The 144,179-nt window shown below is 36.7% G+C and overlaps 2 protein-coding genes and 1 long non-coding RNA gene across 11 annotated transcripts; 2 read left to right on the top strand and 1 right to left on the bottom strand.

Annotated features, from left to right (window-relative positions):
• Nucleotides 1-17,703: 17,703 nt before the first annotated feature.
• On the bottom strand, nucleotides 17,704-20,250 carry LOC148759305 (uncharacterized). Its single transcript, XR_016018988.1, has 2 exons — nucleotides 20,120-20,250; nucleotides 17,704-19,753 (listed from the first exon to the last, which is right to left on the bottom strand). It is a non-coding gene; the product is annotated as an uncharacterized LOC148759305 (long non-coding RNA).
• Nucleotides 20,251-20,361: 111 nt separating this feature from the next.
• UBE2D3 (ubiquitin conjugating enzyme E2 D3) lies at nucleotides 20,362-50,064 on the top strand. 8 transcript variants are annotated; one of them, XM_019738913.3, is made up of 9 exons: nucleotides 20,362-20,491; nucleotides 21,763-21,917; nucleotides 35,962-36,025; nucleotides 36,110-36,141; nucleotides 42,894-42,971; nucleotides 44,153-44,258; nucleotides 46,492-46,585; nucleotides 47,018-47,067; nucleotides 48,587-50,064. In XM_019738913.3, the coding sequence occupies exons 2-8, from the start codon at nucleotides 21,894-21,896 to the stop codon at nucleotides 47,064-47,066; spliced, it is 447 nt and encodes a 148-aa protein (XP_019594472.1). In that variant the 5' UTR covers nucleotides 20,362-20,491; nucleotides 21,763-21,893; the 3' UTR covers nucleotide 47,067; nucleotides 48,587-50,064. The 8 variants fall into 8 exon arrangements, with proteins under 8 accessions (XP_019594472.1, XP_019594475.1, XP_019594474.1 ...); XM_074322966.2 differs by lacking the exon at nucleotides 20,362-20,491 and adding an exon at nucleotides 20,596-20,838; XM_019738911.3 differs by lacking the exon at nucleotides 20,362-20,491 and adding an exon at nucleotides 20,889-21,004.
• A 14,376-nt stretch (nucleotides 50,065-64,440) lies between these two features.
• Nucleotides 64,441-143,368, top strand: MANBA (mannosidase beta). 2 transcript variants are annotated; one of them, XM_019738926.3, is made up of 17 exons: nucleotides 64,446-64,726; nucleotides 74,603-74,697; nucleotides 77,829-77,934; nucleotides 78,782-78,952; nucleotides 84,454-84,577; nucleotides 97,536-97,711; nucleotides 98,498-98,608; nucleotides 108,314-108,465; nucleotides 109,961-110,078; nucleotides 111,387-111,473; nucleotides 114,276-114,443; nucleotides 119,844-120,062; nucleotides 125,710-125,874; nucleotides 136,914-137,058; nucleotides 139,725-139,867; nucleotides 140,760-141,017; nucleotides 142,448-143,368. In XM_019738926.3, exons 1-17 carry the CDS (start codon nucleotides 64,550-64,552, stop codon nucleotides 142,670-142,672), a joined length of 2,640 nt encoding a protein of 879 aa, XP_019594485.2. In that variant the 5' UTR covers nucleotides 64,446-64,549; the 3' UTR covers nucleotides 142,673-143,368. The 2 variants fall into 2 exon arrangements, with proteins under 2 accessions (XP_019594486.2, XP_019594485.2); XM_019738927.3 differs by lacking the exon at nucleotides 111,387-111,473 and having other exon boundaries at nucleotides 64,441-64,726.
• Nucleotides 143,369-144,179: the final 811 nt, after the last annotated feature.

Raw genomic sequence — 144,179 nt, 5'->3', positions numbered from 1 at the left:
GTACTCAAGGGAGGAATGCTTCCTAGGAAACATGGTTTCAATGAATTTTAAGTGGATACTGCTCACTGGCAAGTTTGGTCTTTTCTGTCACTAACCAACAGGGAAGGGGATGACTCTACTTGGTGGGAGTGAGGCAAACTTTTTAACATGGGAAAGTTGGATTGCTGCTATACAATGGAGTAAATAGAACTATATGTGGAATGGAGGGTATTCACTGAGATGCTTCTTAGTATTCTCTTGGTCCAATAAAAACCTAGGGTAACCCGAAAAAGACCTCCACTAGGACTCACAAGAATGAATGTTTGGGTCACCCGCAAACATGTTTGGAATGTTTGGGAAACCTGGACTGGGTGGTGAAAACAACTATTTATTAATTTAGGCCTCATGACCAGCTAAAAAGCAGGTTTTATGAAACTATGATTGTTTTGTTACTTGTTTCATTTCTCCCCTACCATATATGAAAAATTCAGGGGTGGCAAATGTTTTTGGTTTCAGGTAAAAGTATGACTGAATTGATACACCCCATGGTGATTTCATAGCTGATGGGAGGAGATTGCATGGTAGAAAAGAAGTGAGGTGAACATATTCTCCCTGCTCCCTCCGATAGAGGTTACCTTGAACCTGATGTGTACCTTGACCAAAGGTCATTGCCTCTCTCAAAGTGAACTCCACAATTGTCTCCTTCCAGAATCTGGTTAACTACTTCTGTCTCCAGGGGCCTAAGTGTGGTACAGCTCCCATGCTGTTAGCCCTGGGTTACAGAACTATTCCTGTAATTCTCATACCCTGCACACACATTTGTACTTAGTCCCTTTGTAAATAAACCTTCCCTAAATGATCATGAGTATTTGTTTCCTGTTAGGACTCTCACAATCTTTTTATCTCCTGTGTTCCTTCTTGTCTAAAATCTGCTTGGCCATACCATCTTTCTGTTAGTTTTTGTATGATATATCTATTAACTTTAAGCTTTTCTACATCCTAATATTTAAGATTTGTCTCTTGAAAACAGGTTAAAAGTGTGTCTTTATAAATCCAACGTGACAGTCTTTGTCTTTTAATTGGTATAATCAATTGTCATTTAGTATAATTACTGATATATGGGGTTTTAAAGCTGCCATCCTGTCTTTTGTCTCACCTGTTTCTTCACTCTTTTTTCTCTACTTTCTTTGGGACTGATCAAGTTTTTTTATTATTATTCCATCTTTTTCTTTTGATTAACTTTTTAATTATGTTTGTTTTACTATTCTTTTATTAATTACTGTAGAAATTAGAATGTGCGTCCTTGACTTCTAAAAGCCATGTCCATTAGTACTTTATCCACTTCGTGGACAATGTGAACAGCTTAGACCACTTTAACTTTTTTTTTTAATTAAAGTTTATTGGGGTGACAATGGTTGGTAAACTTACATAGGTTTCAGGTGTAAAATTCTGTTATACGTCCTCTGTATATCACATTGTGTGTTCATCACCCAGAGTCAGTACTCTTTCCATCACCATATATTTGACCACTTTAACTGTATTTACCCTCTCCTCTCAATTTATGTTGTTATGTTTTCAATCTGTGTTTCTAACACCATATGTATTAGCATTGTTTCATAAAGTTAACATTCATGGAGATTTACCCATGTATTTCTCACTTGCATCGCTTTTTGTTGCTCTTCATCCCTTCCAGAATCTGAGAGCTTCCATTTCTCTCTGCTCAAGGCTGCACTTTCTTCTAAGGCAAAAATGATGACAACAAATTCTCAGTTTCTGTGTTTGAAAATATCTTTATTTTGCCTTAATTTTTGAAGGTTGTATTACTTGAATGAATTCTAAGTTCGCAATATTTTCTTTTAGTACTCTGAAGATAGCATCATTTTGATTGCAAAGCAGATGTCTTATTGTCATTCATTAGATAAAGTAACATCTTTTTCTTCTGGATGCTTAAATTTTTCCACTTTGGTTTTCAGCAGTTTTACTGTGATGTGCTTAGGTGTGATTTTCTTTGCCTTTTTCTTGTTTAAGGTTTAAAGTGCTTTTTGAATCTGAGGCATAATGCCTTTTGCTTATTTTAGACATCTCTTCAAATATCACCACTTTGTTACATTCTCCTGCCTCCCCTTCTGGGTCTTAATTATACTGCATTAGACTTTTTTTCCCCTCTATACCATATCTCTTTCACATTTTTTTTTTTTACATTTTTTCATCATTTTGTCTTTCTGTAAATCTGTCTGCATATTTTCTTCTGAACTTCTTCCAATATCTAATTTTGTCTTCAGCTCTGTATAACTAGCTATTAAATCCATCCATTCGGTTTTTAATTTATATCTTTCAAAAATATAATTACCATTTGGTTGTGTTTCCATTCTCTATAAACATTCTTACTCCTATATTTTAAGTTCCTGAGCATATTAATTATAGTATTTTAAAGTCTCATAATCCCTGTGGGTTCTGTTTCTATGGTCTGTGTTTCTCTGGTTTTGTCATATTTTCTCCTATACCTGATTACTTTTATGTGTACTGATAATTACATATAAAATATCATAGAGGTATTTTGAGGCTCTAGATAGCATTACTTTCCTGAGAGGATTTTTAGTTTCTTCTATTAGGCAGCTAGACTACGGCCATTAGCAGACTCAGATCATCACAATGCAGTGAAGGCCTGAGACGATTCAGTCCTTGCCATTTCTGATCCATTTTCAGTTCACTCTGATTCCTAGGGTATAGCCCTTCAGGATCTCAGCTGAAAGACTGAGGTGTTTATCTCTATTTTTTTTTTTTTTTTTAATCTCTTCCTTGATGAGCCCTAAGCTCCAGTTTCTCTCCCTTCCCACCCCCACCTAGGCCTGTGAGCTTGCAGAAAGCTCTTCACCTCAGTTGCTTTTGGAAGAGACGACGCCTCCAGCAGAAACGGGGCCCCAAAGGCTGTGAGCATTACTTCAGCCTGTCTCTTCTCTCCTAGCCTTGGCCCTGCAGTCCTCACCGATTTAGTAGTTTTCCAGTGGCTTTAAAGAGATGTGTTTTGCTTAGGTCCAGATTTTCTAGTTGTTCTCAGCAGAAGCATGATCAAAACCACCTACTTCTTCATTATGAGAAGCATAACTGCAGAGGACTCATTTTTAATGTCAAAAAATTTACTAGAGGGGCCGGCCCGGTGGCTCAGGTGGTTAGAGCTCCATGCTCCTAACTCTGAAGGCTGCCAGTTCGATTCCCACATGGGCCAGTGGGCTCTCAACCACAAGGTTGCGGGTTTGACTCCTGCAACTAGCAGCGGCAACTGGACCTGGAGCTGAGCGGCGCCCTCCACAACTAAGACTGAAAGGACAACTTGACTTGGAAATAAGTCCTGGAAGTACACATTGTTCCCCAATAAAGCCCCGTTCCCCTTCCCCAATAAAAATCTAGAAAAAAAATTTTTTTTTTAATTTACTAGATGCTCCCTGCATCCTCTCCATCAAAACACATAAGGTAACAGTTGTACATATGTTTAGTCTGTAGATAAACTATAAATAAATATATAACATATGTATATGTTTTATATACATTATTTCTATATAATATGTAGTAAGTGTCCAGGTCCCCTGCAATAACTCCTCAGGGATTTGTAACTCAAAGAAGGGAAATACAGCTGAAAGCAAAAGAATAGTCTCAGGAAAGTTAGAAGTATGTTTGAAGGAACATGAGCCCAGTTTCATTAGAGATTTCATGTATAAAAGCAGAGATAAAGTTCTGATTTTTATTTTTATACAATAGGAAACCACTGAAAACTTCTTGTTGTGGTACCTTTTAATAAAAGCTGTGTTTTGTCTGATAGTGATATGTAAGGTAGGCCAGAGAAGTAAGAGTAGCTACAAAGAGTAGCTACTAGGAATCTACAGTAATGGACCAAGTATGAGTTGATGAGAAGCCTCATAGTGTAATGAAAAGAATGCTGACATTAAGAATCACAGGACTTGTAGTCACTGGTCCTGTCAATTTGGCAAGTAATTTAACCTGTCTGATTCTGCTTCCTATTCGCATGCCAGTCACCATGTAGGCCTTCAATAGAATGATGAAATGTTAATAAGTTTTGCTTAACTCACAGAGTGGTTATGCAAATGTAATGATGACTATCTTTTAATGCACGTTATAAAACTTAAGGTGTAATATGTATTTGAAGGCTCAAAGAAGTAAAAATGGAGACTGATAAGAGAAGAGTGAAAGAAAAGATTACTCCAATATATTGAATCTTGGTGACTAGAAAATATATTCGCCTAATTAGGTCAGTCAGAAGAGGAACTGATTTTGTAAATCAGGACAAGGTGAGGGAGAAAATAGTGATTTATTTAATTTTAATTGTGGAAATGTTCAGCAGGAAATTCTCTGTTACATTTATTAGTTTCATGTATACCTAGATATTTTTCATGTGAGATTATTCAATCTCCTTCATAAAATTTTAAGTCCCTAGAGAGAGGAAGAAGTTAACTCCTTGGGAATTTGTATTCCTTTATTTTTAATTTTTAATAAAAGCCTGTACCTGCTAACTGATGAATTTTATAAAGTTCCATCTACTTTTTCCAATTTATTGGGAAAGTGATTATATAGGGCATTGATTAAAGATTGTTTGGTCCCTTAAACTTAATACCAAACTGCTATTCTTTATGTACATCACTCTAAATAGTTGTCACTACTAGTACTTTAAGGTACTAGTACCTTACTATAATCCAGGCAAACATTTTCTTTACCTTCTGTTTGAATTCCATGTAAGACATAACAGATGTCTTACTGAATGTCCCGTGTATGTTTCTTTTATATTTTAAATATATATGCCTTTCATTTAGACCTTGAAATTTAAGATGGTTTCTAGTCCTTTGAAATCCTTAGTTTCTCCCAGTACTTTTAAAAGTTACATTGTAAGGGACATTCAACCATAGCAGTAGCTCTGTTTTTTTGCACTAAGAATTTGTCCCCCCCAGTTTGATTATCTCTGGACTGCTATATAGTATGTTACTGAATCTGTAACGTTAAATTCCCAATAACACCCAATGTCTTTTGTAAATTTGGATTTCAAAAGTCTTTCATCCACCTTTTAAAAAGCTGATTGGGTGTTTAGATTAAACTTTCCTCTTGTATCATTGTTTGCTCCCTCTCATTTTAGTCTAGTTTGCTCCTATCTTATGTGAATAGAAATTTGGTTATACAGAGCTGTTTGCCTTTCCTATATTTTCGTCCATTACAATTTTTTGTATTTAACAGCCCTTCTAGTTCTATTTGAAATAAAATATTTTACGTATTTTGTACTTGGAACCACAAAAATAATGTGCCAGCATCCTCCTTTATCCATTAGACTTTGGCATTCTCAACCTGAGGGAACTTAGAAGTAAGAAAAAAAACTGAGCAGCAAGGAAAATAGGTGTTGTAAGCTTTATTCTGTAGCAAAAATATTGATCTGTTCTTGAGGAATTAAATGTTTCACAAAGGTGAATTCTCCATGTAAGTCAGTGCAGTTTGAATGGCACTGTCATTTCTGGTATGCTGGTAAATGTCTTCAACTAATTCTCCATGGGAAAAAAAAGCTCTGATTGTGGTCTTTGCAAATTTCTCTGGGGTAAATACTCCCTTTGTGCCCCATATCAAGCAACCACAGGACATCACTGAATGTAGAATTGCAAAGAGGTGTATACTATCTAACTATAATACTCCCACCCTGTGGATACAATAGACATAACCATAAAAACACAGATAATAGTAAAATGTTATACAATGATTAGGAAGTGAATTTTGAGTATTTATTATTAGGTCTTACATATTGGATTTTAATATAATTGTAAGATTATACAATTATTTTTTAATAATGGTTGTTTTAAGCAGTCAGCCTGCAAACTTCCTAAAAAATTTAAAATCGGCACTCATAAGTCAGCATAAGCCAGCTCTAGAATATTACTGCCTATACTCTTAGTTTTGGAAGTGACATAGGGACTAGCCAGTATGAATTGATGTGGTTGTGCTAGCTAATTATAGAAAAACAAACTTAATACTCAGATTTATAAAGTCAACCCTTCAATGCTACCATCTCACAAAGTCCTTCATGCCTTTTTCATGTTCCTCTATGTATATGTTACCTTGTTATGACTTTATTACTTTTTTAAATCTTTTAAGGCTCCTGTGAATATTTAATATGTGTTGCCTGTAAATAAGTATTGACAAAATAAACCCAATAAACAATAGGCAAAAAATATAGAGAAAGAGATTTCTTCAAAAAGGTATACGGACAGCAAAGCAGCGCATGAAAAGATGCTCAACATCATTAGTCACTAAGGAAATGCAAACTGAAATGACAACGAGCTACCACTACATACCTATTAGAATGGCTAAGACTCAAAAGACTGATCATAACAAGTCAGGAGGAATTGGAACTCTCTTACACAGCTGGTGGGAATGTAAATTGATACAACCACTTGGGAAAATAGTTTGGCACTGTCTTAAAAAAAATAAACATATACCTACCATATGATCCAGCCATTCCACTCCTAGCCATTTATCCAAAAGAAATTAAAGCATATGTCCATACAAACACTTATACAAGAATATTTACAGAAGCTGTATTTGTTATAGACAAAAGCTGGACACAACCCAAATGTCCACTGACAGGTGAATGGATAAATAAATAGTGGCATATCCATACAAGGAATACTACTTAGCAATAAAAAAAAATGAACTATTGAGACACACGACATTGATAAATCTCAAAATAATTATACTAAGTGAAAAAAGCCAGGCAAGAAAAGAGGGCTTACTGTATGATTCTATTTAAATAAAATTCTAGAAATGCAAACTAATCTATAGTGACAGAAAACAGATCAGTGATTTCCGGTGGATGAGGGGAATGAAGGGTGGGAAGAACAAGAAACGGTTTACAAAGGAGCACAGGGACATTTGTGGTTATGCATATGTTCATTATTCTGATTTTGGTGATAGTTTCATGGGTGTGTATACATGTCAGCTTACCAAGGACTGACTATATAAATCTGAGTACATTTTAAGTATGTGCAATTTATTGTATGTCAATTATATTTCTATAAAGCTGTTAAAAAAAACACACATAATCACCATGGTCTGCCCAGTGAGATAAGGAAAAGGCAACTGCTTTGTTCTGGATAGCACGTTTCCACCTTTCAGGATAAAACCGTATTTAGAGGTTCTTCAGGCAGCCCTAAGCACATTTCTGGTTTATACTGAGATGTCAGGCAACTGAAATTCTCATGTCTTTATCCCATTTCTGCTGTTTACCAGATTCTCTGCCTCCCTTTACATTTGTCTCTAATATATTTCATATTATTTGTTTTACACATGACTATTATTTATAATGAGGCTTCAGTATTGACAATCACTAGACCGTTTTTTAGACTGTTTTGTGAACACTGGACAGCCACCGAACCACCTGAGGCATCCTGAGTGGGCATGGGGACTGGAGATGGAGGCAAAGTGATAAAGAACCTGAGAAGGCAAGGCTTCTGCCTCCAACCCAAGCAGCTTCTGAGTTTTTCAGACTTAAGGGCTCCTCAGGGAAAAAACAAAGTATGAAAATCATCCAAGCCAAGCTCAGAGCCTGATGCATAGTAGGTGCTCGATAAATATCTGCTGAGTGAATCTTGACTAAATTCAAAATGCCTCTCTCATTTCTTTCTGCACTCCCTCTATAACTGGCATATAAACTTTTATTCTGTCATTTGAATTTCTTGAGATGGAAACATTAATTTTTGAGAAGGGTTGTTGATTTTACATTTAAAAAAGCACCAATAAATATAATGTAGTAAAGTGTACCATTTTCAAAAAGCACTGATTTTCAAATATTAACACATTGATTAGCAATGCAAGCCCCTATTAACAGATCATATGGGTATTAAACACACACACATGCACACACACGGGTTCTAAAAGCCGAGGGGGGAAAAAATCATACAACCACATGGAAAATTGCCCCTACAAATTCATGATATCCTACCTTAGGCCCTTAACAAGGCCTTTTATCTTTTCTTTAGTTAGTTCTTCAGTTTTCCTCCTCAGAGATTCCAAACTTACCTACTTTTCTCATGCCCAGCTCATTGCGATTACATAGCCTTCCTTCCTCTTTTACTAAGTTGAGAACACTAAGTAATAATGGTCAACTTCCTGCCTCCTCCCACCTAAAATTTATCTTCATTTTTACCCATTCTAATCTTATTCCCTCTAGTGTCAGATAGGTTTACCTTGTTCAAAGTCAAATACAGTTGACCCTTGAATAACAGATTTGAACTGTGCAGGCCCACTTACATGCATTCTTTTTAAAAAAAATAAATACCTGTATTGTTTTCTATCTGCTGTTGGGATCTGCAGGCCAGATGTACTCACTGATCTATGCCATTTTTTATAGAGGACTTGAATATCTGGATTTTGGTATTCATGGGGTCCTGGAACCTGTCCCCTGAAGATACCAAGGAACAACTAAGTTTGGGGGGAGTCAAAAGTTCTTTGTGTATTTTCAACAGTGTGTGGGGGGCTCAGCACCCCAACCCCCATGTTGTTCAGTGTCTATTGTACTCTATTTTTTTACCTACAGTCACATAAAGAAACTGGCTCCATCCATTAATTTCTCTGTTCTTTATCTCATCTCTCTCGATTCGTTTAGATTATAAATATACTCAAATCTCTCCCATTTAAAAAAAAAAAAAAATCCTCCTTTGACCCTGAGTTCCTTTAAGCTAATACCCTATCTTGTAGCTTCCTATCGTGGCCAGGCTCTCCAGTTTTTCACTTTCTAACCTACTTAAAATATGTCAACATGACCCCACTAAAATTCTGGGTCATCTGTGACAAAATTTGACAAATTCCTAATCCTTAGTATATCTGAATTTTCTGTACCATTTGTCATTTGGTATTTGGAATAGGTAGTCAAATATTTTTTGGGTGAATAAAGTGGGAATCAATGGAGGGAAGAAGTTGCTCTTAAACTCAAGGGTACCCAATGAGTTATAAATAGCTGTAATAGCCAGAATGATGTAACCCCTCCCCGATCCCCAACAAAAATGGCCACATTCCAGTCTCTGGAACCTGTAAATTTGTTACATAGCACGGGTGAATTAAGGTTGTGGATGGAATTAAAGCTGCTAATCACCTGGCCTTCAAGTGAGGAGATTATCCCAGAATAGTCATGTAGGCCCGATAGAATCACAAAGGTCCTCATAAATGAAAGGAGGCAGAAGAGTGTGCCCGAGTGATATGATGTGAGGAAGACAAGCCATGGTTGGCTTGGCAGATGGAAGGGGGTCATGAGCCAAGGAATGTTGGTGGCCTCGAAAAGCTGGAACGGGCAATAAAACAGATTCTGCCCTACAACCTTCAGAAAGGAATTAACCCTGTTTATATCTTGAGTTTAGACCAGTGAGACCCATTTCAGACTTTTGAGCTCCAAATCTGTAACTGTGCTGTTTTAAGCCAACTTTTATTAGTGTGTTACATCAAGGAAACTATAACAATAACCATTCCTAACTTTCCTTTAAAATATAATTGAATGTTATGATTTTTTTCTATTGAGTCTAATTTATTTAGTGGGCACTTGGGGGTGGTGATAGAAAGGAAACCAGGATCAAATGAAAGTTCTTTAACTCTTCATCACTTATGCTACTCTCTTACTAACCTTCATACTCTCAACTGCTTACTCATAATCATATATAAGTACTAAAGTCCTATTACCATAAATAAAAACCTTTATGAAAACTTAGGGTGCTTTAAGAACAAAAGTATAAGGAAAAAAGAATCCTGTGAGATTGTACTTTTCCATACTGAGCAGGATAGAAAGAAAACTTGCTAGTTCCTGTCAGGAAGCAATTGATAATGGCAGTTGAGAGGAATGTGGATGAACCAATTGGCATTGAAAAAGAAGGGGGTCGCAGAGCCAATCTAAACCACACGGTGACACCTAAGGTTAAATGTAGATTCCTTGGCCACCAATCTCCAACTTTCTAAAGCTTTCATCCTACAACTCAGTATGACTTTACTGTAAATCCAATCCTTCCTGCTTTGCTTGAGTACTTGCCCTAAGGCACAGTAAGTCATTACTGTTGCTTGAAGCTAGAATTTCTCACTAACAAAATAGAAAGGTAAGATACCTCATTCTGATGGGCAGAGGGGTAAATCCATTCCTGCTGTATCAGTTTGAAACTGTGGAGCATTTTCTCATAGGAACATAACACAGAGAGTGGTTGGCCTGGAGACATAACTACTTTTCTATTAGAAATTATGTTCTGAGTTCCAGAACAGGAATGAACCTTAAAATGTTATCTAAGCCTTTCCTTTCTTTACTTTCACTTTATAATCCCGTTTATTTATCTGTCCTCCCTGCCTAGGATTTCTTGAGCTTGACTCTTCTCAAGAGTCATCAGATCAGACAACAAATTTGACTTTAGGTATGTGACAAAAGGATTTTTATAACCTCTACATCAGTGTTTCTCAAACTAGAATCTTTGAATTCTTTACCCAATTTTTTCCATTTTGTAATTTATTTCATTAATCTATATAAGCATAGTCCAGATCACCTTGATCCCCGCTTATAACTAAGTACTGCCGTGTGATTCCAGAACCTGTGTTGTGTTTAGATATTATGATCTTGTTGGCACCATGTAATAGTACTCTGTCTTAGGCAAATGAGAACAGAAATAGATAATAAATGCTTCATTCTGGCAATGTGGAAGCCAAATGACATCAATAAAGAATGAACAAAAGTCTTCTAAAGGTTCTAGTAGAGAAAACTGGTCATATATAGAACACAGCATAGTACAGACATGCCGAATTAAAAAACCTAAATTATGGCAGCTAGTTTTTTGTTTCCACAGGCAATTTAATTTGTAAAAAATAAAATACTGGGGCTGGCCCAGTGGCTCAGGCGGTTAGAGCTCCATGCTCCTAACTCCGAAGGCTGCCGGTTCGATTCCCACATGGGCCAGTGGGCTCTCAACCACAAGGTTGCCGGTTCAACTCCTCGACTCTCGCAAGGGATGGTGGGCAGCGCCCCCTACAACTAGCAACGGCAACTGGACCTGGAGCTGAGCTGTGCCCTCCACAACTAAGACTGAAAGAACAACAACTTGAAGCTGAACGGCACCCTCCACAACTAAATATTGAAAGGACAACAACTTGACTTGGAAAAAAGTCCTGGAAGTACACACTGTTCCCCAATAAAGTCCCGTTCCCCTTCCCCAATCAAATCTTTTAAAATAAATCAAAATCAAGTAGCAGATACTAATTTTATTACATTTTTCCACATTAACATATAAACATTAGTTTTAATTTAAATTTAAATTACCTCCTGTACCATTACTGCAACTGTTTTAGGTCTTTCTCACAATCACACCTCATCTGGATTGTTTCAGTGGCGTCCCAACTGGTGTCTTTGCCTCTAGCCTCCACACCAACAATATTTTCATTACATCTTCCACATTGCTATCACAGTTATTTTTGTGATTAAAATCTGATTAAAAAAACACTTTTTTATGCTAAAAATTCAATACCCCATCCCATACCCTTCAGAATGAAATCTGAACTCATTAACATGGCAAGTCAAGGCCCTAAGGATATCGAGCCTTGTCTTTCAACTGTTGTCTCATTTCATTTCATTCTTTCCGCCACTAACACCCCCTAACCCCTATATAGCCCCCTCTCTCTCTTTCTGTCTCTCTCTCACACACACACACAACACACACACACACACACACACACACACACACACACATTGAGGCCAAAGTACTTTGGAAACTTACCAGGTCAAGTTCTCTGTCACTTTACCGTTGTTCCCTCTGCCTAGGAGCCTTCCTCCCTTTTCTTTTTCCAGCTATACCTCTTTTTTCTTCATTTGTTTCAAGACAGTTCTTTTCCACAGTGAAGCTTTCCCTTACCACCCCCAGCTGAATTAGGCACGTTGATATTACTCTATGCATGCATTTGTCATCAAACACACTCTGTGGTAATCATCTGGTCCCTAACGGTCTCCCCAATTACAAATCTTTCTGAAAGGTGACATCTGGGTCTTTATGTATCTTCAGCATCTAGCTTAGTGTCTGGCACATAACAGGCATTCTAATTTTTTTTTTAATGAACATTTAGGAGGATGGGAGTGATTCTGTCAATAAATCTCTATTACCTTAACATTCTTCAGCCTAAACCTGAAAGACCTCCTCTTACCCTAGTCAGACCTAAAGATTGCTGATTGACACACTGTATGAATCTCTTGGTCTTGCCTCAACCTGCATCAAAAGCAGACCCATATTATAAATGGATGTTTTTTAAAACTCTTTGTAAATAAGGCAGCTTTTTGGAAGGCAGAATGTACTATTGTATGTGAACAATGTTATGATGACTAGATATCAAGCCGGCAAGTACAAAAAAAGCAATTAAGTTACATAAAATGGAACCATCACAATGGTGGTAGCGTGAATTCTGTTTTCTAGGGTGGGAAACCTTGTAGTGCTTGAGCAAAGAGGAGGAAGAAGCAAACAAGGTTTTCTCATTCCCAGTTCCCCCAAGAACAGTTTGTTTGCCTTTGACATTTTCCTTCACACTTCTTTCTGAACACTTCTCCATGAAGTCTCCAATTCCCTTACCTTGCCTTCTGTCCCTAATTATAGCTCTAGCCAAGCCCGGGTAGGATAGCCCTATCCTAAAATGCTAGTTATTTTCCCCTTCACTCCATTAGTGAGAATAGGAAAGAAAACAAGGAAAGCTAAATTCACACAAATCTGTGAATACTAATTATATCTTAACTTGCCTGGTCTTTGTGTGTGTCTAAATTAGTCTTGGAGTTAAATTTTAATCATTGTAGCACCCAACGTTTTTTTTTTCGTTCTTTTTTTTGGGGGTATGGGTCTTTTTGTAAGACGGGGAATCTGTATCATTACTGTTCTCTTACCAAGTATATATTGTAAAACCCAATCTCATTATTTAATCATTAACTTGGAGATTTACTATGTTTTGATGATGGGGTATCTGAAATTGTCACACTTCTTCAATACAAAATGAGCCAAATTCTTTAAGTTTTGGGGTTTTTTTTTCAGATGTAGTGGAATGTTTCTTAGTAAGTTTCATTCTTTTAGTGTTATATGCAAAGAAAAAAATCAAGTACTAAATAGGATGTATTAAAAACTAAAAGCCTCACAGTGGCTCCATTAAATCACTTAGATACTATGTAGATCTGATCCTTCAGAACCACTATGTACAACATTCCTATTCACTAACTTAAAATCTTTAATAGAATTTTAAATGTATCATTACTGCCTTTCTAAAGAATTCTCATATATATTTAAACAATCAAATCCAATATTGGTAAAAAATGATCATTTCTGGTCTAAATCACACCCTATCTGTGTACTTTAGATTTTTTGTATTGTTATTGAAGCAAGGTTATAATTAATGTTGGGAAATAATTTTAATTTTAATTCCCTATTTTTAGTTAAGTACTAATAAAGTTAATTCATATATTGGGACCCACAATAAGGCCATCCCAGTGGCCTGACCTGTCATAAATTTAAACCTAAGTCAGCCTGCACTTAAGGAAACATTTGTCAGGAAAACCTAACCTACACCAATCACAATCCTCCAACTCAGGTATATAGATAGCTCACCTTACCCTAGGAAATAGGACCTGCTAGCTTACCGGGAAAGCCCCAACCTCCTAGCCCACCATGCCATTTCCTGCCGTGCTGCTGCTTCTAATGCTCTGTAAAACTCAGCTCCTGCCCCAAACCCCTCAGGAGCAGTGCTCCTTGTGAGGCACTGCGCTCCTCTAGTCCACGGATTGTTTTCCTTCAGTAAAGGGTATCAAACTCGTTACTAAACTTTTTGTGTTTTCTCATTTGACAAGTACCTCTCCCTCAAAATCCTTATCTAGATTTGCCCAATTTTTCAACCTACTTAATTTTGTTTGACATTTTAAAAGAAATTTTTCTATATTTAAGAGTATGCTAAAAGTGGTGTAGTCTCCTATTTCTGACCATAATTATGAACTTTTCAATGAAATATAATGCTATTTACAATTAATTTTTAATCAGTTTTATTAAGCCAGTAGTATTGATGAAAATATCTCCAAATTTATAACTGAGAGCAAATGCTTATTAAAACCAAATCTAAATTGCATTGTTGGTTTGTACTGAAGGGGAAAACCTCTTGCTTGCTGTAAATTTTTCACATTTTACAAAGATGCTGTATCTCATTTATCATCAGTAACCTGAATAGTATTATGAGATATTGAAAATATTTAGTAACAAGTTTCCATGCCAGTTTCACATTTTAGTTCTAATTAATATTTTTAACGTACATTGAGATAATTCACATACTATAGCATTCACTTTTAAAGTGTATTAACACAATTCAGTGGGTTTCAGTATATTGATATACTAAACCATTACGATTATCTAATTTTAGAACATTTCATCACCTCCACCAAAAAGACCCTATACTCATTAGCAGTCATTCCCCATTTCCCCTACCCCTAGTCCCTGGCAATCAATAGTCTATTTTCTGCCTCTATGGGTTTCCCTATTCCAGTCATGTCATATATAAATTGAATCATACAATATGTGGCCTTTTGTGTCTAGCTTTTTCACTCTGCAGAGTATTTTCAAGCTTTAAGATACATGTTATAGCATGTATAGTATTGTGTTCCTTCCTATTAACGAATACGATTCCATTATATGGATATACCACATTTTATCCATTTATCAGCTGATATTTGGTTACTTCTACTTTTTTGGCTATTATGAATAATGCTACTCTGAACATTCATGTATACAAGTTTTTATGTTGAAAATATTCAACTTTATTTTTAGCTCATTTTTGCATGTTTATTATATGCCAAAACCCATCTTAATTTAAGGTTAATTGATGTGCTTAGCATGAAAGTTTCCCAAAACTACATTACCTTGTATTGATCATAAAAATGAGATTATGAACTGGTAAGATAGAAACTCATTTGATTTTTATGCAAACCATATGAAATAACCTTTCATTGACTTGGGCTCTAATTTACCTATTCCAAGCAGAATATGTCAACCTGCATTCTGGATATAAAATCTGGACCATAGCATTTACAATGTAACCAATAAAATGGCATACACTGTGTTAGAGACAGTGTCCTTAGCAAGTTATAAAATTCTGAGAAAGTTACAAAGATCTGAAAACATAGCTACATTAAATATTACTAATCTATATTAACTATATTCACAAATATATCTTTATTAACCCTTGTACTCAAGTTATTATAATAATGTGGCTACACGGATGCGTTCACATATTAAGACTTTGGCACACCTTCATTATTTGGATTAGTTTTATCATTGCCACTTTTATATTAATTTTCTTGATCCTTTATATGTTTCTCAAGTTTTATGCCAATTCATGTAAGATAATCTGATCTACCATAATTAAGAAGTTTTGAGATTTCAATATAATATTCATTAAGGATGAAATTGTTTTTAGGGCATCTTTTCAACATTTTATACCTGCATTAATTTTTAAATGTAATTGTTTATTTCAATACATAAAACCATAATCTTTTTAGTACATTGCAAACTGCAATTTTTTTATTTTTTTTTTAAAGATTTTATCCAGGAAGGGCGGAACAGGACTTTATTGGGGAACAGTGTGTACTTCCAGGATTTTTTCCAAGTCGTCGTCCTTTCAATCGTAGTTGTGGAGGGCACAGTTCAGCTCCAGGTCCAGTTGCCGCTGTTAGTTGCAGGGGGCGCAGCCCACCATCCCTTGCAGGCATCGAACCAGCAACCTTGTGGTTGAGAGCCCACTGGCCCACGTGGGAATTGAACCGGCAGCCTTTGGCATTAGGAGCACTGAGCTCCAACCGCCTGAGCCACCAGTTTGCCCACGAACTGCAATATTTTTAAAAATGGTTATTCTCCTTTCCTTTTTCAGATGGAAACATTTCAGTACCAGTATTAGTCAAATAAGTCAAGTGAATAAAGTCAGCTTTATTTGAAATTAAAAGTGGGCTCTCTCTAACACTACAAATGCAAATAGTATTTTAAGATTTGAGCGAATACTAGACTACCTCAAGCATCAAAATGCTTTCAAGCCATGTTTAGTTTTAACCTTAGCAAAACTGAGTAGAAACGTTAAGTTTGCTAGTATAAATACAAACAAACGGCATAATCAACCAATGAATTTATTTCAGTGCCAAATAAATTTGGGATTACACAATGGATAATCTAGAACTTCATATATTAGGATTTATTCATGTCATCATTTGTTGTGTGAGATCTTGATAGTGGTCAATATAAAAAAAACATAGTGGCACCATCATAAAACAAAGAATTAATTTCAGATGCATGCTTATAGGGTAGGGAAGGGCATAAGTGGATATCTTCATCTTCTAAGCAAAACTCCATTACAACAAAACTTCCTGTGGAACAATTTTCGAGCCCCAACTGGTAGCCCACTTATTTAAAGGTGGTGTTGAAGATAAGCAGTAACTCTGCAAAGGGAGAATTTAGAACATTCCTTTTAGTCACTGGATGGAATTTGACTTGGAATACTAAGAAATGCATAAATTTATGAGGTTGCTAATATGTATTTGTTGTACTAGTGGGCAAATTAATGTTGGCTAATAGTCGAAAGGCTAAAAAATAATCAAACAGCTTAGTGGTTAAGAGTGTGAATCTTGGGGCCGGCCTGGTGGCTCAGGCGGTTAGAGCTCCATGCTACTAACTCCGAAGGCTGCTGGTTCAATTCCCACATGGGCCAGTGGGCTCTCAACCACAAGGTTACCAGTTCAATTCCTCGACTCCCGCAAGGGATGGTGGGCTGCGCCCCCTACAACTAGAAAACGGCAACTGGACCTGGAGCTGAGCTGCGCCCTCCACAACTAATACTGAAAAGGACCACAACTTGAAGCTGAACGGCACCCTCCACAACTAAGATTGAAAGGACAACAACTTGACTTGGAAAAAAGGCCTGGAAGTACACACTGTTCCCCCAATAAAGTCCTGTTCCCCTTCCCCAATAAAATCTTAAAAAAAAAAAAAAAAAGTGTGAATCTTGAGGTCACGCTGCCTAGATTTAAATCCTGGCTCTACTTAATAATTATATGACGCTTGAATATTTCATCTGTATAATGGGGATTTGATGAGATGATGAATTAAAGGACTCAGCATATAGTACTTCAAATAATAATCATTAACAGTTATTTTTAAGACTTTTTTAATATATAGTATTTTAATTTGTTTCATCCTTGGTTATTTTCATTTTGCAATTCTTCCACCACATCTTATTTGTAAAGATGAGTAATAAATAAGAGTGATATAGTAAAACCTAAGTTATCCAGAATGCATAGAAAATGAATCATTCTGGATAGTAAATTTTTCACAGGGTAACTTCATAGGCATCAAAAAAACAAAAAATCAACAAAGAGGATAAAACTATTTCCTAAACTATTACACACTTCCGTGCCTTCTTAAAGAGAGTATATGGTGGTAAACTTTTTCTTGATGAATCACGATTGCTATGAATATCAATTACAATTCTATGTTAAAATTTCACAATCCTTTCGAGGCTTTCCAACAGGAATAAGCCTTAGGATTGACTCTACCTAAGGTTTTTTAAATATGTAGTTCATTGATAGAAATCAGGGTGTGAACTTGGATGTGAAAAAATAAATTAAATTTTTCAGTTTTACTAATGTCTAAAAATTAGCATTTCCTTCCATTTTGAATGTAAGCAACAAACAGTTGTACCTATGTCTCTGTCACCAACAGAACTCATAGATACTTTATATCACAACTTTTTCAAACTCTAGAAATGTTTATGTTCATCACTATTTCAAAAATTTGGTCTTTACTAGACCCATCATTTGATCTTACTGTGTTAATAAATCACATATATTCCTGTATCAAAAATTTGTTTTTCTTTAATATTTTGAGACTCTATTTCCAAATGTTTTCTTTTATAATGGGTATGAATTTTACATTATACATTTAAAAACATTATTTTGAGAAGAGTCCATGGCTCTACCAGACTGCCAAAGTAGTTTATGGCACCAAAAAAATTAAGAATTCTCACTTAAAATCTGTCCCAGTCTGCTATGCTCTTAATTCAGTGCCTTAACACGTACCATTAAACTTTCATACTGAAGCTTATTTAAATTAGGGTAATACGAATTGGCTTCTCCAGGACTTTCATGGGCCTCTCAGATATTGTGAGTTCCCTTTGGGTAGGTAGGAATGTTTCCTACCACCCTTGAACCTTGGCTTCTGAAAGAACAAAACTCTTACAAAGGGAGAAATTAGTCAAAATTAGATTAAGATGGCATTGAAAGTAGAAACATAAAACATCCTACTTTCTAAATTAAGAGACAATATGAAACTCCATTCAATACATACTCTGAAGTTAATTACTTGGTTTCAAATTCTACTTCTGCCATTTATTAGCTGTGTGGCCTTGGGACAGTAACTTAATCTCACCATGCATCAATTTCTTTATTTGTAAAGGGGGTTAACAAGCACAGTACCTGGTACATGACAAGTGTTCCATAAATATTACCTATATTAATATCCTTACAGATTTGTTTCACAGTATGGCCAGTTAACGTCTGACTGATTAGTTTAATAACTTACATTTATACAGCACTTTATTCTACAGTGCCCTTTCACATACATTATGACATCTGAACCACATAATAACCCTGTGAGAAAGGACAGCTATTATTATGCTTTAGTGTTGAAGAAACTAAGAAGTACCATATCACACAGCTGGGAATTGAGCTAGAAGTCAAACCTGGATTTCTCTCTCCACTCCAGTCACCTAACCTGTGTTGCTACTATATTAGACCAGTTAAAAGAACAAAGCAAAGATGGTGGGGTGGGGGGCAGTGGGCAGCGGTGTCCTGTACACCATGAAGTGAGCACTTTAGTGCTTTGCTACTCTCACACAGGTCTTCTGTATAATCTGTATCACCTGGGAGTTTATTAGAAATGTTTATTAGAGTCTCAGGCTCTACCCCAGACTACTAAATCAAAATCCACATTTTGAACAAAATCCCTAGGTGATTCGTAGATACTAGTTTGAGAAGCACTGTTTTAGTAATTGCTCTAGTGACACTAGTATGGTAGAACCATATACAGGGGGTACCAAAAAAATGTATGCAAATAGACTTCGGTCAATGATGCTCAAGCAGTAGTTCGCTGTAACCAGAAGTGTCTGCTCACTGATGGTAACCATTTTGAGCACCTCTTGTAATTGCAGAAGTCAAATGTGACTTGTATTCATCTTTTGTAATCGGTATATATTGAGTATTACAATTTTAATAGTTTTCCTTTCTTTAAATGCGTTTACATTTTTTTGGTACCCTCTGTATATTAGCTCATTTATCACAACCTATGATGTTTTAATTAGGTAATATTTCTTGTAACAGGAAATAACTTGCTGCTTTTCTATTTTAAAGTGTGTTTTTAAAAGAAGTTTGTATTTCATTTAATTCTTAGAGATCTCCACTTCGGTAAGTAGGGTCATTAAGTAATATTAGAAAACTTTAAGCAGGCCAGTGCTTACCTTTAACTTCCTTTTAAAAATTAATGTCTTGCTAACCTTTGCCCGAAGAAAACTCTAGAGAGCAAAACCATCCTCTCCCATACTTCACACCAGGCAGATCAAAAAAGGCCAATCCTATCCTTGTATTTCTTCCCCTGGATGTTTTCAGAATTAAGTTTTTCTGACCCAAAACTTTGATTTATTGTTTGAGTTTCGCAATGTTGTGGCTCTAGGAATGGAAACATATCAACAGGAAGAAAAAGGTATTAAGTTTATTCCCATATTTAAATCATGGCGGATGGTGGAGTTGATTACAGGGACCAGTGAACAGCCCGCCCCTATCTCCCTCTCCTCCATTCTAATCAATTTAGTTGATCTGGATTCCTAAACTGCTCTAATTCTGGGAACCGGTCTATGGGCCCGCTCTTCTCAGCATTTATCCTGTAGGGGCAACAATACACTAGATTCGGCAGGTAGGGACGCTGATCAGCTGTCCGCTAGATTCGATATTAAATTACTGTTCCCATTTTGAGGGGCGTCCCCCCCCCCCTCTGGTTAACCAGCACAGACCAGTAAGCGAGTAAAAGTCGCTCACCTGCTCCACCGGAAACTTCAAAAGCCCGGGTCAACCCGGACTAAAGGTATCTAGTAATTAATCCATGGTACCTCCCACCGCACATTCCTGATTGGGTGCGTGAGAGAGGGATGTGTCGGCGCGCGCTCTTACCAGTCCGGGGAATTCCATTTCCTCTCCCTCCCACCAGCATAAGCATTCAGGGGCGGTGCTTCCCCGGCGACCGACCGCCCCAGCCCCAGCCGGTGCCTCATTGCATCTCGCGAGAACTTGTGGTTTGGGGGCGGGCCCCCATCAGGAAAAGCGCACAAAACTGTCCTTAAATCATTGCAGACCTACAGCTCCTGTGAGCCAGCCAGGAGGTTCTCGCGAGATCCGCCTCCTCAATACCAAGTGAGGAAATTGGGGGATGCTGCTGGGAGGGGCGTGGGGTCGACCGCGCAGCTGCCGTTTCCATTACCTTCCTCCCATGGTCTCCTTCCGGTTCTCGATGCTTCTCTGAGTCTAAGGGTTTCCGCCGCTCGTCTACCCTTCCCCCAGCCTATGACCCGCCTCCGGCCCCCGCCCTCCCTGTCCAACCTCCGATCTGTTTAGTAAGAAGGTGCTGTTCTGAAAAGAAGAAAAAGGGGGTAGCACACACTCAGTTCTGGACTTCGGAAGTAAACCGTCCCCCTGCATCCTTAGATTCGTCCTGTGCTCGCGACGGCGGCGTTGGCGGACTGATACGCGGCGGTGAAGAGGCAGGAGGAGGGGGGAGGGGCGGAGCGTGGCAGCTGGCAGTAGTTCCGTCAGAGCGGACATCTTGTGGCTGTGTCGTGCGCGTGAGCCCCGTAGGGCCGGGGAGGCACCAGCTGCCGCGCGGGGAGGAGGCCGAGGCCGCAGCTTGAGGGAGGCCCCGGCCCCTCAGTACGCGTGGGTGTGGAAGGGAAGGGTGGCTGGCCCAGTGGCCGGCCGGGTAAGAGGGGAAACACAGGCCCTGGGTGGCTTGAGTGACCAGCCTGTTGGGTGGGGTAGGGTGGGAAGGCTGGAGAAGCCGGGGCCTCTTTTGCTTAAGGGGGAGGGGGAATGGGCGCGTCCTCGCGCCTAAGTCGGAGCCTCAGGGGCCGCCGCACGGGCGCGTGGTGGCGGTGGCTGGGCGGGCGCGCGCGGGAGCGCGCTGGAAGGCGGAGTGTACAGTGGCGTCAGGGGCGACACAGAATAGCTTTAGCTGCGGGGACAGCGACAAACATCCAGCTTCTCTTTATTTCCTTTCCCTCCCTGGCCGCACCTTTGAGTAGAAACCGAAAGAAGCCTGGCGTCAGTCCGGAGCCTCCTGCTTCCCCCTCCCCCTAGCCTTTCTTTGCCCTAGTGACGCGGGCATAGCGCCGACTAGGCCCCGGCTCCTCCTCTGCTGGGCTCCGGACCCTGCCCCGCACCCACCCCTTTCTCCTACGCCTCTTCCTCTCCCACCCGGGTCTCTTCCTTTCGAGAGGCCGGGAAGTCAAACTTGTAGCCACCCCTCCGCTCTTCCTGTCACTCGCCCCCTCTTCGGGCCGAAGCTCGGCATAGAGGCTGTTGCCACGCCACCCCACCCACCCCGGATCGCGGCCGTTTTAAGGGACCTGGATTCATCGGGGTCTCTCCGGGGCCTGTTCGAGTGCTGATCTGCTCCGTTTTTGCAAAAGGCGCCTGTGTCTGGCAGAGCCGGTGTGAGACGAAGAGACAATCCTTCCCTCCCGCCGGGATAATCAAGAGTTTTGGCCGGACCTTTGAGCACACACCGAGATAGTGAGGAGCCAGACGCAAAGCACAGACTATGGCGCTGAAACGGATTAATAAGGTAACCTATGGAGCTGGAGGGGACGGGGTCGTGGGAGGAAAGCAAGGCTCAGGCCCGGAGGAAGCATGAGGTGGAGGAAGTATAATTATGAAAATATTCTTCCTTGCGTCGTTTCTTCCATTGGGGGATGGGGAACGGGGTTATAGTTTATGAAGGTTTATGAGGTTTAAAGGTAGGGAACAGAACAGTCGTGGCAAGTGGGGTGTTATCTTCAGTATGTTTCAGCGGAATCGGCAAATTCGGGATTGGGGAGAGTGAGTTCAGGCGCTTGGATTCTGCTTCTAAAGGAAGAGTTAGTCCTCTGTTGGGGGGTCAGAATTGAGGAGAGACGCACCAGCAGATGTCATGGCGTTTCCTATTCTCGGTACCTGAAAACTTATTTTAGTTGTAAGATCAAGGCTCTAGGCCTTGTAGGGGGAATAAAGTAGGAAGCTCCGCGGAGAAAAAGGATCAGAAATCCAGCGGGTCCCCAACTTGATTAGGGGTTGGGGTAGAAGTCTTTTGCCAGCGGAAGAGTAGTGAATGAGTCTAATTAGAAACTCTTTATCACTCTGCGCGGGTTACACAAGAATAAGTGTGGTTGGGAGGAGATGGGCTGACACAATGTTACTACTTCCTACGGGTCAGGCTTTTCACCCGAAACTATTAGAAGCACACCGGGAACTGATGTAAAAAGCTTTCTGGAAGCTCCCTTTCTCTTTTGGCTTGTGGGGGGTGGGGGGAGGGTGCGATGGCAGTAAGCTGTGGCTAGGTGTACCTATTTATGCCTCAGCCCATTTAATAACACCCTCCGGGAAGATTGTTTCACTACTTAAAACGTGGTTTGATGCTAAACTATCGATCTAAGTTGGGGGGAGAGGAGGATTTTTCGAGTAGGGGTGAGCGGAACCTCCACCTCCGGTGGTTTAGTCTCATTTTCTTGCTCTTAACTTCTATCCCGCATTTTAAGATGGCGGCTGCTTTAACTGGTTCAGGCTCTTTCCGGCATCTCCTTCCGTAATAATGAAATAATATTCTTTGTTAAATGTTAACTTTTACATTAGGTCATACACTGCTCTAAGACCTTCTGCTCAAGACTTAACTATATTCAAACTCTCAGACCATATTTCCCCTTTTTTGTAACTTGTGTATGTGTGGTGTGTTCGGTTCTTGCACAATCGAGGAGGGTGGAGTATTTACAGCTAACTTGAAAAAAATGTCATGGAATAAATTCGGCCTTACTAAAACTAGGAGACGGGAGGTTGTGGGTTAGAATCTTTCGTTTTGAGAGGTTACTTTTTTAAAGAGTTCTGCATCGAAGGAATGGCAAGGACTTGGCTTTACTAAAATAGATCTGATGGCTTAATTTTCTATTTAATACGTGTGACTTTGGTGTTTATTTGGCAAAACTGGTCTTTTATGAAAGATGAATGTTTAGATCTTTACTCAATGTATTGATGCTGAAATCTTAGATTTTTGTTTTAGACCATCATTGCATTGTCATTGTGAGTTTATGTGAAATACAAATTTAAATCTTTGTACATTTGAGGAGATGGAAAAGGAGGGGAAGTTAAACTTTTTAGGAGTTAAGACTTAAAGGAAAAGGATTATTTATAAACACCCCGTTTCTTTGACCACTTTGAAGGCCAGAAACACATTGGAGAAGCATAGTTATGTTTCACAGCATAGGTAATACAAAGAAAGTAATATTTAGTACAAATCAAAACCTTTTTATGGGAATTTAGGCCACTAAGGTGTGGAATAATTTCAAGTCCTTAGTTTTTATGCATGTGGAGCAGAACACTTTAAAGGGAAGTCTCACTGATTTTTTTTCTTTTACAGGTGATAACCAGCTGCTGTGACACCACTTTAATGATTTAAAAGCTCTAAAAGGGCAATATAATGGTTAAGAGTGTGAACTTTAGAGTAAAAATGTTCCAGTTAGAATTCTTGGACTGGGCAAGCTATCTGTGTGCTTCTATAAAATGAATATTTGTTTTATCTGAACAGTAAATAGTTGAATGCCTAGTATATACCGGTCGCTATTTTAGACACTAGGGATGCAGCAGTGAGCAAAACAAATTTTAGATTTTTTTTTATTTTAAGGGTTAAATTGGTTAAAATGTGGCTTTGAACAGGTCTCTGGCACACAGATTATTATTACTAAATGCCACTTTTTAATTTTCAAAAACTTACTAAAGAACTTTTTTAGTCTAGTGTTCTTTGTTAATACTGGATTACTTTCTGCTGTAAATATTTTGAAGATTTGTATAATAAGAATCTTAACATAATGACTTTCCAACATTAGGACTTTATTGATTTAACCTATAGAAAAGTTTTGGCATGCATGTAGTTTGGTTTTAAACAGTTACTGTCATAATCACAGTGAAACTTTAAAAAAAAAAAAAAAAAAATCCCAGATCCAAACAATTTTAGCAAGTGGACAACTGATGAGAGATGCTCTTTATTTTAGGCACCTCTGTTCTAGAAATATGAGGTCGAGTAGGCATTGATGTTAGTATGGTATTTCTTGTGTCATGTACCGGTTTATTTTAATTCTCACCTGAAGTCCTCAAATTCCAACTATTAAGATGTATCTGTATTTCTCACTTAATGAAATGCTTATTGTTGGGATATCTAACCATTGGTAGTTCATTTGATCAAGCCTTTGAATTTGCCTTTTTCCAAAGCTTAAGTTCTTATTTCTTGTTTGTTTGAATATTTCTTAGACCAAGCAACCTTATCAAACAACCTTATTTTTTGTTTTTTTTTGCTGTATTCTTTATTTGGGACAAGCTGTACTATGGTCTTATAGGGCTATTTATTAAACAACTATAATCAAAAAGGGGAACTCCAAGTTGATTGGTGGTGTTTGGGAGTCAGACAGTTTTACTACTCGCATTAAAATAACTACAGTGCATGTGTTTTGGGGAAGTTTAAAGAGAACTTTACATAAAATATAATGTGAACCAAGCCTAAAAGGATAACAGCTCATGCTTTGAGTGTTTGCAATGTGTCAGAAATGTTTGAAACACTTGCATTAAGTCATTTAATCTTAACCCAAGGAAGTAGATACAGTTTATTGTCCTCATTTTGAGATTAGAAACTTTGAGACAGAAGTTAAAACCACCCAGCATCGTACTCTGGCAGAGTTGGGATTAGAACCTAGGCAGTCTGGCTCCACAGTGTGTGCTCTTAACCACTACCCTGTCATATCATGCTTAGGTTTTTGGTATTCAGAAAAGGTTTTTTTCCACGTATCATTTTGCTATTAATAATAGCTACGCCTTAGCATCTATTATGTCCTAAACACTGCTTCTGAACTCTTCGAGTATAAACTCCATTCCCACAACAATCTTGGGATAGATGCTCTTACCATTACATTGTATGCAAGAGGAAACACACAAGGAGATTAAGTTACTTGTCTATAATCACAGAGCTAATAAAGGACTGGGATTCAAATGAGATAGTCTACCTCAAGAACTCAAGCTTTTAAACTCCATGCTGTACTGCTATTTTGAACCATTTAAATTCTTATTTTCTAGTTAGATGAATGAGTGTCATATTACTCTTGGCTACCTGAAGTAAGCGCTCCTCTCCCACTTCACATGTAAATGGGATTTAACTTTACTTTTAGGTTATAGCTAATTTGTGAATTAAGATTTTAGCTGACGTAAGTTTTGAAAGTAGGAGTGAATTTTTCTTTGGGTTGCCTCTTCGAGGACTATGAGAGCTATCATGTGCCAACTGATCGCTAGGGGTATCTTAAACTTGTCCCCAGTGAGCCTGTAGGCTGGATACACTCTGTCTTACGTGTGTTTCTTTTAAGATCCTCAAGACTTGTCTATAGCCAGCTAACTTAATTTGTAGGACAATTTGTGTGACAGGGATGCTGATCATACAATGACCTCAATATTTAATTTGAATAAGGATGACTTACTGTGACACCGTGTGCTTTGGTTTCATCATACTTATCTGCATTGTTAAATCTAATTTTTGTTATTTGTACAAATGTACAGGTGAATTACCTCCTAGCCCCTGGGGGTGAGGGGGTCTGCTTATTAGATATGCCTGACACTAGATTATATGCTAATTCATGGATTCAGTTGCTACTAGTTATTCAAGATACAGTTAGTTAATTCTTAAGAATTTTCTAAAGCATTTCACTGAATGATGCCTTTCTATTAAGACAGTAGGTTCCTAGTACTGAGATAAAAATACTTCAGATTAAATTCTCAAATTCTAGACTGGCTTCTGCATCTGTTATATATGTTACTGTGTGGGGGGGTTTTGATATGAATTACACGTATGTATCAGAATGTTTAGCAGAGTTTTTAAAGAGTATAGGTACATGGGATCTTACAAGATTTACTGGGTTATTTTCTCTGGGAATAGGCATAATTTTGAAATGTCCCCAAGGGACATTTCTAAAGCCTCCCTCTGGTTAAGAACCACAGACATAGGGGATAATCATTTAATCAATACTTACTGAGGTTTTGCTCTGTTTGGCACAGTAGTCTAGTTCCAGGGGATAAAAAAAACAAGGAAGGCTGTCATTACCCATGAGAATCTCTGCTTTGAGTGGAGGAAACAAGCATGTAAACACATGAATAAGTGTTTGTGCCTTATATAGCTTACCTTTCAAGAATATTATAAACCAAGTAGGGGAAACATTTATTTAAAAGAAATTAAGGGAAAAAAAAAAAGAAATTAAGGGCACTCTATTGACATACCCGATATACCCATAAAGATGTTAGGTTTATCTAAATACCTTTCCTGCACTACATTTTGTCATCGTTATAGTGTGGTTTTACATTTATAACTATACTTTGCTAAAACAGACCAGCATTTTTGAAAGCAAAATTAAATGTCACTATTTTACTGGAAGTTCTGTGTTCTTGATTTGGTTTTGCCACCAGAGCATGATCTTATTTCAAAATTTAACAGTGTGATTAAGAATGGATGTATTTAGGGAGTCTCTTATTAGCTATTTTGGCTTGTTAGATAAGATTTGTTCTCAAAACTGTGTCCTTGACTTGTCCGGGGAGGACAGAAATTCAATGAAGTACTTTACCCTTTCCCAAAACGTCTGATTTTTATCTTCAACTATACTTTCAACAAAATCTGGTATCATTCAGAGCCCTCCAACCAACTTTTCGTAGTAGAATTTGTTGTATTTCACCTTTTAGGTCTTAGCTGTGATTCACTGCTTCTTGGTCACTTGTTCATTTTCAGGATGGAATACTTGTTCACATTATTCCTAGCCTTGTTATAATTTCATGGTTAATGTATAATTGGATATTTTCAACCACTGGACTGCTCTTAGATTTTATTTATACATATCTATGAAATGCCTTATTTGTGTTCATGGATCAAAGCTTAGAACCTAAATTTGGCTTTCTATCTTTGCTCATTTAAATAATGCTTACAAAAGAACAGCTTTGAATAATCTTAAATGACTTATCTTTAATGGCGATCGAAAGAAAGAAAATGGCAGTATTATTCAAGCCATTCTTTGTATCTTGTCTAATGAAGAAGCAGACTCGTCTGACCTATAATTACAACTAAACAGGAAGTTAATGTCTTGTTAGTGATGTAATGAGAGATGTTGTGCAGCACCTCTTAATCCTTAAGATAAACTTTCAGGGTTTCTCACAAATTACAAATTACAAAGTAAAATGGTTTTAAGGGAATTACTCCTTCCCATTCTTAAGTCTACAGCTTTATGAAATTGTTCAGATCCTGGATCATTTTGCCAAGCTTCCTTCTTTTGAAATACATTTCTGAGATGTTTCTTCCTTGCCATTTGTTTCTACATATGGTATATAGAAATTTCACAACATGAAAGTTAATAAAAATTTTTGTTTACTTCGTAGTAAACCTGATCTTCATAAGAATAGAGTGTAGTTGCCTGATTGGACAATTAATTATACTACCGTGTTTCCCCAAATAGGACCTAGCCGGACAGTCAGCTCTAATGTGTCATTTGGAGCAAAACTTAATATAAGACCCGGTCTTATTTTAGTATAAGACCGGGTATAATATAATATTCGGATCGTACTTTTTGCTCCAAAGGATGCATTAGAGCTGATTGTCCAGATAGGTCTTATTTTCGGGGAAATGGTACATTTTGGCCTGTCATTGGTTTGAAACTATACCTTTATGTTACTAGGTTGTAAAGGGCCCTGGAGAGTGACTCTTACCTTAAAATTTCTTACAAAGGCATTTCTCTTGGCTTCGCACCTCATGCCCTCATCTCATTCACTCGAGTAGTATTTTATGTTGTTCAGTATAGGTTTAAGAGGCAAGGGTTGTCTATAGTCATACAAATCTTGTCTTTAAATCAAGTAGAAGTTTGGAGGGGAGTGGACTCTTGAATAAAATATAAGAAATTGCCTTTCACTAACGGCATGAGCTTTACATTTTCCAAAAGCGATGGTAGGGAATGTATCTATTGTACTGCTATCATGGCCTTTGTGTGAGGATGTGCAAGATGGGTGGCAGAGATTGGGGTAAGAAATGATTTTGGAACACAGTGGTGATAATTATTGTACTTAAGGATGGAATCCATAAACTTGGCCTTACTACAGTGATCAGCTAAGGTAAACTTTGACAATTCTTTGGAAGAATGCTGTAACTTGGACAAGCTAGAATGTTATTTATGGAGTTATACTTTAATTGCAGCATCGAAACTGGACACTTTGTTTTCAGAATGCTGACTTTGGTTGGTTGTTGATCTAATATATAAGTAGTGGCAGTGGTACGAAAGTTTACCAAAATGCTTAAATGTTATTGGAGGCATTAAATTTTACAAGAGGCTGATGTAACATGGGTGCTCTACAGCTTTATTATTCATGAATAGTTCTTGTATTTTCCGATTTATAAGCTCTTTGGAGGCAAGGAATGGTCCTTGCTTATACTTCCCTATTCCTTTAGGCCTTTAATGTGTTCAATACTTTGGCTTCCTGTTCTTTGTAGTCTTTGGTTAGTCACTTCATCTCATTGAGGAAGATGTAGAGAATAGAGAAGCAAAAAACTATTTAGCAGTGTGTTTAGACTTCTAGACCAGTGTCTCAGTCTTTTCATGTTTTACCTCCAACAATCAACTGCCAAAGAAGACCATTTCCCATAAAGCAAATGTTTTCCTCAAAATAAGCTATAGGTTTTCTCTTAGGAGACCCCATTCCAAAAGGAATGGTCAGACTCATTACTGTTTATTCATGTATCTCCACATGAGAACTCACTGGCTTAAGCTTTATCTCTGTTGGTTGCCTTTTAGAGAGATTTACTTGACTCCTTTTTCCTGTGTGTCTTTAAGCTTTTTCTCCCCTTTTTTTAAAGGGAAAGGGGAAGCATACTTCACAGCATGGGAAGGCCTAGAGTCTCACTAGCCAGGTATGCAGGAGATTTAGGAGAAGCAATTCAGAGGAAGGTGATCCCAAAAGAAGAAAATTTCCCCCAAAACACACCATGGCAAGGAAACGTCTAACTTCAGTGGTTTTTTGTTTTAGTGGGCAGTATAGTGTTTAGCATTGCTCTCTTAATTGTATGTCCTTGATCCATCTTAGTGTCCTGTCAAGGTGAGTGGAGCCTATAACAGTTACTAAAAAAATGTGTGCCAATCTCCCCTGCCAACTATTTTCCTATTTCTTAATAGTTGACCAAGAGCTCGTCTGAGTAATGCTGTTCTCAGAGGAGTAATGGTCAACAGAGTATGAAGACTTTACAGGTCTTATATATGTGCTGTTCTTTCAGATCCTTGCCACTGCTCCTCTCTACTGGGAAGCCAAAGAATTACTTTTCAGTTCTTCATACAATTTTATAAATTGTTTTTTTTTCCCCAAAGCCTATGAAACTTGTAGGTTCTAAAGTCATAAGGCAAAAACCAAAGACAAAATTACTTTTGTAAAATTATTTGAGTAGGTGCCTCACTGGAAATTGATTTCGAGTCCAGTAAATACAGTTTCCTTTTGTAGCGGAACAGATAATTGTTTTCTCATTTGGCTTTCATTTAAAGGCCACGCAACTTGAAAAATAGGTAACACTAGACTTGCACTGAGTGTGGTGAGATGCAAACTAACAGTGAATAGTTATGGAGGAACTGATCCTAAGAAAACATCGGTTTTCCGTATCTTGTTCAATCTGGGGCATTTATTTCTTCAGTAGAATGGAAAGTTGGGTTGGTGCAATTGAACTTTTTTTCTCCAGTTTGCCAAATGCCATATCAAATTATTTAAATACATCTTTGATGCAAGGACACCCTTTTGACAAAGAAGCCTTTTTTGTAACCTATCCCTAGACCTATTTTTCAAGTTGTCTGGTAGATAACACTGCTTTGCTCTTCTACCTATCCTGAAGCTTTGTATGTCTTACACTTGAACTCAGTCTTTCCCTTCTACTAAGAGGCTCTAATGGAAAGTGGCAATGAGGCCTATTTCCATAAGGTGGTCTAAGGGGGAAATGCTTGGTGTTTCGGATTATTTTTCATCCCCAGTGACTTAGTTCGTGTTCTTCTCAACTGAATTACTGCTATAGCTTCTAAATGTGATTACTCATCTGTAGGGATTCCTACAACATGGAGGTGAAGGGAGGGTCTGATACCCCACAAATTAAAGTTTTGTGTGGGCTTATGTGTATTTTAGGAGATAGAGGGTCAACAGCTCATCAGATTCCTAGAAGTCCTTGTCACAAATAGCGTTAATAGCAAATGTGCTGAAAGATAATGTAGTTTTGTATTATTTAAAATTTTAAAACCTGCAAAACAATGCTATATAGTCTTTAAGAGAGATACACATCTAATAGTGTATGAAAAGGTAGAGAAATGGAAGAAACCAAATTTGGAATTAGTCTGTTACCTCTTGGGAAAAGGGAAGAGAACCTGGGAAGTACATGAGAGATCTTCTATTATTTGCAACATTTCTTAAACCTGAAGGAGGTTTAATAAAAATGTTCAGTTTTACTTAACAAACTGGATATAAAGATAAATGGGTACTTTTAGGATATGACTTAATGTTAAAAAATTAAAAGAATCACTTTTGCTGTACTATGGCTAGTACATTAAAAACCAAACTCTGACTTGTCTTATTCTTGCTTAAAAAATATCAGTGACTTCTTGTTGCCTTTCAGATAATCTTTGGCATAATATTCAAGGCTCTCGAAAGATCAAGTCCTGATTAATTGTTCTGGCCACATCCGTTACTCCCTTACCTGTACCCTGTTGTGTCTCTGGTAAACCAAACTACAAGCACATCTTTACAACTTGTGTTCTTTCACACCCCTAACTTTGAATGAATTTGTCTATTTAAAATGCTTATCCCTCTATCAAGACCCAGCTCAAATGTCACTGTCTTAAACCCAAGCAAGGTTCATGGTTACCTTTTCAGGATTCACAAAGCATTTGAATACCTTTATTTTAAGCACTTAGGTTGTTAAAATGTAATTTTTTATTTTTGAACTGTGCCTACATTTTATTAGCTCAGTCTGTTGGAGGAGACATTTCATGTTTTATCTTCGTATTTTCAGAACTAACATCCTTGACACCAAAAAGGCAGTCTAAAACTAGTCGATAGCTGCTGATACTACACTTTTCATTTTAGAAATGGATTTATTCCAGTGGAAGTAACCTCTAGTTTCTGTGATTAGATGGAAAGTTAACTCTTTACTAGATACATGATTTCTCCCGGCTCCCTCTACTTTAATTTTGAGACTTCACTTAGTTTTCCTACATGTTTTTCAGCCAGAGTTGAACATTACATTGTGTTTTAGTGAGATAAAAATCTGTATAATTGGTCATGGGTCCCAGTAGCACTCTGCTTAAAATAAGTCTCCTGTTTTTATTTTTTTGCTGTTTTCTTTCTCTTGGATTTATTAGAAGGAAACTGGAGTAGTTAACGATTAAGGGAATGGAATAGTTATAGGAACCAGAGCAAACTGCAACCTCAGGGACTGAAATTGCATATCTATATGCCAAGTCAGCTCTTTGCTATCTCTGCCACCCAGTGTGATTTCTTTTTTTTCCTTTGTTTTCAGCATGTAATTTCAGGGCACATGCCTCCCTAAAGCTCTGGGTCACATATTTACAGCTCCTAATTAGAGAAAGAAGTGTCCCTTCCAGCTTCATTTTGAAAAATCTTGGGCAGACATGAATGGACAGACCAATAAGTTCAAGTCCTGTCACAGGTTACTTTCAAACTCTTTGAGCTAATCACGGAGAATGAAAGAAAAAGATTCTGTGATTATCCCTGACTAATTGGGTTTTTTGGGGGGCTGACACTACAATCACATGTTTGGGTTGGAAGTATTTCTATGAAAGTAGGGTATGATGGTTTGTTGAGTAGGCAAAATCTCTGCTACATAGAAGAGAGATATCTAAGATGACTCCTTACTATGCTTTTTCTGGTATTTTTTGACTTGCAAAGATATTCTTACATCTCCCATTTGGTTATGCTATGAGCACAATAGTGTCATGACAATTATTTGGTATCTTAGAGGAAAATGCTGGTACCTGATCTAAAAAGACGTGTTTTGATTCTTAAAGTTACTTAGGTCCTTTTTCAATGCTAAATTTAGGTTTTAGTACATAAGTTAATTGGCCTGGTTTGAAATCATTATTTCAGAGGTGTCTTGGTCATGGAGAATTGGAAAATTAGGCATTTAGAAATTACCTGAGAGATATAAGTCCTGTAGTTATGGAGTAAAGAGCTAAAATTCAGTGCTAACTTCCTGAAATTATACCTTTACTCTAAAAGAGTGATAATGCCAACATAATCTTGGTGATTTATAAATATCATTGTGCAGAAAAATTTATTCCATAAGAAATAATTTATTGCATTCTTCATTATTTAAAAAATGTAACGTTAAGAAAGGATGATATATTCTAGGTCAACTATAGATTCCTGAACTTTTATTTGTAATGTAGTTGTTTCACTATATTGGGTGTTTTGTAAGACCAACTATCATTAAATTGGTTTATATTTAAAAATAACTGCTAGTTTTCAGGCATTTTAACAAATATATTCAAAACAATATTCAGTACATAATTTGGGGTAGATCAATGTACAAAACTTATTCTGGTAATACTTGAATTCAAATGCTTACCATTTTTATGTATAACCACATGAAATTGCAGTTTTTATAGTTCAAAAATGGCCAAATATTAGTAATTTCATATGACTCAAACTAATAATATGAGTTCTTTAAAACTCCACAAATATTTTTTGAATTGCTGGCCTTGGGTTATTAATGTATAACATGTTATGGTAGAATAATTGCTAGATGTCTATGTGATAGACAGCTAAGCATAAAGATTCATCAGATTGGCAAAAGATTTAAATGGGATGAGGCTATAATATGTAGTCTATTTATGAAGCAGTTTTGCTTTTGTTTAATAAATGATTTGAGTGCCTACCGAGGAAATCTTCCTGCCTTCAGGATGGATGGTCTACGTGGTCAGCTTGTTGAGTACCTAGTACGTTATGTGCCAGGTTCTATGTCAAAGTGCTTTAACTCTCATTCATCTCCTCAAAACTTCCATACAAATAGACATTGCAGTTTTAGAGATGAGGAAATAAGCCTAGGAAATAATGGGTCCTAAGTTGGATTAAAAGTGAAACTCCGAAATGAAACAATACCAACGGAGATACATACTCAAGGTCTTTATTTCATGGTGCTATGTTTGAGCATTTGACTTGCATATGTAAGTTTATATTTGGATTTTAATAGCATTTGTGAAAATCCAGATCTTGATCATTTGTGGGAAAGGAAAGGAGGTGGTTTTGAAATAGACTTTTTGGATCCTTACCTTCCTTAAAGAAAGGGACTTAGCCTAAGTTAGCTTCTGGTTTCTTCTGGTGGGCCAGTTACACAATAGAACTTCTTGTATAAGTTTTGGAATGTGAGAAAATTCTCTGTTCTTATTAGACTGCTTGATTCTTACCTACAATAAAGTATTTACACCTTGAGATGGTATTATGTAGATTGCCATTATAATAAATAAAAGTGGCTGATTATGGAATACAAATAATTGCTGTAGGAGATTTTATCTAGCCTATGAAAAATTCATTTGCTCAGTAATGGATAGTTCATTAAGTTGCTGATGTATTTCTTTTTTTACTCAAAAAACTTAGTTTTTAAATAATTGTTTTAGAATTGATTTTTTGGTAAGGTTTTGTTTGTTTGTTTTTTAAGCTAAAACCATAGTTTCTTTTAACCAATTGTGTAACTCTGAGATAAGAGTTCCTGTAATTTCTACTGATCAGAATCAAAAATATTTGGAATGAATTTTCTCCAATTCTTAAATATGTTGAACATATGAGGGCAGATATACATAGGCAAGCATGAAGATCTCATCGAATTTTACATTATCCTAACATTGTAAATCCTGGGATCTCTTGCTGTCTTGATAACCTTATAAACAGTTGTGATCATTTCAGAAGCAAATTGGCAATGTATCAGGACAATTTTTTCCCCAGTTTTATTGAGATATACTTGACATACTAGTTTTAAATATACAAATAATTTTATGTATGTATTGCAAAATGATTACCACAAGAACGGTTCTTCACTAATATTTTTTAAATGGAGTGTGTCTAGACTGATCATTCTTGAACAATCGGCCATTTTCTGAAATGTATTTTCACCATATGATGGCGGTAAATACTTGCTCTAGTTGTCTTCTTAAAGACATGTATATTCCCTGCATTTTCTTAGAATCCCATTATCTCATGGGTCTATAAATTTCTACAGGCATGTATGAGGTGTGATCGAAAAATACGATGTTTAAATAAAAAAATTTATTACAGTAAAAGACATGTTGCCATTAATCCCCCTCGGTTCGAACACATCCCATCCTTGCCACTGTCTGAAGCAGTTCTGGAAGTCCTCTTTCCTGAGTGTCTTTACTTCATCCTCCATCATGACAACGTTCTATGTCACACATTGCTTCTGATACAGCAAATTCTAGCAAATAAAAACATTCCAGTGTGTCCTCATTTACCGTATTCACCGGATTTGGCACCATGCAACTTCTGGCTCTTACAGAAGTCAAAATGACCATGAAAGGAAAACGTTTTGAATCAATTCAGGATATCAAGGCAGCCACGACAGTATAACTAAAGACACTCAAGAAAGGACTTTCAGAACTGCTTCAGAAAGTGACAAGAACGATGGGATAAGGGTGTTCGAAGCGAGAGGAGTATTTTGAGGAGGATTAATAGCAGTGTGTCTTTTACTGTAATGTTTTTTTAATTTAGATCACTATTTTTTATCATACCTCATATACATAGTATATATAGATATAACTACATCACAAATTTTTTAAAAACTAGTAAAGAAACGACTTTATTTTCTTATTAGACTATCCAGATTTGTTATTCACAAGTCATGGCAGGTCTGAGTACATATTTGTTGTAAATATAAGGTCAGGTGGAATTGTAGAAACTGCATGTTTTGCTAGGAGCAGACTTCTTTTCTACCATGTGAGAACCTACTCTCTGAGTTGTAATTTTAGTCAGTATTGAGTAAAGGTTAAATGGAGGGAATAAGGAGATCAAACCAAAAAGGGTAACTACCTAGCCCCATGAGAGATTTTTCAAGTGGAAAACAAGGTCAGTGGGTAGTTTGGTTCAGAACGAGGATTTAAGACAGTAAAAACAAGAGCCTCTGAGATGGTCTGAAAGTTCAGCAAGTAACATGAATGTTTGAGAGCTTCATTAGCTAGGTTCTTCAGCTATGACATTATCTGGTAACTTTTTTAGTTTGTAAGAGGACAGCTGTTCATGTAGTTAAAAATTTCATATTGATGTACATGTACATATACACTTTTGTGAGCCCTAGCCAAGGTGATTGTTTTGGGTGTGTCCATTAAAGAACTACGCCTACCATGCCCCAAGGAACCGTGCTAGGGTTACTTACATTTTCCCTGTTCTAATAGAGTTATTTTTAATGTAAATGGTGGTTGTATGTCCCTTAAAGAATGGGGTGAAAATAAAACGAAGCAGTTGAATCTCTTTGCTTAGTTATTTTTTCTATTATGGTTATATGACCCATCATTTCTCTCTTGATATAGGAACTTAGTGATTTGGCCCGTGACCCTCCAGCACAATGTTCTGCAGGTCCAGTTGGGGATGATAGTAAGTAACTTTTAAGTTGATTTGTATAATTAATTTCAAAACTTGTTTACTTTTAGATAATAAGGTTTTATTTTTTTTCCCTAGTGTTTCATTGGCAAGCCACAATTATGGGACCTGTAAGTATTAAGAATTTAAAATTTTTTGCTTTTAATTGAAACTCTGCATTGATCTAGTTGTAATTTTTACCTTAAGCTTTAGACTTCTTTTTATTACATTTTAATTCTGTTTTGGATATTCCATACTTAACTTTTGAAAAAAAAATTTAAGTAGTCGTTTGTTACGTATACTATATGTGTCTGTTCCTGTGTTCAGGTTCTAGAGTATAGCATCTCTGACCTATCAAATATCCACCTCAATCTAGTTTTCCTTCGTAGCAATATAAAGCGTTGTCATAGAGCTTCCTGTTATTTGTGGAGCTAATTAATTTACTGTTTCTACCGTGGTGTTACTAAAAGTCTTACCTGCCCAAATGGAGTAAATCTAGCTTTAATTGTATTACTTTGATATTTGATTCTTTATAGAACTTTAGTTTTATACAAAATTTGAATATTTTTAGGTAGAAAGTGATATTTTGAATACAGCAAAATTCCTTTCTATCCTGGGTAGATAAGAAACTGTATATGCTGGATAATTGAATATTCAGAATTATGGATACCATCTAAGAATTTCACAGAATTAGAGCGCAGTAAAACATCTTGGGGTAAGACTATATCTTGCACAATACTTAACATTTTTTTTGACTTGGAAGGTACTTTAGGATTTCTCTTCTGAGTTATATGTGTGTCTTACTGAATTTGCTGCTTTCTTTCCCTTTTTGATGTTTTAATCTCAACATAAATGGCAGTAATGTACTAGGTAAGGTAATGGCCAATAAGTAGATATTTATAAGCTTTAAAGAAGAAGTGCCCTTGGAACAGTTAGCCAGCAGATGGATTGGATTAGCATGTGTTTGTTTAGCAGTTCTGATTTTCATAACTTCAATGTTTTTTCTGTCTATGAGCCCCTACTGTGTGCCAGTCATTAAGGATACAAGTGAACATAATAGACATGATCCCTCTCCATCTTTAGGGAGCTTACAATCTCCTGGGAGAAACAGGCAATTAAAACAAGTGTGATAAGATGGCACATAAGAGATAGGTGAATTAAGTGTGCTTACTAGTAGAAATTTGAAGGAAATCATAGCAAGGATGATTGAGTGAAATGTTATGACCTAGAGGTAGGGACATTGTGAATCAAATTAAGTCAAACTTGGGGGAGAGGATGGTGTATTTACTTTAATCATTTGAAATATATCTGGATAATCCTAATAAAATCTACAGTCAGAATTATTTATTTCCAGTTATCTTAAGGACTATTTTTACTGCTTTAAATTTCATTTTGCTTTAAAAGTGCTTGCTTTTGTCTAATTTTACAACAAAATGGTGATTTTTTTTTTTTTTTTTTTTTTTTAATACACATAGGTAACCTAGTGGTTTACCCAGTTTGGTCCACAAAGTTTTTTAAAAGTTTGCAATCTTTGCATAAAAATCCTCTGATTAGGCCCTCATTCCCACAAGCAGTAATGGCTTCAGAGACAGTAGCAGCTGCCTCCCTTTTAGATGCAATTTGTGTCTGCCACAGTTCCTACCACGATCACTTTATTTTGCCTACCTAGATTGTGTAGGCAGGTGAAATTGCAACTGGAAGACTTTTCCCATTGTAGATCACCAATTTTCAAAGCTAAGAATCAAATGCTTTACCATATCTGTACAAAATAAAGCTCATACTTGATGCAGAGGGTACTTGAAGGTAGTCTCATTCTAAAAATTAGTTGTCAGTACTAAATTAGGCATGAAAGAGTTGGTAATCAAGACTTCTGATTGGACAATGTGCATAATAAACCAACTCTTAAAACCAGTGTTATATTTCTGTGCTTGACTTTTGAGACTTCACTTTTTTATTGAAAAAATATTTTTTTCCTTCCCTGTTCTTTTCCAAAAGATAAGGAAATACCTATCATAAAATCAAAGTGAAACATAAATGAGTAGTTTATGCTAGTAATTTTGTAGATAATAGAAGGTAGACGATTGCTTATCCTGACAAATTTCTTAGCTGTTTAATTTGCTTTTATTTTCAGAAAATATTTTTCATTTATTTTATATATATTTCATATTATGGCTCTTCCTTGCTAAATTTTTTTCAGTAACCTTTTATTACATATTAATGACTAGCAGTTTCCTGCTTTTAAGAGCAGAAATACTCGATTTTTAGAACTATTTAAATATTTCCTGATTAACAAAAGCAAAAAATATATTTATACCACAGCTGCAGTTTTGCTTTGGTTAAGCATTATTCCCTGAAATATACTTGTTTTCTAGGAAGGTTAATTCTCACTATTTAGATAATTTCAGGAAGGAGTTAAAAGGTTATAAAAACTCACCCAAAATACAGATCTTATTGTGCTCTTCATAAGTAAGCATCTAAGCTTAGATCCCAGCTTGTAAATAGTTAATGATTATCCTCACTATGTAGTCATTAATAACTCATGTAATTTTGGCTTTTGATTGCATCTTTGTGCCAAAACATCACCATTTCATTAGATAAAATACTACCTTATTTTGTTAGTATGCCTGTTCTGTGAGATGCAAATGTGACCCACAACAGGGTCAATGGTGACATAACCCATAATTGCAGATTTGCTAGAAGAGCAAATGGTAACAAAATTACTTTTGCTTTGGATTACTTCTTAGGTCAGTTAAAGTAATGGCAATGCCGCAGAATTAAAGATTCCTGACTTTCTAAGGAATGGAGCATCTAATTTAAGTTTCAGTACAGAGTAACTTGAATTTTAGTGGCTTGTAGTAGCTTGATCATTCAAGTTACGAGGCAGAAATGCTTGGTTCAAATAATCGTGTGTGCTGGCTTATTTCTGAATTTGAGATAACTTTGGATGCACAAATACTCAAAAACTAAACCTTTGAAAGAACTGACATTGCTAGTTTTGTGGTTTTTAAACTTGGGTTGTTTTTTCTCTACTACATTAAGGGCAATTCCCATTAAGAGTTAATGCATTGAGGAGAAATTCATTGAGGAGAAATTAACTTCCTTACCTATTGTTTCTGATGTTTACATGCTTGATTTTTCTTTAATTGGAAATGGAGCTGGTAGAAAGATACTTTGAAATTATTTGGAGAACGACTCTAACTCCCACCTAATCTGTGATATAGCCATAGAAAAAGTACAGGCGTACCTTGGAGATATTACGGATTCAGTTCCATATCACAGCAGTAAAGCGAGTATCACAATAGAGCGAGTTATAATCTTTTTGCTGGTGGGGGGTCTTGGCTTCAATTTATTTAAGAAAGAAAATGCAACATCTGTGAGATGCAGTAAAACTAGGTGTGCCTGTACCATAACTGAATAATGTAACCTTTGGCAGCCTAGGCAGAATCAGCTACAAAGACCATGTGAAATAAAATAATTGGTTCATTGGTATTTTATTGGGCCATAAGGGTTATTTCTTCTATTTATGTTAAGTGTGTGTGTCATTTCCTGCAAAGTCTAATGATGCATAAAATCTCTTTCCTTCTGTACCTTACTCTTTAGGAAGCTTTGTAGTTTAGTGGAAGAGGGAAATATAAGTAAATAAGTTGTAAGTATGTTGGGTAATAGTAATTGTACAGAAGGAGGTAGTAATAAAAGAAGAGCAGCCAGCAGATTGGACTAAAAGGAAAGCTGTATTTAGATACAGTCCTGCAGATAAGGAGGAATGTTTCAAGTAGGGGAAAGAAATATAGTAGGAAAAATGTGAAACAACATATTTTATAGGCAGTAAAGAGAGCGTATTATGGTGGGAGATGAGATTAACTAGATTGGTGGGAACCAGATCATAAAGCACCTTGTGTGCTTAGGAATTTGAACTCTTCTTGAAAACTGTGCTAGATTTCAAGCAGGGCAGTGACCTTTATCTTCCGCAACAGGGTGAGGGATAAATTGGAGGTAAAAGCCAGAGTGAAGGCAGGCATACCAGTAGTAAGCCATTGCCAAAACAGAGAAAAGGTACCAGTAGTCCACCCTTATCCTTAAGGGATGCCTGAAGCTGTGGATAGTACTGAATCTGTGTGTGTGTGTGTGTATATATGTATATATATAATGTTTTTTTCCTCTACATACATACCTATGATAAAGTTTGATTTATAAACTAGGCACAGTAAGAGATTAACAATAATAGAACAATTATAACAGCATACTGTAATAAAAGATACATGAATGTGGGCTGTCTGAAAATCATATTGTACTCACCTTTTCACTTAAAAGAAAGTACTTCATGGCTTCGCTTTGGCTTATCTCATTTGCCAGCATCACTACTTTTGCCCTTTGGGGTCATTATTAAGTAAAATAAGGGTACTTGAAGATAAGCACTACAATACTGTGACAGTATCTGATAATCAAAATGGCTACTAAGTGACTAACAGGGAGCTTATACAGCCTGGGTATGCTGGACGATTCACATCCCAGGTGGCATGGCATGCTACTCAGAACGGCATTCAATTTTAAACTTATAAATTGGTTCTTTCTTGAATTTTCCATTTAATATTTTCTGACTGCAGGTAACTGAAACTGAAAAGTGAAACCACAAATAAGGGGCAGACTACTGTATTAAGATCTTGAGCTAAGGTAGTGGCAGTGGACATAAAGGAGACCAGGCTAGTTCAGGGATTTCTACGATTTGAGTCAATGATCAAAGTATTCCTTCTTATTCTTTTTCTTGTATTTTCTGTTCACTGTCAATCTATGGTAAATTTGATAGCCTCGATTTTTTAGCTGGCATAGTTTGTTACCTCTAGATCTGTGGTTTTTCCAGTTTTTCCTCTTTGACTTGGAATTTTAGTACTAAATTGTAACATCGAAATATTTTTATTTCAAGCTTTTTTTTGAACAAGTGAAATGCATTGAAATTTGGCTTTGTCTAAATCTCATCAATTGATTGCCTTTGTTCAAAAGCAGTCAGATCAACACTTGACTATGAAACTTGAAATGAAAGCTTAAACAGAACTTTTTTGGAATTGGGTTTTATAAAAATATTTTAGGATTACTTTTAACTTGTTGATTGTATGCAGTATAAACATATTTCCAGTATTAGCTTATTTTATAAAAGTGTATGCTATTTGAAGGATCTATTGCTAATTAACGTAGCCGTATTACTTAACAAAGATATGTTAATCTGATAAATTCACTTCACATTCTGGTGCTTTGCCTTGACTTGTTTTTTTCTACATTTCTCAGGTGCTGCTTTGCAGTCTTAGTTTTTTTTAATTAAAATTTTGTAGACTGAAAAATAGGGAGTTCAGAATAGGAAGGACTCAAATTGTATCTCTTCCATTTCCTAGTTGTGTGTTTCTTTTAACTTAATTCATCAATAAATTGACCTTTCTCCTTTAAACCCCAGGTACACCCTGTTTGTTTTTCATAATATCTGTTAATATTTCATTGCATGTCTCTACCAGACCGTAAGTCACCAAGATAAAAAATTGTTCTATATATCCCTTATACATCTAGCGTATATATAGAAGGGAGTTAGATTAATTCAACTAGTCTTTATTTTATAGAGGGCTGGGGATTAAATTGGCTATATTAAAGTGTCAGACCTGTAAAAATTTTTACTTGCCTGATAGCCACAATGGGCATAACGAAAGGCTTGTTTTGGTGCTATATGCATACTGTAATGGAGTGGGATGGATGTTGGTAATAATAGCTCAATTACTGTACATTTTTAAATATCTTGGTTCTTTCCCTGTCCGGGGACAGTTAAGCAATCTCATATTTTTTTAACTAGGTCACTAACTTTTTTCATTGATTATTAGTCTGATTGGTGTTAATCTGTGGTTTTTTATATGATCTGTGTTTGAATGGTGGTTCAGTTGTACACCATTTGTACGCTTGACTAAGTTACTTCTTTAAGTTAAAATGGGAACAATATCTTTTACCTGGTATTGGTTAAATTAAATGTAAAATCCTAGTAAGTAGTTTTCACCCAAATGTCGCTTCATGCTAGCGTTGTATAATATTTAGTTGCTATAAGGGAGTTCTTCATACTCAAATTATAATGAGGAAAACAGCAAAGAAGAAACAGTACTGCTGTAGCTTGAAATGTATGTTTTCTGTCGAAATGGAAAAACAAATATTCCACATTGTTTACTAGATTACAAATCTAGTAATCCTGTATATTGATTTGTTGTGGAGAATTCAGTATGCTTTTGAAGAAAAAACTTGCAAGGTTGTAAATGAGAATTTTGAGGAGCCAGTTGAGAATTAAACAGTCTTTAAAAACCTATGTTGTCTCTGTTCGGCTTCTTTTGAAAATAGTTGTATGTTACTTACAAAAGCTAACATTTTGGTTTCACAGTGGCCAGAATGACTTGTTGAAAGGTACAAAGTCAGTTGTGTATAATATATATACATACACAAACATATATATGTATATTATATATATATATATATATATATATATGGCTGTCATTTTACAAAGGTAAAAATTTACTTTCAAATTACAGTTTGATAGATAATACTGTATGTAGACTTTATTGCTCAGTATGCTTTTCCTTTGTGAGAATCAGGATCTAGAATACTTTTGTTTCTGGATAATTTTTTAAGGTCTTCGGTGACTTAATATAAAATGGTATCTAAGTAAATTTTCATTATTCTGTAGTAAATTCTGATTGTTTTTCCCATTAATAACTGAATTTTGGAATAATTTAGGCTCTTGATTGCAGTGCAAATAGTAGGTAATTTTGGTTCATATTAGAGAAATGTTTCGAAAATAGAAGTGTTATAGATTGTTTAGCAATAATATTTTAAGTATTAGTCAAGCATATTTTTCTTTTCACAGAATGACAGCCCATATCAAGGCGGTGTATTCTTTTTGACAATTCATTTTCCTACAGACTACCCCTTCAAACCACCTAAGGCAAGTATTTTCTCCCATAATCTGTTGTATAGATTTATACTTTATTTCAGAGGAATATTGCGTTCTTAGAGATTAGGCTTCTGCATAATGAAAATTAAATTGGTGTGTGTGTAATGAATAATAATAACTGAGGCTGATTATATATATTTGAGTCACTGATAATAGAATGCTGACTCTTAACCTTTAGTTAGAAGAGCAGCTAGACCTGGATTTGAACTTTGTAAATGGAGATAAGAATTACCTTTTCCTTAATGTTGCAAGACTGAAATACACTATGTGAAATCCCCCCCCCCATTACTGTGTTTATACAGACTTGGATTATTAACCCTAGTGTTCTGTAATAGGCTTCAAATGTTCAATTTGAGTATGCGTTTGCACATATTACTGCAACTTAATATTTGTGTTGTGATTTAGACTAATCATTTTGGGAGTTGACTTTGCATACATAACTGAATAAATCTATCAAAACTTAGAATTGCTTAATGCACTGAGGTAAACTGGTTTACAAGTATTAAGAGCTGTGTGTGTGTGTGTGTGTGTCTATGTATGTATATATTTTTTTTCCCTTGAAGTTTCAGAGCTGTTTACAAAAATTCAACTTATAGAATAACTATGGAAGATAATACACATAGAACATTGCTGCTTCACTATAACCTTCATCATCATGTTATGGGTGTGATATGAGTTACTTTAGATGAAACACCTTTGTGATACTCAAATTTATATTCTATTTACAGTGGAAATGCAGGCTCAAATACATAGCTTTGTAACGTAATAACCTTAAATGAGCTGGTCTATAAATTTTGGTTTACATTCAGCAGTTTCTTAGCTTTTAGTGAATGTTAAAATAAAAATACCCTTCATATTGCTCTTTGATACTTCTGATATCATAGGGCCAAAGTTATCCTTAAGAACATCCCACCATATCGATGAGAATAACATTTTGCCCCAGAGTTGTATTTTCCATTTTAATTAAGAAGTGGGAGCACCTAGGAGCTCTTTGGTCAGAATGTAAAAACTGGTTTCTGTAATTTATTCTTTTATGTATATAAGTTAAGATTGTAGCCATTTGATTTTTTAAAAATTGTGACATTTTAAGCCTTGCTAGAAGTCTTCTACTTGCCTTTAAGATGCTTGTTTCTATTTGGGAAAAATATCTAAAGGTTTTTTATTTATTTTAGGTTGCATTTACAACAAGAATTTATCATCCAAATATTAACAGTAATGGCAGCATTTGTCTCGATATTCTAAGGTCACAATGGTCTCCTGCTTTAACTATTTCTAAAGGTAAAATACTTTTAGAAAACTAGCTACTCTGATTTTCTAATAGTTAAAGGAGTTTCATTTTGGGGCCTGCTTATCTGAGTCTTCCTTACGTTAACTTTTTGGGTAAGAGGTGGGGAAGGAATAAAGTTATATCATCTTTGCTCTTTTAGCAGTATTGATTAAATATTTTGTGGGAAGAAGTTAAAATTCAAATTAGGGTATTGGGGCATTACTTGAAAATATCAAATAATAAAAGCAAAGTTTATTGATTTCTGTAGTATTTTTCGATTCCTAAAGTTAAAAGAGCTTTTAAATCTTGAGGTTTCCATTGAAGGAAATTTTGATTTTTGCTTTTTTGTGTTTATTATTTTTTAAATAAAAAACTTTAAAAAAAGGAATTTTTTAGTTAGGTGTTATGTGAACGTTCTAATAGTAGTCTAAAATTAGAGTCTTGGGAATGTCTCTAGAATGGTTCTACTCTTCTCCTTTTAATAGGAATCCATTATGTGACATCTCTAATAGGTCGTCCAGTTTCCTCCACATAAATATCCAGATGGAGATAGAGTATCTCTCCATCTCTCCCTCCTTTGTGAATGATTGGTGGCTTTTATGACACGTTTACCCCACAAATAAAATCACCTACCACAAAACTACTTAAAGAGGAGGTCTGCCTTCAAGTAATTTTTGGTATTGGCTTGGCATTCCTTAGGTACACAAAATTGGTTTTTTACTGTTGCTAGTTATGACAATGTTTCAGATATTTGAGAATATCAGCAAACTTTAGCATCCTCACATTGTTTCTTGGAATAGTTAATGGTATAACATTTTACAAAAAAACTTCTATGATTTTTATGAGTATGGTAAATGTAAAGTGATAATGGGATTTAAGGCAGGATTTCATAAATCCTTTCATATGGTTACACAGTGCATTTGAATCTCACTTAAGGGGCAATGTAGCATTTCCCAAACTTTTGTTTAACTGGAGTCACTTTTTAGGGGGAGAAAAACAATTTGGTTTAATGCTGCCATGATTTTTTTCAAGTGTAATATAATTTTAGACCTGTTTTTCACCCTCTTGGGTATATTTCAGTTTCCTTTCAAATCAGGCTCTCTTAACACATTCTCTTTAAGAATACTTGACTACTAGGTTCCATTTTTTTTTTCACCATTCCTGGGAATGCACTATAATAATGAAACACCATATTTCTGTATTTGCAGATTGAGTTTTATATCTGTCCCCTTGCACTTGGAATTAAAATTTGATTTACTGTTACATTAATGTCTCTTTATGGTATTTTTTTTTTGTCTTCATCTCAAGATTATCATACCCATTTCATGCTTTTATATCTTAAAATGTTATAACACCTTGCACAATGTCTGGCACGCAACAGGCACTCAAAATTAGATATGTGCTCCGTTAGAATTAGATGCTTGGCATCTTCTATGTTGAACCAGGTTAGGGGAAGAGACAGTTGAAGGCTCACTTGGTAATATATCTTGACATTGCTTCACTTAGTCACTACTCTTGAGAATGTGGCCTCTACCTTATAAATTCAAACAGACAAAACATGCAGTCAGTGGAGCATTTGGAAGTTTTTGTGAAAACTGAGAAAAGGGCAGAAAAAGTACCATGAAACTTTCCATACCAAGAAACTCCACTTAATTATTTTTTTAAAAAGCGATAAACTATGACATTACTTGACAATGTCAGAACTGCTGAGTTGGGCAGTATTTTTACAGCAAGTCAGTACTAAACTTGATCCCAACAAAGCTCTATTTGCAGCATTTCTTATTTACCAGGAGCTTGTCTCCAAACAAACAAAAATCTCTGCAAAGCTTTGTCTCATTGAGATTAAAATACAAACTAATAAAAATCTTTCGATAATTGAGGTTTATAAATATGTTTTTAATTGATTTCTAGTTTCATACTGTTGTATTTAGAAGAGCTGCCTGATAAAATTTTAGTCTTGAATTTATTGAGATTTGTTTTGTGGGCCTAAAGTGTAATCTATCTTGGAGAATGTTCCATATGCACTTGAAAAGAATGTGTATTCTGTAGTTTTTGGATGAAATGTTATGTAAATACCAAGTTCATCTGGTTTAATGTGATATTTCAGGCCATTGTTTCCTTATTGATTTTTTTCTGTCTGTATGATCTATCCATTGATGAAAGTGGGTATAATATGTGTTGTTAAATACACTTTTCTTTATCCAAATTCCCGATGCTGGGTAATAGATGTTTGTTTTCTTGCAGTTCTTTTATCCATTTGTTCACTGCTATGTGATCCAAACCCAGATGACCCCCTAGTGCCAGAGATTGCACGGATCTATAAAACAGACAGAGATAAGTAAGTATAGTAATTTAAGGAAATAATATTAAAAAGTCGTTTTTCTCAATGAGTTAGGCTTATACTCTGCTGCAAGTGGTGGTAATGCCAAGAAGATTTGATGCTTATTTCTGGTAAGATAATAGTTGAAGTAATGAAGAAACCTAGTTATTCAAAAGGGATTATTTTAAAAAATTACTGGGTTTTAGTTTATGTGACGGTGAATAATCCCTCTAAAATGTGTTATATTTCTAACACTTTGTCACTTTAATTATTAAGTTTTGGAGAAGGAAGCAAATTATTCACCCCAATTATGTTTTTGAAAAAAAATATTGGTACTGTTGTAAAAATTCGTTCTAAATTTCTCGAATATTTGAATTACCTTTGTGTACAGTTTCACCATTATAACTTTTGTATTGTTATAATTAATGCTAAGTGTACTTGTTCAATTAGGTACAATAGGTTAGCAAGAGAGTGGACAGAGAAATACGCTATGTTGTAGGGTAAGAGGATCTGCACTCTGGTGCGCTTATTCATGGTCCTGCCAGCACTTGAGTGCTGCATGCTGTAAGGCACTGTTTTCACTAACAAGGTAACTGATGTGGCAGTTTTCTGAAAACTGTACATTTAACTGCTTGATCTTTGTTTAGCGTGAAAGTATACCCAGTAGTCATTATTGCTTGAAGAGTATTTTTGCATGACAAAGCAGTTATATAGCACTGGTAGAAATAGAAATTTAAGTATTATCTTTTAAATCACCAGTATTTAAATTTAAATTGGTATGTTTTAGACTTTATACCAATACTATGGTGGAATGTGGTGATTTAGTTCAAATTTTGCTGAGAGACGTAAGGGAAAAACACTTTCAATTAAGCCTAAGCATCTAACCTAAATGTTCATTACTGACATGCATGCACTATTGTCAGCTCTAATTTGTGGCTCCCTGTATGCTAAACGAAGCCTTTGTTTTAAAGTGCTGGCTTTTTGAGAGGTATCCTTAAATGAGGTAACCATGAATTGGTAGAAAGAACTTCTCTGTATTCAAGTTTAGAAAAGTGCTTGAACCATGTTTAGTTTTTGGTTTGAAATGAAGCTAGTTAATATTTTATAAAGTTCAAACTGTAAATAAATATCTAAAAGTTTTCCTGTGCCCTTTGATGTATATTCATTTCTTAAGGTTATCAACTATATTTTTTGTTGGTAAGTAGACCAAGGCATGGGTGTAACAGGGAAAAGTTGATAGCATTTATTGTTAGTGTTCTTCCTCAGTAATAAATAACCTCGCTTGTATGTGAATTACCTGTTGATCTTTTTAGCAAGATGCCACCAGTTGTACTAGAGATTCCCATTTATCAGGCCTCAAGTGGGACTTGTTTAGTTCCACTCACCACACTATTTAAAAATAACATATGTGGTTCTAATTAACACATACCACTCACACTCACCTCCTCTAGAAAACTGCTCTTTTATCATCCTCCCCAATATCTTAATCATCTGCTTGTGCCTAAGTCTCAAAGGCGTTTTCTCTTCTGGTATTACCCAGGGTCATGTAACTTCTCAAAGTCTAGGATTCAGATAAAATTGTTTAGTTAACTATTTGGTTCTGGCTTTGATGGAAATTTTTGTAGCTGTACAGAATGTGTGTGCTGTTCTGACATAAGTCCATGATGAACTGTAAAATAATTTTTTAAATGTTAAAATTTGTTGGAACAGATACTAATTGTAGATTTTCTAATAGAACATTATTAGCTCAGTGGTAGGGGAGAGAAGAGGTCTTTGATTTTTGTTACACCCCAATCTCAATGCCACTTTATTATGTTTATTAAAATACTACTTTCAGTGTTTTAGAAGCATAAGGTTCTCGTTTTCCCACATTGCTTTGAGTACCATTATTGGCTTTATTCTCATCATAGCCATTAGATGACTCCGTGATGAGTCTGCAGGTAAAATAGAAGTCTTTTCTTACCTTTTTAAGTATTAAGAATTCTATAACTTTTTCAATAACACGCTCTTTATTTACAGGTACAACAGAATATCTCGGGAATGGACTCAGAAGTATGCCATGTGATGCTACCTTAAAGTCAGAATAACCTGCATTATAGCTGGAATAAACTTTAAATTACTGTTCCTTTTTTGATTTTCTTATCCGGCTGCTCCCCTATCAGACCTCATCTTTTTTAATTTTATTTTTTGTTTACCTCCCTCCATTCATTCACATGCTCATCTGAGAAGACTTAAGTTCTTCCAGCTTTGGACAATAACTGCTTTTAGAAACTGTAAAGTAGTTACAAGAGAACAGTTGCCCAAGATTCAGAATTTTTAAAAAAAATGGAGCATGTGTATTATGTGGCCAATGTCTTCACTCTGACTTGGTTATGAGACTAAAACCATTCCTCACTGCTCTAACATGCTGAAGAAATCACCAGAGGGGGAGGGAGATGGATGCTCAGTTGTCACATCAAAGGAAGCCGCATTATTCAAACAGCATCCATTCTTGTTTAAGCCTTCCACTGTTAGAGATCTGAGGTTACATGATATACTTTATGCTCATAACTGATGTGGCTGGAGAATTGGTATTGAATTTATAGCATCAGCAGAACAGAAAATGTGATGTATTTTATGCATGTCAATAAAGGAATGACCTGTTCTTGTTCTACAGAGAATGGAAATTGGAAGTCAAACACCCTTTGTATTCCAAAATAGGGTCTCAAACATTTTGTAATTTTCATTTAAATTGTTAGGAGGCTTGGAGCTATTAGTTAATCTATCTTCCAATACACTGTTTAATATAGCACTGAATAAATGATGCAAGTTGTCAATGGATGAGTGATCAACTAATAGCTCTGCTAGTATTTGATTTATTTTTCTTCAATAAAGTTGCATAAACCAATGAGTTAGCTGCCTGGATTAATCAGTATGGGAAACAATCTTTTGTAAATGCAAAGCTGTTTGTAAATACTGTTGGGATTTGCTTCATTGTTTGACATCAAATGATGATGTAAAGTTCAAAAGAGTGAATATTTTGCCATGTTCAGTAAAAGTGCACAGTCTGTTACAGGTTGACACATTGATTGACCTGATTTATGCAGAGTTAATAAGCTATTCGGATAGTGTAGCTTTAGTATGCTGCACGTGATAACTGGCAGCCCTGGAGTTCCTAGATGGACTTGGGACCCAGCAGTTTTGAACATGTATATGGAGTTTAAGAAATTTTATTTTCCAGGTGCAACCCCCATCTAACTAAATTTTTTCTTCACCTTGTACACTTGACAGCTGGAAAAACCATAACATGGGAGTAATAATGGATTAAAATTTACAAAATAAAGTACTGTTTTGGTGTGGGAGTTGTCATGAGGCTGTGTTGAAGTGACTTAACTATGTGGGATATTGAGTATCCATTGAATGGATTTGTTCAGCCATTTACATTAATGAGCATTTAAATGCAACAAATATCATTTCAGGTGACTTAACATGAATGAATAAAAGTCAATGCTATTGGATTTTTTGTTTGACAAGTGCTATGTGTGCCACTAATTTAACTTATGTAGTAACAAGGGCATTATCATTCTTCACCCTTCCTATTTCTAACCGTATAGTTTTACTCTTTTTTACCTAGTTATTTTGATTTGTTCATTGCTTTCTTACGATCTTGTATTCGATTTCTAGCACATCTGTGACTTCTCCACTTTCACATTTTTGCACTGCTTACACTTAATGTGCAATCTTACTCCTTGTCTGCACACAGATGTGGAAAGCTAGATAATAAAATAAATGTTAAAGCTTGATTTTTATAAACATTTTAATATGTAGTTTGGACATGATTTATTGACTTAAGGTTCTTTAAACTGGAAGTGAAATGCATGCCTTCCAAAAATGTTCTGGCTTTGTTAAGTCTGTAATAAGCATTTCATTGAGAAATATCAAACCAACTATACAGTTTTCCAATGAGTGATTTTTTTTTCATTTTTTGCTTAAAAAATGACTCCTTAAGGTAGATGTCATACTGTTGAAACTATTTTGTATTCATATTACAAATGAGAAATTAATACCACTGTACAAGATAAGAAATATTAGTACCGTTCTATGGCTGTTTTCAAAATAATTCTGAGAAACTTATACTCTCAAAATAACAGATTTAGTAGACATACCATTTCTTGAAAGCCGATCATGAATAAAACACTTCTGAGAGCTTCTGAATCCCTAACTGGCTTTCAAATTGACCTTTTTACTCATAGATAACCCTTAAGTATTTATAGAGATGACTTCCTTAAACCATTGATTAAGTCATTAGTAGATGTGTCCAGCTCTCTATCTTTGACTTGATGCTTTCTATATTTCTTAATGTCACTTCTGAGGGAATAAGCCATAAAGGCTTCTCCAGGTTTAAGAGAATAGTAAGGTACCTGGAAAACCAACATTTTTGAATGTATGGACACTGGATTTGAGCTCTTCTGCAATGAAATCTTCAAAAGAATCCAAGAATTTGCCCTATTTCCCCCATGTATATTACTAGTGCCATGGTAGACTTTAGTGAATGTTAGCAGATTAAAAACTGATTTGGGTTCTATATATTTCCTATATCTTTTAATGCATAAACTCATTTTAAATACTTAAGTTTCTCTTAACCTGCGAGAATTATAGTCCAGTTGACTTGTCAATGTTAAATTACATTTTAAGTGGCTCATTTTTGTTCCTGGGCAAGTTTGCAATGTGATAATCAGATTTAAAGAAAAAAACTTAGTTTGCTTTCTTGTGTGGGTGTGCTCACAATTTTTTAAAGTATGAACCACAGTTAAACTAGTGGTCTCAGGGGTAGTGAACACTCACTTTTTTTTTTTTTTAATGGCTTAGTTGAAATATGCTTCAGATACTGATAATGCTGTGTTAGTGATTTTGGGGGTAACTCAAATTAGCCATGTTTTGTGTTGGCATAACAATTGTTTAATGATTGTTGATTACACTTTTAAGTGAATTTGTCTTATGAGGAACCCAGTGCAAGTCACTAAATATTGTCTAATAGTTACATCAGCATAACACTTGTAATAGCTAAGGTTAACTGAGCTTAAAGGAATTGTTACCATTAAAGTCTGTTTAAAGACACTTCGGTCTTACTCAGTAATTCTACCTAACGTGAAATCCACACTTAATACTGTGTGTAAGTTCTGTTTTGAACTTCTTAAAATAGGAATTAAAACTACCGTCTAAAAAGAATTTAGCACAGTGGTTCTCAAAGCCTGGTCCCAAGACCAGCAATATCAGTATCAGTTGGGAAATTCTTTGCAATGGAAATTAACAGACCCCACTCCAGACCTACTGATTCATAAATGGGTGGCACCCAATCACTTGTTACAAGCCATCCAGGTAATTCCGAAGTCTGTTCCTACTCTCCCTTTAACAGACTACAGCAGTAATCCTGAGACACTAGTTTTTTTTTATGTCTTGCTGTTTCATGGCTGTAAGAACTTGTTTTATTGTATGCCCAAGTACTGAATTTTGTCTGACAAACTTGTACTTTGAATTATAAGTAATTAGGTTGATGTACACATTTAAGATAACATCCTACAACTTTAGTAACACTATAATGTTCAAATTTATAACTGAGAACTAACTCGGGGAATATGTAATTCAAGCAATGGCCAGGTAGTATTTTAAAAGTAAGCAGATACAAAAGTCTGCTAAATGTTAGCTAAACAAGGATTTGAACCCTAGTCTCATCCCATGGCCTTATATAAAGGAACATTTTTTCTTTTTCGAGTGAAAAATTCAGGTGTCTTGTTGGGGATATTTGCAATGGTACTGAATTTAACATTATAGCTTAAGGTAGCTATTTAAACCTCCCAGTGTAATGGGGAAAGTAAATGATAAAGTATTTGGAAATAGAGTTTTAAAATGATAGCCCCCTGTCTCCCCAACCAAAAAAAACGTTGAACTATGTTGAAAGATCACAAGTTTTCTAGAAAGGCGAGGAAGATTGAAGTTAGCTGAACATTTAAAGTCCCCTGAAGTTACCACTATTTTGCACTTTCCTGCTACCCTGTAACTACTTGCTCCTTTCTTGGCCTCATTTTGTAGAATTTTTTATAATCTGGTACACAGTGATTTTGATAATTATCTCCAACTTGTACACTATCTCCAAGTTGTGCACTATGAAGTTTTATTTTTTTAAGCGCCCTCTTAATTTTTTCCTGTATTGTATAAAATGGATTTATAAAAGAACTAATTTTCGTTTTTACATCCTATTGTCTGAGCTTCTATAACTTCGGTTCCTTGTTTACTGTTATCAAATTCAATAGGGTGAAGTAAGGCCAAACAATGGGAGTCCATACTCTAGTTCCTTAAGGACACAGTTAACCACTGTCATCTGCTGACCTACCAGCCATCTCTTGAACTTACTACTCACCTAACGGGTGATTTTAACATGTCTAAAACTGACTTGATTTTTACACACGGATGCACACCCCCCCCTCCCTGTTCCTGGCATCGGTAAATGTAAATAAACATCCAGTGGCAGTGGCCCAAAACCTAGGCAGCAACCTTGATTTCTCACACTCCACTTGAACATCAAACAGCAATCCTGTCAGTTCTACTTTGAAATTTTATTCAGCTCTTCAGCATAACACACTGCTGCCACAATGGTCTAAAGCCCCATCATCTCTTAACTTGGATTATGACAGTAGCTTCCTGAGTGGTCTCCCTGCTGTTTTCTTTGCTGCACTGTATTCCCCACACAACACCCAGCATAATCCTTTTAAATTCATGTCAGATCATCTCATCACTTTGCTCCAAACCTAATGGTTTCCCATCTCAGAGTAAAAACCAAAAGGACTAAAAGCCAATTTATAGGCTGCATTGATTTCCCACCACCTCTGCGTCTTTAATCACTTACTTGCCTCCTCAACTTCTTCAGCTCTGTCACAATTCCTGCTGAGACTTGAACACAAGGCTTTCTATTGCTCTAAGATGTTCGCCCTTGTTCTTCCCTTGCCTAGAATTATCTTACCTCAGATATATGGCTCCCACTTTCCTAATTGTTAGGTTTCTGTTCAAATGTCATATTACCAAAGTGGCTTTTCTCAACTATATAAAATAGCACCACCATTACAGAGTGCACCATGGCGCATTCAAGTATTAGCTACCTTACATACAGTATTTAGTGTTTAGTCTTAAATCCCACCCCAGAACATAAGCCTTATAAGAACAGGGATTTTCTGCTAATACTCCTCATGTCTAGATGACTGCTTGGTACATTGTTAGGTGGTCAAATATTTAATAACTATAAGCTAAGTTGCAGACTGCAAAAAGTTTTTCTTTTAACTCCAAAAGTACACCCCCTGCCCACCAAATTGCAATATACAATAGAAAAATAATAAATGGAACATTCTTTGACTACAAGTAAAATACCACCATGGCGAGTAGATGGACATTTCCGTTTCTATCAGTATGGATGATGACCCTGACCAACTCTCCTGTGAAAATGCAACTAAATGCTGGGAAAATAACTTTCCTTTAAAAATGTGTCAATAGATTTCCAGTCAAGATGGTGGAGTAGGTAAACACTGTGCTTACCTCCTCGTGACCACATCAAAATTACAAGTAAATTACAGAACAACCATCATTGACAACCACCTGAAGTCTAGCTGAACCGAAGTCCTACAGCTAAGGACACACAGAAAAGGCCACCTTGAGACATAGGAGGGGTGGGGATGTGAAACAAGCTGGTACCACACCCACATGTGGCGGTTAAAAATTAGGAGGGATATCTTGGTTGTGGAGGTCCCCCCAGAGGAGCAAGGGGTCCCAGGCAATACAACCCAGGTATCCAGTGCCAGGGAGAGAAGTCTACAACATCTGCCTGTGAAAACCAGCAGAAATTGTGGCTGAATGAGACGGAGGGCTGCTGGAGTCCCAAGTGTTGCTCTCCAAGGGCCTGTCACAGACTTCATCGCTGATAGACATACTCTTTCTGAGCTCCAGCGCTGGGACAGCAGCTCGAACGGTGCCAGCAACATACAGGGAGGCACTTGGCTTCAGCAGCAGCTTCCTCCGACAGAAGTGCTGGTAGAATCCATTATTTCTTTGTTGAGCCCTTCCCCTTCCTGGTGTGCAGATGCAAACAGGAGGCATATCTGAGTCTCCATCAATCTGGCTAACACTTTGCCCTGCCCTGGTGATTCCCTGAGACACCCCCCCCCCCCCCCAAACACCCTCTAAACTTGAGGGCCCACCCAAGCCTCTTCCATTGGTTTTTCCATACAAACGGCCTGACTTGGCTCATGCTGCGTACTTTCCTAAAATCTCTCAAAGGTTCACAAAACCCAAAACAACAGCATGTGACCTTGGCAAGCCTCTTACCTCTTGCTGAGCAGTGCCAAGCCTGGCACTATTGGCAGCCAGCATTGATTAATGGTGTGTACCCTCCCAGGCACTTCCAAGCCCAGTGCAGGTGGCTGCCATCTGCTGATTGCTTTGTGGCTCATGCCCGCTGGCCCTGGACAGGGCACAGGCTTTAGCTGAATTTGGCCCATGGTGGCGCCTCTCATAGGAGGCCCCAGGACCAGCATGTCTGGTGGCTGGTTTTGGACCAAGCCAGAGCACCATTCTGCTGTCTCCACAGGTGACACACAAAGGGCAGACTTGACAGACACCAGAGCCCTGCTAAAGCAAATCCTGCTCCATAGGGTCAGACCCTGCACCACAGCTCCTCTGCTGTAATCACAGCCTGTCCTCACAACCAATCAGCCAGAGGGTCAATTCCTCCCATTGATGTGCAAACAGCAACCACGGCTCAACTACAAGAGGAGGGTAACACAACCCACACAAGGGACACCTGGAGCACCTGGCTGAAGTGACCAGGGAGACTGCAATACTGGGCCCCACAGGACACCTACTATATAAAGCCACTCTACTACTGGGCGGAAAAAAGCAGCCCTACCTAATACATAGAAACAAATACAGGAAGGCAGCCAAAACGGGGGGACAAATAAACATATCCCAAATGAAAGAAGAGAACAAAACTCCAGAAAAAAAATGAAACAAAATGGAAGTAAGCAATCTAACAGATGCAGAGTTCAAAACACTGGTTATAAGGATGCTCAGTGAACTTAGGGGAAGAGTAGATGAAGATAGTGAGAACTTTAACAAAAAAATAGGAAACATAAAAATGGAGATAGAAAACATTAAAAGAAACAGAAATGAAGAATACAATAATTGAAATGAAGACTACATTGGAGGGATTCAATAGCATATTAGATGAGGCAGAGGTTGAATCAGAAATTTGGAAGACATGGGTAGCACAAAACACCCAATTGGAACAGAAAAAAAAAAATTAAAAATGAGGATAGTTTAAGGGACCTCTGGGACAACATCAAGTGTATAAACATTCACATCATAGGGGCACCAGAAGGGGAAGAGAGAATATGGAAATGAAAACCTATTTAAAGAAATAATGACTGAAAACTTCCCTAAACTGGCAAAGAAATTCCAGGAAGTGCAGAGTCCCAAATAAGATGAACCCAAAGATGCCAACACCAAGACACATCATAATTAAAATCCAAAGGATAAAGAGAGAGAATCTTAAAGCAGCAAGAGAAAAGCAGTTAGTTACATACAAGGGAGCTCCAGTTAGACTGTCAGCTGATTTCTTAATGCAAACTTTGCCAGCAAGAAGGGATTGGCATGAAATATTCAAAGTGATGAAAAGCAAGGACCCAAAACCAAGAGTATTCTACCCAACAAAGCTGTGATTTAGAATTGAAGAAGAGAGAACGATCTTCCCAGATAAGAAAAAGCTAAAGGAGTTTATCACCACCAAACCAGTATTACAAGAAATGTTGAGGGAACTTCTTGAAAAAGAAGAAGTAGAGGGAGGAGGAGGAGGAGAAGGAAAAAATATAAAAAACATGAATAATAAAATGGCCATAACAACCGACCTATCAATAATTATTTTAAATGCAAATGGATTAAATGCTCCAATCAAAAGACATTTGGTGGCTGAATGGATAAGAAAACAAGACCCATACATAAGCTGCCCACAAGGGACTCACTTCATATCGAAAGACACACACACACAAAAACAGAAAATAAAGGGATGGAAAAAGATATTTCACGCAAATGGAAACAAAACCTAAAAACTGGTGTAGCAATACTTACACCAGACAAAATAGACTTTAAAACAAAGCTGTAACAAGAGACGATGAAGGACATTATATAATGATAAAGAGATCAGTCTAACAGGAGGATATAATCCTTTTAATCATTTATGTACCCTCTGTAGGAGCACCTAAATATATAAAGCAAATATTGATGGACAGAAAGGGAGGGATCAACAGTAATAACAGTCAAAGTAGGGGACCCTAATATCCCACTGACATCAATGGATAGATCATCCAGACAGAAAATCAACCAGGAAACAGTGGCCTTAAATGACACATTAGACCAAACAGATTTAATTGATATTTTTAGAACATTTCACTTCTAAGTATCAAAATATACATTTTTTCAAGCACACATGGAACATTTTCCAGAATAGACCACATAATAGGCCACAAAATAAGTCTCAAGAAATTTAAGAAAGAAGATTGTAATCATACCAAGCATCTTCTTCGATCTCAATCATATTAATTTTAAACTAGAAATTAATTACATGAGAAAACTAAAAAACACACAAGAATATGGCAGCTAAATAACATACTAATAAACAATGAATGGGTTAACAATGAGATCAAGGAAGAAATCAAAAGATAACTTGAGACAAATTATAATGAAAACACAACAAGCCCACATTGAAGGGAAACAGCCAAAACAGTTCTAAGAGGGAAATGCATAGCAATACAAACCTATCTTAAGAAAAACAAGAAAAATCTCAAACTATTTAACTTTACACATAAATGAACAAGAAAAAGAACAAACAAAAATCAAAGTGAGTAGAAGGAAGGAGACAATAAATATCAGAGTAGAAATAAATGAAACAGAGTAAAAAAACAATACTAAAGATCAATGAAACCAAGAACTGGTTCTTTGATAAGATAAGCAAAATTGATAAACCTTTAACCAGAGTCATCATGAAAAAAAGAGAGAGGACATAAATAAATGAAATCAGAAATGTAAGAGAAGTGACAACTGACACCATAGAAATGCAAAGGATTATAAGAAAATACTATGAATAATAATATGCCAAAAAAGTTGGAAAACCTGGAAGAAATGGATAAATTCCCAGAAACATAATATTCCAAGACTAAATCAAGAAGAAACAGAAGATCTTAAATCAATTACTACTACTGTGTCTCCCTGAAAATAAGACCTAGCCAAACAATCAGCTCGAATGTGTCTTTTGGAGCAAAAATTAATGTAATACCTGGTCTATTTTAATATAAGGTCGGGTCTTTGATATAATATAATACCCAGCCTTATATTAATTTTTGCTCCAAAAGACACATTTGAGCTGATGGTCCGGCAAGGTCATATTTTCAGGGAAACACGGTACATATAGAGAACTCTAAAGAGTACACCAAAGAAACCACTAGAACTGATAAATGAATTCAGTGATGTAGCAGAATACAAAATTAATATTCAGAAATTAGTTGCATTTTTATATACCAGTAATAAACAGAAGGATAAATTAAGACAATAATCCCATTTACAATTGCATAAAAAAATACCTAGGAATAAATTTAACCAAGGAAGTAAAAGACCTGTACTCAGAAAATTATAAGACATTGAAGAAAGAAATTGAAAAAGATACAAATGTATGGAAGCATATACTGTGTTCATGGATAAGAAGAATTAACACTGTTAAAATATTCGTACTAGTCAGAGCAATCTATAGATTCAATGCAATTCCTATCAAAATATCAATGGCATTTTTTTTTCCACAGAACTAGAATAAATAGTCCTAAAATTGATATAGAACCACAAAAGATCTCAAATAGCCAAAGTAATCTTGAGAAAGAAGAACAAAGTTGGAGGTATCATGCTACCTGAGATCAAACTATAGTACAAGGTTATAGTAATCAAAATAGCATGGTACTGGCATAAAACATGACATATAGATCAATGGAACTGAATAAAGAGCCCAGAAGTAAACCCATGCTTATATGATCAATTAATCTATGACAATGGAGGCAAAAATATACAATGGGGTAAAGACAGTTTAGTCAATAAATGATGTGGGAAAACTGGTCATATACATGCAATAAAAATGAAACTAGTCCACCTTCTTACACCATATACAAGAAGAAACTCAAAATGGATTAAAGACTTAAATGTAAGACCTGAAACTATACAACCCCTAGAAGAAACCATAAGCAGTAAACTCAGACATTACCCTTAATAATATTTTTACTGATTTATCACCTCAGGCAAGGGAAACAAAGAAAAAATAAACACATGGGATTACACCAAACTAAAAAGTTTTTGCACAGTAAAGGAAACCATCAACAAAACAAAAAGACAATTTACTCAATAGAAGATACTTGCTAATATATCTGATAGGAAGTTAATATGAAAAATATATAAAGAACTCATACAGCTTAACACCAAAAAGACAATTTAATTAGAAAATGGACAGAGGACCCAAACAGACATTTCTCCAAAGAGAACATACAGATGGCCAACAGACATATGAAAAATGCTCCACGTCACTAATCATCAGAGAAATGCAAATTAAAACCACAATGAGATATCACCTCACTATCAGAATGGCCATCATCAATAAATCAACAAACAACAAGTGTTGGTGAGGATGCAGAAGAAAGGGAACCCTCATGCACCATTGGTGGGATTGCAAATTGGGGTAGTCACTATGGAAAACAGTATGGAGGTTCTTCAAAAAATTAAAAATAGAGCTACCATATGACTCAGCAATTCTATTTGTAGGTATTTATCTGAAGAAATCCAAAACACCATTTGAAAAGATAATGTTCACTTCAGCACTATTTATAATAGCCAAATAAGGAAGCAGCCTAAGTGTCCATCAATAGACGACTGGATAAAGAAAAAGTGGTACATATATACAGTGGAATATTACTCAGCCATAAAAAAGAATGAAATCTTACCTTTTGTGACCATATGGATGGACCTAGAGAACATTATGCTAAGTGAAAGAAGTCAGACATAGAAAGACAAATACCATACGAGTTCACTTATATGTGGAATCTAAAACTCAAAATAAATAAACAAAAGAGAAACAAACTCATTGATACAGAAAACAAACTGATATTTGTCAGGTTGGAGGAAGGTTGAGGGATTGGGTGATAAAGGTGAAGGGAACAAGAAGTACAAATTGGCAGTTACAAAATTGTCACAGCGATGTAAAATACAGCAGGGAATATAGTCAATAATATAATATGTATGGTGTCAAGGGGGTACTAGGCTTATTGTGGTGATCACTTTGTAAGTTTTATATAAATGTGTAACCACAATGCTGTACACCCAAAAGTAATGTAATGTTGAATGTAAAAAAGAAGATAAGTAACCAAATTTTAAAATGGGCAATGTATTTGAGTAAACGTTTTTCCAAAAGAGATATACAAATGTCTAGCAAACATGAAAAAAGGATGCTCAACTTTGTTTTTCGAGAAATGGAAATCGAAACCACAATAAGATACCACTTCACACTCAGTAGGATGGCTATAACTTTTTTTAATGGAAAATAAGTATTTTTGAGGATTTGGAGAAATTGGAACCATACATTGCTGATGGACATATAAGATGATGCAGCTTCTATGAAAATCAGTTTGGCAGTTCCTCAAAAAGTTAAACAGAATTACCCTACGACTCAGCAATTTCATTGCTAGATATATACCCTAAAAGATTAAAAACAGATATTCAAACAAATATTTGTACATGAATGCTTATGGCAGCATTATTCATAATAGCAAAAGGTGAAAGCAATGCATAAATGAATAAACAAATTGTGGTATATCCATATAATAGCATATTTTATTCAGCCATAAAAAGGAATGTAATACTGATACATGCAACAAAGTGTCTAAACCTTGAAAACATTATGCTAAGTGAAGGAAGCCAGACATAAAAGGTCACATATTGTATGATTCTGTTTATATGAACTCTATAGAGACAGAAAGCAGAATGATGTGTGCCAGGCACTGGGGGTTGGGGGAGGAAAGAATGGGGAGTGACTGCTTAACAGGTAGGGAGTCTCCGGTGTGAATGATAAAAAAAGCTCGGAACTTGTTAGAAGTGATGGTTGTAAAACATTGTGAACATACTAAACACTACTGAATTATATGTTTTAACATGGTTAATTTTATGTTATGTGAATTTCACCTCAATAGAAAAAATAGCCACAATAGGTAGTAGCCAACACTTACGTAATACTTTTTAGGTGCCAAGCACTCTTCTGAATTCTTTACATACCTATGTTAACTCCTTTTTTTTAAATTTTAATTTAATTTTTTATTAGTTTCAGGTATACAAAACAACATAGTAATTAGACATTTATACTGGGGGGGGTCCCAAAAAAGTGTACATATTTTAAGAGATGTTATTTATGTATCACTTTTCGAAGTTAGATTGAATTACGTACCAATGTGTAGTAAGACATTTGCTCAAAAGGTAGCATTAATCAAATGAATGCAAGTATGATTAATTACAATTTTAATACGTTTTTTTCCTTTCTTAAAATATGTATACATTTTGTGGCACCCTCTGTGTATCTGAAAAAGTGATAACCCCTATAAGTCTATTACCTATATGACATTCTACATAGTTATTAAAATATTACTGACTATACATATATTAACTTAATTCTCATAACAAATATATATTTATTAGTTATATACTTCGTATCAACAAACTAATATCCTTATTAACAAACATATATTATTATCCCTGCTTTACAGATGAGGAAACTAAGGGAAAAAGAGGGTAAATGACTTACCTAAGTCAGCTAATGGCAGAGGTTGGAATTTAAAATCAGGTAATCAAATTGGGGACTTCACCTCTTAACATCATGCCAGAAATAAAAGAAGTTTGAAATATGAATAAAGAGCAAGAGAATATAAAAGTGACCAATTTTGAAAAATAACCAAAAGCACTTCCCTAAATAAAAAATAGAATAATTGGAATTTGAATTCAGAGGGTAGGTTTAATAGTCCAGTAGACACAGCAATGGAAGATAATGAAGAATGTAGCAGAGAGAGATGTAAAATAGGAAAGAGTGTAAGAAACACGGAAAGAGATATGAGTCAATCTAATATATGTCTAATTGGAACTTGAGTTCAATTTATTGCCTCTAGGCTCCAAATTCACCTTTCAACATATCCTCTGTGATAAACTGAATTCCTTTAAGCATTTCTTTTTTAAAAATCAACACAATATTAAGCTTTCTCAGTAGAGGGCGTCGGAGGGCATTGCAGGAAATAAGAGGCTCTACAGCTGTTCTGGTTGTGTATTGGGGGTTGGCTGGTGTGAGTGTGAAGACATTCAGAAAACATCTGCAGGCCCAGAACACAATCCATCTGTGTGAGCTTGTATCCTTGGCCAGGTGATAACCTTTTTTCAGCCCCCTTGACACAGAAATTTAAGTTCCTGCATGGCGAGCACATAGCTTCCTGTAGCCTGGAGGGTCACACACCTGAAATCACTTCTACAACCCTCTGCACAGCCTGTGCGCAACCCACCTGTGGTCCATGGGTCCACATGGAGCGGCCACTCCCTCTGCAAGTAAAATGAATTTTTCTTCCCCTTATTATAATTTATGTAATTATCTCATGGGATTGGAACATCCTTGGCTTTAGTATACCATGGCATTCAATGAGTTTGCCAACTTCATATATGTAGAAACGAAGGAAGCATGGTGACATGGGCCAAAAAGCCCTCTTTGGCTTCCTGTAGCAGAATATTGACGCTGTATGTCATTTAAACTCTGTAGGCTGTATTTGTTTCTTTAAACCAAGGAACTATCACATGATCTAAATAACCTGAATTCTGGAAAGCATCAAATGAGATGCTCAAAATGGAATTAATTTATACAGTGTAAGGTTACAGAACGGGTGACTATTTTTAGAATTGTATTTGATATTATGTCTTTAAATTACGTAAGTTGAGAAGTTTTATGACTATCACAAAACAAGATTTATTCTTCCTAGAAATAATGGGTAAAAAAATTAATTCTGTAACAAAATGAACACTTTATCATGTCACCTGTGCCAATCACAATTGTAGGCAGAATACTTATTAGGGCTTTGCATTTGCTTGAAGCTCTTGGTTTTCAAACCAAAGTACTAATCCAAACAACGTTATGCTGTGTTCTGGAATGAAAGGAGGAATGATGTGTCTATTGTTTTTGTTTTGTTTTGTTTTTAACGAATAGATTCTCTAAAATATTTCTTAATAGAACCACAGAATATATCCAAACATATTTACTGGCATGAATTTTCTTTTGTCTTGGCTTAACGGAATCTCTGGGATTTATGAAAAAAATTCTTTTATTCTTGTTGCCATAAATCATGTTATCAGTTTTGAACGAACCAGGGCTGGCCATCTAATGCCATGCATTATAGCATGTTATTTGAATTGAGAGCTTTGTTCCTATCAAAAGTAAGAATGCGTCTGGAGTGAGGAAACCTTTGAATCAGCCAGAGCCTTTCCCCGTTAATATCAACAGGCTCAACTGCAAGGAGACTAAGGACAAGGAAAGGAGAGTTTTGGTCCTGTCTGCCACTGTATGATAGGCAAGTCACTTGACCTGTTTGGACCCTGTTCCCTCAGCTATAAAGCCAGAGGCTTGGGCTGGACAATCCATAATGTCCCTAAAGCCAAGATGCTAGGCTTGTGAAAAATAGTGACTCTGAAAAAGTAAAATACTGTCTTGTATCTATGGATTTAGGCAATTCCAGGGCCATTAGAAGGCAAAACAAAGCTTGGACTTGATGAGGGGGACAACTTCTCTTTAAAAACTTCCTTCTAAATAATGAAATTAGACAGATAACATCAACACAGGAATAAGCCCGTCTATTTTATGCAATGTGAAATTCTCTCTCAGCTTGTTAGGATCACTGTTACAGCCTATTGCAAAAATGGGAGTCAAGTAGACCATGTGACTATGAGACCTGTGGTATTTCTTGGGTATCCCAGCATTGTTAGGAACAGCCATCTATGTTAACCCATTTTTTGCTTATAACGACCTGAATAGGAGTACCACCTACATTCCGGAGTTCAGGAAATGGAGATATGAGAGATTTTGTGGGTTGCCCAAGTCCCACAGCTAGTGAGTCGCAGAGGATTTTAAATTTGCACATTTAGTGCAGGTTTCTGGAACCTCAGGATCTCCTCTGTGGGGCATTATTAAACAGAAGGTCACAGTCCAGACAGATGATTAGCTAACGTGCTGGGATTTCTCTGGGCCAGGCTCGGTACTGCACGCTGTACACGGATTTTCTCAGCCCCTCAAAACAATCACAAGAATTACTAGTACTAGGTACTTTTAGTGCTTATTTACTCTTTGAAGGGCGGGGTACGCTCTGAGACCACGGTGGAGCTGCAGGAAGTGGGTGTCACCGCCGCCAGGAGGATCTTGCAGCGTGGATGGGGGTCTGGGGAAATTTTGGGGAACGAAAGTGGTGGGGTGTCTCGGTGTTTCGCTTCTCTGAAGCAGTGAGGAGCGACTCTAGTTGTGGGTCTCCGGTTACTACTGTCTGTCCCTGAGCTTCCCCCAGGTTTTGCGCCACTTTGCGCCCAGGGATCTGCGTGTCCCGATTGCCGCGCACGGTTCCGTCTCCCGTTCGGACACCGAGGCAGCGGGAACTAGCGCTCAGGAGGGCCCAGAGCCCAGGGATCTGAGCCCACAGCGCAGCCCTCCGGCTGCCACTTCAACACACGCTCAGCGTCCCCGCAGCTCAGCTGACCCGGGGGGCGGGGCCAGCAGCCAGGGGCGGGGCCGGGACCGGGAGTGCTGGCGCCAGAGTGAACTGTGGCTTCCGCAGCCCCCTGCGGCGTGGGGGGCTGAAACCCCGGCGCCCCGGCATGCGCCTCTGTCTGCTGCTGCTGCTCGCGCTATGCGGTGCGGGTATCACGGCCGCGGCGCGCAGCCTCAGCCTGCGGGGAAGCTGGAGGGTCCGCAGCGGGAACGGCTCGCTGGAGCTACCCGGAGAGGTTCCCGGCTGCGTGCACAGCGCCTTGTTCCAGCGGAACCTCATCCAGGTACCGTGTGCGACAGTCCCCGCGAGCCTGCGCCCGCGTTCCCCTCATGGTGAGGGGCCCAGGAACTGCCTGGTAGCCCCCAGCCCTGACTGGGGGTCCCTTTGGCACTGACTTCCTCTATGCAGCCTGTGGTGTGTGGGGAAACTGCCGAAGCAGTTTCATCTACTGTTGGCAAAGAGCACCCCTGGTCTGTGCTGGATGGAGACTGACCCAGTCGCCGGGGGACCTCAGTAACTGGAAAGCGGAAGTTTAGATAGGGCAAACGGTCTTGCTACGGGCGGTTTACTTACTGTCTTGGTTCTCCACGGAAGGGTGGATAGAAAGGACCGGTCACTGACAAAGCCTGAGGCGGGGGATTGCCGTTTCAACAACATGGACACTGCAGGGGATGATAGTAGTTTACTAAGTAAACGTTAACTGTATTTAGTAGTGTTACAGGTTTTCATTTTTGCTGCTAGGCCTCAGGGAATCACATATGGGATTTTGCAGCACATGTGTTGAGGAGACAGGCCTGTAAGAGTAAGGTTAGGATTGTCAGTGCAGGTGTAAAGGCTAAATAACTTTTAAGGCTGGTTGAGATGTGAAGACAGGTGCTCTTTTTTCTCAAGGCATGGGCGGGGGGGGGGGGGGCGGGCAGGGGGCGGTAGTGGTGGTGGGCCTCTCTCCCCTCACCCCCAATAGATGCTCCAATTCATAGACTCTTTGGGGAGGACGTTTTCCTGTTTGGCTGCCAGTGTGCAGTGGTTTGCAAACTGACTACCGCAAACTGACTACCACCTCCCACTGTTTTTGTGATCCCACCTGCATTTCCCCATCCTTTCATTGTCTTTGTCAGGGGCAAAATGTACTTGATAAGTGGTTTGCACCCATTGTCCTAATCCTCATCAGAACTCTATGGAGTACATCTTCTTGTCTGCATTTTATGGATGGTATGGAGTTACAGAGCCCAGAGAAGTTAGAGAACTTACCCAAGATCACATAGCAACTAAGTGGCGGAAATGGAATTGTAACCCATGCTGGCCTGACTCCATAGCCTGGGTTCTGTACTATGCTGCACTTACCCCCTTGTTGTGAAAAACCTTGTGTTTTTGAATCACTGGTTGACTGTCAAGAATGTCATTCAAAGTTTACTTAAATGACAGGATGGTCAAGGAGGGTTATGCAAAATTTCTGATCTGGTACACATTAGCTTTTTTTCTCTCAAGAATGTATGTCTGAAAGGAAGTATAATTGACACTGACTACAGTCCAGTTTATTTTTTAATTAAATAATTCTCAAACTTAAGTACTACTTTAATTTTTTTTTAGTTAACAAACTACATGTGAAATAGACCACAGCTGACCCTGGCTCCCTGAGGTTTCACTTACACTGGCTTTGAGAATGCCTGTGTTCATTTTGCAGGGTCTCTTTGTCTCATTTCACTGATAGAATCAAGCCAATGGGAAATCATTAGATGCTTTAGCAAATCAGATTGTTCTATGTTACAGGGCTACCTATCAGGAAACAATGTTTGGTTACTAGTTAATGAGAAGGAGGTTGCTCATAATATGAAATAACTGACTTCCTCATGGGAATAATTTACAGTATCTGTTAAATCTGTTCATAAATTCTTAGAAAAACTTTAAGTTTCAATAAGGTGGATGTGGGACTTAAATGGTAGTGGGAGGCCTTTTGGGGATTGTGGAACTCCAGACCTATTGACAATAATTATCAACATCAGTATCATTATTGACTAATGTGATGTTGTTGTAAGACCTGCTTTATTACAACATCCTTTTTTGGTATCAGCCTCAGGAAATACTCTATAGTTTAGAGCAGACACTGCCCAAATACTGTGTTTACATGAGAACTTGAAGCATATCTTGTTAAAGTCATTCATTTATTTATTAATTTACCTAATTATTTCATAAGTATTTATTCAGTACCTCCAATGGCAGAAAAGTGGCAGGCACTTTTCTAAGTGCTTGAAATTGAGTGGTGAAGGAAACAAAGTTTTTGTCCAATAGACACTCTAGTGGAGGCGCTAGACAAACAAATTAATAGATAATATAATGACAGGTGGTCACTGAAGAAAAATAAAGCAGGTTAAAGGAAGAGAGTGATGGCTGGTTGGGAAGGATTACTATTTTGAAAAAGTAGTTAAAGATAGCTATTTTGATAAAGTGACTTTTAAGCAGAGATATTTTTGATGAGGTCAGTTTTAAAGAGAAGTGCATTCCCAGCAAAGAGGGAAAAAAGAAGGAAAGGGAGAGGCCTTGAGATGGGACCATGCTTTGACAATTCCAAGAATAGTAAGCAGGCCGGTGTGGCTGGAGCCCTGTGAGCCAGCAGGGAAGAGGATGAGTTCAAAGGGGGCGTGGAGGGCAGATCATGCAGAGTTTGTAAGCCTTGGGAAACGCTTTGGATTTTATCCTGCAGGTGATGGGAAGCTGTTGGGGATTTTGAGCTTGGAGTTACATGATTAGATTTGCCTTTTAGAAGGTCATTCTGGCTGTTGTGTGAAGACTACAGTGCATCAGAATGGAAGCATGGAGACCAAGAAGGGGACTAATTATAATTACAGTTGTATGGGCAAGAGATGATTTCTGGCTTGGACCAAGGTGGCACCAGTGAAACGGTGAGAGTGGCTGTGAGAACACATTTTAAATGTAGAACCAACTTTTTTTCAGTTGGATTGGTTGATAGATTGAATGTCAGGTTTGAAAGAAAGATGAATCAAGGAAAACTTCAGGATTTTTCGGGCTGAGCAGTTGGTTAATTGGAATTCATTATTAATGAGAGGCTCTGTAGCCAGCCTTGGGTGTTTCATAGTGACTGTGTTTCCTATACACAATCTAAACCTTAGGTGTCTTGAAGAGCCTTTTGGGCTCTCTCCTAAAGGTTATCATTCATTCATTCATTCAGCCAGTTATGCCATACACTAACATAGACCTTAGAAATGAAAAAGAAATGAGAAGACTCGGTCCCTATTTTGTGGGTGGCTCCATTGTAGTGAGGCAGAAAACCAAATTAATAACCTTATGATAAGTGCTTAGATAAGGGGATTCTTGTTAGGAATGTTCTCAGCTTTCCTGTGCTGAGTTTAAGTTCCTCAGTGGTGTAAGTCTGAAAACCTTTTTAAATAAAAGATATTCTCAGTGTGCCAAAACTAGAAAATATAGGTAAGTAAGAAGAAGAAAACTTGGAAATCTGGCTTCCAGAGATAACTATTACTATTAAAAAAAAAAAAAAATACTCTATATCCAGGTGGAATTTTTCTGTGTAGAAAAATTTTTCTAATTTTTCTACACATTTATGATAAGTATTTAAATATACAGTTTAACAAACTTTTTATACTAAATGTTTTGTGATGTGCAGTAAACATTTCTACAAACCATGTTTAATGTTTTTCTTATTCCATTGTGTACATTTGCTGTCATTTATAACCAATCAATTATTGTTGAATAGTTATCTGACTCCATTTTTTTCTATTTTTTGATAAAGATACTTTTAACTAAATTTTAGTTAGCATGCATTGTTATTTTCTTAGACAGAATTTTACAAGTGGAATTGCTGATTCAAAGAGTATGCACTTTTTAGTCTTTTAATATGTACTTCTAAGTTGTTCTCCATAAAGGTTGTACCAGTTTTAGACTCTTCATTTTATTAGAGTGTTTATTTTAGGTACAGATTGGATATTATTTTTAGAAACAAAAAAACAATTTCCAGTGAGGTTAAACACCTCTTATATGTTTTTTAAAATATGTTTATTGGTGATTTGGGGTTACTTATTCTATCTATTTTTCTATTGGATATTCATATTTAAAAACATAGAGTTGTTAGACGTCTTGTTTAATAGTTTCAAAATTTTCCTATTTGTTAATGATTCTTTTGTCCTGTTGGCCTTTTAAAGTTTTATATATTGTAATCTTGTAAGGTTTTTCTTTTATGATTGATTCTGTCTTTGGTATTATGTTTTGAAAGTAACTCCCTCTCTCCCAATTAAATAAATATTGACATATATTTCATCCTTTAATATCTTTATATTTCCTTTTTTATATTTAGAATTTTGATTCATGTGATTTTTTTTCAAATGGTTAGTCAGTTTTTTTCATTTTGTTTTTTTTATAAAATGTGTTTTTCCAAGACCCATCAGCTTCAAGTTGTTTCAGTCTAGTTGTGGAGGGCTCAGCTCACAGTGGCCCATGTGGGGATCAAACCGGCAACCTTGGTGTTAATAGCACTGGGCTCTAACCAACTGAGCTAACTGGCCACCCCTAGTCAGTTTTTTTATATCCCATGATTTGAACAATTTCTCTTTTGTCCACTGATATAAAACATTACTTTTATCATGCATGAAATTCACATATACTGATTTAATTTTCTTATTCCCACTTTTTAAATTCTTTAAAAATAATTATAAATATTTAATGTTTATTGTACAAAAATTGATGCAGAAAAGTATAAAATAAAAAGGAGAGAAAAAAGCAATAAAACGTATACTATAAAGCAGAGGTAATCACTAAAATTTGTCATGTATATCTTTCCAGATTTTTCTAAGTATACACAAACAAATGCAATAATATAAAAGTGAGATCAATCTCTAACATCGTTTTAAAAGTTACTTCTTCATTCAAAATATATGGTGAACATCTTTCTGTAAGTGTTTATAGATATAGATCTAGAATAATTTTTAATAACTGCATAGGCTTCATTATAAAGATGTGTTCTTACTTAAAATCTATACTTAAATATAGAAGAAAGTATATTATAAATATGTAAATACACACATATACTAAAAATGGTAGGCACCAGATGCTTAGTACTTTTTCTCTAAATTTTATTTCTGCCTTATATTCTTCACATGTAATTGGGACAAATGGTCAGAGAAGGATATTTTTAGATGTGCAAATTAATAAAATATAAGCTATAAGATTATATCATGGTAGCCATGCATATGTTTAACAGTTAGTCTGAATCATTTGAATCATTTATTCAAGGAGTCCCTAGGAATCATTCTTTCCAACGAGTCATGAGTCTGTCCATAGAGGCCCTAATCTGTAGGTTATCACTCATAAATACATTCTAATAAAGTATGTGGATAAATGTATTTTTGTTTTGTACCGTTTAAGTTGCCAGGAGGCAATGGGCATGTGAATAGAGTTTTTAAACTTTTTATTATGGTGAATTTCAAATATGAAACAGTAGCAAAATGAGCTCCCATTTATATACACCACCTGACTTCAACAGTTATCAATTCATGACTAATTTTGTTTCTTCCCCCATCTACTATGCCCCACCCTACTTTTGAAGTAATCCTAAACATCACATCATTTCATCATCAAACATTTTAGTATGGCTCCTAACCACAATACTATTATTACCCTTATGAATATTTTTGATATGTTTCAGAGAAGGAAGTCCTATGGTTATGGTCCAAAATGACCAAACATAAACTTATTCTTAACATAGATGGTTCTTTTTCTGGTTGCTAAACTAACCTTCCACAGAGGACTTAAGAATGGACTGTCTGACTTTATTTGATCATTTTATGATGTAAAGTGATCTCAAGAGCTTTTAGAAAAAGAACCAGTCACAAGTCTCTCTTTGACATTTATCCTAATCTTTCATGAGTTCTAGCCTGGCATTTAGGAGTGGTCTAAGAAAATAGTCTTGTTTTACCTTTGAAATTCCCCTTCTAAATCCTCTTTGGTCAGAAAATAAGGAGTTTCCTTAAACTGCAATCCCTTTTCACCAGAGCTGTGTTAGATGAGAAGCAGTATTTACTAGTTTAAGGATTTTCGAAAAAAAAATATTAAGGCTGACCAAAATGTGTTGACTTACCCATGAGCTTGGGATTTCTTGTACCTGTGCACCCTCTGAGGTAAGAATTGGAGGTGAAGCTCCTATTTGACAGTAAACAAACTGAGGGTTGGAGAGTACAGCTTCTTCAGAATGGAACACATAAATACCCTGTGTAGCTGAAAGTAACTTAGCTTCCCATGAACCTTTTCTTTTTCTCATACAGTACTCGATGCATGGAAAGTTCTACGCACATGTGTGTTTAAGAATTTTAAAGTCTAACTTAAGTGAATAGCCGTGCCTCTGCTGTCCAGTTTAGGAGCTTGTGCATTCCCAATACCACTGCAGTTACCTTGCCCCCCGACCCCCAGTCCTATTGCCTGCGTCCCCCTAAGGTGACCACTATACTGATTTATCATTCTCTTGCTTTTTACAAATTAAGGTTTTACCAAATGTCTGCAAATCTTAATTATCATATAGTTTAGTTTTGTTTGTTTTTGAATAAATGTGTTCTTAAACTTTATTTTTTTGCCTAAGTGTCCAAGAACGCAATACCTGTAAATGAAACAATGACAAAAACTTCCTTTTTTTCATTTAGCTCCATTTGAAGTAATTATGTCTGGTATAGAATCAGGCATTGGACTAAAGCAGAATTGGGGAGTGGAAGAGATAGACCTGGTTAAGGAGTCTATGTGTCTAATAAGCAGATATAATAGAGAAAGTTCAGAAGCTTATAGAGAAAATGAGACTGATACTGTCATTTGCGTGGTCCGATGACACATAGTTTGTTGATGTACAGCAAGTATGGTGAATATCAATTATAAATAACTAGCCCAGGCCCCACATAGCGTGTTTATCTCCTGGTACCCACTTGGTAGGTAGCACTGACATTGTAATGATTGACAGCATTTGTGACGTTGATGGCTGTGTTAGATAATGATGCAACATATGGGCTCTGGAGCCAGATTTCCTGGGTCTGAATCAGTGTTCCTCCACTTAATAGCCATTTGATTTTGAGCCTTGGACTCTCTGTTAGCAAAAGGAATGATGGTAATGCCTACCCCATAGGGTCCCAGGCAGTAACTCTCAGCTATTGTTATTTTTGTTGCAGTGATCATCTGGTGTAAAAGTGTAAGTATATGTGACATGAGGTACACATTCTTTCAACTATACTATGGTGTGTAGAATGCAGACCTCGGTGTTAGAGTGATTTGGCTTCGTTCCTGGATGTACTTCTGCTTAGTCGTGGGAACTCAGGAAAGTCACTCCAGCTTTGGGAGTTTTAAGTTCTTCCTCTATGAAACGGTATTTACAACTCATGTTTGTTATGAAAATAAGAGTGTGTGAGTACCTATCCTGGAGGCTGACATATAATAAGTGGTCAACAAATGATACTGCTGTTGTCTTTAGGGTTCCTGTGTTTGCTTAACAGCTCAGCAACTTATGTGGGTCCTTAGTCATCAGATGTAATGCTGAACTGCTGTTTGCTTTAAATAGGACTCAGACTTTTAATATGGGCAAAGGGGCTCAGACCAATCTGGAACCAAATTACGTTGGTTGCTTCGCATTTGGAGTAGTTATTATAAATGTAATTGAAGCCTCTGCAACTTTTATTTTAGAGAAAATAAGGTGTTTTCCATTAGTAAGATAATTTGTTTAAAGACCTTAGTTTTTGGAGCAATTTTGAATTCACAGCAAAATTGAATGGAAAATATAGACAGTTCCCATGTCCCCCCGCGCATGCACAGCCCCCACTGTTGGCATCCCCCGTCAGAGGGGTACATTTGCTACCATCAGGGAACCTCATGGACACATCGTCACCACCCAAAGTCCATACTTCACATTAACGTGCCCTCTCGATGGTGTACATTTGATGGGTTTTGACAAAGGTACAATGACATACATATAATGATATGCATCCACCTTTCTAGTCATTCAGAGTAGTTTCACTGCCCTACAAAATCTTGTTCTCTGCCTATTCATCCCTCTCTCCCCCTTAATCCCTGGCAACCACTGATCCTTTTACGGTCTCCATAGTTTTGCCTTTTCCAGAACATCATATAGTTGGAATCAAACAGTATGTAGCCCGTTCAGATTGGTTTCTTTCAAGTAAGAAAATAATTTTAACCTCTAAGTTCTGTTTGTCTAGAAAAAAAATGTATCTGAGAAGATTGCTCTCTTGAACTCAAGATGCAGCCTCCTTCAGGGCTCTGAGAGCCGGGAAGGGGCCTCATGCCCTGCAAGCCAGGGACTCATCACCAGCAACCCCAGGGCTCAGCAGGTGGTCACGTTGCACCGGTGTTAGCCTTTGCACCTTCCTTCTCAGGGTATCTTTAACTGTATTCCATGGAGTCCGCAGTGTAGAGTTATAAATAGGGCTGGGTGGAGATACATGGGTGGGCTAATGATTAGGTGCCTCTTCAAACCTGTGTCCTTAGATATTTATTCCATGTTCACTCATTGGAGAGGCTGAATCCTGCGTGGAGGGTGGGGGAGGGCAGGGGGGTGTGCAGGGTAAGAGCAGAAAAGGAAGCAAGTTGACTGGGCCTCTCACACCCCATTTAGCAGAACAAAACCTCACCATTAACTGGATCTTAAAAGTCAGTTTGGTGATTATCAGTTATTATTAAATCTCATCAACCACTCCCTCCTCTCGTAGTTTATCAAAATATATCTTCCAGTCAGGAGCAGTTATTGGCAGATACCTTTCTTTCCATCTTCATACACACCCAGTGATGCAGTGTCTCTTACAGATTTGTGCTCTGGGCCAGTGCCCAGCTGGCTGTTGACCAACCTAAGTTAGTTGCGGAATGTAGACAAAGTCAGTTTTTCCTTCTCCATTTGGAATTGAAGCCCCTGAGGAAATGCCCCTTGGCCCTGTCCCTGTCATGGGGAGAAGCCCTCCATGTCTGCACTGTTCCCTCTGTGTAGCTGTGATGTTCGCAGAAGATAAACTGAAAAGCTCCACTTATTCACTTTCTGTTCTGCCTCCTGCCTGGGAGCCCTCAAGTGGGAAGTAAACTGGAAAATGAGGGAAAATGAGTAAAAGGTGGAAGTCAATGGAAGAAAGACCTAAGGATTATGAAAGGGGGGACTTGTGGCTGGACAGTCAGACGGAACAGCATCTGTGAACACCCAGCAGGCTAGCCATCTAGGGCAGAGGTGGGCAACCATTTTCAGTAAAGCGCTAGGGACTGTTGTACGCTTCTTGGGTAATGTGGTCTCTGTCATGGTCTATTCAACTCTGCTATTGTAGCGTGAAAGCTGCCATATGCAATTTGTAAAGGAAGGGGCATGGCTGTGTTCCAGTAAAACTTTATTTATTGACACACGTCCATTCTTAGCTTGCTGGCCACACAAAAACAGGCAGTGAGCTGAACTTGGCCTATGGGTTGTGGTTTGCTGACTTGGTCTAGGATAATATAGGAAATTTGAAGTTTGTAAGTTTGATGGTATCTGTGCTGCCTGTGTATTCTCTGTAGAGATTTTTTTTGTGCTCACTTAGTAAAGCTGAGTGAAAAATAACTTTGGAAATGGCTAAGTGAATCCAAGGAGTGGGAGTTTGCTGACCTTTGGGCAGTAGAGGAGAAGCATTTTCTCGGGAGGCCAGAGGAGATAGCAACAACAAGCAAAGTGAGAACGACAGGGCAATGAGAGAGTGATGGCTGCACACTGGAAGTTCTGTCTTTCCTTCTCTGCTCATGGGTCAGTTGTTCTGAGTTTGGTTTTAATGAGGGAAGCCAATCTTAATCTCCGTAGTGTTCTTTGATAATGAAACTATATTATTTATATCTCAGAGCTCATTCCTTTCAGGTATTTTGAAATACCTGAAAGCTATTTTGTTGGGCTTTTTTTTTTTTTTTGACATATTTTAGAATTTTTAGTTTGCAAATGCCATGAAACGTTTGAAAGATAGTGCTCTCTTAATGGATGGAGATTTAGCCTTGAGGATGGGATGTGTTGGCATGTGAAATGCTTGTACTCCTGGGCCAAGAGTTCATTCATTTTTAGGTGATAAATAGCTATCGCTAATAATTTATTTCATGTTTATTTAATTTTGCATATGTAATCAACTACCATAATTTTTATCAACAGGATCCTTACTACAGATTTAATGACCTTAACTACAGATGGATCTCCTTGGATAACTGGACCTATAGCAAGGAATTTAAAATCCCTTTTGATATTAGGTATGTGTGTATATATCTATATCTATTTCTCTATCTCTCTAGATCTATGTATCTGTATCTATATCTATACATATACCTATATTTATATTTATTACTGTAGCTATATCTATTTGTTTATTATTATTTGAGCTTTTCTTCTTTTTCTGTCTCTGCAATAATCTCTTGTTTAGTTAAGTTGCATATCAGAGAGTTGTCTGACAAAAGCCTTGTACCATAAAGGCGAATATATGATTAATGTTTTGATCTGTATATGAGGGTGGTGTCACTGATCATCTGTCCTGAAATATCTTACTCATTATCCTGGTGGTTAGAATGGAGTCACCTAGACTTGGTCAAGTCTCTTATGTGTATTTCCTTCTCCCTACTCCCAGTAATCAATAGAATGTCTCTCTCTCTCTCTCTCTTTCTCTCTCTGCCCCCCCCTTCTCTCTCTCTCTCTCTAAAATACTGTCAAGTAGGAGCAGAGATACATCATTTGTTCAATGTGGTGTTCACCAGCCATTGAGTCTATGGCATTGGCCTTACATTATGTTGTGAGGCCATGAGAAAAAGCATGGTATAGTTTTTAGTAATGTTCTATGTAGCAGAATGTAACCCAATTATACCTACCACCATTATTGCTAAATTAAAAAAAAAAAAAATTGTCTCTCCCTTTTATAGGGCTTTTTTGACTAATGATTTACTAGCCTCTCCAAAGAGAAATAAAGCCGGAATTGGGTGCTCAACATCACAGAGCTACTCTGCTCCAGGCTCTTATTTCCAGATAATGCTTAAAAAAAACCTCTATTAGGGGTCTTACCTTTGGACTTAGCATATACAAAATTCAACCAACTGACTTTCTCATTTAAAACTTACTTTATATTCTAACAGCCTCATTATTTCTCTTAGCCTAACATCATCTTCCCAGTCTTCTCTGCCTAGGGCATTTTTGAATCATCGTATCTTTTCTTCATCTCCCTGCATTCAGTCTGTTCCTCACTCTTGTTAATTTTTGTCTGTCATTGCTCATGACTCAGCCCGTCTTCCTCATTTCCAAGTTTCCGCCTTTGCGTACACCTTTATTAGGGAGTGCCTGAAATTAGGCCAAAGCTGCCTAACTAAATTTCTTGCTTTGTCTTTTTATTCTCCAGTCTTCCATATGTAGAAACACGAGATTCGTCTTCCCCAAATATTGATTTTTACCATAACGTTCTTGCTCAGTAACAAGTGTCTTCCCTTTGATTAACAAATCAAGTTCAATCTTCTCTGCTTGTTTGTGAAAATGCTGCTTAATGTTCTCATCCCTGTACCCTTCCTGCATCCCCTCCTGCCCTCCTGACTTGCCTTGCTTTCTCCGCTTAGCTCCCAGTGCCACTTTTGTACCTGAATCAAGTCTGTTACCTTAATGTTATCGATGCTGTTAGCACATCCATATTTTGGTTTTGCTCTTTCTCTTGGGGTCTATCCTCTACCTAGGCATTTCTACTCGTTAGAAAAAATAGCTTTATTGAGGTATAATTCATATGCCATGCAATTCACCCATGGGAAGTGTACAATTCAATGGTTTTTAGTATATTCACAGAGTTGTACAACCATCACTGTAATCAATTTTAGACCATTTTCCTCACCCCCAAGAGAAAGTCTTACCCATTAGCAGCCATCCCCCGTTCTCCACATCTCCCCCCAGCATCCCTACCCAGCCCTAGGCAGTGACTAATTTATTTTCTCTCTATGGATTTATCTCTTCTGGACATCTCATATCAGTGGAATCATACAGTATGTGGTCCTTTGTTACTGGCTTCTTTCAGTTAGCAGAAGAGTGTTTTCAAAGTTCATATTCACAAGCACAGTAAGTCTTCACTTAACATTGTTGATAGGTTCTTGGAAGTGAAACAAAGATAAGAAAACCAATTTTACCATAGGCAAATTGATATAAACAAGAGTTAAGTTTCTAAGGCATAATTTTGGTCATAAAAACATCACCAAACTTCTAAATAAAGACCCAAAGCACTCTTAATATTAAACATTGGAATAAATGTAAGCTATAGATATATTTAAGAAAGATGAATAAAAACAAGTAAGATCATTGTTTTCCAACCCTATAATACAGTTCAGGGTCACGGGTGACTGGGGACTTGCCAGAGGGCTCAGGGCACTAGGCAGGAACCCACCCTGGACAGGACGCCTTTCCATTGCCTCTCTCTCTCTCTCTCTCTCTCTCTCTCTCTCTCTCTCTCTCTCTCTCTCTCTCTCTCTCTGTCTCTCTCTCTCAGATTGGAACAGTGTAGATGTGCCATTCACCTCGCATGCACATCTTTGGGATGTGAGAGGAAACTAGAGTCCTCGAAGAAAACCCACGCGGACATGGGAAGGACATGCAAACTCCACACAGACAGTGGCCCCGGCTGGGAATTGATTTTTTTTTTTTCCTCCTCAACATTATAACGAAATGACATTGACTGAAACAATGTTATTTGAGGATCTGTTGTACTTCATTTCTTTTAATTGCCAAATAATATTTTATTGTTTGGGTATACCACATAATTTATTCTGTTCTTCTTTAAGTTCTTGTTTCCTTTTTGAAGCCTTTCCTTATGACATAAACTCTGATAGCACTTGTAGTCTGTCCAACAAGACTATACTACAAAGTAGAAAATTGAAAATTTTCTCTTTGTTTCCTGTATTTAGGCTTGAATGCCAACGAGATTGCAGACTCCTTAAATTTAGAGACTGTTTTAGTTTCCCGTTAGGCTTAGCAAGTCCTGGGCACATAATATCACTCATAGATACTTGTTAGTTAGTTAATGTGTTCTCTTAGATAGTGTCAGTAAATTTAATAGCTTGTAAAAATATTTTGTGTCTATTACTTAACTTGGTTCTCGTGAGAACTTTGTGAAGTCCTAGAAAAGAAGTCAATGAATTTGAATATTATTAGCTCTGCTCCTGATTTTATGGTGATTGAAATATTATGAAGAAAGATAATCTGGATTACTTAATATAAAAATATGTTAAATTAATACTTCTGAAAATTTGAAAACTGCTTTTTAAGGATGTATATTTTTTGTGAAATATTCCTTTAGTTATTAATAAAAAAAGTCTTATCTAATTTAATGTTTTATACATTTTGTTTTAAAAATATTTTCTTTTTTTAGCAAATGGCAAAAAGTAAATTTGGTTTTTGAGGGCGTTGATACAGTTGCAGAAGTCCTGCTCAATAATGTTTCCATTGGGAAAACAAACAACATGTTCAGAAGATATGTAAGTACATATTGACATCAGGTTAAGAAAACCCACTTATATGTGTTTGTGTTGTTATTGTGAGTAGAGAAATTTTAGTGCATATTTGCCCATGCATGCAGGTACAAGCTCTTTGAAGTATTGGGTAAGTTATTTTATTCCTCTGTTGTCACATTTATAGAATGATGAAAACACTACAAACGCTATAGAGTAACTGTGAGCATTTAATAAGCGAATTATATAAAATAATTCACACAGTTCTTGATACATGGGAAGTATTCAACAAATGCTGTTCCCTTCTCTGTTATTTGATGATCCAGAATTTCATGGGAAATGATCATTGAGACACCATTTTAAAAGAAAATGTTCCGCCCTTTCTGGAATAATTATATTAAGAGATCATGTCCTGATCTCCCTTCCCTTTCAAAGGTAGACTTTTCAAAACAAAAATAACTTATGACTTAGAAATACATGCTATTCATACCAAAGAGTCAGGTTGTCATGAAGAGTCGAGGAAATCCTTGGCAGTTCAAGGCATTATGTAAATAGCCAGAGCAGATGTTCCAGAGCTAAATGTATTTCCTGTTTTCCCTGTTTGCCTAGGACCATCATCTGTCAGTAAAAACAGAAGGAGAAATCTGGATATTTACATTTGGGTAGGAGAATGTATTCAGTTATAACTAAAAGTCGGCAACTGAGTTATAGTAGTTTGGAAAAGTGCTTTCTCCTGCAAAAAGGCTAACCCTAAAGATTTTCAATTATTTTACGCATCTCCTCTTCCATCTTTTATCTGCCTATGTCTAAAATTTTACACACAAGGCTACTTCTTGTGTGTAAAGAATACATCTATTCTTTCCCTTTAATTCAGAGCTTTGATATTACCGGTGTGGTCAAAACCATAAACTTCATTGAGCTGCGTTTCCAGTCACCAGTGTTGTATGCGGCACAGCAGAGCAGAGCTCACACTCGCTACCAGGTGCCCCCAGACTGCCCTCCAAGTGTGCAGAAGGGCGAATGCCATGTCAACTTTATTCGCAAGGTAATGGTCTCACAAATGGATGGGGCTTTAACCTTGAAGGTGGGATGTGCTGACATATGAACTCCTTGCTTGAAGATAACAATGATACTTCAGAAGTTGGGAATCTCTTTCCTACCTTCTGAGTGGGATTTGAAAAAATTTAAAATAAGAACCAAAAGATTATATGAATTTTTGTAGAGAATTTTTATCTTTCTAGGTTTTTTTTCCCGAAGCATGCTTTAGAACTTAAAGAAGACAAATAGTTGACAGGTAAATGTAACTTTACAAATTATTATTATTATTATTATTATTTTTTTAAATTATTTTTTAATATTTAGGTTTATCAAACTTTTCACCAGACTGTAAAGTTCATATTTATTAGGCTTCCTTCTTTTTACTAGGAAGCCTTCTTCAAGTATTAATATATTTACTGACGTGTTCTTTTACAGGTAGGTTCTAATGAAATCTAAAAAAAGATAAAATCTGCACAGTATATTTTTCTTTGAGTCTGATCTCAGTTTAGATGACTTGGATTTATTCTAATTCATGGTTGAATTAGTATTCCATGTGATATTTAGTTTTTTATTAAATTTTTTTTTTTAATTGTGGTAAAATGCACATAACACAAAATTTACCATCTTAACCATTTTTAAGTGTACAGTTCAATAGTATTAAGTATAATCACATTGTGAAACCAATCTCCAGATTTTTCATCTTCCAAAACTGAAATTCTATACCCATCAAAAAATAACTCCCCATTTCCCTCTCCTGCCAGTCCCTGACAACCAACAGGTTTTCTGTTTCTATGTGTTTCACTCTTCTAGATACCTCATATAAGTGGAGTCACAGTATTTGATTTCACTTAGCCTAATGTCCTCAAGGTTTATCCATGTTGTAGTATGTGTCAGAATTTCCTGCCTTTTTAAGGCTGATTCCTGTCCCATGGTAGGCACATACCACATTTTGTTTATCCACTCATCTGTCCATGGACACTTGGGTTGCTTCTACCTTTTGGCTATTTTGAATAATGTTGCTGTGTATGGATGTACAAATATCTGTTTGAGACCCTGCTTTCACTTTTTTTGTATATATGCCCAGAAGTGGGGAATACTGGATTACCTGATCCTTCTAGTTTAAAATTTCTTGCAGGAATTAGCATTTAATTTTAACAACAAATGTAATCATTGGTTTCGTTGTGAAGATACTAAGTGTATTTTTTTTCAGCGCTCGTTAGCTAAAACCTCAATTGATAAATTCTGATGATTTAAGTTAAGTGGTTGTGTTTAGGCTGGATGGATTCACCATTAAATTATGTTTTCTTAAGATAAGTACTGAGGTCAAAATTCTGCCTCCACCTGTTTGACACAACATACTCAGTCACCATGTGTTCATACGACTAACTGAACAGTATGTCACGGAGCAGGCAGTCATTCCATAGAGCACTTGTATGCTGATACTTCTGATTAGACTTCAGCTTTTGTTTTCTACCTTCAGCTTCAAATGGCACAGTGGTTTTAATACTAGAGGTTGCACTTTTCCCCTCTCCTCTTCCGTCTTTAATCTGACATCAAAACGAGGACTTCCTGAATCTTCATGTGAAAAATTTACTTTTCAGGTCATTGGTAAAGGTGTGTGTGTATATATATATATATATATATATATATATATATATATATATAGAGAGAGAGAGAGAGAGAGAGAGAGAGAGAGAGGTATATCATCAGATATATCCATGTAGTATTTTCTCTCTACCCCCTATTCAATTTTTTTGACATTGAAAACACACTTTCAGGTTGTTTAGATAGAACAAAATCCTTTGTTGAAATCAGGAATCAGACCCAGGTTTCTGCTCTCACAGTGTGCAGAAGACTTGCCAGCAAATGACTGCATCTTGGTGTTTCTGGCTAGATTGACCTGATCCAGTGGGAAGAGGCCTGAATTGGAGACCAAGTCAGGAATCTTGGATCTGAATTCTGGCTTTACAAACCCAGAGGGATCTTAGGCAAGTTCATCATTTGTGTACGGAGCCAATCTCTTCCCTTCCTTCCTGATGGTTGATATGAGGATACAGTGAAATAGTAACGTAAATGTACTTTCCATACTCAAACAGTGCTATACAACTATTCAAAATGGAGACTTGTTTCTATAATTACAGACATCTAAGTGTATAAACTGACAAAATGCCTCAGTTTTGCTTATGTGAAGTTAGTGGAGTAGAGGTGGGGAGTAGGTGTAATAAAATGTTACTCCCATCTCTTCTTTGACCACCCCCCTTCTTTCCCCTCTTGTCTCTGCTTCCTTCTCTGTCCAGCTTGGATGGTGGGACCCATCACCTTAGCGGCCCTCTTCACCATATTCCACACCATCCTCTGTGTTTTCCACAGATAATCTCTGGCCACTCCATCTAAAACTCTTTATTCATATCAACCTCCTCCTCTTAAAAGTCTTATTATTCAGGACGCTCTCTGTTCAAGACACTTTCTCTTTTCATTTTTTCCCCTCTCTGGTCTGTCTCATTTATTTTCATTTCTTCAATAACCAGTTGAATTTCCAGTGACGCCTACTATTGTATTGTCAGCCCAGACGTCTCTTCCATCCCAGACCTGATATTCAGTTGTCTGTTTGGCATCTTCACTTGGCTGATTCAGAGGGACCTGAAACTCAGTCTGTCTAACACTGCACTTGGGATCTAAATTCTTCTCCCAAGGTGCCGTGTCTTGCTGAATGGAATACCATCCACGGCAGTTGCTCAAGCCAGAAACCTAAGAGTTATTTTTGACACCTCCCTCTCTCTCTTTTCCCTCCTCCAATTCATTACTAAGTCCTTTTGATGATGTAGATGTTATCTCTTCAGTAGTTCTTGAATATGCTCATGTTCCATTTCTAATACCATGCTTGAGTTCAATCTGTCATCATTTCTTGCATGAAATAGTGCTCTTGTTGCCTACATGGTGTTCCTACAACCTCATTTGCCTTCCTTCACTTAATTTTCCACAGAGCAGCCAGAATGTTCTTTTCAGACAAAAATCATCACAGCACTCCCCTTCTTAAAACTCTTCAACAGTTTCTCATTGCCTTTGGTCTACAGTCCAGAGTTCTTAGCTCTGTCTGCGTATAACCATGTCTGCAATCTTCTCCCACCTCTAGTCTATTGTTCTCTCTTCATTTCCTGGAATGTATTCATACTCTGTTGCATATACTGTTCCTTCTGAAAGGGATGCTTCATTTTCCTCTCCCCTAAGGACACTGGACAAGTGGAACTCGCCCTTCAAGTTTCCATAGAAAAGTCAGTTTATTCAGGCAAACTTGTTGTGACATCCTCTTCCCTCATTATTTGTTCCTTGTCTGTTTTCTTTGTATTTGTGATTATTTATTCAGTGCTTGATTTTCTTGCTGTACACTGTGAACACTAGAAGCAGAAAGACTGTGTCTCTTTTGTACATGGATGTACTCTTAGCCTGACACACAAAAAGCACTTCACAAATATTTTTTGAGTAAGTGAAACCTTGTATTTTCTGAGGTTGTATGAATAGAAGTGATTGGTAGCCCCTGATGGGGAAAATATTCTGCCTTAGAAGATGTTGAATATTTTTTCTTTCCTCCTTCTCCCTCTCCCTAATAAAATAATTCATATCTGAACTTACAAACTTTCCAGTAAATATCCCAAGATGGTTTTCCTCCCGAACATGAGAACCTGATACTTAAGTGGTAAATTTAGACAAATACGGATACTATGAAGTGGTTTTAATTCTTTGTTTTTCTCTGTAATGGAAACAAATTTATCCCTGTCTTAGATAAATACAGAGCTTAGGAAATAATACTTAATTGGAAACAGTTTGGTCAAATCTTCAGGCTCTATTCTACAAGTGATCCACTCAGAAAGATCTTAGTACTTCCTGTGGTGCTTGTTCCTTTTTAAAAGCTGAACTCACAGCCTTGCACATTTTAATTAACTGTGTTTTGGAATACTTTTTCTTTCAAGAAGTAGAAATTAGAAAAATTCTGCTTGAAATGAATTTATTTTAAGGGAACCATCTCTTGCTTTTGAGTGTGAACCTTTGTAAATTAAGATGGAAATTGAAATATTTCTGAAGGGAGAGACAGGTAGCTGAATAAGACTGGATAAGATATTTGCCTCAGCCACCTGTGTGAACTGATTGTTTTTGGGCAGTAAATTCAGAAACTAGGACTTCTGAATTCATAATGGAGGAAGCAGGGATTGGCAAGTCTAGCTAAGGTTTCTTAAACCTATTTATGAAATATCTTTATCTTCCAATGTGTTTCCTCCTTCTTTATAGTTATTACATTTAAGTACAATATTCTTTATAGTTATTACATTTAAATACAAGGGTAGGTTAAGAGTTATTTTGGAGAAGTCTAAAAAGTAACTATTTTGTTACTTCAGTGTAATATGCTTTTGAAGAATAAATGTACATAATTAAATTTTATGTTCCTAAAACATTTCTGCAAAATTTATGCTGCATAGGTTGATGTATTATCTATTGCTGTGTAACAAATTATGCCAAAACCTATTATCTCAAAACAACATTTATTTTTATTTTCTGTCAGTCAGGAACGTGTGGCTTAGCTGGGTGCCTCTGGCTCAAGGTCACACCTGAGGTTACAGTCAAGCTGTGGCCCCGGGCTGCAGTCATCGACTAGGCCTGAGTGTTTGTGCCTAAATTCTCTCATGTGGTTATTGGCAAGCCTCAGACTGGCTTCCAAGCTCACTCCTGGGGGCCTCTCTACAGAGCTGCCTCATAACATGGCAGCTGGCTTCCCTTTTGGACAAGAGAGAGTGGGAGAGGGTGCCCAAAACAGAAGGTGCAGTCTTTTATAACATAATTTTGGAAGTTATCACCTCTACTGGTTAGAAGTGATTGGCTAGGTCTAATCCATACTCAACGGGAGGGGATTCCACAGGGGCATGAATATCAGGAGTGGATCATCGTGGGTCATTTTAGAAACTGTGTATGGGACACACACACACACACACACACACACACACACTATTATGGACTTAATTTTGTGCCCCCCCGCCCCCCGGATTTGTATGTTGAGGTATCAATCCTCAGTGGCTCAAAATGCAACTCTATTTGGAGATAAGGTCTTTAAAGAGGTGACTAACTTAAATGAGACCATTAGGGTAGGTCCTAATCCATTATGAATGATGTCCTTAGAAGAAGAAGAAATTTGGACAGCAGAAAGAGCCAGTAGGGATGTGTGCGTGCACACAGAAAAAACACTACGTGAGGGCACAGTGGGGAAGGACCATGTATAAGCCCAGGAGAGAGGCTTCAGAAAAAACCATCATTGCCAATACCTTGATCTTAGACTTCTCAGCCTCCAGGACTGTGAGAAAATCAATTTCTGTTGTTTAGGCCACCCGTGGTATTTTGTTATGGCATCTATATTAATTAGCAAACTAATATACACTTTTATAACATTTTTAAAAGAAAAGGGTTTTTTATATTTAAATGTCATGATAGTCAGATTCTACTTTTTTTCCTTTGAAATTACAGGAGCAGTGTTCCTTTAGTTGGGACTGGGGGCCTGCCTTTCCTACCCAGGGCATCTGGAAAGATGTTAGAATTGAAGCCTATAACATTTGCCATCTGAACTACTTCACATTTTCCCCTCTATATGGTAAGTCAAGATGTGTGATTTCTTGTTTTACTCTTTTAAGCCTCTTCTGTGTCATAAAAAATTGAGTTTATAATTTGAATATATAGATTTATTTTTCAGGGACTTATTTTAAAAAAAATTGTGGCACATTAAATTAAAAATGTGAAAAATATGTACAGACTGTGATTTGTCATGAAAATGTACATTATAAAGTAGGTAAGTAGGCAGGTAGATACCTTTTAACATATTTTGAAGAGAACAAAAAGAAAAAGAAAGAAAGAAAGAGAGAGAGAGAGAGAGAGAAAGAAAAGCAAGCAGTTGTTTTCCCGAGCTAAGTATTCTTAAAGAAGGGCCTGCTGGTTTGTACTCCGTTTTGCTTCCCCTGTGGTCACTTTCTTCACTGTGCTGAGTTCTTGGTTTGCTCAAATTATCAGGCTGACTTTCTTTCACTGCACATTGTCTCTTCTGAAGGCCATGACGTACCCCCCTTGTTAAGAGTTAAAAGTAAACTGGAAGGCGAACAAGGCATAAAGAAAGTTTTGTAAGGTAAAGAATACTACTTTTGCAGGTGAAGGAACTATTCACAAGAAAGGATCATTGAATAAAAGTTCAGAAATCTCACAGATGTCAGTGAATCAGTTAAAAGCTGGTCAAATATCTGGTGAGTTCTTGGCTCAGCACTGTGTTTGTTTGGCGTAGAAAAGAAAGACAGTATGTATTCTCATTCCTGCATTTTGTTTGGGTGGGGTGGGGAGATATAAGCAGCTACCAAACCAAACACATTGTGTGATGGGCTTCTGAGATGGGAGCCCCGGGAGTTCAGAAAAATCAAAGATCAGTGAGGATTTGAGCAGCTACGGAAATCGGGGTGAAGGTGTATCTTCCATGATACTTCACGATACTTAGTCCAATTACATGCAGGCCTGACTCAATGAAATCAGTAAGCAAGATGTAGTGTGGCAGTGCAAGACTTCTGTTATCTTTGGGGCTCTGGTGACTCTAGATTGGTATTCAATCAAACCCAGTCTGTGTTTTCTAGAGGCAGAAGATAAAAGCAAATCAGAGATGGTTAATAATTGAGAAGGTCACTGGGTGCTGCTGCCATGTATAAATGTTAAAAAGTTATGAAATTATCTAACTTAACTTGCACCTATAAATGTGGATATTTCAGCTGTCTAGTTTAGTTCTTTTCACACTTTTCTTCAGGTTATATGTTCTTATAACCTAAACTGAGTTGTGCTACTAAAATCGAATAGTGGTTCGTTCTCCCCCATCCCTACCCATAATTTTTCTCAGGTATACATAATAAAGTCTAGTTTTAAGAAGGGGTGTGATTTATTTAAAAGTTACTTATTTAATGGTTTTGAAGCTTAATCAATGTTTTAGGTAGTGAGCCAAAAGTATAGAGTTCCAGAGATTCCTGATACCTGAAAATATTTGGTTAATGCTGCTCTAGTTTAATTAAAATGTCTGAATATGAAGGTAAACATTTCTTCCTGAATATGAGTCATTAGAGTTCAGTTTATTAGTTGCTAATGACTGGGTGAATTTTATTTGAATTAAATTGATTTAAATTATGCTTAAAATTTAATTAAATTCCATGTAATCATTTCCCCATATCAATTACATTTTTAATGTCTTATGACTACAGTATATTTTGTATTTAACATAGAGAAAAATGTTTCCTGTTTAGAAGATGTGCCCTGTGCATATTAAGCAGTAATTCTTTTCGATTAATTCTGTAGATTTCAATTTGGTTATTTGATGTAATAAAGAAAATTGAAGCCTAACCTTATGAAAGCATTAGGAAAGGAGCTTCTTTAGTTTTTTTCTGAATTTTTTTCATCACTGAAATCAATAGAAATTTTTAAAAGTTGAAAAATAAAGAGAATAAGCTAATATATTCTGGATACTTTTATGCATTTATTTGGTACATAATATGAGGCAGGCATTGTGAGAGTTACTAAAAATAAAACTAATTAGTTCGTATCAAAAACATACATGTGATTTTTATCTAAAATAAAATATATTAATTTTAAAAATTTAAGTTTGAAATGAGGTTGTTTAGAACTAATGAAAATGGTGGCTATCTCTGGGAATTGATACTACAGATAGTTCACATTTTATTCTTCTGCTCAACTGTTTTCTAAATTTTGATATTGAGCATATATTGTTCCTATAGTAAGGAGGGAAAAGTAGCTAAAACAAACTAATATATCTAGTAATTTCAGCCAACTCATGATGAAGGGCTAACCTAATTTGACTTGTGACACTTTTGTTTTCTCCCTATTGAGGCTAGAAAGAGATAACATTTTTGCTTTTCTAAATGTTCAATTTATTTCTTAATTTAAAATTAATGAGTTTACTACTGAATATCAAATGACCAACCATAATCTCCCAATTTAATTGTGTATAGTATAACAGAAAAGGTGTTAGACTTTTAAAAAATTAACTTGAAATTAATTTGCTTTGTGTGTGTGTGTGTGTGTGTGTGTGTGTGTACACATACATATATACACAAGGTTGGACAATTAAGTTCGCAAACTTATCCTAGAAAAAGTGCTACATACCTCATTGCTGAATATCACTACGGTCACCTTCAAAGTACTCCCCTTGGGAAGCTATACAGATGCCTGCACCTAATCCACCCTTCAAAGCAATTTTGGAACTCTTTTTCTGGAATGGCCATCAAAGCTGCCATCGTATTACCCTTGATGTCCTGAATGTCATCAAAATGTCTTCCTTCAATATTTCCTTTACCTTTGGGTAAAGAAAGAAGTCATTGGGGGCCAAATCAGGTGAGTAGGGAGGGTGTTCCAATACAGTTATTTGTTTACTGTCCAAAATCTCCCTCACAGACAGGGCCGTGTGGGCTGGTGCATTGTCGTGATGCAAGAGCCATGAGTTGTTAGAGAAAAGTTCAGGTCGTCTAATTTTTTCATGCAGCCTTTTCAGCACTTCCAAATAGTAAAATTGGTTAGCTGTTTGTCCAGTTGGTGAAATTCATAATGAATAATCCCTCTGATATCAAAAAAGGTTAGCAAGATCGTTGTAACAAGCTTGCGAACTTGTCAGACCTCGTATGAGTACTGTTTGTATTTCTGTTTTGCATTCTCAGTCCTTCTAATAGTGGTTGCTAAACTTTTGCACTTTTCAATATCCTGTGGTCATTTGTTTGATTTTTGCCTTAACCTCAGCTTCCTAAATGATTTTCACATATCTTAATGTTTAAGATGATAAAAACACATTTGTATTTGAAAACATACTGAGGTCAAAGGAAAACAAGAAATCCTCCCATTATATCATTGGCTCTTGTTGTTTATCTAGATATTAAGATATCATTTCATTGATGTGGCTTTCTTTAAAACCTCATTAGAAAATATTTATTTGAAAGATTCATCTTTAGCCCTGAAATATTCTAATAAGGTTTGAAATAGCAGTAGCTGTTTTAGGACACCGATATTTTCAGTATTTTAATCATTGAAAGATTGACCCTGGTATTGAAAGGGGAAGCTCAGATGCTTTTTACCAATACCTTTGCTCAGAAGACTCTACTGTTTTTTTCCCTTGATCAGGGGATTGGAGACTGAGGCCATCTGCTGGTGGGGGGTGTGTGTGGGGGGTGACGGTGTGGGGAGGTAGGTGGCGGAGGGGAAAGTCTAGGGGGGACTTGGGTTTCCAAGATGTGGTGGGAGGGGATATAGGGAGAAGACAACTGGTGGCGGGGGAGGGAATGCTCCAGTTCCAGAGATTAGGACATTTATAAGCAAAATACTCTGGCCCAAAATGTAGGCCCTGTGTGGTGGTGGTGGTGGTCGTGTGTGTGTGTGTGTGTGTGTGTGTGTGTGTGTGTGTGTGTGTGTGACAGAGAGAGAGAGAGAGAGAGAGAGATTCATTTATTGATCCTCTTCTCTATGCCAGGTCTTTCATATTTGTAACCTGATGTGAATTGTTCACATTAGGCCCTAAAATTTATTAGGGAGGGATGATTGTTTAGTTTTATGAGGTTTTCACAAGGTTACATAAGCATATTAAGCCCAAATATATAATAAGTATGTTCTGATGAAATGCTACATTGTTTAATCGTTTGTCACCATAGTTAGAAAAAAAATGTTATAGAAACGTTTTTTGACATGTGAATCCTCCTCAGGCTTAGGTAGGTGAGCTGTGGATCTTTGAGCTGTGCTTGGGCACGTCTACTGCCTCAGAGATGCTGCCACACTCCCCCACACTCTCCAAACTGACTTGCTGCTTCAGCCTAAAGCACGCCCTCCTCCATTCTGGAGAGCTCCTCTTGAGTTGGAGGAGCGAATCTAGCTCTCAGCTTCACCCTGGCCTGCCCAGCAGAGGCCTGTAACGAAGGTTATTGCTGCCCTTTGCTTACAGCTTAATACGGACAACATAATATTACAGTAGAGCAAAGATTTGTCAGTCTTGCTTAGTGCCTTGTTTGATGCATTCATTTCGAATCACTTTTACATTCATCATTGAATTACATTACCCATAAAATGACAGTATTCACCCTTGAAAATAACTTTAGGGATAGGTAGGTTGCTTGAATAATCTCTGATTAGCTGCCTTGTTGCATAAATAGCTTTCGTTCTCTGAAACTTTCTGATTTATCCTTGTTTTTTGGGGGATTTTGCTTTGTGTCTGTGTTACCTGGATTCCATCTTTGAGGATTTTGTCCTGCTGAGTAGGCAAGGAGTTCTTGCTGCTTGGTAAAGAAGGGGAAAACAGCTGTTGTAACTAGCCGTGAGCCTGCTTTTCAGGCTAAGGCAAGCTGTTAGCACTTTGAAAAGCAACTGCTGAAGTCTGTCCTGTAATTCTAGCAGGAACACAGGAAAATATCCTATATTTGAATTTAAACATTCTGCGGCTTGGTCGTTTCAGTTTGTCGTCCTTACTGTTTCTTCAAATGCCCAGGACTACCTTTTCACTGAAGCTTTTCATCATCCATTAAAGATGCAAGAAGCGAGCAGGCGAGAGGAGGAGCTGTGAGCAGCTCAGCAGGGAGAAGCTAATCAAGGCAGCTGTCTCTGAATAGCTTTTCCCCCCAACGAGATGAAGCATCTTTTTTATCTTACATAAGCAATCTACCAACATTTGCAGATGCATCCCAGGCTGACCTGAATGTTCTTCCATTTCCTTGCTAGTTCTTAACCGCCCAGATGCCATCCTGGGTTCTTAACTGTGACCTTTGGGTATATTTTGTTTCTCTAAGTATTACTAGATTGAATGTCTGCTTTTTTGGGGTGGGGTGTAATTTATCGTGCTTGTCAAGGTTTATAGATAGTAATTATTCAAGAAATACATTTCCACTGGTTGACAGAAATGCTCACATAACTGTTCTCATGCCCTTGTCAGGTAGTTTAGGTTACAAAAATGATGGTTTGACAAATGGAGGAACTGGGGCACCATATAATTATGGAGGGTCAGACACATTCTCTGTTGTTGATTTCCATGTTCTTTCTTTTTTACAAAGATCCTTTTATTAAGAGGATAACATTTTGTTGTTACAGCCCTCCCCCCTTGCCCCCCAAAAAGCTTTGTTTCACATTGAATGTATTTGATTTGGACTTGGTGCTCTGAAAGGGAAAAAGTACCATTGTTTTTAGTTTTCCTCATTGTTCATATACAAATTTAAATTAGTATGTACCTGCTACTGTTTTTTTTTTTTTTTTTTTTTTTTTTTTTTTTTTTTTTGTGGTAGGCACCTCTGAGAGGTTTGTAGAAGGTAGAGAACATTGAAGTCAGGAAACCTGGGCCTTCATCCACTGGCTTGGGAGCTTTTGAGCTAGGTTCTACAATTAGGCCTCAGAAACCTCATCTACAAAGTAACTAGGAGATTGCCAAGTTTCTTCTGCCTCTAAAATTCCATGATTTTCCCTGTGTTTGTAAATTATAGGTCATTACAACCTAGTGAGGGTATAAGTGTGGGAGAATCCACTTTTTCTTTTTCTTTTTCTTTTATACTAACATTGTCATTTCTTTTCTTTTTTTTTTTTTAAAGATTTTATTGGGGAGGGGGAACAGGACTTTATTGGGGAACAGTGTGTACTTCCAGGACTTTTTTCCAAGTCAAGTTGTTGTCCTTTCAATCTTAGTTGTGGAGGGTGCCGTTCAGCTTCAAGTTGTTGTCCCTTCAGTCTTAGTTGTGGAGGGTGCAGCTCAGCTCCAGGTCCAGTTGCAGCTTTCTAGTTGCAGGGGGCGCTGCCCACCATCCCTTGTGGGAGTCAAATCGGCAACCTTGTGGTTGAGAGGACGTGCTCCAACCAACTGAGCCAACCGGGAGCTCAGCGGCAGCTCCGCTCAAGGTGCCATGTTCAATTTTAGTTGCAGGGGGCGGAGCCCACCATCCCTTGCGGGACTCGAGGAATTGAACTGGCAACCTTGTGGTTGAGAGCCCACTGGCCCATGTGGGAATCGAACCGGCAGCCTTCGGAGTTAGGAGCACGGAGCTCTAACCGCCTGAGCTACCGGGCCGGCCCAACCCACTTTTTCTTTAAGCTAGACGTATGACTCTATGAAGACTTTGATACTTGAGGCTTAATTACAATCTGTTCTGCTAGTCTTCAGGTGGTTCTCAAGGGCAGCTGCTCTATAATTTAGAAGGCAAGCAATCTACTAGATAGAGTTCAAAACACTGGTTATAAGGATGCTCAATGAAGTTAGGGGAAGAATAGATGAAGTCAGTGAGATCTCACACAAAGAGATAGAAACTGTAAAAAGAACCAGTCAGAAATGAAGAATATAATAACTGAAATGAAGAATACATTAGATGCAACTAGCAGCGTACTAGATGATGCAGAGCATTGAGTCAGTGATTTGGAAGACAAGGTAGCAGAAAACACCCAGTTGGAACAGGAAAAAGAAAAAAATAAATGGCAATAATTGATTTTTTATAACCTCTGGGATAGCATCAGCACAACAGATTGACATCATATAAGTACCGGAAGGAGAGGAGACAGAGCAAGGAATTGAAAACCTATTTGAAGAAGTAATGACTGAAAACCTCCCTAACCTTGGCAAAGGAAATAGACATACAAGTCCAGGAAGTACAGAGAGTCCCAAACAAGATGAACCCAAAGAAGCCCACACCAAGACACATCATAATTATTATAAAATGCTGAGGTTAAAGACAAAGACTCTGAAAAGCAGTTTGTTACGTACAACGGAGCTCCCATAAGACTATCAGCTGATTTCTCAACAGAAACTTTGCAGGCCAGGAGGGATTGGCATAAAATATCTAAAGTGATGAAAAGCAAGGACCTACTCTACCCAGCAAGATTACTCTACCCAGCAAGTTTATCATTTAGAATTGAAGGACAGATAAAGAGTTTCCCAGACAAGAAAAAGCTAAAGGAGCTCCTCACTACCAAACCAGTAGTACAAGACATGTTAAAGGGACTTCTTTAAGAAGAAGAAGAAAAAGAGAAGATCAAATACATGAATAATAAAATGGAAATAACTACATACCTATCAATAATTACTTTACATGTAAATGGATTAAATGTTCCAATCAAAAGACTTAGGGTGGCTGAATGGATAAGAAAATAAGATCCATACATATGCTGCCTACATGAGACCCACTTCAGATTGAAAAACACACACAGACTGAAAGTAAAATGATGGGAAAAGATATTTCATGCAAATGGAAACAAATAAACAAAAATCTGGAGTAGTAATATTTATATCAGACAAAATAGACTTTAAAACAAAAGCTGTAACAAGAGACAAGGACATCTCATATATAATAGCCAAGACATGGAAGAATCTAAATGTCCATTGATAGATGATTGGATAAAGAAGACATGGTACATATATAATGGAATACTACTTGACCATAAAAAATAATGAAATTTTACCATTTGTGACCATGTGGATGGACCTAGAGGGTGTTATGCTAAGTGAAATAAATGAGAGAAAGACAAATACCATATGATTTCACTGATTTGTGGAACATAAAAAACAAAATACATAAACGGACAAACAAGACAGAAACAAATTCATAGATATAGAAAACAAACTGTTGGTTGCCAGATGAAAGGGGGCTTAGGGGACTGGTGAGAAAGGTGAAGGGATTAAGAAGTGCAAATTGGCAGTTACAAAATAGTCATGGGGATGTAAGTTATATAAATATAAGTTATATAAATTTCTATTATGCTGTATGCCTGAAACAAATATAATATTGAATGTTAACTGTAATTGAAAAAAAGAATCTTTTGTCATATCTCCATTCCCAGTACTTTGTCCATATTTGAAATGATCTTGCATTCTACTTCTGGAGAACTGGTGTGATAGGTATTCTCTAGGAAACGGTAACTTGTTAATGCTAGGAGAGATAGGATAGGAAGCTGTATTCTAGAAATCAGTCTTTATTTAAAAGAGGGAGCTCTCCTTAACTCAAAATAGTATTCTATATTTTAAAATTACCAAGTGAAAAGGTGTGACCCGTCAGTACCAGGAAAATTATTCAGACTCTAAGTGTGCTTTTTGAGCCTAAACTACTCAAATTCTCCATGGCTTCTGGGAGGAAGGGTTGAACTTCATTTGGAAGAAGAGGAGAAGGTAAAATATGTTGATATTGTGTATCCAGTGATGACATGATAGGCCTGTGAAGCTTTATATTGGGGTTTTAATTCCACAGCCTTAATTTTTTCATTTAGTGAAAAAAGGAGTTCACAGGATGAGCTCCGAAAGAGTGCAGATTTACTTTAGAACTTTCCATGGTGGAAGCAATGGGAACTGGGGAATTTTGCCAGTAACCTTTGGGAATTGCATTATTTGTCTTCCCTCCTGAGGGCCTTACAAACAGCTAATTCCCCACCCAGAAGTGGTGATAGGAAGCATCAAAGGAACCTGCTTGAACTTGGTGATTATTGGTTGGTAGGCGGTGCTTGCCTAGAGGGCAGAACTAAAATCTTTAGGTTGGTAATGAAAGAAAAGTGGATTTCAAATCAGTGTAAAGAATGATTTGACCTTCATCAAGGCTGGCAAAAAGGGAAGGCTATTTTGTGAGGCAGAGGTTTTTGTCATTATGGATATTAAAGAAAGAATGATCGTTTGAGGTAAATACTCTAGGGTAAGGATCAATAAACTTACTCTGTAATAAGGCAGATAACAAGTATTTTAGGCTTTTGGATCCCATGGCCTGTACTGCAACTGCACAACTCTGCCGTTGGAGTGAAGAGGCCATCAAAGACAATGTAAACAAATGAGTATGGCTGTTGTCTTAGCTTGCTGGGTGGCCATAACAAAATGCCGAGGACTATGGGGCTTAAACAACGGAAATTGATTTCTCACAGTTCTGGAAGCTGGGAAGTCCAAGGTCAAGGTACTGGCTGATTTAGTTTGTGGTGAGGGCTGTCTTCCTAGCTTGTAGATGACCACCGTTCTCTCTATGTCCTCACATGGGGATGGGGGTCAGGGGTGGGTGGGGAGAGAAAGAAAGTATTAAACTTAATTACCTCCTGAAGACCCCCAAAACAATCACATTGGGGGGTTAGGGCATCAACATGTGATTTTTCTTGGAATGGGACACAATTCAGTCCATAATAGCTGTGTTCCAATAAAATTTTATTTATAAACACTAGATGTGGGTCAAATTTGGCCCAAGGACCGTAGTTTGTCAGTCTGTGGTCTAGAAGGAACCAAAACTCATCAGAAAGTAGACTATGTGATCTGTCAGCATACTTCTAGTTCAAAAGTTTTATGAATCTGGGCTGCTGTTGTTGAAGACTCAGCCAAAAGACATATTTGATTCCTATCATAGCTTGATATCACTAAAACAAATGCCCCCTTATGTAATAAGACCTCCTCCCCACTAATAATTCTGAGCACCACTGAGACATGGTTTTTGGGAAATTATTTGGGTGAGATTGATGTAATTTAGAAGTTAAGTGTACAGTCTCTAGTTTCAGATGTCTTAGTTCATATCCAAGCTTAGCCACTTATCAGCTGTGTGACCTTGGGGAAGTTACTTAACTTCTCTGTTTCCTCATCAATAAAGTGATGATGATAATAGAATTTACCATATAGCAATGTTGTGATGCTTAAATAAGGTAATACCTGTTGAGAGCGTAAAACAATGCGTAGCTCATAGTAAGTTCTTCGTAAATGTTATCTATTATTATTTTTTGAAATAAGAGAAGCCAGAGGAAATATGATAGGTAGCTAAAGGTCTTGTAGTTGTCAAAAATTTAGGCATATTTTAGAAAATAAACAGCGTTGGATCAAATTGGAGTTTAAAAACAATAAAAATGCCATAAAGGGAAAACTGAGAAGACATAGTATATACTCGGTAAGAGAAAAGCATCTTTAACAAAAAAGTGTGGTTATCTTGATGTATTTTGGTGTATCTTAGAAAAACTGGGAGGCTGTGGGTGGGTAAACTGCAAAATTGGCTGGATCAGAACAAACCTAATTCATGACTCACTGACTAGTGTTCCTAAGGATGAATCATTTACTAAGTAAAAATAGTTCTTAAGTCCAGGATTAGGTTTACTTCAATGTGCATCAACTCCATCTATACCATTGGCTGATGTGAGATGCAAGTGACAACATGTAGTGTGATCGTCCCTAGGACAGGTGTGCTGTGGTCCTGCATTTGTGAAGAATGCCAATTATGAAGTCTTTAGTCATTGATCAGCCTACAATCTTTTGTGATGATGAAACTGGAGAGTTATCAATCCCTTCCTTGTTTGTAGGAGATGGGTCCCTAAGATATTTCTCAGCTGATAACCTTCTCCCATCTCTTCTTCAGAGAGAAAAACAGAAGCCACTAAGTAGGTATTCCCTCAATTTCTTGCCATAAATCACACAAACTTAAGTGTGTCAGCACCTCCTTTCTGTGGCAGTAAAGAATGAGAACTTTCATTGGTGGCTCTGCCACCCTGGCACTCCAGCCTTTTGGGTACTTTATCACTGGTTTCTCCTGTGTAACCTAAAAAATACGGGCCTGCTTTTCCACCTTGCTCTTGCCCAAAGCTTGCTTTGGCATACTGTCTTACTTTAAAAACCCAAACCAAAACGTAAATCCGATTCTGGAGATACTAAACAATGTAAATTAAATAGATGATGGAGGAAGGGTCATATTGCTCATGTATAATTTAAAACACTACTTCAAAACCCTCTTGAAACATTCTGCTTCCCAAAGTCCCATTCCTTAGGCAGCTGCCTCATCTTTCTTTTCTCCCCACAACCTTCCTCTTCAGCCTTGCTCCCTCTTCCTTTTCTTTTCTTCCTCTCTGTTCCTGGATTTTCCAAGTGACACTTTCCATCCCCTTCTACACAGATAGAAATTTCATGTCTCTCTGCTTCTTCCATTTGCATCCTGGTATATCACTGTCCTGGGGTCCCTAGTGATGTTTTAAAAAAATGCAAATCTGATCATATTATCCTTTTTCATGAAAATCTTCAATGGCATGGCTTCCCATTGATTTAGTGTCAAGTTGCCAGACTCGTCCCATGATACTCCAGCATGAGCGGACCCTGCCTGCCTCCTCAGTCATGCTGGTCTCCCACACCAGTTTCTCCATCACTCAAGCTCTTGGTGAGGCAGTGGTCATTCTCACTCATGGCTCTTCACACTTGCTTTTTGCTGAACTTAGTTAAAGCATCCTTCTGGGGTCAGCTGGATAGTGCTTTTCTTGCCTTCCCTCACCCAGCGTAGGTCAGGTGTTCTTCTTTCCTGTGACTATTTTCTCAGAATAACCTTTTACTTCTCCCATCCTAGTATTATCACACGTTTGTACTTGACTATATCCTATTAGCTCATGAGGGCAGGGCCAAGTTTATCTTTTTTTGTTGTTGTTGTACAATATCAGCCAGGCTGAATGTTCTTTATTATTATTAAAAATATGTGTCTATCTGCTCTGCTGACTGTAGGTATGTGTTATCCTCCCTTGTCATTTGGCTTACATGCTCCACTGTCACATTTTTTTTTTATTAGTTTCAGGTGCACAAGACAAAGCAAAACTTAGACGTTTATCATTAATATCCCTCACACTGTGTGAACCCCCCCCCCCCATCCACTATCCCTCTGTACGTTCCCCAAATTAATTTTCAAAACCACGTGGTCATCTTGTGGTTACCGACTATTTTCTAAACCTCTCACCTTCCCCTTATCCCCACCCCCCCGCCCCTCTAGCAACCCTCTGTTTTTCCTCCATGTCTCCAAAACTGTCTCTGATTAGTTCATTCACTTATTCTTTTCTTTAGATTCCGCATATAAGTGATATCATATGGTATTTGTCTTTCTCTGTCTGACTTATTTCACTTAACATAATGTTCTCTAGGTCCATCCATGTTGTTGCAAATGGTAAGATTTCTTTCTTCTTTATGGCTGTGTAATACTCCATTGTATAAATGTACCACAGTTTCGTAATCCAGTCATCTACCGATGGGCATTTTGGTTGTTTCCAGGTAGGACCAAGTTTATCTTGATCACCATTTCATTCTCATCACTTAGCAAAGTACACTGTGCCTAGAATGTTCTCAATAAGTATTTTTTCAATAGGTAATCTACATTTACAATATATCTTTATTTTTTTCACACCTAAGTTTGTACCTTATTATATGGCTTAAAACCCTCAGTGTTTTTTCTTTATTTTGTCAAAAGGAACAAGTGGGTATCAGTCTTGGAAAACTTACGTTATCTTTTCACTTATAATTTTCTATTTATGCCCTATTTATAAAGTTTTTAAGACTTATGATTGTAATATTTTTAGAGTAGAAGTATATGCAAACTATATAATTTTAGTTGTTCTTCTTTAGGATGAAGGATGAAACTCTAAAGACTAAAAGAGAATTTCCACTGAGCTTTTTATTGCAATAGCATTTGCAGAGCACTTACTAGTTTAGAAGCTGCTTCGGTCTTTTCTTCAGCGAATCCCAAGGAGTGCAGTGATAATGCTTAGCACATTTTATACATATGTATTTATATATATAATTCTTTTCTTCCCTCTTTATGCTGTAGATAACCGTGCCCAGGAGTGGAATCTTGAAATAGAGTCTTCTTTTGATGTTGTCAGCTCAAAGCCAGTCTCTGCTCAGGTGATCGTGGAAATCCCTAAATTGCAAACACAGCAGACATACAACATTGAACTTCAGCCTGGGAAAAGGATTGTTGAGCTATTTGTGAAAATTAACAAGGTGAATGATGGTATTTCCTGAGAGGCGTTAGATGAAAAGCAATACTGTTCAAAAGAAATGGTTAGAAAGAAGGGGCTGAGTGGGAAAGAAAAATGTCGTTTTCCCATTTTCTCCTTTACTTTTAACCACTCATATATTCTGTGTATGTGTGAGCTAAGGAATGATTTTTCCAGGTTTTAAGATTTAGAAAATGGAGAACGTGTTAAATTTGGCATCCTTTCCTCTCAAGGAACTACGTGTGTGTGGTATCTTAATTTTTCTGCAGTATTTGCAGTATTCTAAATCCAAAACACATTCTAAGCATTATATTTAAATACAATGATTATTTTTGGTACTCGTAAATTATTTTGAATATTGGTGTTTATGCTACATGCAGAGTTCTAATTCTAAACTCATGATCATTTAGTAACTCTTCAGACAAAGTAAGAACTCATAACAGTTTCTTGGTCTGGGCTTAAAAGAAGAGTCAACCTCAAAGTCCTTTTCTAAACGTTAAGAATGTACAATAAATGTAAGCTTTAGCTATGGAAATGGGAAGAGTTGTTTTTTTGAATGCCCATGTTATTCTGTTCTTTCCTTTCCCTTTTGGTATATCAATCCATGCTAAACTCCTAGCATGTTGATTTTTCAATATTATCTATGGGTGACATAATTTGGCATAATCTAGGGAGGGAGAGTTATATTGTTTTAGGACCTGGAATTTCTATGAGAAGTTGATATAATGCTCTGAATCATTATATTATTTTACTACAGACTGCTAGAATGACTCATATTATTTCTTAAAAGAATATCACTGTAGAAACTTGGTGGCCTCATGGACATGGAAACCAGACTGGGTACAACATGACAATTCTTTTTAAATTGGATAAAGACTTAAAGTTTAAGAAATCAGCTAAGGTAAGCAAATACTTAAAAATATTTTGTTAAAGAAAGCATATTTCATATTAAAATAACAGTACAGATTTTTGTAGGAAAAGAAAAACTAACAAAACTCCTACATATAAACCCACCACTCAGAGATAATCATTAGTAACAGTTATAGGCATTCAAAAGCTCTGTGTGTATGTGTGTGTGTGTGTGTTTGGGTGTGGGTATATGTATAGTAAATCCTCACTTAACATCAGTAAGTTACGCAACGTAAGCCAAATGACAAATCATGAAATCAGGTTTACCATAGGCTAACTGAGTAAGAGTTAAGTTTCTATTGTACCTCATTAAAACTATAATGAAACAACGTTGAACAAAATGATGTTATTCGAATACTTGCTGTATTTATATTTTTAAATGGATCAGACTTTACTTTTTTTTTGGTTTTTGTTTTCTAATGCAATTTACTTAATTGCAAGTTTATGTAATTTAATTATTTTTTAATATATATTTTTTATTTTTCAATTACAGTTGGCCTACAATATTACATTTGTTTCAGGTATACAACATAGAGATTAGACATTTATGAATGTCTACCTTTTGAAATGATTACCTCAATAAATCTAGTATTATTTTATTTATATTTTTGTACTGTGTTTTTAAATTATATTTTATATCAAAGTAAAACATATCATTTTAAAGCTCAAATATTACTAGGAGATTTATATGAAAAATAGATCCATTGCCCAACCCCTCCTATTTCTATTTCCCACTCCTCAAAATCAATACATTTTAACTTTTACTTATTTCTTCTGCTGTTTATCTTCATTTCCCCAAATAACATGCTTCTACTGGTGTTTTCTAATTTTTCAGTTTTGTATATAGTCAACTGACTTCTAATCTAGAGGAGGAGAATAAAGCTCTCTTACATGATTCTCTGATGACCCCTGCTTGGCCCCCAACGTATACATTTTGCCTTCCTCTGCCCTCCCAATGTAGTCAAAGGCCATTTTTGTTACCTCTGTATTCAGTGTTTACATTATTATATTATGAAAATACTATTCAAAGCTGAACTACATGGTGTACTAAAATTGTATTTCCTTTCTTGTGAAGCTTTCTGTTTTCCTTAGAGTTAATAATTGCCTCTTGTTTCCAGATGCTTTGCTTTTCCTTTCTTTTCCTCTAAATTATATACAAACTCTCTAATGTACTTGAAATACCTTTGAAATATAATCATACTTACTAGGTAATCTATCCATTGTTTATTATTACTATTATTATTATTTTAATTTTTGTCATTTCTTGAAACTCTCTCCTAGAGCCATTTTCTTATTTCCCTGATCTTACTCTCTGGACTTTCTACTTGTCTGTTGTCCTGGAACATGTCATTACATGTTTGTCCAAACCCATAGAATGTACAACACCATAAATGAACGCTAATGTCAACTGTGAACTTTGGGTGATTATGATGTGTCAGTGTAGGTTCATCAATTATAACCACTGTACCACTGTGGTGGGAAATGTTGATAATGGGGGAGGCTATGCATTGTGGGGGTAGGCCATTTCTGTACCCTTCCCTCAATTTTGCTGTGAAACTTAAATTGCTCTGAAAAATAAAAGTACGTATTAAAAAAAAAATTCAGAGAAAAGTGTGAGCTGGGATGTGTAATATGTAATATTTTGCTTGGTTAGTGCATATTTGAGTTCATATACAAAATATTTTACTAATTTTAATATCTTTAGAATTGAAATTTATTCTTTTTAAAATTTGTTAATGTTTTAAAACTGGAGAAAGGATCCAAGTAAAATATGACATCAGTGGTGTGTTTTAGTAGTGGCAGATATTAAAAAAACAAAATACCTTGGAATTCATTGTACTAGCACTCCATATGCTTCATACAGAGATCAAATGTGTGAGTTAATCAGATACGTCTATATAGAAGGTGATAGTGTTGAAGTAAAGAAGTCATTCTGATATTTCTGAATGGTCTGCTGCTGATCTTACAGAAGCTGTCTTGAGACAACTGGATCATTGTTTCATAAACCTCTGTTGTGGTCAGTAGTATCGGAGTGCTGCATATGTGGCCAGTTCACAGTGGAGTCCATAAAAAAACCAAAGAGATTAATCCCAGGTTTTATTTCTGCCTCCTGGAAATTATTCTTTGAAACTTGTGGAATTTGCTCTTTTGGAAACATTTCTTTATGTGTGATGTTTTCTGGACCTTTGGACAAATTTTATTCATTCTTTTTAGTCCCACCTCGTCATTGGAAAAAGCACAGAAAGTCTTTTCTAGACAAGATGGAATGCTCATTATGAAGCTAGGGCACAGTAAAACTAAATTTTGAAAAGTTAATCTGAATTTTGAACTATTGTGTGATCCAAAGAAATGTGGACATGTGAATCAGCTCAGATTTTGTCCTGTGTACAGTTTTTCTCTTCTGAATTATCTTTATTTTTTTTCCTGGTGTAGAATTTTAGATGAAGTCAATCAGATACAAACATATGCGCAAATAGCTGGAATCCACCTTGAATAATGTACAATGAAATAACAAGCTTTAAAATTCTTTGAAGATAAGTGCACAGAAATTTGGGTGAAGACTATTTACTGTGCAACAACAAAGTATAAGGAAATAGACATTTATATAGAACAAAATAATCAAATTTTAAAGAAGAGTGCCAGGAAAAACAACCAAAGATGCTATTGTCACATTACCAGAAAAAATAAAAATAGCAATGTTCTATACCCCAATTATCTTCACCAAGAACTGGATACTTGTTCTAAAGCAATGAGTCAAATGATGTCTTGTTCACTCTCATTCAGCCATTTTTTTCTGATATTTCTGAAGAAGTACTTGAGAAGTGGAAATTTTTTTATTTCAGAGTCATTTATAAGCAGTTTAAATGGATCTCAAAGAAACAAAGACATGGATACTCCTGCATTTTTTGGAATTTAATGTGAAGTGGGATTTTTGTGAATTTCTGCCAAACTTATCTTTATGTCTAATACTTCCCAAAAATATTTGTTTATCTTTGGCTTTGTTTGAAAGAACATTTCTAAATTAAAATTAATTAAAGATGTTTCCATTGACTATGCAAGGATTGATGGAGAAATCTGGCTACATTCTTTGTAAAACATATATATGCAAAGAAGATCAATTTTTACTACATAATAATAATGGGATTGATCCAACAAGAGGACATAACTCTAGTAAACATCTATGCACCACAACATAGGAGCATCTAAATATATAAAACAGATATTGACCAACATAAAAACAGAGATCAATAATAACACAATCGTAGGGGACTTCAACACCCCACTGACACCAATGGACAGATCCTCCAGACAGAAAATCAATATGGAAACAGTGGTCTTAAATGACACATTATACCAATTGGATTTAATAAATATTTTTAGAGCATTTCACCCCAAAGCAGCAGAATATACATTCTTTTCAAGTGCATATGGAACATTTTCCAAAATAGACCATGTGCTAGACCACAAAACAAATCTCAGTAAATTTAAGAAGATTAAAATCATATCAAGCATCTTCTCTGACCACAGTGCTATGAAACTAGAAATCAATTACCAGAAAAAAACTGGAAAACACAAACATATGGGGGGTGAATAACATGTTACTAAATAATGAATGGGTCAATAATGACATCAAGGAAGAAATCAAAAGATACCTTGAGACAAACAAAAATGAAAACACAATGACCCCAAATCAATGGAAAGCAGCAAAAGCAGTCCTAAGAGGGAAATTCATAGCAATGCAGGCCTACCTAAAGAAACAAGAAACATCTCAAATCACCAGTCTGTCTTTAAACCTAAGGGAACTGGCAAAAGAACAGCAAAATAAGCCCAAAGGGAGTATAAGAAAGGAAATAATAAAGATCAGAGCAGAAGTAAATGAAATAGGACCACACAAACAATACAAAAAGATCAATGAAACCAAGAGCTGATTCTTTGAAAAGATGAGCAAAATTGACAAACCTTTAGCCAGACTCATCAAGAAAAAGAGAGGACTCAAATTAATAAAATCAGAAATGGAAAAGGAGAAGTGACAACAGACACAACAGAAATACAAAAAAATTTTAGGAAAATACTGTGAGCAACTATAACCAACATATTAAACAATCTGGAAGAAATTGATAAATTCCTAGAAGCATACACTATTCCAAGGCTGAATCAAGAAGAAACAGAAAATATGAACAGACCAATTACTGCTAACAAAATTGAATCAGTAATCAACAAGCTCCAAACAAACAAAAGTCCTGGACCAGATGGCCTCACAGGTGAATTTTACCAAACATTCAAAAAAGAATTGTCACCTATTCTCCTCAAACTATTGCAAACAATCCAAAAGGAGGGAAGGCTCCAAAGCTCATTTTATGAGACCACTATTACCATGGTCCCAAAACCAGACAAAGACACTACAAAAAAACACAAAAACTATAGGCTGACATCCCTAATGAACATAGATGCAAAATCCTCAACAAAATATTAGCAAACTGAATTCAGCAATACATTAAAAAGATCATATGCCATGATCAAGTGGGATTCATTCTTGGTGTGCAAGTTTGGTTCAATATCCACAAATAAATTAATATGATACACCATATTAACAAAATGAAAAATAAAAGTGATGTGGTCATATCAATAGATGCAGAGAAAGCATTTGACAAAGTCAAACATCTATTTATGATAGAAACTCTTGGCAAAGTGAGAATAGAGTGATCATGCCTCTACATAATAAAGGCCATATGTGATAAACCCACAGCTAACATAATACTCAATGGGGAAAAGCTAAAAGCATTCCCCCTAAGATCAGGAACAAGACACAGTTGCCCACTTTCACCACTTTTAGTCAACATAGTACTGGAAATTCTAGCCACAGCAATCAAACAAGAAGAAGAAATAAAAGGCATCCAAATTGGAAAGGAGGAAGTAAAGTTGTTATTATATGTAGATAACATGATACTATATATAGAGAACCCTAAAGATTCTACTGGAAAACTATTAGAAGTGATAAATTAATTTAGTACAGTAGCAGGATACAAAATTAATATTCAGAAATCAGTTGCATTTGTATATACCAATAACAACGTATTAGAGGAGAAATTAAGAAAACAATTCCACAAACAGTTGCTTCAAAAACAATAAAATATTTAGGAATAAATTAAACCAAGGAAGTAAAAGACCTGTACTCAGAAAATTGTAAGACATCGAAGAGAGAAATTAAAGACGATACAAATAAATTGAAGCATATATTATGGTCATGGATAGGAAGAATTTATATAGTTAAAATGTCATACTACCTAAGGCAATACATAGATTCGATGCAATCCCTATCAAACTACTAATGACATTTTCCCCATAACTAGAACAAATAATCCTAAAATTCATATGGAACCATAAAAGACCCCAAATAGCCATGGCAATCTTCAGAAATAAGAACAAAGTGGGAGGTATCATGCTACTTGACATCAAAACATACTACAAGGCTATAGTAATCATAAAAACAGACACATAGATCAATGGAACAGAATAGAGAACCCAGAAATAAATCCATGCCTATATGGTCATTTAATCTATGACAATGGAAGCAAGAATTTACACTGGGGTAAAGACTGTCTATTAAATAAATGGTGCTGGGAAAACTGGACAAACACATGCAAAGAAAAAATGAAGCTGGACTACCTTCTTACACCATATAAAAGAATAAATTCAAAATGGATTAAAGACTTAAATGTAAGACCCGAAACCATAAAACTCCTAGAAGAAAATGTAGGAAGTAAATTCACAGGCATTACCCTTAGTAATAGTCTTATTGATATATCCCTTCAGACAAGGGAAGCAAAAGAAAAAATAAACATGTGGGATTGATTACATCAAATTAAAAAGTTTTCTTTACAGCAAAGAAAGCCATCAATAAAACAAAAAGGCATCCTACTGAATGTGAAGATATTTGTCAATGATACATCTGAGAAGGGGTTAATATCCAAAATTTATTAAAAAATTCAGAAAACTCAACACTAGAAAAACAACCCAATGAAAAAATGGGTAGAGGACATGAAGAGACATGTCTCTAAAGAGGACATACAGATGGCCAACAGACATGAAAAAATGCTCAATCTCACTAATTATTAGAGAAATCCAAATAAAAACCACAATGAGATACCACCTCACTCCTGTCAGAATGGCCATCATTAATACATCAACAAACAAGTGTTGGTGAGGATGTGGAGAAAAAGGAACACTTGTGTACTGTTGGTGGGATTGCAGATTGGTGCACCCATTATGGAAAACAGTATGGAAGCACAGCAAAAAAATTGAAAATGGTCCTACCTTATGAACCTGCAATTTCACTCCTGGGTATCTATCCAAAGGAATCCGAAACATTAATTTGTAAAAAATATATGCACCCCTGTGTTTATTTTAGTGCTATTCACAATAGCCAAGATATGGAAACAACCGAAATGCCCATCAATAGATGATTGGATAAAGAAACTGTGGTACATTTATACAATGGAGCATTACTCAGCCATAAAAAAGAATGACATCTTACCATTTTCAGCAACATGGGTGGACCTAGAGAATATTATGCCAAGTGAAATAAGTCCGACTGAAAAAGAACAATGCCATGTGATCTCACTTTTAAAGAATAGAATAAATGAGCAAACTAAACAGAAATAGACTCAGAGGTACAGAGAAAAACTGATGGTTGCTAGATGGGAGGGGGTTTGAGATGGGGGAGAAGGAGAAGGGATTAGAAAGTGCAAAATAGGAGTCATAATATGGTCATGGGGATATGAAATACAGTATGGGGAATATAATCAATAATGTTGTAAAGATTATGTAAGGTGTCAGATGGGCACTGGACTTATCAGGGGATCACTTCATAGACTGTGTAGATGCCTGACCATTGCTCTGTACACCTGAAGCTGAAGTAGAATGATATTGAATGTCAACTGTGTGGAGTACAGCATAGTGAAAATAGTCAATGGGATTGTAATAGCTATATACGATGTCAGAGGGGTAGTAGATTAGGGGGGGATTATCACTTTGTGAGGGGTGTAAATGTCTATTACATTGTTTTGTACACCTGAAACTAGAAAATTAAATTAGATTTTAAAAAGATCAATTTTGACAAAGTTGTTGGTATTTTTAGAAGTTAAGGCTCAAAATAGCAAATATTATTTGTTTGTATAACAAACATATGTAGATATGTTATTTCCTTTTTTTCAAAGACACATTAATGTAATCAAATATATGAATCTATTACTTTTTCTTTTTTATACTTTAATATTTATTTTATTTAAAAATGGCATGTTTTTTCATATAAAGTTAAACAAAAGAAAGCTTCATGTCTGCATCTTTTTTGGGCCATTATCCTTATTCATTTCATTTAACTATTAATATTGGTGTTAATTTTATTGTATAGAAGAGGGAGTGTTAAAAAGTGCCCCTGTCTAGTGTCAGATACAATAAATATATATCTGGCTACAAGGATATCAGGTAACAATGATGATATAGACTCTAATCTGTAAACTCCGGTTGCGCTGTCTACAGACTTCCAGGGCACAACAGGGAGCGTCTCTCGTATGTCATCCTGCACAGGCCCGGTTGAGGAGAGCTCTTTGAGGGGTTCCAGCACTTGTTTTCCCCATACTTCTGCCTGTTAGAGCACTTTCAGAGCAGACAGAAAGGTGGTGTTTCGTTGTTTCTAAAAAATGCATGATAGGTGTGAAATGATTTTAGAAGGTGTGTTTTGGAAATACATAAAAAGTATTTGAAAAATATTTCATGTAATATTTGCCAGTGTTTAAACATAAGTGTTTTTTTTTTTCTTTTTAAGAAAATTACTTTTTTGAAACTCTGGTGATTTTATGAAAACTTTTAAGTATTTGATTACAAACAGCTGAGAGTAATACTCGGTTTATGAATCAATGATTCATTGCATATTAATCTGTTTGGTCTGCCCAGAGAAAGGAATTTGAGAAGTACACTATTATCCTAACAGTCACACACCTCTTAAGCCCTTTAGTCAAGATATTCTTAACTCTTGTCTAAAAAATTCATTCAACTGTCTTGTACTTTTTAAGTTAACCCTTTTATTTTTAAAAATGCAATCATAAAGCCAATTTCAAAGTTGCTAATAGAACCTTCAACTATCGAAAAGTTTGGGAATTAAAAAACTTAAAATTCAAACTGCTTGACTTACACTTTTAGGTTCTTAGATGTTTACACCTTTATTCCAGTTTTAGATAGTAATTGACTTTGTTGGGCTATTTAAAATATTTTTGATCTAGTAAGAAGACAATATATTCACTCGATGTAAATATGTGTTATTCGAGGGTCTTTTTAAAAACCTCTTTCAGAGCCTATTATTTTCTATGAAGTAAAATACTTGTTGTAGAAGAAGGCTTTTATGTTACCTATCAAGGCTGCCAGAGGACAGGGAGAATTACTGACACTAATCTCAGACCCACCAGCCTTTAACCTGTCAAAGAATGCACAGAGGGAAAAATGGCCGGTATTGACCGCTTTTCCTTTGAGGTACTGTCAGGTGGTTCAAGGTTAACTTTGACCCAGGTATAAAGTTGGGAGATAGGAATAGCTGTCTTTCATAAGAAAATGTACACCAAAAACAAAACAAACAAAAAAAAGTTGGAAGATGTGCTTTATCGTTCGTTAATAATATTTGTAATAGAATTAATAGATATAAAGAAATAAGTGAGTTCTATTTTCAGATTAGTGAGTCTCAAACTTTTTTGGACTAAGAATTGCTTTACATTTGTGAAAATTATTGAGACCCCAAAGTGCTTTTATTTATGTGGGTAAATTTTAAAACTGAGAATTAAATATTTATTTATTTTAAATCTCAATAATAAACCCATGGCATGTTACTATAGGAGTTATTTTATGAAAAATAAATTTATTTACAAAAAAGAATTTTAGAGAGAATAATCACATAGTTTTACATGTTTGTAAATCTCGCTAATGTTTTGCTTCATAGAAGACAGCTGGATTCCCATCTGCTTCTGCATTCAGTCAATTTTCAGTATGTACTTTTTGTCGTCACATGTGAGGAAAGTCTGACCTCACACAGATACGCAGTTAGAAAGGAGAGGAGCTCTTTGAGAGCTCTCTCAAACGTTGAGTTTAATGTGATAATTAGTTAGGATTAAATTGCCTATTAACGAAGTGACTTTACTGTAATGTGCTATCAAGATTGGAAAGTTGTTAAACTATGGAATATCTTGTGCTATATTTCTTTGATTCTAAGGTGCCCATTTTGGCATATTTTAACAATACTGAAACGAGAATGTGTTTTTCAAAGATGTGTCAGTTAAACTGGCAGCAATTACCCCCTTTTTTGTGAAATCGTATCAATTTTCGTTTTAATTTTGAAATATTATCTTTAAATGTATTTCTTTGATTGTAATTACAAATGCCTATTTCATGAGGAAGACTGCAATATATTTCAGTCCTTAATGGCTTCTACATTTTTTAAAAAGAGAAAACAAAATCTCTCAATAATTTATATGGGTATATATATATTTTTTTCTGAAATGCGTACTTTCACGCTAAGTACTTCATAGCAAATAGAAAATTAACATTAAATTGTGCTTATGTAAATTGTTCAAGTTTGCTTTTCTTTTTTTTCTTAATCTCTTTTGCTTGTATTTTAAATTTGATTTTCAGTATTTAACTCTGTTCATGATAGGTTTATTTTAGGACAGTGGAACTTATAGAAGAGCCCATAGAAGGGTCGCCTGGTCTGAGTTTCTACTTCAAAATTAATGGATTTCCCATATTTCTGAAAGGATCAAACTGGATCCCAGCAGATTCATTCCAAGATCGAGTAAACTCTGAGTTGTAAGTTATCATCTTTCTTTTCTTATTCCTCTTTTTATTAACAGCCCTACAAAGCTTAAGAGTTGCACATTTTTACTTTAGTTCCAGTGGAAGAAACCGAGGGGTAATATAAATTCTAGGATGATGGAAACTTTAGAATGGAAAGGATTTTTAAATTATGTATTCCATTCTCATGAGCTATAGATAACTTACAGCTGAACTATTTGAGACTGCTGAAATCATCCAAATTTTAGAAGACTATTATATATTTTCTCTGGAGGAACAAGAAAATGACTAATGCACAGTTTGGATAGTTAGTTTCTGTGAAAAATAAAAGATGATTATAATTTGTTATTTTTTCCCATTTTTTGAAGTATACGTTACATATTTTTGTGCATGTTTTTAAAAGAATGGAAACCCATGTTTATCTCTTCATGCTAAGATATTTGCATAGTCCTTTACTTTAACCTTAATAAAAAGAGCTAAAAAAAAATCTTTAATATTCTAAGTCTAGAAAACAATTTCAAGTGTTTTTCTGAAGCTTTGAGAATAGAACTTTAAAAGAAAGTAACATTTCCTGATTGGGTTTGTAAACTACTATTTTTGTGATAGTGAAGATAAACTTTGTGAAGTGAAAATAAACACGTTTAACTTATTTACAAATGCATGTATAACTATGCCTTGTAGTATGTTCTTTAGTGTTTAGAATGTAGATGTGGTTGGTAAGTAATTTTGCCAAAACTGGTAGTAATTTCCTTATACTTTAAAATGTGTATATTGTTTTGAATTTCATACGAAATGAGATTATTCTCCAGACATAGACACAGATAATTTGCTGTCTCTCTTCCTTTTAAATACTTCACTCTTCTGCTGGCTGGTTTTGGTGGCAGCTGTTCAGCACAGCTGGGCCAATTGGTGAACCTGCCCATGGGTTCCCGTGCTGACAGTACGCCCTGGGTGCTGGTCTGGAGATGGCGGGTACATGCTCTCAAAGTGGCTGTAAATTTCTAGACTTTCCTGAGGGTAATGTGAACAGGAATTGGAAACACAGAAAGGAAATTTCCTGGAGAAAGAAGTTCTGAACTGATGGAATTGTAAAAAGGGAGATAAGAGTGAGCTCGGTACTAATATTCAAACTCTGATTTTTGTCTTGTAGCTCGAAATGGTTATATAACATTAACTCATACTTTTCAAGGGTTGTAACTTTTTCTATAGGAATAACTTTAAGACAAAAGTTTGGTTTTAAAAATAGTATAATAACATTGCTGAAAATTTAGAAAGCAGAGAAAATATATCACCCGTAATTTTTCTAGGTTTATTTTATGTGCTTACAGTTAATGTATATATAATTTTGTCTCACTTTCTTCACTTAGCATTATATGCAAACCATCATAATTTTAAAATGTGTTTTTTCTAACCGAGGTTTGAAATGTGTTTATCAGTGTGCTTTTTAAAGTCTTTTTTTAACACCCCAAATTTTCAAATTAGCATTTGTTTTAAAATCTTTTCCCTATAGGCTACGGCTCCTTTTGCAATCTGTGGTGGATGCTAACATGAATACTCTCCGGGTGTGGGGAGGAGGAATTTATGAGCAGGATGAATTCTATGAACTTTGTGATGAGTTAGGAATAATGGTGAGTAGTTGACAGCATTTTATTTCTTGATACGTTACTATATCCTTAGTTTGACCTCCAGTGTTCTGAGTGGATGATATTGCTCATTCCTTCTTTTTTTCAGAGCCCATTTTTGTTGCAAAGGAATAGATGGCATCTTGCAAACCCACAGCTATAGTTGATAGTGAAGATCATCATTATTTAATTATTTTGTAATGAGAGACATTATATTAGTTATATCTAACTATATATCTGTTTTTCCCTGTAATTTTCTTTGTACTGTGAGAGTATGCATAAAAAAAAATATTCAAAACTTTTAACTTTAAGGAGAGCTAACAAGACCTAGAGAGAAGAAAAATAATAAAATTAAATAAAGGAAAAGTGTGCTTCATGTTTTTATTAACTACTCCAACATATTTTGTGCTGGTGAGGGTTAAGCAAAGGAAATATATTTTTTCGTTTTGGTATATTACAGTTCTGAAATATAAAGCGTTCCATAGAAGAGTAGTAGTTATAATAATATTGATCATGCTGAGGGACAGGGTGATGTGACAATATTCTCTAATATTCACTGAGTGCCAGGCATTGCTCTCAGTGTTGTGCATCTTATTTTATGTCATCTTATGTTATTTTATGTCATCTTCATGCCCATTCTATGAGGTGGTTACTGTTGTCCTATGTCCCCTTTGTATGGGTAAGGAAACTGACACATGCAGCGGTTAAGTAACTCACCCACACTCACACAGTGGGGCTGCGGTAGAATCAAGATTCCCACTCAGGCCAACTGATTTGGGACCCGTGCTCTTAGCTGTTGCCTTACGACAGCGTCTCTGGGAATGAGCTGATGTGGTTTCAGTATGAAAATGTCCATGTTGTAATTTTGGGCCACGAAAAGTTAATTCCTTTATAAACAACATATGTTTCCTTAGAGTCTGGTCCATCTTTCTATACGAAATTCCCAGTGAAAATGAGAGTGAATTAGGAGTGAGGAGGGACTGGGAGGGGAGGGGGGAGCTTCTTTTTGAATTCCACATTACCCTCAACATGCTTAATATTTCTTTATTTGAATTCTCCATTCTTCTCTTTCTTTTCTGCCTGCCTAACATTTTTTCCCTTCTCAGGTTTCCCTACAGTTTTGTGCAGTTCTGGAAAGTCCCGGGGACCGTGAGTGCCTTTCCCCATGCATAGCAGTGCTCACATGATCACACTCATCATACTAACTTGATTTTTCTTTTGTGTGGAAGGTAATCCCCACAGTTCAGAGTGAAGATTTTCTTTCTGTGTAATATAGTCTACGGAAATGCTTTTACCTTTTATCTAATTTGCTAGGTATGGCAGGATTTTATGTTTGCCTGTGCCCTTTATCCAACTGATCGGGACTTCATGGATTCAGTGAGAGCGGAAGTTACTTACCAGGTGCGTTATTGAGGTGCATTCTGAGAAGGAGGAAAACACATTTTCGTTTTTGCCTTTTGTTAAATCTCTGTTCCATCCAGCCTCACGGCTTTACCACCACCTGTACGACTCGCACATTTATCTTGGGCCCTGACTGCTCTGCTGAATTCCTGGGTCTGATATCCAGCTGCCAACTCCTTAGAGGTTTGCTAGGCATCCCAAATATAACATGTCCAAACCAAACTTACATGACCTTCTTCAAACTTGCTTTCCCTGCAGTTTTCAATAGATGGCAATGCCAGCCTTTGAATTTCTCAGGTCAAAGTTTTAAAGTGCTTCTTGACTCCTGTCTTTTGCATTCCACATATGCACACATATTTATGTGTATAGATCTATAAATGCAAGGAAGTTAGTATACCCTAGCTCTGTCCACTGAACAGGCCTAGAAACAATGAATAACCTAGTAATACTGAGCATCCTTATATTGAAATAACCTTTCCTGTTAAGAGAAGGGCTTCTTAGAGAAACGGCTGATTCCAGGTCTAGGACAGGAAACATACTAGATGATCCTGGAATATTTTGGCACGCGAATAACAAGGAAGCTATCAAAGATGTGTCGAAAGAACTTTGACAGACACTGACCAACCAAAATGGGGCAATTTGAAGTTCACTAAGGATAAAAATATCAGTGGGTTGAAATCTGTCAAGTGTGTTGAATACATGAGTTCATAATTGTAGTGTTTGTGGATATGTATATTTGGATGAAAAAAAACCCAAAATAAATGCAAGGACATGGTTACTGTAACTCAAGATTGCAGTTACTTTGGAAGGAGGAAGGGACTGTGCTCGGGAAGGGTCGCATGAAAGCTTCTGAGGTGGTTGATAAAGTTTTCTTTCTTGGTCTGGGTGGTAGTTACAGGGTGATTGCTTTATAATAATTTACTGTGCCATAATCTGTTTCTCTCATCTGTGTTTTATTTAAAAAAAAAAAAAAAGGTTTAAAAAGTACAAATTAAATCATCCCTTGCTCAAAGCCCTCCAGATGGAGCTCCTCACAGGCCCTGTCCTGTCTGCCTACCCCTGCACCTCATCAAGCTGTGTGCCCTGGTATGCCATCCCCGTCACCCTCCCTCGTGGACCACCTCACTCATTCTGTTCTGGCCCCTCTTACCTTGACCATAACTTTCTCTGGGAAAAACCTGTCTAAATCTGCAAGTCTAGATGAGGTTGTTTGCCCTTTGTAACACACATCACACTTTGAACTTCTTGTTCAAGTTTTGTCATCCCTGCAAGACTGTAATCTCCCTGAGGCTTGGGTTTGGTCCCCTCCGTAGCCCCACTCCCTGGCTGGATTATTCATCAGGTAGATAGATGGATGGATGAATGAATATCTTTTAAAGGATTAATTATAATTATGTAGGTTGCAAACATTTCAGTTTTATTTTTAATTTCCTTTCATACAAATAATTAAAATGTGATACCTACGTGCCTTCAATTCTTTTATATATTATTAAAGTAGAGAATTTTTTATGCAGAATTTGTTAACGTTTTAAAGTAAAGCTTACCATAAAATTCTAGCTCAGTTAGAAGGGTGTCACAGAGTCACTGAAGCTTTTTGCTTCTTCAGTATTGTATTTGTGTTTCTGTCAGCACCGTAAGCATCCCCGTCACCATTGGTAGCAGCCCTCACTTACCTCGGCATATGTAGAGGCAAATAAAGGAAATACTGTTTATAAGGATGGTTTGGAAAAACACAAGTTGTTAATTTTTAAAAATGAGATATATCTCTTTAATCCATCCTTAATGCATCTCTGTGTCATGTAGGAATTACCATCTTGAATGAGACCACAGTGAGAACATCAGCTAGGATCCATCACTGTAACATCCATGGCAGTGAAAGATTAGTTGTAAACACCAGTGAGGTTATATTGCTAAAACATGTTCCCAAAGAATTTCTCTTGACCAGTTGATTCACTCTGTTGTCCTCAAAAAGATTTAATTGCCCTCTCTCCTGGGGTACATCTCCCAGTGTGTCAGAAGAACTGGATCCTTCACCTTTATGTAGGGCTGCGCCCACAGTGAGCCCACTTCCTGCAGACCTCAGTTCTTAAGGCCGGAAGGGTTTTCAGTAGATTCTCTAATTTCTTCTTCTATGTTTAGATATAGTCAGTTAATTACTTAGCTTAGTTGATTTCTCAGGATGTGACATTCATAGTTATTTCAGGAGACATCACCTTGATGCCCTAATCTTTTTTTCTTTAGACTATTCCCTACATTGTCTTTAATTCCTTGAGTATCTGGTGCTCACTTGCTTTGTAAAACCCTCTCCAGTTATCCATATGGTTGTTGACCTTGATGGAGACTGCATGGGAAACTTGATACCTTTTTCAGCTGCAGTCTTTGTTCTGCCTCATTTGTGTCATCACATGAAACTCCAACTTGCTCTTTGAAACTAACCCGTTATGTAATGCAATGTCACCTGCCTTCTGTATTTCTTAAAACTTTGTTCTGACGAGTCAGATAATGATAAGGTTGATTTACTTTTCTTGTTTAATGAAAAGGATTATAGTTTCTTCAGTTTTGATATAGCAGAGAAGAGGAACCCTACTTATTGGCGTTTATACAATCTAGATAAAGAGAATCTCAGAGATTTCTTGCAATGGATTCCCACAAGTAAAATTACTAGCCATTTTCTAATGGGTTTTCTGGCACATGAGAATTTATGTGCAGAAGTTCAATGGCTATAATTTTATGAATTATTATAGCTCTGAGTTTTTTTATGTTGAGCATTTGAAAATTATTTTGTGTTTTCTTAAATTTTAGGTCAGGAGACTGAAATCTCATCCCTCCATCATTACATGGAGTGGAAATAATGAAAATGAAGCAGCTCTGATGATGAATTGGTATCACATAGACTTCAGTCACATGGGTACCTACATCAAAGATTATGTGAAACTGTATGTGAAGAACATCCGTAAGGTCGTCTTGGCCGTAAGTAATGGTTTTTAATGCAGTAGAATTTAAGAACCTGTTGTAGAGATGGAGCAGTTTGAATATTGGTATAGTATATTTTTATGGCCCCTTTTTAGGACAACCTTTAACAATATCATTTTAATGCAGAGTAGTCCATTGAAATGGTGCAGCATGTGAAAAGATTCAAGGGTTGGGAATTTCTTTAAAAATTAACATATCTGTGGAACTCACCCCCCATACATCAATATTGTGCTTATAATTGCAGCTTGTCACACATACTTTGGAGCCCATCCATGGATCCCCAAAGGTTGAGAATATTTACATTAGATGATTCAATCACTTCTTTTCCTTTTCTTCTTCTTCTTTTTTCAATATATTAAGATAGTGAATTATGTGAATTAATTTGCTAATGACAACCTGGTCCTTGTATAAGCTTTGTATAGTTAACAATACTTTCCTTTTTCACTCAATACTAGATTTGATTTGCTAATATTTTAGTTAGCATTAAAAAATTCATATTCATAAGTGAAATTGGTCTATAGTAAGAATTATAAACTCAAATACTTAGAAGAGCCAAACCAAATTTGTTTTAAAAAATTGAGTAAAGTAGAGTAGGTGAGGCTCACAAAGAGAGAAGAGGGGACTGTGGTAATAGGAGATTGCATGTTGGAGCTCATAACATATTTAGGATTTAAAAAATACTATCTAAATGTATGTATTGGCAAGACAGATTTGGCCTAGAGAACCCAGCTTGTATCATTTGGTATGTGTGTATGTGTTTGAGCTCACCTCAGAGAATGAATTTGGAGGCTTTTAAAAAAATGTCTATGAGCAATTTAAATAAAACAGAGATCATTGATTTTATTGAGACAAATTTACCCATAAAACACTCTGGGCCCAGTGCCTTTTTGAGGGACATACATCCCCCCACCCCCACCCCATGTATTTAATTTCTCCTATGTTTATTATCACAACTTCTTGGAACTATGGATATTTATGTTTTTTAGGAACATAACATTTCATCTAGAATTTAAGTTTCAGTTTAAGTAGACATGTTTTCATTTAGAGTATGTTAGCTGGGAGCAGCTGTGCAGGTTGAGACGCCAGGATTGTCAGTGCAAGGAATGTTTGGGTGTGGAAGTCACTTCCTTTCCTGTGTGTGCGTGCGTGCATGTGTGCGTGTGTGTTTTCATTTGCTTGTGTGTGTCCATTGTGGATGTCTGCAGTTACCCCTGGAAGCAAATACACAAACCAGAAGATTCCCATAGACAGGGAGGAGAAAAAAACACAGCTGACTCAACTGTGCTGTAGGTATTTTTCTTTTCTTTTTTCTTTTCATAAGAGAGCACTAGAGACTCTTTTTTTCTTTTACTCCCTTCACCCATTCCATCCACCTCCCACCCCTCACCTCTGGTGACCACCAAACTGTTCTCTGTATTTATGAGCTTGTTTTTTTGTTTTGTTTTATTTTGTTTTAAGATTACACATATAAGTGAAAGCATATGGTATTTGCCTTTTTCCTTCTGACTTATTTCACTTAGCATAATGCCCTCAAGATCCATCCACGTCACAAATGGCAAGATTTTATTCTATTTTATTGCAGAACAATATTCCAGCGTGTGTGTGTGTGTGTGTGTGTGTGTAATCACATTTTCTTTATCCATTGATAGATATTTAGGTTGTTTCCATATCTTGGCTATTGTAAATAATACTGTAAGGAACATGGGAGTGCATATATCTTTTTGAGTTAGTGTTTTGTTTTCTTTGGGTAAATACCCAGAAGTGGGATTGCTGGATCATATGATAGTTCTATTATTCATTTTTTGAGGACTTGCATACTGTTTTCCATAGTGGCTGCACCAACTTCCATTCCTACCAACAGTGCACAAGGATTCCCTTTTCTCCACATCTTTGCCTTGATAATACAAGACAAGCATTTCTTTTTGATAATAGCCATTCTAACAGATGTGAGGTGATGTCTCATTGTAGTTTTGATTTGTATTTCCCTAATGATTAGTGATGTTGTGCACCTTTTCATCTACTTGTTGGAGATCTGTATGTCTTTTGAAAAATGTCTGTTCAGGTCCTCTGCCCATTTTTTAATCAGAGTGTTTGTTATTTTGCTATTGAGTTGTATGAATTCTTTATATACTTTAGATATTAACCCCTTATCAGATATAGGATTTGCAAATATTTTCTCCCATTCAGTAGCTGGCCTTTTCATTTTGTTGATGGTTTCCTTGCTGTGCAGAAGCTTTTTAGTTTGATGCAGTCCATTTGTTTATTTTTGCTTTTGTTGCCTTTGTTTTTGTTGTTAAATCCAAAAAATCATTGCCAAGAGGATGTCAAGGAGTTTACCACCTATGTTTTCTTCTAGGAGTATTATGGTTTCAGGTCTTACCTTTAATTCATTTTGAGTTAATATTTGTGGGTGGTATAAGGTAGTAGTGCAGTTTCATTATTTTGCATGTGGCTGTCTAGTTTTTCCAACACCACTTAGTAAAGAGACTGTCCTTTGCCCATTGCATATGCTTGGCTCCTTTGACATAAATTACTTGACATACATGTGTGGGTTTATTCCTAGGTTCTCTATACAATAGCTTTGTAATATAGTTTGAAGTCAGGGAGTGTGATGCCTTCAGCTTTGTTCTTCTATCTCAAGATTGCTTTGGTTATTCAGGGTCTTTTGTGGTTCCATACAAATTTTTGTATTGTTCATTCTATTTTTGTGAAAAATAGAATTTTGATAGGGATTGAATTGAATCAGTAGGTTGCTTTGGCTAGTATGGTCCTTTTAACAATATTAATTCTTCCAGTTCATGAGTATGGAATATCTTTTCATTTATTTGTGTCTTCTTCAATGTCTGTTTCAATGTCTTACAGATTTTAGTATACAGGTCTTTCAACTCCTTGGTTAAATTTATTCTTACATATTTTATTCTTTTTGATACAATTATAAATGGGATTGTTTTCTTAATTTCTCTTTCTGATAGTTCATTATTCAGTTATAGGAATGCAATAAGTTCCTGTATATTGATTTTGTATCCTGCAACTTTACTGAATTTATGTATTAGTTATAACAGTTTTATTTCTTTTTCTTACCTAATTGCTCTGGCTAGGACTTGCAATACTATGTTGAATAAAACAGTGAGAGTGGACATCCTTCTCTTGTTTCTGACATCAGAGGGAAAGCTTTGAGCTGTTTACTGTTGAGTATGATGTTAGTTGTGGGCTTGTCATATGTGGACTTTATTATGTTGAGGTACATTCCCTCTATACCTACTTTGTTGAGAATTTTTATCATAAATGGATGTTGAATTTTGTCAAGTGCTTTCTCTGCATCTTTTGACATCATCGTATGATTTTTATCCTTCATTTTGTTCATGTGGTATATCATATTAATTGATTTGTGAATATTGAACCGTCCTTGCATCCCTGGAATAAATCCCAATTGATAATGATGTGTGATTCTTTTAATGTAGTTTAGAATTTGGTTTGCTAATATTTTGTTGAGGATTTTTGCATTTAGGTTTATCATAAACACTGGATTGTAATTTTCTTTTTTATGGTGTCCTTCTCTGGTTTCAGCATCAGGGTAACAATGGCCTCATATAATGAGTTTGGAAGTGTTCTCTCCTCTTCTGTTATTTGGAAGAGTTTGAGGAAGAGGCTGAAGAAATAAGGCAGTAGAGAGAGATTTTTTTCTCTTTTTTTTAAGAGTAGAGGATAATAATTCCAAAGTAAAATAAGATGACCAGAAGACAGAAAGGCTGGCAAAGGAAAAGAATAAGGACTTTTTTTCTCTCCAACAGAAGAGCAACAAGAAAAAATGGATGTAGCATATATATACCATAAAAAGTGAGACTAATGAAGAAAAATTGAGAAAATTATTTTCTAATAATCTATTTTCCAGGGAGGCATTACTGGCCTTCTACATATATAAATGTTTTATATTTCCAGTGAGCCTTGTGCTTTTCCTTCAAAACATTCATCACACTTATCACACTTGTTCACCATCTGGTTTCACCACTAGATTTCAATCTACTCTTTTAAGAGGTCAGTCAGGATGTCTGTCTTGTTCCGTGCTGAACCTCTAGTACATAGAAAGAACTGCATGTTTGTCACATAGTCAGTGCCCCAAAGAGATTTGATGTGTTAATAGTTGACAACATCGTAGGTTTTCTCCCTCTGTATTTTTACAGTGCGGTAAAATGCCTGACACAATAAACACTTGACAAATACTTGTTAAATGAATGATTCTTCTCAGTGAAATAGGAAGTGAGTTTATTTACTGAGATGATAATACCTAAAGCATTTTGAGCTTTACCCATGTGTTAGGCACTACAGTAAGTACTTACATGCTAGCTGCTCTAACAAATAAACCATGAGTTGCAGTGGTTTACATAATAAAAGTTTCTTACTCACAAACACTACAAAAAGGCTGCTCCTGATGGATAGGCAGAGCTCCTCCTTTCAGAGACCTAGGCTTCTTCTGTCTCCCAGTTCTACCATCTCCTAGCCCCTCACCTGCAAATGGGGGAAGAGGTTGAAAATGAGGTACCTGTCCCCATACAGATGCAAAAAAGCTAGGAAGCCACTTCTTAGGGTCAGCTCTGTATTATGGAAATGGGACATGAATTTTGGTGGACACTTAGTCACCTCTTCCACACATGAGTTCCTTACCATTTACAGTAGCCCTATGGAGGAGGTACTGTTATCCCCATTTTACAGATAAGGCTACTGAGGCTTAGACCTGTCCAAAGACAAAAAGGTTCTGATTTGGGATTTAAACTTAGGTCCATCTGACTCAATAGCCTCTATTTTTAACCACTAGATCAGTGTTTCTCAAGCGGAGGAGATTTTGTTCCCAGGGAACCAGAAAACATTTGGCAATGTCTGTTGATGTATTTGTGTGTGTGTGTGTGTGTGGGTGTGGGGGGGCACTATTGTTATCCAGTGGATAGGGGCCAGGAATGCTGTTAAACATCCTAGAATGCATAGGGCACCCCTCAACACCCAACATATACACACAAAACAAAAAATTTTCAGGCCCAAAATGTAAATTTCAGGCCCTCAATGCCAAGGTTGAGATATTTTGCACTAAACTGTGCACTGTCCATGATGGTAGATGGTAAAGTCGAAGTAAGACATGATCGAAAAAGATTAGGAACAGCTGCTGTGAGGAATAAGCTAAGTGTCTTTTTTAATGAAAGGATTTTTATGAAAGGATGTGAAGGGTTGGCAAATAGAAGAAAAGTGCTGGTGGTTGTTGAATGTGGAGGAAGGTAAGTGGTTCTATTATTTTTCTACCAGCTACTTGGCATTTCTGGGACTTGATAGTATTTTTGAAGAAGTAAGTGATCTGTACTTTACTGGGTGAAAATATTATCCTTCAAACCATTTTATTTGTGAACTCAGGAAGACAAGACTCGTCCTTTTATCACATCTAGTCCTACAAATGGGGCTGAATCCATTGCAGAAGGCTGGCTCTCTGCCAACCCATACAACACGAAGTTTGGTGACATACATTTTTATGACTATATCAGTGATTGCTGGAATTGGAACGTTTTCCCAAAAGCTCGATTTGCATCAGAATATGGATATCAGTCCTGGCCTTCCTTCAGTACATTAGAAAAGGTAAGCCATCTTTGATTTCTCAGTGATTTAGAATGGTGGGGTATTGGCATATGTCACTTCCTCAGCAGTGTTCCAGAAAGTTAAATGAAATCTTCTTATTTAAATGAAAGTTTAGGAAGAAGATGATAGAAGAGAACTTTTTTTTCCTTTAAACTTTGGTGAGCTAAACTCTTATAGTCATCCTTTTGGAGATTATAACTTTTCTATATTGCTTTTAAATATGTTCCTTCAGGAGCATTTCAAAATTAAATAGGAGTCAGTGGTTGCTTAAGCCTGACCTACTATCATACATGAAAATAACTCTGACTTGCTACTTTCTGTATATCCTACAACTTTTTTTGTTTTAAATCATTTACAGATATTCAGAACTGAATAGTTTGCTACAGTAAGAGAAATGAATGTGAAAATAAATCTTTGTCTAATGTTATCATTTCATATTATTTCTTTTCTCTTCCTTTTCTTGCTCCTTTTTCTTCATGTTGGTGTATTTGATTTTCAGTATGTCATTTCATTTTCTTTGTTCTTGAAGATTCAATTTTATAGATGGATTCAGTTTTAGAGCTGTTTGTGTTCTTTTTAAAATAACTTTACTGAGATATAATTCACTGACCATACAAGGCACTCATTTAATGTGTACAGTTTAACGGTTTTCAGTATATTCCCAGAGTTGTGCAGCCATCAACATGATCTAATTTTAGAACATTTTCATTACCCCAAAGAAACTCTGTATCCATTGGTAGTTACTTCCCACTCTCTCTGTCCCTTCCACCCCAGATGTAGACACCACTAATCTGCTTTGCATGTCTATATATTTGCCTGTTTTGCACATTTCATATAATTGGAATCATAACACGTGATCATTTGAGCTTGGCTTCTTTCACTCAGCATAAAAATTTCAAGGTTCATCCATGTTGTATCATCTATTAGTATATCACTCTTTTTTATTGCTGAATAATATTCCATTGTATGGATATACCACATTTTGTTTGTCCATTCATCATTTGATGTACATTTGTGTTATTCCCACTTTTTGGCTCTTATGAATAATGCTGCTATGAACATTTGTGTATCTGTTTTTGGGTGAATATATGTTTTCAATTCTATTAAGTTTATACTGAGGAGTAGAATTGCTAAGTCATATGATAACTCTATGTTTAACATTTCAAGTAATTACCAAACTGTTTTCCATAGTGGCTGTACATGTTACATTCCCATCAGCAATAGATGAGGGTTCTAATTTCTCCATATTCTTGCCAACACTTATTATTTCCCATTTTTGTTATTTTTTACATTTCCCTGGACATTTACCTTTACAGGAAATTTGCATTTCTTTGGTGGCTAATGATGTTGAGCATGCTTTCATGTGCTTATTGACCACGTGTATATCTTTCTTAGAGAAATGTCTTTTCAAATCTTTTGCTCATTTTTCAATTGGGTTGTCTTTTTATTATTGAGTTATAAGATTATGTATAGTCTGGATATGTTCTTTATCAGATATATGAGTTGCAAATATTTTCCCCAATTTGTGGGTTCTCTTTTTACTTGACAATATTATTGAAAGCACAAACATTTTTAATTTTGATAAAGTCCTTCTTATCAATCTTCTCTTTTATCTCTCTGCTTTTGGTGTTATATCTAAGAAACCATTGCCTCCCTAGATCACAAAGGTTTACTCCAGTGTTGTATTCTAGTTTTAGCTCTTAAATTTAGGCCTGTGATCTATTTTGAGTTAATTATTCTGTATGGTGTAAGGTAGATGTCCAGGTTCATTCTTTTGTATGTGGAGAGCCAATTGTCCCAACACCATTTATTGAAAACATTATTCTTTCCACCATTGAATTCTCATGACCCCTTTGTCAAAAATTAATTGACCATAAATGTTAAGATTTATTTCCAGATTCTCAATTCTGTTCCATTGATCTGTATGTCTATTTTATGCCAGTATATATTGTCATGAACACTGTAGCTTTTTAGTAAGTTTTAAAAGCAGGAAGTGTGAGTCCACCAACTTTGTTCTTCTTTTCAAGATTGTTTTGACTGTTCTGGATGCCTTGCATTTCCATATGAATTTCAGGATCACTTGCCAGTTTCTGCAAAAAAAGCCATCTGGGATTTTGATAGGGATTATGTTGAATCTGTAGATCAGTTTGCAAGGTATTGCCATCTTAACATATTAAGTACTCTGATCAATGAACTTGTGATGTCTTTAATTTCTTTCAGCACCATTTTGTAATTTTTACTGTACAATTCTTGTACTTTTTTATTAAATTTATTTCTAAACATTTTATTTTTTTTGGTGCTAATGTAAATGAAATTATTTTCTTAATTTTATTTTCAGATTGTTCATTACTAGTGTATGAAGATACAATTGATTTTTGTATATTGAACTTACGTTCTGCAACCTTACATAACTCATTTATTAGCTCTAACAGTTTTGTGAACTTTTAAGGGTTTTCTATGTAAAAGAGCATGTCATCTGCAGATGGAGGTGGTTGTATTTCTTCCTTTCCAATCTAGATGCCTTTTATTTACTTTTCTTGCTTAATTGCTCTGGCTAGGACTTCCAGTACAATGTAGAAGTGGTGAGAACAGACATATTGTCCCATTCCTTTTCTTAGGGAGAAAGCTCTCAGCCTTTTACCATTTAATGTGATGTTAACTGTAGGTTTTTCATAGATGCCCTTTATTAGGTTGAGGAAATTCCGTTTTGTTCCTAGTTTGTTCAGTGTTTGTATCATGAAAGGGTGTTGGATTTTGTCAAATGCTTTTTCTTCATCTACTGAAATGATCATGTTGTTCTTGTTCCCTCCCCCATCTCTTGTGTAAAGTAACCACAAAAAAGTTTTAAGACAATTTCAAAATCTTCCTCTATTTCACCACCCAAACACAACTATATTTGCTTCAATTACATCAAAGTTATATTGTATTTTTTTAACTTTAATAAGTAATGTCAAGAGCTTAGCTTTTTATTATTCTTGTATTGCAGTTCTGATCTTTTGGCAATAGAGTTATTTCAAAATGAAGGAGGATGGAGTTCAGTGTCATGACTCAGGTAGAAACAGGTGTTGAGAATGGGAAGTAAGAAATGAAAGAAGCAAAAATATTTACTGAGCAGATGCTCTGTACCAAGTTACCCATTGTTTTATTTACCAACAATTCTTCTCTCTCCACTTTGACTAAGGACCGGGAGAAAACCAAGGCACTAGAGAGTGAGGGTTCCATCTGTGTCCCTAGATAGTAAGTAACATATCTGGATTCAAACTTATTATCAGACTCCAGAGCTGCTAACCTTCGTTTCACTATATTCAGAAAGGTGCATTTTAGAAATTGCTAAACCTTTTTCTTGAATCTATAAGCATTTCTATTCACCTCCGGAAAATAATGAAATCACCATGTTTTTGTGATATGCCTGATGATGTTCAAAGATACTAAACACTATATTTTTAAATAGGGAAAGGTGAAGAGTAGTTATTATGTTCATTATGAAGCCTTTATTTCAGTCATTGCCTCTTTTAAAGCTACAATGCTTAGTTGAAGTTTGAATAAGTAATTGGAAAAATAAAAGGAACCAAAAGAGTAACTTTACATGGAAATTTGGCTCTTTTATTTAGAGCTTTTCTTGTGTATTAAACAAAAATATTAAAATGTCTCTCTCTAGTTTGGGATACATTACTTCTTTGTAAACTAATCATATTTTCAACAGGCAATTATCAATATTGCACAGTGATTAAAAGCTTGGGCTTTTGAATAAACAGATCTAGATTTGAATCATAGAACTGCCCCACCCTAGCTATAGTGCCTCAGACAAATTATTTAATCTTTTTGAATTTCAGTGTCCTTGTCTGTAAGCTGGGGTTGATAGTAGTAAATACCTTTTAGGAATGTGTGTGTATGTGTGTGTGTGTGTGTGTGTGTGTACACATGCAGATATGCTTGTGTGCATGTGATCGTGTGTAAAGATTAAGTTAATTTATAGATTGAAGCACTTAGCACCATTCTCGACTCATAGTGAGAGCCCATAAATTATAAGCTATTGTTACTATTCATAGAGCCATTCTCGCCGTATGATTTGTATGATACTTTTATTTTCTTCAGATGCATCTAGGTTTAAAGAACTAGAGGCTGGAGCTAGACTTCACAAATTAGCTTTGGATCTTGGGAAAATTATTTAACCTTTCTGTGCTTGGTTTTCTCATCTGTAAAATAGGATGATAATAGTGCCTACTCAAATGGTTTTTATAAGGATTAAATAAGTTAATATTCTTAAAGCAATCAGAACCTTAGCTGGAGCTTTCTAATTCCTTCCAGTAACATTGTTACAGCTGAAATTTACAAGACTTCCAAACCGCAGCTATCAGGAGATAGAAACTTTCCCAGTAGCAGAAGATCAGGTTAACTGATTACGGGGTACATTCAAATTATTACTGATCAGAGAGAGGGCTAAGAGGTTCACAGATGTGTTTCAGACTTTAAAACGGCGGATGCACAGAAAGAAAGGAAGATTATTGTTAAAGGTATGTGCATCTCAGATGTGTGCAGACTGTAAAGACTAATACCTCTGTTTTAAATAAATAATAGGAATAATTAGTGTTCTCTATACTTGTGGTAACAGTTTTAAAAAATAGATATAACTTGGAAAAACTTCCCACATTAAATATGGCTAATATACATTACTTAGATTTGGTATAATAAATTTCTAAAGGATAATTTTTCCTTTTAAAGTGATTGGTCTGTGCATTGCATCATTACTGAGAATTATAAGTCATATTTTACGAAGAGGGATTAAGCTTTTTGATTTTCAGGGTTTTTTGAGGGTGGGATACGTGTAACTTGGATTAAAACTCTGACACTTTCAATTGTAGCCAGCAATTGTCCTGTATCTTTCTCAACTGCCAATAGTACATTAAATCTTAGGCCTAGAAGCCAGAATTATTGCCTTTTTTTTTCTGTAAAAAGCATACTACTACGTGTGTGGTATTTATTTTTTGATTTGACCTGATTATAACTTGTCAAAGGAATGAAAGATCCTGTAAATTGAAAGATCCTGTAAATTGTACCTGGTTTAAACAAGAAAGATTTATTATTAGGAGAAAAAAGTATCATTGTTTGGTTTGTGTCTTCAAATATATCAAAATTAAACATGTGTATATCAAATATGTTACTAATCACTGAGAAACAAATGAGCAAGTGCTAAAGCATTTATTTACCATCTTAATAGTGATATTTTATTTCTGTTAAAGAATTGACAATTTTAACAGAATGTTGATTTCAGTCTATTATTCAGTTTTTAAAATTTATTTACTTAAGTAGACAAAATGATGTTTAAAAATACACTTAACTGATGTTTAAAAAAAGAATATTTTAATAAGACAAGACTTTTGATGGAAATATCAAAATGTAACTTTTTAGGTTTGAATAAGGGAGAGTACAGTTGCCAAATCCTGGTTTTGTGATTCAACTTTGCCCAAGGCTTGTTTTTCACCAATAACAAATATGATGGCAAAAACATCTGTGAAATTAGAGTCTCAGAACAAACCTTGAGCTATTTTCCAGTGTGTAGAGTACTTTTCACGTTTGTCAGAAATATGTAGAAACGTAGTTTTACTCCTAAGTTCTCCATTTGTGCCTCTTATTCTTTATTCAAAAGGTTTCAACTAAGGAGGACTGGTCTTACAAAAGCAGATTTTCACTTCATCGACAACATCATGAAAACGGTAACGATCAAATGCTTCTTCAGGCTGGACTTCATTTCAAACTCCCGCAAAGCACAGATCCGTTACGTGCTTTCAAAGATACCATTTACCTTACTCAGGTAAGGCATTTTCATTCTGGAGTTCAACAGGCTCCTGCTTGTAAACCTTATGTGATGAAAGCTATTTGGCTTTGATTTTACTGATTGAGGAATTTGTCTTCTTCAAAATAGATGTACGATGACATGTAAGACTTGAAAGAGTTCAATTTTGGCATTTTTGGCATTTGTCTCTCTTACAAGAACTGCTCACAAAATTCTACAACAAGTTGTACATTAAAATGTTCCCTAGCTCAACAAAAACTCATAAACATAGACAATAGTTTAGGGGTTACCACAGGGTAAGGGGTGGGGGGCTCTAGAAGAGGGTTAACAGGGTCTAATAAAAAGGTGACAGAAAGAGAACTGACTCTGGGTGATGAACACACAATGAGAGATATAGATGATGTATTACAGAATTGTACACCTGAAATCTATGTAACTTTACTAACAATTGTCACCGCAATAAACTTTAATTAAAAAAGAAAATGTTCCCTTGCTCAAGATTACTCTCATAGTCCAGTAATTAAGACAGTAGCATTTCCCAAGGATAAAGTGGAATAATGGAACACAACAGAGTCCAGAAACAGACTCATGTATAATATAGTCACCTAACTTGTGGCCACGATGCCACTGCAGTCCTGTGGAAGGGGTGGTCTTATCAATGAACAGTGCTGTATCAAGTGGGTTTCTTTATGGGAAAATCAGTGAACTGTGACTCCAAGTCCATATACAAAAGTTAATTTGATCAGTGATTGAAGATTCAACTGTGAAAGGAAATACTATAAAGCTTCTAGGAGAAACCATAGGAGAATATTTCATTACCTTGACATGGGCAAACATTTCTTAAACAGGACATAAAAAACTCTAACTGTGATAGAAAATAATAATAAATTGGACTTCATTAATATTATGGACTTTTTTATATCAATGGCACCATTTAGAGAGAGAAAAGGCAAGCTACAGATTGGGGAACAGTATTTGTAATACATATGTCTGAAAAAAGATTTATATACAGAATAAAGAATTTTTATAAAGCAATAAGAAAAAGACAGATAACCTATTAAAAATGGACAAAAACCTAGAACAGGCACTTCACCGAAGAAGAAATCCAAATGGCCAGTAAGTATATAAAAATGCATTCAGTTTCATTCTTAATCAAGGAAATGCAAATTAAAGCCACGCCAGGATACTTCTACACACAATGTAATTTTAGCACAGTGGCTAAAATGAAAAAGATTGACATTACCAACTGTTGGTGAGGAGGTAGGACAGCTGAAAGTATCAGACATTGCTAGTAGGAGTGGAAATTTGTTTAACCATTTTGGAAAATTTTATGGCAGTTTCTCCCCAAGCTAAACATTTGCTTACTCTTTGAATCAGTATTTCTACTCCTAGCTATGTACCCAACAATAATGAGTGCTTATGTCTGTCAACAGACATCTAAAAGAATGTTCATGGCAGCTTTATTCATAATAACAGCCCCCAACTGGAAACACCCTAAATGTTCTTTAAAAGAAGACTTTATAAACAAATTGTGGTATATTTATACAATGAATACTCCACAGCAATAAAAAAGAATGAACTACTGACAGCATCAACTTGGATGAATCTTACAGACATTATGTTGAGCAAAAGAAACACTGAAGTTTCAATATAGACAAAATGAATCAAGATGATAGAAAATTAGTGTAATTTTAAAAATAAATTAAAAAAATATATATATATATTTTATATATATATAAAAATTAGTGGTACCCACTCTTGTGGAGAGGGATGGTGAATTATGATTAGGAAAGGGTACAAGAAATCTTCCTGGAGAGCTAACAAAGTTGTATATCTTGATCTGTGTGCTGGTTACATGGGTGTATATGTATGTTAAAAGTCACTGAGTTGTACACTTAAGATCTGTGCATGTTACATGATCACTTAATGGACTATTTTTAAAACATCTCTATTAAGATATAATTGAGATGCTATAAAATTCATTCATTTTAAGTGTACAATTAAGTGATTTTTACTGTATTTATTAAGTCTTGTAACCATCATAATCCAATTTTAGAGCATTTCTGACACCACAAAAAGATTCCTTGTGCCCATTTGTACTCACTTTCCTTTCTCACTTTCAGCCCCAGGCAAACATTAATCTGCTTTCTGTCTCTATAAATTTTACTTTTCTGAATATTTCATAACCAGAATCATATAATACTTGATCTTTTGCAGTTGGCTTTTTTCACTGAACATAATGATTTTGAAGTTCTTCTATGTTATAGCATATATCTATGCTTCCTCTTTCTTCCTTATTACTATTCTCTTGTATGGATTTACCATTTCTTATTTATCTAGTCACCAGTTGATGGACATTTGGATTATTACAAGTTTTTGATTGTTTTGAATAATACTGCTATGAATACTTGCATACAAATCTTTGTGCATATATTTTCATTTCTCTTAGGTAGAAATAGGTGAGTGAAATTGCTGAGTTATGTGGGAACTTTATGCTTAACTTTTTAAGAAACTATGGAACTGAAGTTCGGATAATATTTTCATCTTAAAGTTTCCATTTTTCTTTTTTTTTTATTTGCCTATTTTAAATCATGAGCTTGTAAACTACATAAGACGGTATTAAAGTCACCACTAAATTATCTGATGTTTTTGCCGTGCTTGTTCTGAGAGAGAAGGTAAGAACCTAATCACAGTCATGTGAGTTGGTCTGACGTAGAGCACAAGTTTTTGTTACACATGATCACATTTACATTTTTGCACCTTAGCACCTAAAGATATACCAATTTTTATCCAAACTCACGCTCACGCTCATCACTTTTCTCCTGTATAAAAACACAAAGCCCCAGATGGAAGCTGAAACAGAAAACTGTAAGCCAAAAGAGCTCTTTTTTAGAAGGTGATAAACTGGTAAAGAGAATTTCAGTGTTTCAACCATAATCTTATCAGTTAGGGAAGTTTTGCCAGCATGATATGTAATTTATGAACTTACGTCATAGAACCCAAGTTTAAAGATAATGTTGGTATCTGTCCCTTTTAAAGTGTTGCAGTTAATCCTTATTAGTTTTTCACAGCCAATATTCTATAAAAGCGTCTCAATTTTTATATATGAAACTGGGTGATCCTTATTTGTACGTGTGTGTGTGTGTGTGTGTGTGTGTGTGTGTGTGTGTGTTGCTGTGAACCTTTTCAGCTGTTGTTTTTCATGCTGGCTTTCCTCCTCCCAGCTGTTCATTTTATGACTGTTACTTTATTCTATTTCCTCAAAACCACTCTCAGAGAACTGATAGATACAATTGTTCATTCTGAACTCATTAACATTAGAGGTATATAGTTAAGAACTGGGTAGACAAGTAGAATTATCTGTTGACGGTTTTTGTTGGTGATGGTTTTTGTCTGATAATTGAGCCCTAGTGTCCTGTCACTAGTCCTGTTGGTTCTACCTTGGAACGTTCTGACATAGTAGAAGGGACCTGAGATGAAATAAATCAGAATTAGGATTTTTTTTGGTTTTAGTGTTGGATTTTCTTGACTGAAATACAAACAGTTCTTTTTCTCATAGTCTGTCAAACTCTTCTGAAGAGCAGGGTACTTACTTGCCTGTGTGTCATTTTTCAAGATATCCTATTAAGTGATTTTTTTTTTTTTTTTGCAATTTCTAGAAAAATTTTGGCTGAGAAAGCTGTATAGTAAGTTTCTTCACACTTAGATCATTCCCTACTTGATCTTATAACTGCAAAGGTATCCCTGTAGACTCTCACCTCTTTAATTCTTCCAATTTTCCAAAATAATCTTGCCTCACCTTTCATTCTCTTACGTTACCCTATTGTGTTGTATTCTACATAGCCTACATTCCCAGTCACACCCTCTTAAGCTGTGTCACACGTACCTCACTGCTTAGCTGAGGACTGACTCAACTAAACTAACTGACACATCTCAACTAACCTTTAAGTGACTTATTCTACCAGCGTGACCTCTTTCTAGTCACGTAGAGAGGAAGCTGGGCTAGGGAAAGTCTTTACTAACCCCTTAGCTTACAGCCCCCTCTAGTGCTTTCATTTATTCTTCACATATTTATTGAGCATGTAGTGAGGGCTGGATGCTTGGCAATGTCCCTTAGAGATTCACATTCTTTAGAGGTCCATTTTATTTCCCCATGTTGCAAGTAACTTGATTATGAGAACTAAGGGGAAAAAGGCAGGCTGTGCTACAGGCCCAGGTGTTGATGACACCTGCTACCCTGGAACAGTTGTTTGTTTGGTCAGCAGCACTGAGACATGATAGAAGATCCAGGCTGTGCTGAGCTTTTAAGATGGGTATAGGGTGAGTAAAGGAGGGGAATATTTATATGCATCGTGGAATTTAACAGTCAGGCAGACAATCAGCATTCTTTGGGTGTCTACTAAATGCTTGCCCTGGGCTGGGAGGGGTTTTGTATACCTTCTTATGTAATTCCAGCAACATTTGCCGATATCTGTGTTATTATTCTCATTTTATATGTGAGGAAACAGAGGCTCAGAAAGACTAATTATTTTGCTGACGTTCTCAGGGCAATGAATGGAACAAGTTTCTGCTTTTTAAACTATAATATTATATCCCCTCATAACTGTGATAAGAGGAATTCTATAACTGTCGAGGTGTTTAGTTGAATTATAATGTCAATTTTCAGCAGTTGAGTAAAGCAGACATCAGATATTTGACACATTAAAAAAAGGCCTTACTGGAACAATAGAGAAAATCAACAAAACCAAAAGTGAGTTCTTTGAAAAGATCAGCAAGATTGAAAACCTTTTGCTAGACTGGCCAAGAAAAAAAAGAGAGAAGACACAAATTACTATATCAGCAATGAAAAAGGCAACATTACTATTAACCTTACAGAAAGAAAAAGGGTGAAAAGGGAATACTATAAACAATTGTATGACAATAAATCATAGAACCTACACAAAATGGACAAATTCCTAGAAAGACACAAACTATGAAAACTAACTGAAGAAGAAATAGATCCGAGTAAACCTATAATAACTAAAGAGATTGAGTTAGTAATAAAAAAGCTTCCCTCTACAAAGATGGCTTCACTAGTGAATTCTAAAAAAAAAACAAAAAAACATTTAAAGAAGAACTAACACAAATCCTTCACAAGCACTTCCAAAAAATAGAGAAGAAACCACTTCCTAACTCTCTTTTAAAGCCTTTATTATTCTGATACCAAAACCAGATAAAGACATATCAAGAAAACCAAACTATAGATCACTATTCCTTATGAATATAGACAGAAAAAAAATCTTCAACAAAATACTAGCAATCCAAATCCAGCAGCATATAAAAAAGTTTATACACCATAATCTACTGGGATTGACCCCAGGAATGGTTCAACATGTGAAAGTCCATCAATGTAATATACCATATTAATAAAACAAAGGTAAAACAACTATATGATCATCTCAATAGATGAAGAAAAAGCATTATACAAAATCCAACACCCTTTCATGACAAAACAACAACAAGAAAGCCATTCAACAAAGTAGGAGTGGAAGGGAGCTTCCTCAACCTGATATAGTAAAGCATCTTTGAAGAACCCATAGCTAATCTCATATTTAATGGTGAAAGACAGAAAGCTTTCTCCCTAAGATCAGGAACAAGACAAAGATGCCTGCCCTTGCCATTTCTATTCAACACTTCAACACTGTACTGGAGATTCTAGTCAGGACAGTTAGGCAAGGAAATGAAATAAAAGACATCCTAATTGGAAAGGAAGAAGGAAAACTATATCTGCAGATGACATGATCTCATATATAGAAAACCATAAAAAAATCCACCTATAAACCTATTAGAGCTAATAAATTAATTCAGCAACTTTGCAGGATATAACATCAATATACAAATATCAGTTGTATTTTAAGCCAATGAGCAATTTGAAAATGAAATTAAGTAAATAATACCATTTACATTAGTATCAAAAGAATGAAATACTTTGGAATATATTTAACCAAAGAGATGAAAGGCTGGCACACTGAAAACTACAAAACATCGTTGAAAGAAATTAAAGAAATGGAAAGACGTCTATGTTCATGGGTTAGAAGACTTAATACTGTTAAGATGGCAATACTCCCCAAATTGATCTACAGATTCAATACAATCCCCATAAAAATTCTTACTACCATTTTTGGAGAAATGGGCAAAGTGAGCCTAAAATTCACGTGGGAATGCAAGGCACCCAGAGTAGTCAAAAGAATCTTGAAAAAGAAGAACAAATTTGTTCTCACATTTCCTGCTTTCAAAACTTACTACAAACCTACAGTAATCAATGTAGTGTGGTACCGACATAAGGCCAGACATATAGATTGATTGAATAGAATTGACAGTCCAGAAATAAACACATACATCTTTGGTCAATTGATTTTCTACAAGGGTGCCAGTACAATAAAATGGAGCAAGAATAGTGTGTTGAACCAATGGTGATCAAACAACTGGATAACTGCATGTAAAAGAATTAATTTGGACCCCAACCTCATACCATATACAAAAGTTAACTTTAAATTGATCAAAGATCTACATGTAAGAGCTAAAAATATAAAACCCTTAGAAAAAAACATGGGTGTATATCTTTGTGAATTTTGATTAGGCAACAGTTTCTTACATACATATGACACCTGAAGCAGAAACATCCAAAGTGAAAAATAGATAAATTGGACTCCATCAAAAATAAAAACTTTTGTATGTCTAAGGACACTATCACAAAAGTGAAAATATAATCCACACAATGGGGTGTGAAACTGCAAGTCATATATCTCATAAGAATATAATGTCCAGAACATATAAAGAAAACTTTTACAACTTAATAATAAAAAAGACAACCCAGTTCAAGTTGGGTGAAAGATTTTAATAGACATTTCTCTACAGAAAATTACCAATAAGTATATGAAAAGATGCTCAATGTCATTCGTCTCATTAGTCACTAAGGAAATGCAAATCAAACCCCCAGTGAGATACCATTCACACCCAGTGGGCTATCTAGAATTAAAAAGAAAATAACAAGTATTGGTAAATCTATATATCTATATCTATACATCTATATCTATACCTATACCTATATCTATATCTATATCATCTATATCTATATCTATATATCTCTATATATCTGTCTATTATCTCTCTATCTCTATCTCTATCATCGAGAGACAGAGAGAGAGGCTCATTGTAAGAATTGGCTCACATGGTTGTGGAAACCAAGTTCTGCCACCTACAAGATGGAAAACAAGGAAAGCTGGTAGCATAATTCAGTTTGAATCCGAAGGCCTGAGAACTGAGGGGGCTACTGGTGTACGTACTGTCATCTGAAGGCCTGAGAACCAGGATGTCCAATGTCCAAGGGTAGAAGAAGAACGTTCCAATACAAGAAGAGAGAATTCCTCCTTCCTTTGCCTTTCTGTTCTATTCAGGCCCCCAACTTGTTGGATGATACCCGCCTACACTGGTGAGGACAGACCTTTATGCAGTGTGCCTAATCATCAGAGACATCCTCATAGATACACTTAGAAATAATGTTTTACCAGCAATTTGGGCCTCCCTTAACCCAGCCAAGATCACAGATAAAGTTAACTGTCACAGTAAGGATGTAGAGAAATTGGAGCCCTCATATGTTGCTGGTGGGAATATCCATGGTACAACTGCTGTGGAAATGTTTTTTAGTTTTAGTTAACACTGATACAGAGTTACCATAGGACCCAGAAATTCTTCTCTTAGGTACATATAAAAAAAATGGAAAACACGTTGACCCAAAAACTTGTGCACGAAAGTTCATAGCAGCATTTTTTATAATATCCAAAAACTTAAAACTGTCTGAACATTTATCAACTGATGAATGAATAAACAAAATGTGGTGTGTCTATACAATGGAATATTCAACAATAAAAGGAATGAAATACTGATACATGCCGCACCATGGATGAAACTTAAAAACATTATAGTAAGTGAAGGAAGCTAGTCCCAAAAGGAAACATATTGCATCATTCCACTCACATGAAATGTCCAGAATAGGCAAATCTATAGAGACAGAAAGTAGATTAGAGGTTTCCAAAAGCAGAGGAAAGGGGAGAGTGAGGAGTGACTGTTAACCGATACAGTGTTTCTTTTTGGGGTGATGAAAATATTCTGGAATTAGGTAGTGTACAACCTGTATCTATACTAAAAGCCAGTGAACTATAAACTCTAAAAGGGTGACTTGTATGATGTGAATTATATCTCCTTTTAAAAAATAGCTTTATTGGAAGATTCTTATTCACAGGATAGCTTTAAGTGAATAAAGAATATAAATCACATCTGGCAGGAGAACTTACCCTAGTTTCAAGGGTAGGGAGTGTGATTCTAGAACATGCAGCCCAGCTACACCTCTGTCACTGGAGGAAGGGGATGATGGGTTTTTGTAGATCGCTAGCAATCTCCATCACAGTGGCAAAGATGGAATTGGAACCTTAGGTCTTGGTGTTCTGGTCCAATTTCTTTTTTACCACACCATCTGTTTCTCCAAGGAGACTGATTCATAAGTGTAATCAGGCAAGCGGCTGAATATAGGCATATTTTTGAAACTAAAATAAGATTTGTCTGCTAACAGTGGGACTGAGTAACCTTGGAAATGACTAAGCATTTATCCTTTTAATATGTAAAGACTTCCCTCTTTAGGAAAGTCTGCATAAGCGTATAATTATGTGAAAAAATAGGTACAGTTTTTTAAAGGGAAAGAGGTAGTTCCAGAGATATTCCAGAGAGCAAGGATGGCACAACGTCCCTTTGAGAAGGTTAGTGGGCAGTGGCCTTCTGCATTTTTATGACCAAACATGTCATTCATTAGTTCTGACGAGCACCCACTGGTTTGGGTAAACCTGGATGCGTGTTATTGGCACGGTACCACCTGTCGTGGCATGTACCTCACCCTGTAGCGCCCGAGCATTCAGGCGGCTCAGTTATCCCCCTCACACTGAGTTCAAGTATGATAGACTACCAGTTAGAGCTTGTGCAGTGCTCGCTTCCTTTCCTTGCTACCAAGCGGTAGGAGTTCTGCTTGCATTTAAAAGATGTTTACATTTAAAAAATTTAAAGGATTATTACTATTTACTGATTAAGCCAAAAAGGGTAAATTGTAACGAGGAACTTGTTGGAATAGATATACAGAAATAAATATATCTTGTAGGTACTTCTGAAAATTGGAATAGTTTGGAGACTGAAAACTCAAATGTTTGTAGGGAACAGGCAGGTAATTTAGAGTAAGATTATTGGGAATTGTGGCAAAATGGAGCATATTTAATGGTGAAAGACAGAAAGCTAGCATATTCTGACTGCATCCTGTGGTCATTTTGAGTTGGCACCGATGCCACTCACTTTGTGACATACTTACTTTCTTTAGAGCATATTTGCCTGTGTCACTGCTGTGGTCCCAGTGCTTTGGTTCCTGAATGAGAAGGGCATTTCTTCATCTGCTCACCGCTAACATTATCTCTTTCTTGGAAGATTTTAATAACTGTCTTGCTTACATCCACTCTGGCCCCCTGCAATCCAGTCTCCTTTTGGTAGTCAGAGTTGTCTTTCGGAAATGCAAATCTGGTCACTTCACCCGTTAGCATGAAAGCTTTCTGTGACTTCCAGTTGCCTTTAGGTTGTACACCAAAACCTGGCCAGGTCTGCCACTTCCATCTCACCAGCCTCTCTCCCATCACTCCCAGCTCTCTGGCTCCCACCACCGTGGCCTTCTTGCAGTTCTTCACCTCTGCATCCTCTCATCACGTGTTGTCCTCTCTGGCTGGTGGAAAGGTTCTGTCTTCTCTCTTTTCCTCTTTCCTCTTCTTTGAGGCCAATCCTCACCCCTCAGCTAGGCCCATTTCCCTACTGTCCAAACTCCTCACATTGCATTCCTCCCCTTCTTAGCACTTATTCCTGTTTAAAGTTTATATTTATTTGTGTGATTCTTTGATTAAGACCTATCTTAATCAAAGCCAGTAAGTTCCACGCAGGTGGGCTGTATCTTTTTTGCTGAGAGAGGAGCTTCCCATTCCAGCACGCACCACATACTATAGGTGCTTATTAAGTATTTATTGAATGACCATGCTTTCTTCCTGCTTTAGCCTCCACAGCTTTACAGGAGGGCATCTGGGCTTTGTCTTCGAGTGGCCATTACATGCATCCTTCTTTTTCTTTTTCTGTGAAAATCCAGGTCCTACTCCAAGGCTATCCTTTTGTCTGAGGAATCCTTGCAGCTCTGACCGTTTCTCCTTGGTGACTTCTAATGATCTCTCCTTCACGAGCCTCTCCTAACTACAACTCCAAGCGAAGAGCATGTGATACGCAGTGTCAGTAACAGCAGCAATGAAAGAGACTGGGTTTTCAATAATGATGACAGTTATTAAGGGTCGTGCATGACATTCTTTAGTGCCACTTAAACAAGAACTAAATTCACTTGTCTCATTGCTGCAATTCGCTATCTCTTCTGCTATAATGAGGAATTGCACCCATAAGAAATTTGACATGATCAAAAGCCGTGATATAAAAACAATTGCTTGACTAGAAAAAAGGAGTTAGGGATTGGACAGTATCAGACTCATAATGAAGTTATGTTGCATATAGAATTTGTTTCTACTAGAACTTTTTACAACACTGGCTCTGCACGTGTTAGTAAAACCCATCACAGCGAAAAACTTATATTTGTTTGACTACATAGAGCATTTGCTCCGGAATAATAGTCTTCATTTTTCATCATGGCCCACGCTAATCATTAGCAAAGAACCTTTTACACCATCCTGTTTCCTTGATCCCATTGTTATAACATAGCAAACAGCAAGCCCCCAGAGCAAACCAGCTCTTACAGAGCAAAACAGCTCCTTTCATACTAAGGGGCGACTTCCACATCTGTATAGTAATGGCATATATAATGCTAATCAAATTCCCTAATTTACCCAGTTTGCTTAAAAAAAAAAAAAAAGCAAACAAACCTGAAGCCTGTAATTTTCTCAGATTTGGACAGTCTACATCAAATAATAACACCTGTGTTATAATGGTTTCCCCGGAATCAGGTGATGCAAGCCCAGTGTGTCAAAACAGAAACTGAATTCTACCGCCGCAGTCGCAGCGAGATAGTGAACGGAGAAGGGCACACCATGGGGGCACTGTATTGGCAGTTGAATGACATCTGGCAGGCTCCTTCCTGGGCCTCTCTCGGTAAGTGTTTCAGCGTCTTTGTGTGTGGGACAGAAAGCAGTACCTGTGGGGAGAGGCACTGAGAAAACACAGGCCGGGAGAGGAGGTTCTCCAGCAGCTGCTCTATGAACCGCACCCCCAACCCACCATCACAGCCTTTCCAGGAGCCGTGGAGGCAGCCTCGTTATGAGTTCTGTGCTGTGCAAAGTCGTAGAAGCAGGCCAATGAAGGGGATAGAGTCATGCACGGAGACCTCCGCATGTGTCTTATAATTACTGCTTCAATTTAAGTTTAATTCAGAGGACATTCCAGGGCAAAAGGAGCCCTGGAATTTAAGTTTCCCTTCTGTTTAGGAGAGTTCAACCATGTGGACATGTTGGCCCCATAATGTCACTTTCTCTGACTCCCCTTTAAGTCTGTGAGGTCATCTGTAGTTTGCCCTCTTTATCTCTTGGGGGAAAGGTAGTAGAGTCAGAAATCCAAGTAGGAAGGGTTCTCAGCGGAACCAGTTCAGTTAGCAACACATGAAGTGACCAGCAGGGCACTAGCAGTGTGAACTATTTTATTTTGGGAAGTTAAAAACATTAAGGAGTAATAGTGAATCTTTGACCTTCACCAATGGTGGTTTGAAGCAAAGTTCCGTTCATAATATAAAGCAAAATTTGGGGTCAAAAATGAGGCAAGGCCATAAAAGTGAAAAGGCCATCTTGCTGGGTGAGGCTCTTAAACTCGCTGTGAATGCAAATCCCAAGTCCACTCAGCACAGGCTTTGAGGGGTGCCAGGTGCTCTCTTGAGGAGAGTTGGAGTTTTGATCAAGTTTCTCTGGCCAAACTCTATCAACACCAACCAGGTAAAAGGGTATTGAATGAGAATCAGGGGCAGGCTGTGGGGAAATAGCCTTCTGGAACATGTAACACTGGACAAAGAGATGTTATTCAGAGATACTTGGACCCTGGTTTCTGTCTGCGGACAAAGTTGTGGACTTCTGAGGCTGAGTTTGGTTCAAGAAATGGGAGAGCCCAATTTTTGTAAATCTTCCCTTTAATGACTATATGCAGATTACTTGAATGAGAAGAGTCTGATGGGAGAGCAAAAATTTGGCTGTCTTCTAAACTCTAGCAAGACAATGCCTCCGTGGGACGGTCACCGTCTCCTTATACCTGTTAGACACAGTAGGTCCCAGGACGAAGCTGTGACAAGTTATGCTGTATCTGCTCCTGCTCTGGGAAGCCTCACAGCCTCTGTTTAATTCTGCTTAATTGGCCCAATAAATCTGGTGCTTATAGTGTGTGCAGGGAGGCTAGGGGAAGTATGTGTCACCTCTTATCATCTGAAATGGTGATAGTGTAAAGGGATCAATAGCTACTTGGAATCTGTAGATTCTTATATACTTTTTTTTTTTAAATAGTCTCATTTATCGTTGTAATTTTGCAAATGCAAAAATCCACTGGGCAGTTTATTTGGCTCGTAAACTCAAACGGCTACAGAGCTAATAATGGCAACGCTAGAAATCACATAGCATTTCAGCCTGTGATGCAGCGTGTGTTATGTTGGGATCTAGACTCTGTCACTGATTAGAGTGTGACAGATAACTAGGGTGTGTATCAGTGAGACCTTCTGCGTCAGTTGCTGTTCTCTTGCGTATTCTATTTGTGGCCTTGATCTCTGGACCCACACATCTGAAGACTTCCTCCTGTAACAGATATCACAGTGAGACTGTGTAAGTTACATCAGTTCTGAGCCACCTTCTATTTATGAGAAAACTTTCCAAATGTAAGTTCTAGTTCATTTTATAGATTGAAGAGGAAAGGCCTCTCCCACCCCTCTCCCCTTGTGGTTGTTGTTTTTAAGGGGAAATTCTAAGAGTTGGAATTGAAATGCTGAGAGTTGAAATTCTGAAAAACCTGAAGAAATTAGTTCTATCTGAACTTCAAAAACCACATGTCTCCATCTCAGCAGCTTGCACTGTGAGTTCTGCAATCAGTGTCTCTCTTGCGCTTGGAAGTTGTTTGGCAATGCATTGTTTTGTGGGGAACGCTCTCCTCTCTGAAATAGTCATGCTGAAATAGTTTTATAGTTTGTGGGTTTGGCCTACTAGATAATGCCAACAGGGCACAGAATTATACAGGTTCTCGACAGCTTCTCATTGTATTTGAGGAACTGTCATTGTCATCAGTTTGGATGTTCTCCAGCCTGAACTTGCCCACCATTTTAGTGATAGCGGTTGTTTTGTTTCCCTCGGAGGATTTGTGCCTTTGGGAAAATATTCACTCTTACGAATGAATATTTATTTGTAACAGGTGTTCACTGCCAGTGCTACTGATTTCTTTCTTCATGTATACATAGTGAAAAGAAATATTGGTGCCTTGAGCTCTTGGGAACAGAATTTCATGTAAGAAAGTGCTAGCTGGGACTCAGGTCTGGGCCCAAACTACTACCTGTGGCATGTTTGACTTAATGCTCAAGACTTTGCTTCCTCATTTGAAAAGTGGGATGTTAATACCTGCCTCACCCAGATGTGGGGATATCAGGAGGTGTCCCAGCTGCTCAGAGCCCTTACCAAACGTGGGATTCTGCCCACATTCAGCCCCTAGAATCATGACAAATCATACACAACTGGGCCATGTGAGGGACGATTCTGACGGCTTGACGCTGCCCATCTCCTAACTTTCCTGACCGTTTCTAGAATATGGAGGAAAGTGGAAAATGCTTCATTACTTTGCTCGGCATTTCTTCGCTCCGCTGTTGCCTGTGGGTTTTGAGAATCAAAGTGTGTTTTTCATCTACGGGGTGTCAGACCTTCGCTCGGACTGTAACGTGACTCTCACTGTAAGTTGCTTGGATTTTTTTTTCTCGCTTATGATAGAATTTTAGACGATTTCTTTAGTTATTTGGTTCTACTTATTTTGGGAAAAAGAAAAGAGAAATTAATTTGTATCACAATGTTTCTAGTGCCTGTAGCAGAACATGCAAGGGCTGTCCTTGGAGTCAGAATACCGGTATTCAGGGTAAATCTCGGCCGTTTATTCTGTGACCTTAAGCCTAGGGTCTCGGTGATTCAGTTTCCTCATCTGTAAAATGATACCAGCCATTCTTCTTAAAGGATTTCTATGGGTAGTGAATAAAATAATTCAATGAAAACAAATTATAAACTGTAAAATGTCACTTAAATGTAAGGTTATTTATTATCATGAAAAGCTGGAAATAGCCTAAACTTAATTTAAAAAAAATGTTAGAAGTCGTATGTTAAAGTGGAAATCAGTAAAATTATTCAGAATGTTTATGTAGAAAAACAAAATTGTATTGAAAACGATGCTAGGGAAGGATAGAAACTCAAAGAAGTCTTGGGTGGCTACAGTTTGGAGGACATTGAGAATAGGTTGTGTTTATGGAATAATTACAATGCATCAGGTACTGTGTCATCCTTAGTTTATTTTATTTAGTTCTCACAACAAGCCTGTGAAGATAGTGCTGTTATTATTCTCATGTTACATATGAAGAAATGGAGACTTTGAGAAGCTGAGTAACTTGCTTTTTTACATAACTAGTACTTGCTTGGGCTGAGGTTAAACCCAGGTTTTATAGTCTCTTAATCAGTCCTGCTATTCTGATGTTCATCAAGTATTATTACTATTATTCTCTCTCTCTCTTTCTCTCTCTCAAAAAAAAAAAAAGTAGTAACCAAGAATATTTGTTTTTCTTCTGTCTTGTTTCTTGGCAGGTGAGAGTCCACACATGGCATTCCCTGGAGCCTTTGTGCTCTCGTGCCACGAAGCATTTCGTGATGAAAGCTGGGGAGGCCGTTCTCCTCTATCAGGAGCCGGTGCCTGAACTGCTGAGGAGATGTGGGAATTGTACTCGGCAAAGCTGTGTGGTTTCCTTTTACCTGTCAACCGACAGCAAACTGTTGAGCTCAGCCAACTATCACTTCCTGTCCTCACTGAAGGAGGCCGTAGGGCTTCAAAAGGCACATATCACTGTACGTTCCAGTCGGCTGGGGTCACGGTGGCCTTGTGGAACTGTCCTGCTTCTGGGCAGGCATATGGCATCCTACTTTTTGCAAAGTTTCTCCTTGGAATTGAGTTTATTCAAGGCCTGGGGAATTTTGCCCCCTGCCCACTGCAAGCAATGACCAAATGAGGTTTATTTCTAGTTCAGCGTTTGTCAAATTTTTTGGTTCCTGCTACCCCTGCTGTCCCCTCACCCCTGCCTTGTGGGGCTGGTGCAGGGGATGGAGGGTCAGCAAAGTCATCGCCATTGATGTCCTGCCACTAGGTTCCGGGTGGCAGAGTCCCTTCTGGCCTCCGCCTTGGCGCAGCAGTAACTGAGGCGTCCCTGGCAGCCTTGAGGGCCGGCGGGGCCAGCCGTGTAGATTGCGTGCCTGGGACTGCTTTAGGGTCTTCAGCACAACAGCTGGGCGGCTGTTTTGGGAATGTGACATCTAGCCTCAAGCCTCAATCTCTGACCCTCTGACAGCTGCCTAACACACCTAAGTTTCTTTTCTGCTTCTACCAAAGTAGGTTTCCTTGTTTATAACGCAGAACCTGGAATGGTGATTCTACAAGTGTGTAAGGCTAAAATTATGTATAGTAAGAATTTCCCTTTGAAATTCTTTATGTCACACATACTGTGTAAAGTTAGACCTATGGTGTGGCATGTGTGCATGTTGAGGAGCCATGTTTCATGACAAACGCAGAGCTTTAACAGCAGGGCCACACTCAGTTCATACTCACACTGCGAGGTTTACAACCCCCCACCCTTAGGGTGCAGCTCGGCCTCACTCTGGGCATATGCTGCTCAGCTAATTAATGACAAGATTTAAACCGCGCTCTCCTTTGCTGATATTGTGTGGGGTTCTCACGTGTTAAAAGTGCTCATAATGTGACTTTGTGGTATTATGCGATGAAAGAGAGAAAGTTCTAATGCTAGAGCTTTTGTAAATGCCTGGCAGGTTGCTGTCTAGACTGCTGGATCTTTTCAGAGAACTACAAGGTGTGCTCCGTGGTTATGCCCTGCAGCTGGCTCCAGATACTCGTATATCCTGAGAAAGTCATTAGACGGCCCACAGTTCTGCAAAAAGGTTCCTCTCTTGATGCTATCCTGAGAAAAACATAAAAGATATAAAGCTTTGGGCTTCTTGTGAAATATTCTCTTTAATAGCAGGAGACTACGTATTTCTATCGTTGGTTTGAGGTTACAATTTGGTAATTTCCCACAGCCATGAAAAAATTTCCATGTATTTTTTAGTATCTGACACAGTCTATGGAATATATGACTTGGGCAGTTGCAGAACCAGTGTTGTAGGAAATGCATTCCTTGTTAGGCGTACATAAACATTCTGACAGGCTTTGTTATGTAGAACAGAGAGCTCTTCCCTCATGCTTCATTTCTTTTCTCCTTTTCTTTCAGGCCATCATCTCTCAGCAAGAGGACACATTTGTTTTTGATCTGGAAACCTCAGCTATCGCTCCCTTTGTTTGGTTGGATGTAGGGAACGTCCCAGGGAGATTCAGTGACAATGGTTTCCTCATGACTGAGAAAACGCGGACTATATTCTTTTACCCTTGGAAGCCCACCAGCAAGAGTGAATTGGAGCAATCTTTTCGTGTGACTTCCCTGACCGATATTTACTGAGGGAATCTAGGTTATGCTTGCAGTGGACACTGGAATAAAGCATTTCTAAGGCACCGGGTGGAGCTGAAGACAGCCAGAGACAAGCTAAAGAAGCTGGGGCTGTGGCTGCGTGCTGCCGCACACCTGATTCATCGCTCCATGAAGAGTGTGTGCAGCATTTTTTCAGGGACGGCTGTTTCCTCAGGGGATGTCCCCCAACACGCCTGTGCCCAGGTGTTCTGTAGTCTGTGCCAGGACTGTGTTTTTAGCCTTTCCCCTCACAGCTTTAGCACCACAAGAACCAGTTATATAACCCAACCGCCTCTCCCTACCCAGAAAAGGAAGCCCACACAGGTAGCCCACACAGGTAGGAACACGACCACGGGGCTTCTGATTTGGCTCAATCAAATGAGCTTTCCAATTCAAAGGAATAAGATTTAGACTTATTGACCCTGAAAGCAAAGTGGCATTCCCTTTATCTTGGGGTTAAAATCATTTTGCTTATATTGGTTATGTAAGAAGTTATAACATTATTTTGTTATGTATTATCATGTTTTAAAGTTACATTGATAAACTGAATGGGGCAAAATGTTAATAAGTACCAATCTGGATAAATGTGTGGGATTTTTTTTTTTTTTTTTTTTGTACTGCTTTTGCAACTTTCTGTAAGTTTGAAACCATATCAAAAATTAAAATTTGTACAAATTGCATTGACAACTTGATATTTCATCTGTGGCTTATTTAATCATTTCATAAACATTCCCTTGTGCCCAATACTGTGGTCGGCATTAATTTCCATTTAGCTCTTGCCAAGTTTATAGTCTACTTGATACACTGGGAGAGTCTGAAGAATCTAGACTAAGATATTTGAGGGGTTTTCTCTGGGAAGAATCATGAAATTTGTTACAGAATTGACCAGCAGTGAGAGTTTGCCTTTAAAATCAAGACTTATTAGATAATTGTTTTGGTTTTAAAACTGAGACATTTTAGGCATACTTCAGTGACTAAAAAGAAGAGAAATAAGACAATCCAGGCCTCTTCTTCTAAGAGTTTCTAAGTATCGAAGAGTTTCCTCATTTTATGTGTTATTTGTGTGCGTGTGTGTGTGTGTGTGTGTGTGTGTGTGTATGCGTGTGTATGCGCCTTATGAGGGTCTGGGACTTAGGGATGTAACTCAGAAGACTCTTACTTGATAAATATATCATTTTCTTGTCTCTGTTGAAAATCCTGTTTTATCAAACTGTTGCTGGGGGACAGGAGGATACTCTTCTCCTTAAAACTAGAGAATATTCTATGCCAGGTGCCCTGTGAGGCGGGCTTTGAAATTGTTGGGTCAGAATTTACATCCCAATTCTGCCTTACGAGCTCTATAACCTTGATCAGGTCATTTAACTTCTATGTTCAGTTTTCTTGTGGTAAAATGGGAATAATTACGCTTGCCTTGTAAGTCGATTTTGAAGAATAAATAGAACATTTAGCTGAAGGGCTCAGCCCAGTGCTGGCACTTAGTATGGCTCTGTACATGGAA

The sequence above is a fragment of the Rhinolophus sinicus genome, chromosome 1 (genome assembly GCF_057876585.1).
Source record: "Rhinolophus sinicus isolate RSI-liver-muscle chromosome 1, RSI-T2T, whole genome shotgun sequence".
Classification (NCBI taxonomy): domain Eukaryota; kingdom Metazoa; phylum Chordata; class Mammalia; order Chiroptera; family Rhinolophidae; genus Rhinolophus; species Rhinolophus sinicus.
This window is presented reverse-complemented; position numbering and strand designations above follow the sequence as displayed.

Coding starts and splice junctions, on each gene's coding strand:
- MANBA (XM_019738926.3), top strand. CDS start 64,550: ATGCGCCTCTGTCTGCTGCTGCTGCTCGCGCTATGCGGTGCGGGTATC. Junction 64,727..74,602: donor TCCAGCGGAACCTCATCCAG/GTACCGTGTGCG, acceptor TTTTATCAACAG/GATCCTTACTACAGATTTAA. Junction 78,953..84,453: donor ATGTCAACTTTATTCGCAAG/GTAATGGTCTCA, acceptor TTGAAATTACAG/GAGCAGTGTTCCTTTAGTTG.
- UBE2D3 (XM_019738913.3), top strand. CDS start 21,894: ATGGCGCTGAAACGGATTAATAAG. Junction 36,026..36,109: donor AGGTCCAGTTGGGGATGATA/GTAAGTAACTTT, acceptor TTTTTTCCCTAG/TGTTTCATTGGCAAGCCACA. Junction 46,586..47,017: donor TATAAAACAGACAGAGATAA/GTAAGTATAGTA, acceptor TTGTTCAATTAG/GTACAATAGGTTAGCAAGAG.